At 43.8% G+C, this 144,179-nt stretch overlaps 2 protein-coding genes and 1 long non-coding RNA gene across 8 annotated transcripts; 1 reads left to right on the top strand and 2 right to left on the bottom strand.

Moving 5' to 3' along the window:
- Nucleotides 1-24,229: 24,229 nt before the first annotated feature.
- On the bottom strand, nt 24,230-61,064 carry LOC118919707 (uncharacterized). Of its 4 annotated transcripts, none has more exons than XR_005027612.2 (5): nt 60,926-61,064; nt 54,928-54,993; nt 37,806-38,452; nt 28,096-28,216; nt 24,230-27,702 (listed from the first exon to the last, which is right to left on the bottom strand). It is a non-coding gene; the product is annotated as an uncharacterized LOC118919707 (long non-coding RNA). The 4 variants fall into 4 exon arrangements; XR_005027614.2 differs by having other exon boundaries at nt 38,293-38,452; XR_005027613.2 differs by lacking the exon at nt 28,096-28,216.
- On the top strand, nt 59,861-107,312 carry FAM20A (FAM20A golgi associated secretory pathway pseudokinase). Its single transcript, XM_036899883.2, has 11 exons — nt 59,861-60,951; nt 95,967-96,151; nt 96,847-96,897; nt 98,090-98,168; nt 101,607-101,699; nt 102,450-102,565; nt 103,096-103,276; nt 104,121-104,230; nt 104,546-104,627; nt 105,125-105,184; nt 106,408-107,312. The coding sequence occupies exons 1-11, from the start codon at nt 60,569-60,571 to the stop codon at nt 106,670-106,672; spliced, it is 1,605 nt and encodes a 534-aa protein (XP_036755778.2). The 5' UTR covers nt 59,861-60,568; the 3' UTR covers nt 106,673-107,312.
- A 3,459-nt stretch (nt 107,313-110,771) lies between these two features.
- On the bottom strand, nt 110,772-130,473 carry PRKAR1A (protein kinase cAMP-dependent type I regulatory subunit alpha). Of its 3 annotated transcripts, XM_036899885.2 has the most exons (12): nt 130,067-130,465; nt 129,758-129,892; nt 126,795-126,977; nt 121,913-122,083; nt 121,054-121,145; nt 120,779-120,840; nt 119,405-119,451; nt 118,540-118,698; nt 117,247-117,307; nt 114,538-114,659; nt 113,527-113,608; nt 110,772-113,180 (listed from the first exon to the last, which is right to left on the bottom strand). In XM_036899885.2, exons 3-12 carry the CDS (start codon nt 126,969-126,971, stop codon nt 113,008-113,010), a joined length of 1,146 nt encoding a protein of 381 aa, XP_036755780.1. In that variant the 5' UTR covers nt 126,972-126,977; nt 129,758-129,892; nt 130,067-130,465; the 3' UTR covers nt 110,772-113,007. The 3 variants fall into 3 exon arrangements, with proteins under 3 accessions (XP_036755780.1, XP_036755781.1, XP_036755779.1); XM_036899886.2 differs by lacking the exon at nt 129,758-129,892 and having other exon boundaries at nt 130,067-130,473; XM_036899884.2 differs by lacking the exon at nt 130,067-130,465 and having other exon boundaries at nt 129,758-130,027.
- Between the last annotated feature and the right edge of the window lie 13,706 nt (nt 130,474-144,179).

The following is a 144,179-nucleotide window of genomic DNA, read 5'->3' as shown; positions in this document are numbered from 1 at the left end:
CCACACTGGCGTGTGTTCTCCTCCCCAAATACTCCAAGCCCTTGACTGGCATCTCAAAGCCTGTACAACTGCTCTTTCCTCTGCCCAAAACGCTCTTTCCCCAGGTTGTCTTTGAATGCCTTGTTCTTACCCTTCAGAGCTTAGCTCCCAATTCTTTGGCCCAAAAGAGCCTTTTCCTGCCACCCAATCCAAAAGGCTGTCCTCGACAGTCACTCTCTGTCTTCCTTGCTCATTTCCCTGCTGGCACCTTTCACAAACTACAATTACTTCACTTATATATTTACTTACTGACTTTATTATTCCCACTGTATGCTAACACCTATTATAGAGTCTGGGACATAATGAAACAAAAAAATGAGCGTTGGCTGAAGAGAAGCGCAGACACCCTCCTAGGGCTCTGATAAAGCAACACATCAGCGTGAAAGTGAGGAGAGAAAAGTCACAGCCTTGTGTGCGAAAGCCAACAGCCAGTTAAACTTATGAAAATATGCTTTCAAGTCTAAATTAAAAATCCCAAAAGATATTTTCTAATGGATTATGCTGATCTGGAAAGCGAGATGCAAAGAAAATAAACACATTTAATTTGAAGCAGATGGAAATCTGGTCAGTTCCCCCACTGGTTTACTTGACCTGGGGCCCTTGAAGAAGCACTTCTTCTCTTTAACATTTTATGAGTGTTGATTCTTACGTGCCAGGCTGTGCTCTCCTGGAGGACATCCCCAGCTCCCAGGCGGTCACTTGATGGCCCTATTCATCTTGACAAGGCAAGGAAGGCTTCATTGAGCCCTGCGGGCCCCCACTCATTTGCATACCTGCCTGGGTCTGGTAGATGATGATGCAGAGCTCCAAGTTTATAAAGAAGCGTCCCAAGGCAAGTCAAGCGCTTCCAGTTAGGATCCTTGAATAGGGCACTGGAGACATGTATAATAACATATTTAGTGAGTGTAGATTTCCTTAATGTGCCAAATATGCCTTAAGGTTGTCTGTTCAAATATGACAACGTGCTAGGAAAGTTGGAGGTATCTAATGATCAGACACAGAGCAGATGTTCTTTCACGCTTAAGAATTTTGTTTTCCTAAAAAACTGCCCGAGTCCTTGGAGCAGCACATGAACTGTCGAAGCTGGGCCTTCTCAGAGGAGCAAGAGAATCATTGTAAGTGAATAGAGGCTTCGGGAACCACAAATTCAGAAGCCAAGTTTAGACCCATAAAAAGTATGCACCTTTCCAAAATATGGGTGTCATGGAGAATTTTCAGGTTCCTGTCCATTCTCAGGGAAGACAGTTCAATGACTGGCGTTCGTTCACATGAAGTTTCCAACAGGAACACTGCTACTTTTAAATACTAACCATCCTCTTCTAACATCGTCTCTAGAATGCTGGTGTTCAGATTCAATGTTTTTAGTTTTCAGGGAAAAAAGTTAAGCCCACTAGAGACATTCTTACCACTGAGGGCTCCTGCTGAGGAGCTGACCACAAAATGCCAAAGCAGAATGATGCTGTTTCCTGAGCCTTACAGTAGCAGGACACTCTTGATGGATCCCAGACCCAAGCTTTGTGGGTACAGAAGCACCCTCTTGACTTGCTCTTTACTGACCGGTCATCACTGTGAATCAGGGGTTGATACTACATGTCCCACCAGACTGACTCTCCCTTCTTCATAGTTACTGTTTTGAATCTACTATCTTTTGTTGCCCCCTACCTTCATCCAATACTTGGCCACCCATCCCTCCATCTCTCCCTCCCTCATCCAATATGGATTGAGCATCTACCCCTTGCCTGATACAGCGCTATATGCAAGTGATACATTGGTGAACAAGATAGAGGTGATAGCTTCATGGAACATAAAATCTAATAGGGGAGATAGGTATGAAAATGGACTATTTATCGCACAACTGGTAATTACTAAAATGGAGAAACTTGAAAGGTCCTGGGAGCCAGAGGCAGGCCCACATCTGAGGGTGAGAGATTGGGCATGCCCCAGTGCCACAGAGGAAGTACCAAGTAGGATACCCCCAGGAGGGTGGGGAGTGCAGGGAGGGAGGGAATAAGGCAAAGTGTCACACTCCAGGCAGAGGGGAAACAGCAGCCAAGTCACAGTGCTTGCAGCTTTTCCGGGGCATTTTTACAGCACTCAGGGTCTGGGTAGGGGGAGAAGATGGAGAGGCGAGCAGGGTCGAGTCAGGAAGGACCTGTGAGTCTTGCCAAGGGGATGCCTTGGATGTTTGAGAGTCACTGAAGAGCTGTGTTTAATACTCCCCCAAAACATAAACAAATAATTGATATAATGGGGGGGAGGGGGAGAAACAGAAAATACAGTTTGATGTGTAGTGTATTAATTTTTCACCATAAAAATGAAATACTAGCTGTTAGATGTTTCCTGACCTCCTCTGTAAGATCCATTTCCTTTCCTGCACATGTGTGTGCACACACGCGTGTGTTTAATTCTTTGGGGTCAACACTGGAAGCATAATATGTGAAACACCTGTTCTCCATTTGTGGTTCTGCTTGGGAGATATTCCCACCCTTCTGTCATGACTACTGTATGAAAGTTTGCAAGAATAAGTTGACAGCACCATTTTACTTTCTTTTCAGATTAAATAATTTTTCGTGAAGTTGAGAGGTCCAGTTCAATTCCTTCTTCTTAGACCACCTACTGGTCCACTCATCTAGGAGTTGTTGAATTGCTCAGAATATCACACCTGATGGCGTTTTTTTTATGTTTAGAGTTCCCCGTGAGAGGAAGAAGGACAAAAAGCAAGAGGATCTGTCTGAAGACCAGCCTTGCCTCATGACCAGGTGCTGCAGAGAAGGTGCCCAGCCCCCTGAGCACAGAGCAAAGGAGACAGGACGTGGTAAGGCTACTGAGGAGGGCCCCTGTCTCAGCAAAACAGGACCTCCAAAAAGTGCCAAGGGTAAGTCCAGCCCGGGGCTGCAGGCCCAGTCCCCGTGCATCTGTGGGCACCCTCCTGGTTACGAGACGGGGTCCTGGAGCTGGAGCCTCCCAGAGCGAAGGCAGAGCTGAGTGATAGGATGCAACAAATAGGAAAGGCACGAAGGTTGCAAACAGCAAGTCTGCAGAGCTACTGCTATTCATGAGGGAACTTCCAGCTCAAAAGCTCCAATTTCCATAAATAGGTATTAGCTGGTGTTGAGCCAAAGAGAACTTTTTCCAATAAAACCAAAGGCCATTCATGCCAATTAGCTCCACAGCCACATTCTATGTCCTGGGTCCCAGAGAATCAGCCCCGTCTTCTCAGTGAGACAATCTGATTCTTGGAAGGAGAAGTGAACAGTGCCTTTTCTGGGAGATGATTTTGTTCTGGCCAAGGGTCCACAACCCCTGTCCCCATTCACTGCATTTCTACTGCCAAGGTGGGTTCTTCCACACCGGGCTGTCTCTAAGTCCAGCGAAGCACATACCTGAGCCTCAGGTACATCCCGTTAAGGCAGGAAACAGCCAGTAGCCAATGAGGTACCTCTTTGAGTATGAGGACAAATCACTCAGTATCGATGACAGCTGTCTTCAGAGCAGGGTGCAGTGGCCATGGAGCTGATACAGGGTGACAACTGAGCTGGCTAGAAGGATGTCTTCTTTTTTCTCCTTCAGTGAATTCCTTCTCCTTTTCCTTCTCTCTCTGCCCTTCTCCCCTGCCTAACCTATTACCCAAGGAGTGACATATCCTTGTGTGTGGCTGCCAAAGCCCTAATTTACCAACCCTGACTTAAACATATGGAGCAGCCTGCGCTGTCTGTGCCCAGAGAGCTGGGAACGTAGAGACCAGTCATCTTTGCATTTCCTTCTCTTTCTCTAGCTAAAGAAATCAAACCTTTTACAAACATTTACATGATGTTTCTACCAAGTGTGTCTCATTGGTAGAGGGGAAAAAAGCAAGGGGATGTTTTAAAGGTGAAAAGTTATCTAGAAACTTCATTTATTAAGTGGACGATGCAACCCTTTCTGATCATTAGCATAGAACTATCACTTACTCCAAGTGCTAAACAGAGTGACAAATTGCAGTTGCCAGAAGGAGATACATAAATTCCCCCAAATACTTCTAGGGACCTCTTCACACATAATCAGAAAGGGTTTTTGGTTATGCAGATGCTGCTCAGTTTTTGAAAATCACAGTTTCAATTCCCTGAAAGGCTTCTTGATTTTAGGCACATCAGGCCAATGAAAGCTGTGAAGATGCAGATAAGAGGTAGCTTGGAAAATGGGCCTTTTACAAAGCTGGGGCTTCCTCCCCAGGACTGAAACTCATAATTGAGAACTGTCAGGTAAGGAAAGAGAGGAGAGAAGAGATAGAGCAAAAGTAAGAGAGGGGAGACCCTTTATCTTAGGATGAAGGCCTTGGCCTTGACGCAAAGCAAGTGCAGAATCTCCATTGCAGACAGAGTCCAGAATGAGCTGTAAATTCCAAAGGCATGTGGGAGAAACTTTGGGACCACCCTGTCTCCGAGCTCAAATGCTTTCTGAGGGTGTGCACGTGAGCCTATAGCTTTCCAAGCACATCCACACAGCCACAGTGATTCTTCCCCTCTCTTCCCACCTTCCCAAATAATAATCGTCACCTGTTCTGTTTAGAGAGTAAAGCCCCTTTGCCTTTTTTTTTACCCATTTCATGAAGCAACCATTTATACAAAGTCAGCTAAAGGACAAGAACTTTAGGGAGCACATAGGATACAAAAACGGATTCATTCTTCGGTTCAATGAATATTTGTTGAGCACCCACTCTGTGTCGGGCACTGTTCCAGGTGCTGAAAATACCTCCATGAATAAGACTGATAAGGATGATCAAAGACACTACTGCAGCAAATGCACTGAGGGGCCCTATTCCATTCTCCAACTCATCCCCAGCCTTCCAGACTAACGTCAGAGGGAGGTGAATTTGAACACCACTCCCACCCACTTGTGGTCCAGTCTGGCCAAATAAGTCATCTCTGAATGCCGGTGCTTGCTCCCTAAGAAAGCAGTGTTTTGGAAGCTTTGGAACGTTTATCCTGGGGGCCTGCAGTTCAGCATCCACAGATTGTACCCATGTGAGCCCTTCTGTTTCTTATTTTCCTTCCACTTGAAAGCGATTAGGATTTTCTTCCATTTGGGGATTTCTACCCAGGTCTAACCCTGCAAGACTCAGGAAATTACAAACCAAGTTTTCCAACAGATGCTTTGACCAGCGTCAGACAGTCCTACACAGCTGCCAATTTGCTCTCACTGCATCTTGCAAGCCTGACTCATGAAAGAGGCCTAAAGTGGATGGCCCTGCTTGCTTGTGGAATGCCCAGCTGCAAAAGTGAGGTTAGCTTTCAGTGCCTGATGAGGCACTCCTAAACCATGGAGATTCTGCCAGGCCAGAGACCCTGGCAGGAAATATCCATAAATGGAAGATGTGAAGACTGAGAGAGGAATGTGTGTGTGTGCTTGTGTGAGGGGTGGGGAAGGGAGGAGAGAAAGATTGAGAAATGTTTTTCAAAAAATGGGTTTGCTTGGAAATGTGTGGTTTCCATGGAAATTTTTGGAACCTCAGTGCAGAAAATAGCAGGGGTGACTATATCTGAAGAATCTACAGCCAGTCCCCCGCCAGAAAGCCATGTGTTGTATGAAATCTAAACCACAACCCTTGCATATAACCCGCCTCTGCTCGGGAGTATCTGGGGAGATTTGGAAAATTGCAGATCAAAGGGAGAGCTTGCTGACTTTGCCAGAGTCAGGAAAACACAGCATTCAGACCACTCCTGGGTAACTGCTCATCCTGCCTAGACATGCTCACAAGTCTAAATGGTTTAGCACAGCATGACTTGTTTTGTTTCTGGAAGGAACAGATGATTGAAAAAGAAAGGAAAGTAAATACCGCAAAGGCTCAGAGAGAACAAAGGGTCTGCCATTTACATGCATGTGGCTTTGTGCAACTTGTCCCATATTTTGGTGCTTTGGCTTTTCCGCTGTGCAAAATGGAGCTCATCATATGGAGAGCATCAAAGAATCAGCAAGCTGGAAAAGATCTTAAAGGTTGTAGTCTGACCACTAAGGACCTGACACACACTAGAGGCTTATAACTCTAATTCGTCCATGAAGTCATTAAGTGAAGGAACCAGGATATGAAAGTATGCAGGATCCTGCATGCAGTAGTTCAATCTGTGCTTAAATACCACTGCAACAAAACCGTTCACTGAGATGGGTCACTTGGTCTCTGGCAGCTGTGGCTGTTGGCACTATATGCAAATCCAAATCCAAGCTCATATCCAAATCTGTTTCCTGGAAGCCTCCATCACTGGTTCCAAGTCCACCCACTGGGGCTGGATCAAATGAGTTTGATCCCTCTTCTACATGGCAGTCCTTCAGATATTTGAAAGTAACTACCATGTGCCCCACCGGGTCCATTCTTCTTCAGTTTAAGTATTCACACCTCCTTCAATCATGCCCCAAACAATAGAGTCTTAGGGTTCTAGTTTTCTGCACCATTCCCAGAACTCTCCTCTGAATGAGCTATAGTTAGTCAGGTGCCCTTGAGTTTAATTCAGGGATTCAGCTGTAATTGGACCAGGAGGAGAAATATGCATCTGTCCCCTTCTTGTTCCAGATCCTATGTCATTGATATAGGTGATGGCCTTGCTGGTGTATATGCTGGCTCAGGGAAGAGGTGCTCAAGGACAGAAACTCCTTGGGTTTTCCCTAGCTCAGAAAAAGTTAAACATATCAGGTACCAAAAGAAAGGAGATTGCTTAGAAATGTGCACTTTCCACAGCAATTTTTGAAATGTTAGTGCAAGAATAGTGGGGGCCATTGTACCTGAAGATTCTGCAGCTTCTCCCCAGTTAGAAAGCTACATGTTTGGTGATGATAGCTTCAGAGACCCAAGCCATTCATAGCTTTCTGCTTCTCCTTATCCTCATGTTCACAAAATGGCTGCTCACCTCTCTGCATCACATCTACATTCCAGGCAGGAAAAGGATAGGTTGGTAAAAGTAAAAAGAAAGGCACATTCTAGCTGACCACAAGAAAATAACTTTTCTAAGTACCTCTTCCCCACCAGCAGACTTACACACACACACACACACACACACACACACACACACACACACACACACACACACACAGTGGAAAATCTGGGTTAAAATGTAATTTACTATTGGAAATAAAGGTTAGGTTTTCTTTAAGGAAGGGCAACTCTAATAATCATGATGGCCTGAATTCTGGATTTATTAGAAAAGTAGGCTGGCCTCCTCTCAATGGGAGCAAAGCAGATGGACATCACTGTGTGACCACAGCCATGTCTCTTTCTTTCTTGAGGTTTCTTTGATGTTCAGTAAATTGGCCTTTGTGCTCCTGGTCTTGATCAAAAGCATATTCCTCAGCCCTCCTCCTGACACAACTTCCATATGCATCAAGTTGTGGGAACAGCTTAGACTGTGGGTCTGAAAAGACACCTTTCCATGCCTCTGATTCCAATCCCCAACTTACGTGTAGAAACCATGTGAGGGACATTCTGGACTTCATTTCACAAAACAGCAGGCTTTGGAATCAGCCTTGGTTTCATCCCAGTTTATAGCTTCCAGAAAACTAGTGAGCGAGTACAGATGAGCCTCATCTCATACACTGATGGCAGTGCTATGTTAAATAGCACAGGGTCTGAAGTGGAGGATTTGACTCACAGCCCCACCAGTTCCTAACCTGGGTCCTGAGCCAAGTCCTTTAACTCCTCTGCACCATTATCACTTCCCTGTGTGTAATTTTCTATTGCCATGTGAATTACCACAAATGTAGCACCTTAAAACACATGCTTATTATCTCATAGTTTTGTAGATTTGGAGTCCAGGCGCAGCTTAGCTGGAGCCTCAGGTCTTATCTGAGGCTCAGGGTCATTGACAGAATCCATTTCCTTGAAGCTTTAGAACTCATGCAAGCTTGCTTCTTCAAGGCCAGCAGGACTTGAGTCTAACCTCTCAGCCCTCTCTTAAATGGTTCACCTACTTAGGTCAGGCCCACCCAAGATAAGCTCCCTATTGATGAATTTATAGTCAACCAATTAGTGACCTTAATTACATCTGCAAAATTCCTTCATCTTTGCCATAATGTAATATAATCATGAGTGATACCACATTCACATGATAGTGACAGATCCTGCCCACACTCAAGGGGACCAGATTGTGCAGGGCATGCATAATAGGAGGAGACTTTGGGGGCCACCTTAGAATTCTGCCTACCAAACCCTATGAAATGAAGACACAAATAAGACTTATCTTAGATGGTTTCTTCGAAGGTTAAAAAAGATGGTGAATATAACAGTAAGTATGCATCAGGCAGCAGCTGATAGAACTATTTTAGCTTTTGGAGCCTGGGGTGCATCCCTGCATTGGACTTTTTTTTAAGCCCCAGCAGATTCCAACACACCGTCAACACGGGGGTGAGAACTGCCGTCAGAGCCAAACCTTGATAGTTTCTCAATGGTCTGAAAGCTAAATGCCCCTTAAAAAGAAACTGCTAAAGACATGGTAAGATAAAAAGATAAGAGCAGCAATAAGTATTTTTCCATTTACTTTCAGCAAAGAGATTGAAATTCAACACACTTCACACCTTTTCAAGCCGCTCTCCCAGGTTGGGGCTGCTGCTACTGTTAGCAGACAGCCTGGCTCTGGGTGGGCAACAGCTGGGATAGTATCGAGAAAAGATTAAATTGCCCACATTTCCAAGGAAGCTGCTGGTGCTCAGCATGTTTTCAGCTTGCTCATTCAATATTTACTCTGTCACCTACATGCATTAAGCGCCTACTATATGCCAAACTTCCTGTTGAGTGCTGGGGCTTCCAAGTTCAGTAGAACCCAAATTCTGCTTTTAAGAGCTCAGAACCTAATGCCAAGAGGCAAAGATGCCTTTCCTGCACCAGAGAAGAAGTGCTTTCAGGATTGAGGGCATGCAGCTAATTTTTATGATGTAGTTATCTTTTTACAAATGTTCTCAATCTTTTACGACTATGTGTATCTCTCTCTAGGGTTTAATCATTTCCAGAGAGCAGCCTCTTTCCAATTCCCCCTCCTTCTCCCCAGACCACCATCCTCTTTCCAAAAAAAAAAAAAAAAAGCTATTATCAAGGATAGAAACCTCAGCTTGCCAAAATGTCAGCATTATTTCAAAAGGAAAAAGAGCAACATGAGCCCCATCTTCTCTTGTCACAGCCCTCCGAGTCCCCCAGGTCCTTCTCCCAGACAGCGGGCCCATGGCACACCCTGGATGCATCCTAAGCCGGCAGCTCCTTCTCCCAGCGGGACCTGTTGTCAGTGCAGAAGTCACACACTTAACTGGACCGAGCTTTGGCAAAGCCCCATGGAGCTGGAGTCCTCTGTTAAGATAACACTGAGCCAGAGGCAGCCATTGGAGACAGAGCACCCGTGTAGTCTGGTGGTGTAAAATTCAGACTGGGGAACCTTTCCCCCTGACTATCACACCCGCCTACAAAGACCTAAGATGCAATCTCAGAGGCAGTTCAGCTAGAAGGAACCCGAAGTTCCTGTTCAGACAAAATCCTCTTCAAACTCCTCACCCTCTTTTGTTTATCTTATAAACATTTACAGAGATTTACTATGGGCAAAACACCGAGCTAGGCTGTGCCAGTCCACCACCACCCCACGATCACCAATGAAAACTTCTCAGAATCCCAGTATGGTCTCAAAAATGATGTGTTTTGTCAGGTCCCCAGGAAGAATCACTCAGAGTTGTTGTTTTTTTTTTTCCAAATACCTACTCTGGAATCTTGGGAGAAGTGCTATGCTAAGCTTACTTCCTTCTCTATTTTTTAATTTGGATATTGGAGCAACACTTTACCACTGGGAAGTATTGTCGGGAGCTTCCAGGACCCACATCAGCAAATAGCACCCAGGTCCCCCACCCTGGAGCTCCACAACATCAGCTCCTAAAACCTGGGAAAGAGGAATGAGCAGCCGCTCAGGCCATGGCTGGCCCAGTAGAGGAAAATGTCAGAAAATAAAACCTAGAGATGGAAACTTGCCATCATTTACCCCTTCAGTGCATATGTGTGGGAGAATTTATAACTCTGTCCAACATCATCAGGAAGTGAAATTACACAGAACTGCATCACACCCGGAAAAGCGGGCCAGCAGGAAAGTGAATGATTAAGGGACATGATGATGAGATCATTGACTCTAATAATTGGGTTGTTCCCTTTTTTTCATAGAAACGAGCCTTGTAGTCCTAGGTTGGTTTAAAGGGCAGTCACACATAAAGTCTAGAATACGGACTGAATGATTTCAAAGTCCCTCAGAACTCTAGATTTTTGTAATTGAATTAGGCCAGCCAGCCCGGGCATGGTTTGTTTAAGGCTTGGCCATGGGCCAGTTGTCTACTTGCATATAAAATCTGAAGTTGCTGAGAAATTCAGAGCGCTCATTTCCATTTTGGAAACCAACACTTGTCTCCTCGCAACAGGGGGTGTGTGGAAGCATCCACCAATGCAGGGGTCGGCAAACTGCAGCCCATTAGACCACATGAGGCCCGCCACCTGTTTTCTACGGCTTGCAAACTAAGAATGGTTTTTCTATTTTCAAACAGTTGAAAAGGAAATCAAAAGAGTAATATTTTGAGATACATGAAAATGGAAGTCACATTTTGGTGCCCATAAATAAAGTTTTATTGGAACACAGCCACGTTACATGCTGTCTATGGCCTACTTTTGTGCTGTAACAGCCACATCAAGTTGTTGCCACAGAGATCACATGGCCCACAAAGCCTAAAATATTTCCTAGCTGGGGAAATATTACAGAGGATTTTTTGCTGACCTGTGCACTAAGGCAAAAGAATAATTCTGCACCAGTGCAGAAAGATGAGAGGGTCCCATAATTTATTCTTTAATTAGCACAATTAAATGACCCTGTTGGAGCCCCTAATGATCTTCTCTGCTCAGTTAAATGCTCAGAGTGAGAATCAGCCCAACTCATGAGGCATTGGGGAAAGCAGCTTACCAGTCATGCCCCTGGCAAAGAGAATTACCTGCCGTGCTTATCACATTCCAGAAAAGCAAATCAGAATATCACCCTGGCTCAATCTGTCTCCTAACAAGAGCCTTCATTCTTGGCTCTGCGTTGAGGGTCTGCTTCCTTCTCAGCTATGCCAGACTGAGGGTGGGGTCAAACACTGGGGAAGAAGTCAGGTTGGGGCATGCATGGATCCCACCACGTGGGTTTCTCTCTTTGTCTCCTGGAACAGACTAGAAGCTGCCGATCCCCCTGACACCTGTTTATCCACCATTAATCTCGAATCTGAGCACCACCAAAGCTGTGGAACGAACCTGGGAAGCGTCTCCTGCAATAGCAGAGAGTTTCCGAATGCATGACATGAATCTTCCAAGGATCCCTTTGCCTCCTCTCCTTTGCAAACTGAGAAGTGAGGGTAGGAGCTGAGCAAATGGGGCGCTGTGGCTGACAATGACCAAGGAGTGGGAATAGTGGTTTCTATTCATCCCCATCCCCTCTCAGCCCTATCACCTCCTGCCACCATGTAAGACCAGGGCAGGGAGAGAAATGAAGCCCCAAACACCTGCCATAGTGCATTGTAAACTTCATCAGGGCTCCCTCAAGGGAAAGAGGAGAAATCCTCAAAATCAGACAGTTTTTCTGATGTTCCAAATGGTTTTTCCCACCCCAAGGCACCTCTGTTCCTCTGCCTTGCCCTGAATTTCTGCCACATTTCCACTGAGAGAGACAGTGTGTCTTCTCCCCCACCATGTCACCTTGTGGCTAACAGGCTCATTTTGCTTTGTGTGAGGGAGACATATTTGAAAAGCTTGGTGTTAATCTCACCATTTCTCCCCGCTGTCTTAAAATCTAGAAATGGCTTTCTTCAAAACATAATTGCTTGCTCATATGACGAACTCCTGTTGAGCACTTACGACATGACATGCAATCTATGTAAATGGATAATCCGTGCAGATGGATAAAAGGCCCTGTTCTCACAGATCTCGGGGTCTAGTTGGGATATGATCAAGTAGAAAGACATTCATAGTAAATCAAGTCGGGGACACAGACCATTGGAGTAAGCGGCATGGATGCCCAGGGGGAGAGGAGCTTACTCTGACTAGAGGGCCAGAGCTTATTCTGGTGTTGGGGACACTTCACTGGAAGCCAAAACCAGAGCCCTGAAAGACGCATAGCAGTAAAGAGAAGGCAGGAGAGGAATGGAGGCCGGGGGCAGTGATCCAGGCAGGAAAGGGGGCACATTAGCATCACGCCATTGCTCCTTAAGGGGGGCTGTGGAAATGCCTTCTTTGGGACAGAGTCACCGCTGACACTACATATGTGAATCCAAACTTAGTGCAAGAGAAGATGGCAAAGAGACATCAGCTTGCTGGGTGTTGCTCCACCTGGAAAGGGGGACATTGACTCTGAGATCCCTAATGGCCTCTGGATTTTGCTGGGCCCTGTGTCTCCTGCCTGCCTCCGGAACTGCTCTCCCAGTGCATGTCAGGCATCGCTGGGGGCAAGGCTGGAAAAAATAAACCACCACACATCTTTGTTTCCTGCTGTGTAGGAGGCAGGAAATGGCCTAACCTCCTAATCGGGGTGAGGTTTCTGTGGCGTGTCCAGCCGCCTACTCCTCAGCACTCCCACCCTCCCGGGGGTCTCGGCCAGAGAGGAGGACACCCTCAGCCACCAGCAGCCAGAATCCATCCACTCCCACCGTGGTGCTGACCGCATCCCTGCCCCTGTGGGCTGTGAAAGAATCAAGATGTGCCTTGAGACAGCCTTCACTGAGCCTCCTCTGCCGACAGGGCCAGCCAAGGGGGCCTGGGGTGAGCGCGATTGTCAAGAACGTAGGCTGGGCGTCACTGTCCCACTGTCCACACTCAGGCAGAGCAAGAGAAGGTACTGGCCCTTATGGAGAAATGCACAGACAGGCAGAACTGAGGACTCTTGTCAGTCCAAAGCAGCTTGGCCAGAATAAAGGAGGTGGAGCTGAAATTGTCAGACCTGGGAAAACGCTGTCGAACAGTCCTGCTCCTGCCAGAGCTGTGGGCGCGCAGCAGGAGAGGCCTGCAGTGAAGCGCTCGTGGACCCGTGCAGGTGCAGAGAGGGTGCTGTGAAGGCGAACTCCCTGGCTTGGGAAACCAACTGGGTGCTCTACATCAGTGTCTCTCCTAGTGGGACGCAAATGAGGCGGCTCTGCTGCTGAGCTCCCCGCAGAAGTGAGGTCGGAACCGCAGAGAGGACCCTCTGTCATGCATCAGATTCTAACTCAGGGAAGGGTGCCCTTCGCCCCACAGCATTCTTGACATGCCAGTCTCATGTAAGCCATGCTGCTTCGAGGCTGGAGAAAGACCTCAATAATCCACCATGGAGACAGGTTGAGTCGAAGTCCCATAGCAAGTGGTACAGTCGTGGCTGCAGCTTGGTGCCCTGAACCTTAATCTACTATGCCAGACCCCCAGCAGCAAATGGGGGATGGCCCTTTTATCTGCCTCCCAAGGCTGCCGAAAACTAAGCAGGTACATGTAAGTCCCACTAAGGAGAGAGAGGCATGAACAAGAGTGGCCTGTTTTAAAAATCACACGCCATCTGGGTCGGCCTGTGCATGTAGGGGTGCCCTCTGGGCTCCTCGCCGCAGGTGCGTGCAGCCCGTCTGCCCCAGCAAGGCCCTTTCGGGCACTTCAGGAACAGGAAGGCGGAGGAGAGGCTGGCCGGCTGCAAGGAGTGCCGCAGACACTTCGGGGACATCAGTGTGGACAAGTGCTGTCGGTTTGGGCAGATCTTCTCCCCGTTCCAGGCCCTCCCCACCACGGTGAGCAAGACTTCTTCTGTAAAGGGTTTTAAAGTCTCGTAGGGAGAACTGTGACAAACCCCAATTCTTTCTACTTTTGAGGGATGCTTTAGTAAGTTTTGGCTATAAAAATGCTGCATAACCATCTACCCCAAGCTCCGTGGCTCACAGCCACTGGTGTTGATGCTTCTCACTCGCTAGTCTGAAGGGAAATACACCTATTCCACTTTTGTTCCCTGCAGGCTCACAGGGTAGGAGGGAATAAAGAACTGAGAGCAGAAATCCATCCAGCACAAGAGACTAGAGCCAGCCTACCTAAAGGTCATGGACCTGAGGTTTAGGGGAGAATCTGAGGGCAGATGGTGGCGACCGTGGTGCTCACAGACAAGGCCATTTCAAGCGGAGGAGGAGGTCTGGGGAGAGGGGGATGTCTTTGTGGTAAAGGAAGATGGTTCTGGTTTGTATCCCTCTACCTTGGCTGCTTGCTCATCACCTGAGTCAGCTCAAGGGGCCATATTCTACAATGCATTTCCTTAAAACTATTATGGCTGTGTCTCTGGGAAACTTTCTAGACTTTGTAGGACATTCTAAAGATTCTCTGATAAAGATTCTAAAATTTGAGTGTGTCTATGAACCACTTGGGGAGGCTGATTCAAATGTAGATTCCCAGGCTTGTGGTGATTCCAATTCAGAGGGTCCTGGGTGGGGCCCTGGAGTTTCCTTTTTTAACAAATTCTGCATTCATCCCCTTTATGCAGCTTCCCAACCTTGCTCCCTTCATCAGCACCCGTAGGTCTGAAGGGAGCCAGGGTTATCAGGCCATGTAACCCATTCACAGCTCAGCAGTGTGCCCTGGAACCCAGATCAGGAACTTTTGCTCAACCACAGATCACATCCTTTCTGAACTTTAGAATCACCTGGGCAATTGGCCATGCTAATGTCTGGGCCTCACCCCAGACCAATTAAACCAGAAGCTCTGGGGGTGATCCCAGGCTTCAGGGTGTTTTAAAGCTCCATGACAGGTGACCAACTCATCCTGGCTTTCCCAGGACTTACTTTTGCATTTTTCCTAGGACTTTCCAGCTATCAGCACTAAAAGTTCTGGGTCTCAGGAAACACCTCAGTTCTGGTCAAAATTGAAAGTCCCAAGTCCATGGAACCTGTGCAAACCAGGCAGTTGGTCACCCTAGCCACTTGGGATTCCAATGTGTAGCCAAGTTAGACAACTGCTGCTCTCGGAGCTTTCCAGAAACCAGCCCTAAGTCCTCAAATCACAAGTAGCTGCTTCCCATCTCTCTCGTCACTGGCCAGCATTCCTTAGGCCTGAGCCTGTGCCCAGAGCTAAGCACTCTGAAGGACCCAGGAATAGAAATCTCAATCCCACCCTCAAGGAACTACTAATCTGCTAGGGAAACTGAGCCACAAAACCAAATCATGTTACAAGATGAACAATAATAGGAATAGACACAGAAGAAGATGAGGTTTATCCAAATTTGAGTCACTATCTGCAAAATCTAACCCCTCAAGGTCCTGCTGAAGAGTCTCGAGATAAGGACAACTTCTCAATTCACAGTGCCACTTGGAAAGAGGAGATTTCCCGTATATTAGGGGCAATAGCACCCCTGTATTGAGTTCTTACTACATGCCAGGTAGAATACTAATGACTTTACAAATCCTTAATTCTCACAACCTCCCCATATTAACATCATCCTCATGTTATAGATGATGAAATGAAAGCTGAGACATGTTCAGTAACTTTCCCACAATGACTGTTAGTCAGTGGTACAGTCGGACTGTGAACCCCCTGTGGTGGAGCAAGTGGTCCTGATCCCAACGTTCTACTTTATTGCTATTATTCTCGGCCTCATAGGAGATGTGAGGACTGGCATTTCCCCAGGACCTGCCTGTGCGTCCACACATGCCGAGAATGGACATTTTGTGCACTGCTCAAGGTAATCTCCAGGATTCATCTTTGTCTTCCACAGAGCAGGGCTTGGGAAAGGAAGACAACAATCATGAGAAAGAGAAACCAGCAAAGCACATTAAAATGCTTTTATTCCCCCCAAAAGTTAAAGCAACAAAACCTCATGACATGAAGTAACAAACATTGCAAAACTGCATTCTGGCCCCTTGCTGCAAAGTTTTGCTTTGCAAATAAAGCCCAGGGACTCAGAAATGCCATGGCATTCTCAAATTTGACTTAACATTTCGATAACTTGAGGAATGCCACAAACATGCCTCTTTGTGGTCATTTTAGAGAGGGTGAAACAATTAGTAGCCATAATAACCCAACTAGAACTGAATCCTCAATTAGTGCACTTTTCTCAGAAGTCTGGAAATGGGGAGAGGGGATGGTTATAGTACAACAAATCAAGGACCCCATTCTTTCCATCCTTCTGGTCTACCATCACCAGAGTGTTGTTGTATGGTAACCTCAGGATTAGCTCCTCATGGTCACAAAATGGTTGCTATTGCACCAAAGACCACATCCTCATATGAGCACATCAAACACTGGAAGGCTGAAGTTTCTCCTCATGCTACACACACACACATCAAGAAAGAGAACCTCTCCCAGGAGCCACACAGCAGATTTCCACACTTAGATAGTGGGGCTTGCGCATGCCATAATCACAGGGAATCTGGGAAGAGAAGTATTTGGTGTTTACTGGGAGGCAAGTTCTACCATCAGGGAAATATCTGATCGGGAAGCAACTAATGTCTGCCACAGTGGACACTCACTAGTTTGCAGGTGAGACCATTACAGTGAAAAATTTGTGCTAAGTGAAAATCTGTCTTCTTATAGCATCAGTCCTGAGGTTGCTCCTCTAAGAAGCCTCCTCAACCTCCAATAACTTTTATTTTCCTTTAATATTAAAGGTAATACATGCTTTTAATAAAAACTTCTCAAAAGTACAACCAATAAAATAACAACTCCCCCAAATCATACCATTTAGGACAACTAGTGTTTGCATCTGAGAACTTCTAGATTTCCTTTCACTCTCTTGCCATTGTTAATAATGCTAAGGTTGTCTCTGGGCCTACGTCTCTTTTCCATAGTTTTGACTGACTTGTCTTTTGCCCCACTGAGTATTTCTGAAGGGTCACCTGGTCTGCTTCCAGATCGCTTCCCACGTGGCCATGGCATCTGTTTAGCACTACAGCACTGTCCCCAGGCAGGTGGTCTATCCTTTCCTTGCTTCGATCTTTTGAATATACCAACCACCCAAAACAAAAACAAAATCTATTCCTTCCATTTAAAAAGTTCTTAACCTCTTTCGAGATTCATAGAGAGCTTAATCATTTTTCTCACACCATCGCATTTAGTCTCTGAACTATACAACATGCAGAAGGTGCCACAGTTCCCTCCTTTTTGGCACATGTCCTCTTTCCACCTGGGGTAAACAGCTCCCTTTGCAGCCGTGTTAATTCAGTTGCCTACTTGCGTTTCATTTCACTGCCATCATTTATTCACACAGGCAGAATTTTGTATTTTCAAGTTTCCCATTTTTCTTAAGGCAGGGACTCACAAACTATGACTCTGGCCAAATCTGGCCCTCCTACTACTTTTATAAATAAAGTTTTATTGGAACACAGTCATGCTCATTCGTCTACACATTGTCTACTGCCAGCAGAGTTGACTAGTTGAAGCAGAGACCCTATTGCTCACCCTATACAGGAAAAATTTACTGATTTGTCATAAGCCAAATTCCCTTTTACAACTTCTGGCTAAGAGAGACTAGTTCATTGATCTCAGGGTTTTAAAAATGTCCCTGAAGTCTTGAATCCATAACTGTGTCCATCTAAACTTTCCATCATAACATTGAACTCAAGTAACAACACTAACAGCTGATATTTATTTAATACTTACCACATACTAAGTGTACTGATTCATTTTTTTTGCGACCACACTATGAAGTAGGTACTACTGTTATCCCCATTTTACAGAGAAGGAACAGAGGCAAGGCAAGGTAAAGAGAGCACAGATGACAAGTAGTAGAGCCAGAATTTATACGCAGGAGATACTGACTTCTGCACCTATGCCCTTACCATTGTGCCCTCCTGCCTACCCTGCGGAGTCCTTCTCCCCCAATGCTACCGTCTCCCTTACATTCCCAGTCCGTTATTCCTTCCTGGTTTAAGTTCAAAACAGAAGGCCTCTTTGTGGTTTCCTCTACTCTTTTGGAGACAAAATTACCAGCAAAGGAAGTGAAGAGCTTACCCAATTCACTTCCTAGAAAGATCTAGGGTAGCCAGCCAGTTGACGAATGCTGTCCCCATCACCACGCTCCCTGCCTGCAGGCTAATTTGCCGTCTATATTAAGAAACCATCCTACAGATCTTGTGCACAACCTTATAGTTTGTGCATCAGTTTCTGCCTTTCTCTCTTGTTATTCTAACTCTGAGCCACTCTTTCCCATCTGCTTCAACCTTCAGGGGGAGGATTCCATACCCGTGGGCAAGCTCCCTGTGGGTGCCAGTGAAAATTTAGCATCACTGATACCTGCCTGGACATGTTTTCTTTTAAACAAGGTATAGCCTTCCACCCAGACCCAAGCAGAAATAAAGTTCAGCACAGTTACAACAGAAGGCAATGAAAACTTGAGCTCTACAGAGGAGACTTGCAATGCTTAGACCACATGCCTAAGCACGAAAAGGAAGGGCTGTCAGTTTAACTCACAATTGACAATACATCTGATTCGTATGCAGTTTTGCAGGAACCTATTAATACACAAAGCAGGATCTACACAGACAAAGCTTTCTTTACCGTAGGACTTGAGCAAGGCAAGGCTCCTAAGTAAGAAGTAATAATAATTGCATCAGCCAGCATATTCTGAGTAACCACTTTGTTCCAGGCATAGTGTTGAAAGCTTTTGTGGACTTACCTCATTTAATCCACACTATTATTCCATGGTAATAATCCACTGTCATTAAGGATGAGAAAACTGAAGTTCCAAGAGGTTGCAGCAGTGCTGCTACCGTCACGCAGGCATTTGACTGAGCGCCCTCTACAGCCCAGCCACCTCTGCCAGGCTTGGGTCATGCGCCACAGCCCTGATTAGCAGTAATTTATATTCCACATTTGTTCAGAACCTCCACACACATTCTTGCCCCATTCTGCCCAGCTGTTTATTGGTTATTTGCTCTCTTCTCAGCTCCCTCTTGATAAAACAACCCATGCATATATGACAAACGCTAATGGATTCATCTGTCACTGCTTGTAGATAACGTCTCTCCGTTGTGGCTGCAGCCTCCTAGAGCTAATATGAGTGAGAGCGGCAGTCCTGGCAGCTGTGTGGGGCAGGCAGGCCTCCTGGCAAGAACCCCGTCAAGGGGGTATTAGAGCTTTGGGATGTGCAGGTTTCATAAGTGGGGAAGGTAGGAGGGATGGAGTGGAGCAGGTGGAAGGCTCCTTGCGTGGCTAGAAGCTTAAAGCTGTTAAAGACAAGCTCGGGCATTTATGACTGTGGACCCTGGGCAAGATGCCTGTGTGAGGTTGAGGAGTCCAGCCCCTGGTTAAAAACCCACGTGTGATTCTTCAGGTCTGGCCAGAGGCAGCAAAGTTTTTCCTGGCAGGCTTCAGAGGGGAAGCTGGCCTCACACAGGGCACACGGACTCCTCAGGGCTCAGCCCCTCTGGTGGCCAGTGCATTTCACATTTTTGCATCCTCACTCTGGCACCTTCGTGCCTAGCTCTCCTTCTCAGAGGCTTTGGGTGGATGGAGTTCTTTAGAGCCTCTGTCAAGGCCTCCTTTTGGGGTGAAAATGAGGGAAAGATCCTTAATGACATTTTTCTCCATCATGACTCAGCACCGAGTACTTTTCCACTCCTAGCCTTTCCTCTTCCCCCATCCCCCAGCTCAAGATCCATAAAACTGCTGGAGCCTTTGGGTGGGGGCTCCCTCAACAGCAGAACCGTCCCCACATCTGCTCTGATCTGCCCAAGCCTCACCAATTCCATGGGGAAAAAACAGGACAGGGAGGGAGTCAGCATATTCTTAGTTTTAGCCTCTTGTTTATACCATCACAGTACGTGACTGAAGGCTTCACTCTTCCATTTCTGCCTTGTTACTTATGGGATTCGGTGGGGCATCTTGGCAGGGGGACTTGACTTTACCTGAGGAAGGGATGTTTAAACTGGGGCAGGGATGAGTCACCCAAAGAGGAGATGTCTTCCAGGCCTGGGAAAAATGGGAAATCCTAGTGGTGAGTGAGCACAATGCTTCCCAGAAACTGAATGGAGGCCTGTGAGGCTGAAGTGGGAGACAGGGAGGTGGAAGGGGGAAGGGGGGTGCCAGGTAGGGGTGAGGAGGCCCAGAGCCTGGTGCTGGGAGGGGCCTCAGACACCAGGACCAAGACTTCTGATCACACCTCAGGGGCAGCAGAGAGCCACTGAACGGCTTCAACCATGGGAGAGCTGAGCTGTTTTGTATTAAAAGGGTCACCCCAGTTCCACGTGGAGAGTCTCTGAGACTCAGAGACTAGATGCCCTGGGTACGGGACTAACGCCATGGCCCAGGCAAGAGGTAAGATGGCCCAGCCCATGTGGAGGCAGAAGAGACGGAGGGACAGGGATGGGTCAGAGATGCAGTGCGGGCTGCCCTGGCAGCACTTGATGTTTGATTGGATGTCACATGTGTGGAAACAGAAAGTTTCCAAAATAGCTTCTAGGTTTCTGGCTTGAGCAACTGAGCGGATGGTGGTGTTAGTGGAATAGGATTATTCCCCAGGCTGGCCTGGAGACCTATATGCCACCATCTCTATGCAAAACTGAACTCCAAGCCCCAAAATACAGACCTGGCAACAAATTACCAAAACGGTCCCTGTAAAAAATGCAAACAGCCTGTGTTTTTACCATTGTATGAATGTCAGGTACTTTCAAACAAGGCTTGCTCCCTGTAAGCAGGCCTGGGTCTCACATTATCACATCCTTGAGAAGCAAACAGAACAAAACCAGAAAGAAAAAACAAACAAACAAAAAACCTCAGTTCTGTTTTGTTTTGTTGTTATTTCTTGGTGACTAAAACTAAATGCTGCCACATGCTCAGAAAATGTCCATTTGCATGGTTTGCTTGGTATTTTTTTTTTTTAGTTTTATCTGGTAAAGTCCCAGAACTTTCAGCTAAGTAACCCTATAATCTGCACTTTGCGAATAACCATGTAATTGAGCAATTGCATTAGTCACTGAGGGCTGCTGTGTGGACGGTAGGCTTTGAGGCTTTTTCCAAATGTTTTTCTGGAATGCCAGGAAAGGGAACATGTGAGTTGACTCTCAGGGCCCAGCGTCCTTTTGCATCTGCAGCTTCCTCCAGGAATAATCAAGGTGAAGAAATAGGGCCTCACATAGTGCATACTAAGAATCCCTGCACCAGGCTTGGGAAAATTTCCCAGAATGTTCTGGTTTTTTAATTGAGAATCTTGGGAATAGCTAAATCTACACACAGCCTACTTGAGTGCTTGGAATGGTCTTTCTGGAACTCTGCACCCTGCCGATTACTGTTTAGAGTGTCTCACATGTCTCAGCACATCAGCACAACCCTATAGATTGATTTATCAGCCTACAGATTGATATTAATATCCTCCATTTTGCAGATGTGCAAGCAGGCTGGTAACTGTTGGTTGACTTGTGTAAGGCCACGCCCTTAGAGAATTACAGGGAGAGAACTTGAACCCAAGCCTGTCCAATGCTTGAGAAGATCAAGCTTCCCATTTTCCCTAAAGTGTTGATCTGCAAGTAAAGTGCAGGGAATTCCTACAGCCCTAAAACACCATTAGTATCTTTATCCCCTCCCGTTGAGTTCTAGACTTGCCAGGGTGTCTCTAAGTCCAACATGTTCCAAACACAAAATATCACATTCCTTCTAAGGGGCAGGGAGAAGAAAGGGGGTATTATGATTAGCATGCATAATGGGGGGGGAAGGGGAGGGCTGTACCACACAGAGAAGACAAGTAGTGATTCTACGACATTTTGCTATGCTGATGGACAGTGACTGTAAAGGGGTTTGTGGGGGGGACCTGGTATAGGAGGGAGCCTAGTAAACATAATATTCTTCATGTAATTGTAGATTAATGATAACAAAAAAAAAGAAAGAAAAGGGGGATTAATTACTCCCTGATAGGATAAAACTAACTGCAAATCAACGATTAATGCATGCTTTAAATATCCTTAAATTTGATCATTTAAAGGGTGTCAGATGATCAGCTATGGAAGTACATTTTTCTGATAATATTCCTTATTCTTAAAAAAAAAAAAGCAGTTCCTGTGTGGTGATCTCCAATAAGTTCTTCACAATGGTATAAAGGGCATATCAAAGGGTGGGCAAAGGGTTTGTTTGTGTTTATACAGAGGATCAAAGCCTAATTTGGCTACCCAGAAAACGAACTAAGATGCGATATGAAGAAGAACTTCCAACATCAACATCCTCTGGAAGAGTCATTCCAGAAGATGATCATCAAAAAAACTTCAACAAAGATCCTGGCGCTGTTGCAGTTGTAGCTGCATTCATCCCACTGGTTCCTGGACTTGCCATGGGAATGAAGAAGGAGATATCTAAGCTGGCCTGTGCATACAGTAAAACAACAAATTTGACTGGATCTATACTGTCGGAACTCAACCAAGAATTAGGAGAAGTGCAAGTTGCAGCGCTCCAAAATCTTGCGACTATAGACTATCTACTGTTAAAAGAACATATGGGATGTGAACAGTTCCCAGGAATGTGTTGTTTTAATTTGTCTGATTTTTCTCAAACTATTCAAATTCAGTTAGACAATATCCATCATATCATTGATAAGTTTTCACAAATGCCTAGGGTACCTAACTGGTTTTCTTGGTTTCACTGGATATGGCTGGTAATTGTAGGCCTGCTTTGGTTATGTAGCTGTATTCCTATTATGTTAATGTGTGCACGCAATTTAATTAGTAGTTTGTTAAAACCTATACATGCTTATGTTACTCTACAAGAAGTTATGTCAAAGAAATAATCAATCTTCCCATGTTTTCTTCCTTCTGCTACTTCTATAGCTTTTCTTCTTCCTTCATAATTACAACACTTTAGTAGAATTCGTGCCTCATATCGAAACTTACCGAGTATCATAATTCTTCCAAGTGGTAAAGATACCTCAAGACAAATGCTGGGCATAGAAGCCACAGGGCATAAATCTGCAAAGAAGTAAAAAGCTAACCTTTTCAAACAATATTGCTTCTCTCTCACTTAGCAACTTCACATTTCCCTGTATGGCCCCGGAAGATGGCTGGTTAGCCAGAGACGGGTAAGATTCCTCAAGGGAGGAACAACCTAAGACAGGCACAGTCACAGGGGGGCCATCAGGTGAGAAATTGGGGATCAACAGAGGTGAGGCTTAGAACCTCACCCCCCCTGTTTTGAGAGAAATCTTCTGCATCCGTGGATATTTTGTTGCCCTTGTCTAGCTTGAATTAATTCTTAGTCTATAGGCACACACCTGATCATCTACATTTGCCCTCTTCCAGCACTAAACTATGTTTCCTACCTTTATCTTGCATCTACCTACCACTTCAGCATTTTATTAAAAATAATAATAATAAGGGAGAAATGTGGGATTCACATATAAATCAAGTATAAAAATCAAACGAATAATCATATTTGACCTGATTGTTTATAGTTCATGATGCATGATCAAAACCGAAAGTTTCTGTGATATGACTGCCCTTGCACTGTTCACCATGTAAGAACTTATTCACTATGTAAGAACTTGTTCGTTATGCTCCAGAAGATTGGAGACTGTTGAGAATTAGGCTTGGGGTTGATTAATGATTGTGCATTGAGTCCCCTATACAGAATTTTATTGTTGTTAATAACCATTTGATCAATAAATATGAGAGATGCCCTCTCAAAAAAATATATATATATCACATTCCCTCCAAAGCCTTTATTTTCTGCCACATTCCCGTCTCAGTGAATACAGCGGCTGCCTACTTAGCGCTTGGAGCTGGGCATCCTGGGGCGATCTGAACACCTCCCTCCTTCCCTCTTGCTCTCTGTGAGCGCATAGCTCACCTGCTGCTCCTACCTTCTAAGCATCCTCCCTCCACTGTTTCCGGTGTAGCCTGCATCATCTCCTCACTGCACTTACAGGAGCTCCTTAACCATTCTCCTTGCCGGATGGACTTTCCTGAAACACATATGTGATGTCTCCTCACTCCCTGTATGGCTCCCCACTGCCTATACGCAAAGGAGACAAAATCCTTAGCATGCCACAGAGGACTTGTCTTCATCCATTCCAGCTTCAGCTCCCTTCTCTTCCACCCACCTCCTTCGAATGGCACCCCCTCACGTCCATGCTCCTCCACTCGCACCAAACTCCTCTGCACTGCTGAATATCCCAGATTCTTACACACCTCTGTATCTTTGCACATAATATTCCCTCTGCGCTGGCTGGCCTTCCCTGGCTTGCCTCCTGGGAATGCCCTCCGTGAACCTTCCCCCAGCTCACAGGCAGAATTAGGTCCTCTCCATTTTGTTCCTCTGTTATGCTTATCACAGTAAATTGTGGTTATCTGTTGTCTGTCTTGAGGGCTCCACTTCCCTAAAGAGTGGTGATTATGCATTATTCACCACTATATTCCCCCATGCCCAGTCCAATGCCTGGTCCCCTGCAGCTACTCATTAAATGTCTGGCAAAGAAGACGATGAAGGAAGAAAACATGGTACTCAGAGTCTGGAAGGTCAAGTGTGGTTCTTTCTGCACTAATGCGGCAGTTGCTACCAGGGACTAAAGAAGATGCTAGCAAGAGCGCAAGGCGGCTTGAAGGTGGATGTGCCCGTGACAGGGCAAACAGGAGATCTGGAAGCTCCAAGACCTGAGAATCAATGTCAGCGGACTGCCCTGCACTCGACAGGCTTTTTCTTTGGGCAGCACCATGTGTTTTGTGTAATTGAGGCAGTTCTGCCCATCTTGTAAACCACAGTCTGAAAAATGACCACAATTTCAGCAGTCTTGCAGGGGCATGGGGAGGAGGGCTTGTTTGCAGCCCTTCGCCTGCCAGGCTGAGCAAATCATTTCCCAGGTCTTACTTTAACAAGAATATATTGCCCACCTGTTGGGCACCTGGCCTTTTGCTCTACATGTTGATGAAATGTTTTTAAACTATTAGATGTTCTCTTTCTAGATACCAGGAGATGCAGTCTCACTGGAAAAGCTAATAGATATACCTGGAAGTATCAGTGGTCACAAGACCACAAAAGACCAATGTTAGACGGTATAAAGTCAGTTGAGAATTAAGAAGCACCTCGAAGATGGAAGGATGGATGAACTGATGGGTAGATAACAGAATGATCTCTGGACTTGGAATTGCTTCAAGCATTCAGATGTGTGAGAAAATCATGATGCTTTGAGGTGCCAATCTCTCAGGACTCCAAGTAGCACAATGATTTAGCCCAGTTTAAAAGACTCAATATCACTTTAAGAAATGATACTGATGAGTGAGAGGTGAGAATTTTTAGAAAGTTGCAGGTTATTGATATTTTTTGGTCCCCAAATGACACCTTCTCGGTGACACTTCTCTTCCTGGCAGGAAATACTGACTCCTCACCACTTAGGAATGAAAATAAGAGGAAACTGTGCTTATTTTTCACCACTGGTCAGCCAAACTCCCACACATTTGCCGTGCATTTCCTCTGTTGGGTGTTTTAAAGCATGGCAAGAAAATGACCCCTCCCTGCTCCCTTTCTCCCTATCTTGCCTTCGCCTGCTGGGTGCCAAGCCCGTGAAAGATTGCAGTGGGGCACAGCTAGAGGCAAGTGCAGAAAAAAATGCTCCATCCTCTACCCAGGATTCCCCAAGAAAGTCATTCTGAATCCCACCCTCATGGGGCGTCATGTAGCTATTTAGCAATGGCTATGCTAGTAAGGACAAAGTAGCAATTGATGAAAGGCCCTAACAGAATGTGATTGAATCACAGGCTAAAGCAAGCTGCTGAACCTTGTTCTGTAAAGAAATGACTTGGAAGAAAACAATAGAACCCTTAGAGCCACAGGATATGCTGCATTTTTCTAAACGCTGCTCGTTGGGGCTGGTAAAGTTCACCTTCGAAAGTTTTATTTCCCTCATTATTCTTTGGTGCATTTTCTTTATTCCATTGAGACTCTCCTGGAGAGAAGTTGAAACATGAGTTCCTGTTCTAATTTAGACTGCTCTTTTAACTTCATTTAAATTACTATTATCATGCTGGGTCTTCCATAATGATGCACCTTGGGGAGGCCAAAATGTGTCTGAGGTGCAGGCCTTTAATGAGGACCTTAGTCCAAGAGACATAATTTGACCAGTCTATCACGAGGCACTCACCGGCTCCCCTGGGCCTTGTTCCCACTTGCACTGAACTGCCCTTGCCCCTTAGGAAGCATCCTACCTGGATTCCTTTCCATTTTCTCATGACATAGGCACTGACTGTGTCTTTCTGCTTGGATCTGCCCGTCCATTCTTCATGTAACAATAGCATCATGTTAGAACAGTAACAGGCAGCCTGGAGAAATACCCTAATTCACGTTCACGTAGGTAAACATACCATCATAAGGTTGTCCAGTTGAGAACAAAGTTGCTTTAAAATGTAGTTGCTCCCCACCTCATACCCATTAGTATGGCTACTATTAACAAAACAGAACGAAACAGAAAATAACAAGTATTGGCATGGAAACTGGAACCTTTGGCAGGAATGGAAAATAGTGTAACCACTGTGGGAAACAGTATAGCAGCTCCTTGAAAAATTAGAAATAGAATTACCAAATGGTCCAGCAATTTCACTTCTGGGTATACACCCAAAAGAATTAAAAACAGAGTCTTGAAGAGGTATTTGTACACCCGTGTTCATAACAGCCTTATTCACCACAGCGAAAATGCGAAAGTGACTCAAGCATCCATCAGAGGATGAATGGATAAGCACAACTTAGCATGAATACAGTGGAATATTATTCAGCCTTAGAAAGGAAGGGAATTCTGACATATGCTATCACATGAGTGGACCTTGAGGAAATGATGCCAAGTGAAATAGGCCCATCACAAAAAAAATAAATGCCATATGATTTCACTTACATGAGATACCTAGAGTAGTATCACAGAGACAGAAAGCGAGTGGTGTTTGCCAGGGGCTGGAGGGAAGGAGGTCGGGGAATTTGTCTAATGGGCAGAGGGCTTCAATTTTCCAAGATGACGAGAGTTTTAGAGCTGGATGGTGGTGGTGGTCACACAACATGTAAATGTATTTAATATTACCAAACTGTACACTTAAAATGGCTAATATGGGAAATTTTATATGAATTTTACCACAATAAAAAATTTTTCCATGCAGTGAGTTTTTGCACATATTAAAGAATCGGGATCATTCTGACCTTTTCTTGGGTACGAAAGAGCCAAAAACTCTTGCAGAAGTTTCAGAAAAACAAACCGCCATTGTTCTCTATGTAGCAGGGATCTTGACTTGAACTTAAGCTGTGTTTCCCTGCAGATTCAGGTGCGAGTAGGCATCCCTAGAGGCCTGCTGGGCACATTTACTTAATCATCGAAGGCTGATCAGAGAAAAATGTCTCAATCATGGGGGAATGAGAGAACATTTTGGGGACTGCATGGGAATCTGTCACTCAGACCAGCGCCGGCCTGGAGCCCAGGCATGGTATACACAGTGGGAAGAGAGAGGACCCCCTGTTTGGTAGAAAACATGAGCAACTTTGGCAGCTCAGCTGTACCAACAAATTAGCAGAGCCCAAGGCTGTGGCACAGACCGTCTGCACCCCTAGAACCCGCAGCTGCCTGGGAAGCAGGAATGGGCACTAGCAACTCTGGGCCCATCAAAGACAGTGTCCTTGGTGGAAATGCCAGCATCTTCAGTCCTGGGCCCCTCCCAGAGCTCTATGGTGGCAACATGGCCCTGAATAGCTCAGCAGGCAGAAAACGACACCACAGAGGCCTAGGGCAGAAGAAAAAGTAGAAGACTCTTAATTCCAATGACCTTCCGCTTGGTAGAGTTGAGAGGGAGAGACCTTTGAGCCTATGGCCTTGGCTGTCTTACCACAGCCCCATTCCCTTTAGAACCCCACCCCCCCACCCCATGGCTGGTCAGCAGAGGGTAGCCAATAATCAGCATCTATTGAGGACCTACCATCCCTCTTCATCTTTACAAGAAAGACCCACTGGAGTAGAAAATGTGCAGTAGAACACTTAGTGAGTTCCACTCAGGAGGCAGGGGTCCCACAGCGTGTAACCCCAGACCCAGGAAATCAGGGAGGCAGTGCCCAGTTTGGGAGGAGGAAGAGGGAAACCTGAGTTCTAACCCCAGGTTTGCCACTAACAGGTGCCTCACCTGAGCCAAGCCACTTCTCCTCTCTGGAGCTTCTCTGTTTTCTCATGCAAAATGGGAGGGCTACTTGCAATGAATTTCTCTGGGGTCCCCTCTGGAATTAATTTTTATAAAGGCATTCTGGCTAAAGAAGAGACATGGGTGGCCAACAGGTGCATGAAAAAATGCTCAACATCACTAATCAAGGACATGCAAATCAAAACTATGATAAGAAATCACCTCACAGCTATTAGAATGACTATCATAAAAAAGACAAGAATTCACAAGGATTGGTGAGGATGTGGAGAAAAGGGAACCCTTGTGAACTACTGATGAGAATGTAAATTGGTGCATCCACTATGGAAAATAGAATGGGGTTTCCTTAAGATGATCTAGCAATTCCACTTCTGGGTATTTATCTAAAAGAAAATGAAAATGCTAATTCAAAAAGGTATCTGCACCAGCATTATTCACAATAGCCAAGATAAGGAAACAACCTAAGTGTCCATCAATGGGTGAATAGATAAAGAACACACACACACACACACACACACACACACACACACACATGCTGGAATACTATTGAGCCATAAAAAAAGAATGAAATTTTGCCATTTACAACAATGTGAATGGAACATGAGGGCATTTGGTAGAAAATAGGTCTACTAAATAAGTCATAAGATCCCATTTATGCGTTGCTTTAAATGAATAAAACTAAACTCATAGATCCAGAGAACAGACTAGTGGATGCCAGAGGGATGTGGGTGGTTGAGAGAAATGGCTGAAGGGGATCAAATGGTAAAACTTCCTGTTATAAAATAATTAAGTCATGGGCAACGTACAGCAGAGTGACTATAGTTAATAATACTGTACTGCATATTTGAAAGTTGCTGATATCTTAAAAGAGCTCATCATAAGGAAAAAATTTTTTGTAACTATGCATTATGATGGATGTTAACTAAACTTATCATGGTGGTCATTTCACAGTATATGAAAATTCCAGTCATTATGTTGTACACTGGAAACTAATATAGTGTTATATGTCAATTATACCAGAATTAAATGAATGGATAGATAGATAGAAAGATAGATAGATGATAGAAAAATAGATAGATAGATAGAGAGAGAGATAGATAGATAGATAGATAGATAGATAGATAGATAGATAGATAGATAGATAGATAGATAGATAGATAGATAGTGGCTGGAATGGAGAAGTGCCAACGTTTGCACTGCTGATATTCCACCACCCAGCTGGTTTGCCATCAGCCTGGATCATTCTCCCTGGGCCCCTTGTTAAGGTGGGGACTCTCACATCTGGAAAATGAACAGCCACAGGCTTCAGGAAGGTTTGCCAGCTGGTTTTTCGGATTGTCAAAATCATACCACCTTATCTTCCCTACCAGACTGGCCACTCTTTCATTCTTCCCTCACCCCCTGAAGTTGCAAATATATGTGACAGATCAGTACATTGTGACAACTGAATAAGAAACAAAGCAGTTTGCCTTGGAATGAAGGGAAGTCAATGTGGAAATTGGTTTAGTAACATTTAAAAGTGAAAATAGGGAAGCATGAGCAGAGGGAGTTACCTTTTCTTCATTTATCCATTTCCCAATCCTTCCACTATCTTGTCCAGAGATTAAACCACACAGTTAAATACCAGGTTAGTCGAGATGTGTTCAACCCCAATACAAATCAAAATGAAATCTCCCCTTGCCAGTCATTTGCTGCTTGCTTTGTGGTCCCCAAGATGCTGACCTCAGGGTCTCAAACCAGAGGATGTGTGCAGAGGAAGACACTGACTAGGCAGGACTCGAGCCTGAACTGCTGCTTCCTTAGGCCGGATGGGTCTGTCCTTAATTCCACAGTCCTGCTAATTGGTCGGTCAAGCCTGTTACAGATTTGCTGGCATTTGGCTCTGGTCTGGTCTTGATTTAAGAGAAAGAAGTCGCACATCTTTATTGGCAAAGATAATTGCAATGGGACGTGTTTTTCCTAACCAAAATCATTGCCACTGTATTCAAGAGGACTCCATCTCGCCAGGCTCTGCCACAGCTGTCCTCCCAAAGTGGGCGTCTGGGACCTTCCCCACTTGGCTTTTAATATGGTCATCAGCAAATCTTTGAATTTCTCCTCTTGTACTTTCCTCTAGATATTTTCCGAAGCTGAAAGGAAGTTTTTCTTTAGAGCAACAATTCTAAATTGCCCAGATAAAGGACTTTGTATTTGTCCATTTCAAGTCTAATGTTTCACTTCATATGTTGGTGAAAGAAGGGGCTATTATTTTTACACACTTATGTTGTGAACTGGCCCAAGGGTCATGCACAAGTCTTAAGTTCTCTTTATAGATAACAGCATCTGCGGAAGAAGTTTAGAGTGGGGAAGTTTATCTGTTCTCTCGTCACCTTCCTGCCAGGTTATAGGGAAAGAAAATCTCAGCCCAAATTCTTCCTATCACATGGACACTTTTTCAACAAACATTTTTTGGAAAGTAGACACAAAACAGCTCATGCAATCATTTCTGTACATTCAAATGAAGTCCCAGCTCTGTCTTTTGGGAGTTATTAGCATCACCTTTCTTAGGAAGATCTAGTCAAGACAGTAACGACAGTTCCAGAGGAAGGATCCAGTTCCTCTCAGTTGGACCCAGGCAACCAAAAATGTTCTAAAGGCAGAGGCTCAACACAAGGTTAGTCACTGACCCAGCCTCAGATGCCCACCCACTCTATGAGCACAGGCTACAACTCTGCAAGTTCCTCGTACCCTGGTCATGGAAGGCAAGGGGTGTCTCCACAGTGTTTTAGCCAACACACCAACCCTTATTCTTCCCATTCTCCAATAAGAGCTTATTTCTAACAATCACCATGTTAGTTTACAAGGTATTATTTTTACCAACAGAGGTAATTCTAATATCACTAGGTTATCTAACAATTTCTGTTGTGTCTGGCCACCCAGCCTGGAGAAATTTGTTAGAGAAGCCCTAAGAAACCAAAACAACATTGAAGAGGAGACATGTAGCTGTTGACTGGCCAAACAGATCTGGAACTCAAAAGCCTTGTACGTGGATTGCAAGCTAACAAGAAACGGACGGTAAAGGAGGAGGTCTCTTTGGAAAGAGTCTGTAGAATGAAAACAGAGAGTGTAGGACAGACCTGTAAGGAAGACCAACATTCCTGGTCAGAGGAAGAATGGTCTGCAAAGGACAAGGAGTCGGGAAAAGTAAAGAAATAGAAATGAATGTCCTTAAACTTGTTAGTGTAGCTCCAGGAAGGAATCTTCTTTTGGAAACTTGCAAGGTGGAAATGAGAAATTTGAGGAGGATGCATTTAGGAATCTGGTGAAATCAGGGCAGGTTTGAGGCCTGGAAACTACAGAGACCAAATTAAGGGAATAAGATGGGGGCCTGGGTGTGACATAGGCAGAACTACAGAAATAACTGAGAGCTGGGGGTGAAAGGTGTGCAGAAGCGAGTGTGGTGGGACATATGGAGAAGGAGAAGACAGGGCTGGCAACAAAACACTGCAGTACCACACTCTTAGGATGTATGGACTCCTAGCAAGCCTACACCCACAGCATATGGTCAGGAAGAGCAAATCAGAGTAAGCCTGGGCATCCATAATAGTCATTTTTTGCCAGCACACAGTTAAACTCAATGGGATCCATGATGTCCTGGAAGTGTAACTATTTCTGGGCCGGCCAGGAAAGGCCCCTAACTCCGACATCCCCTTCTTTTCAAAATGGAATTCCTTTGAATTAACTGAATTAAATTCACTGGGGCCATTTTTATTAACAAGCCGTTTTGCTTTATTCTGTGGCAGCCTATAAAATGCCAATAAGCACAGATCTTACAGTCTCCTAGCTACTTTAGGAAAAAAAGTAAAGAAGATGTTCCCCTGCAAACTGAATTTTGATGATGTTCCTAAAATCTTCCCTTTGGTAGCCCAAAGTAATTACACTCAGTTAGGGCAAAAGAAATCTTTGTTTTCTACTTATGGAACAGGTGTTTTACAGAAGCAATTATCCCTATGCCCACCAGTAAAAATAATCCAACAAATTGATCTTTGATTCAGAAAACAGCTGTGTGATTCTACTAGCAACAAATTTTAAGGAAAAAAAAAGAGTCGTCACTTCTACAGACGAAATGTACTTCAGAGCAGCTTTTCCTGATTTCCTAGAATTCTGAGATTCCAGGAATCAAGAGAAAGTGCCTGTTCCTGTGGGTTCTGTGGAAGCAGGGGCGGTTGGAAACAACAGTCTGTATCTTGGCACAAAAGGAATGTCATGAGGACACCTGTGTTGGATCTCAGGACCTGGGAGCATCTCACGTGACGTCTGCCCTGGGCAGGTACTGACAACTTTCTGCAGGATGGTTCTGATCAGTCATTCACTCAATGTTCCCCCATGGTTGAGCATCATCATTCCCAGGCCTAGTATGATTTCCCTGCTCAAAAGCTTTCAGTATCTCCCCCTGAGGACACCTGTGTTGGATCTCAGGACCTGGGAGCATCTCACGTGATGTCTGCCCTGGGCAGGTACTGACAACTTTCTGCAGGATGGTTCTGACCAGTCATTCACTCAATGTTCCCCCATGGTTGAGCATCATCATTCCCAGGCCTAGTATGACTTCCCTGCTCAAAAGCTTTCAGTATCTCCCCCACACCTGCTAAACTGAGCTGGGAACTGGAGATGGGCTGTGGGTGCTCCTGAAATCCTTTTCTGGCCCAGCGCCCTGCCCGCTGCGCTCCACCATGCCAGACCACTCATCTTTGCACTTGCTCTCTCAGCTAGAGGCAATCCCATTTTGTGTGCAAGGAATGTGTTTCTTCAATTCACAAATCCTATCAGCAATGATCCTGTAGGAACACATATAAAGTTTGGAATATATGTTCTCTGAACACATAAAACTACAAGCAAAATCGTTCTGACAGATGTGTAGCCATCAGGTGTTCCATTTTCGCCATCATTTTGTTCAATTACAGGATTTTTGTGAGCCTAAGGTATACTCACTACAGAGGGCTCTATTTTGTTTTTTCTCAACATGAGCTCTGATGTTTTGCAGAGACCATTCTTCTGAATTGCCCTTCTGGCATATCAGTACACTGCTAGGCTCCTTCAGAGCATTCCACCACATCAAACTGCATGTCAAAGTTATTGAATATTTTAGGCACATTCTTCTGTATCATGGTCAGCACCAGCCCATCATAAACGTTTAGAGAAAAGACTTCAAATGATTAATCATTGTAAATGTTAAAATAAGAGCATAATAATTGCCACCATCATTCATAGAATTGCCAGTACCCATAAACAACAGATTGGTTTTTGGAATGAAAACAGTAATGACATGCAATAGTGAATATTTTGTTTTACCAACAAAAGAGGCATTAACAGTCAGTAATAATTTGAAGACAGTTTACTAGGCACTCAGCCCACCAGCTTTAAAATCATTTTTAAAAATTGTATGTTTTTAATGTGGCAAATAATTCCAAATTTTGTGCAATGAATTTTCCATTTAAAAGTGGGTATTACTAACATTATTCCTTTCTTTTTAAACACTGGTGAAGATTTCTATATATGGGTCCAAGAGAAACCTTTCTTCATTTAATAGCATTTCTTGGAATTATTTCCTTATCCACATACAGAGAGCTGCCTTTTTGTTTTTAGCAGTTGTATAACATTTCAGTGAATGAAAATGCCAGTCCATTTAACAGGTCCCCTATCAGCAGATGTTTAGATCAGTTCCCAATTGTGCATTATTTTCAACAATGCTGTAATCAATACCCTTGAACATTACTTTGCAGCTGTCAACTGTGAAGACAACAGCCACACGCTTATGTGTGTGCATTTGCAGGCGTATCTGTACTGAGACAAGGCTGCCTGTACGCATAGCCAGGTCTTCCTCAATTTATGATAGGATTATGTCCTGATAAACCCATCGCAAACTGAAAATATTCTACATTGAAAATGCATTTAGTACACCTGATCTACCAAACGTCATTGCTTAGCATCACCTTCCTTGAACTGCTCAGAACACTGCCATTAGGCTAGCTGGGCAAAGCATCTAACACAAAGCCTATTTTAAAATAGTGTTGAATATCTCATATAATTTATTGTGAACAAGAGAATGGTTGTAAATCGATTGTTGACCCTCGTGGTCACGTGGCTGACTGGGAGCTGCGGCTAGCTGCCATTGCCCAGCATTGTGACAGCAACACATTGCTAACCCAGGAAAAGATTCATATTCAAAATTCAAAGTACGGTTTCTACCAAATCACTTCCCACCATCATAAAGCTGAAAATCTTGATTATAACCATCATAAGTCCAGGACCACCCATACACTGGCATTGAAAAATGGAATCCTTCATAAATAAACTAATTTGTTGAGGCTGGGCATGAGTTATCAGAAGTAAAATTCTAGAAATCTTTTCTCCTCCTCTCTTGATAAACAGAGCACCCATTCATCTTTCTTTAGCAAGACTCAGGCCTTGATGTCTAGATGGCAGGTTAAAATACTACAATGCCACCCACCGTGTTCATTATCCCTTTCATGCATTCACATCTCTGGGGAACCAGAACCGAATAAACAAACTCCTGGCATTTTCTCAAATTTTGGTCTCTGGTATCTATCTCCTAATAATTTCCAGAAGAGATGATGGAAAAAGAATCGATGATTCATTCTGGGTCACCTTCCATGGCAACTGACTGATGTTAGCATTGGAAACTTTCTTCTGATGATGTCTTTAGAAAAGAAAGAAGTATGGAGGTGTAATGTGTAATCCCCATTTATTCTAAAAGGATGCAAGACATTCAACAGAGATGTTTACAACCTGGTGCTTTTGGGTTTCACATATTTTATTTTCTTGGCCTTGTTGATTAGTTTTTATAGGAAAATACTCCAGCTCGTTTCACGGAAGTAAATGTCAAAGTAGCCTCTGGAATAATAGGATGCAAGCATGTATCTGTAACATCTCTTGTTATGAAACTAGGAATAGTGGCCCAAGACAACTATTTGCTCACCAGATGTTTTATTCTCACAGCTCTGGGTGCCCAACTGTCTTGTTATTTATAAATCATGAGACACTAGCCTGCAAGAAGAGCAAAGGCCTAAGGAATCATCTAAAGGCAAAGTCTGCTGATGTTGGCTAAGTTCAGAGCTCCATATAAAACCTAATACTGTTGGGGAATGTGCAAGAGAAAAAGCTATCAGACTTGCCACCATTTATTGGAGAAATCAAGTCTTCACATGGTAAAATGTTACAGGAGTAACACAGAGTAACATGCTATGGAAGAAAGAAAATCAGCCATAAGTGTTGAAGGTATGACTGGTAAAAGAGTAATCAGAGTGGTGAGGGGACTGTTTCTTGAAAGAAAATTAGTTTGTTTTTGATATTTGGAAACTGCACATTTGCATAAGTAATATCGATTTAGTGACAGTTATATTTTAGAATTCACTATTTTCAGCCCCAACACAGAAGCACAAATATGTAAGTACATACTATATAATGTAACATTTTCAAAGTGGAGGGGAAAAGAAATGGTATTTAATCATTGTGTCGAGGCTTTCCAGTTTGGAAAAGGAGTTAGGTCCCTTCCTCATGCCATATACAAAAATAAATTCTACATGCATGAAATACCTAACGATAAACCATGAAACTACAAAAACACTAGAAAAAATTGAAAACAAAATTTTTTGGTTTTAAGGCTCAGAAAGCCTTCCCAAGCAAGACATAAGACTGAAAAGGTGTAATTGAAAATATCTGACATATTTGACAACACAGAAAAAGGAAAGGCCGCACCATCAGCACAGTTAAAAACAAACCGACCAATAATAGCCTTACATAAAGAAATAATATCCCAAATGTAGAGTTCCTGCGAATCAGTGAGAAATGGGCAAACATCTCAATAGAAAACAAACAAAACCAGGTAGATAAGAAGAGACTACAGGAACAGAGACACCTATCATGACCAAACGTGAAAATACACTAAACTTCATTTAAATACTAAAAGAGATAAAAATTATCACAGCAAATATTTAACAAATATTGACAACATGCACTGTTAGCAAGCAGGCGCAACCAAAGACCCTCTCCCACACAAGCTGATATGACTGTAAACTCATAAATATTAATTAATTAATGTATGCCCATATACCTGGAATCAGAAATTCCATTTCCAAGAACCTATCCTCAGAAAATACCAATGCCAGCACCACAAAGATACATGTGTAGGAAAAAAAAAAAGTTGACTTCAGAATTGATAAAGGCAAAAAAATATTAGAAACATCTTGGAATTCTTGGTCAAAGGGTAGGAACCTTTGTAAGTTCCCTTTCTCTCTGGTTTACTTTAAAATACTCTGTACATTTTCTACATAGGATTTAGGATAAAATTAATTAAACAGCTCTACAATGATTTGTTCAATGATCATATAGCTCTGCCGCTTTCTCTGTAATCTCCCTGAGGACAGGGTCCTTGCCAGCCTATGCCTGATGGTCATTATGGAAAGAACAGACCTTTCCAAGGTTTATTTCAAGACACCAAGTTTGAAATAAATCGCTTAGGTATTTAAGAAGAGTGTGAGACTCCTAAAAGGACCTGCCTTGTCTAATGAACATGACATTAAGCTAGGAATTAGAGGGCCCAACTTATATTGCGCCCATAACTCATGTCACCTGAACAAGGCATTTAACCTCCGTGAGCTCCAACCAACACATTTGCAAAATGAGGATATTAACTTCTGCCCTTCTAAAGACCTACTGCGAAGATAAATGAAATAATCTAGGAGTCTGAGCTTGAGCTCTGTATAGTCCTGATGTATTACCAAGGCTGAGTATTTCATGCAATAAAATGAAAATTGAAAGATCCTCATGACAACTAATTGCTTCCTTCAGGAAACAGTTTCTTCAGGTTCTTAGAAACACTCTTCATTTTACCCTACCCCTGGCTCAGACACAGCAGCAGGGCTAAGAGGAACTCCTTCTGAGCTCTCAGGAAATAGGGCTGTGCTTCAGGAAAGGAAACAAATGCTTGTTTTGTTTCAGCCTCCAACACGGCACTTGCATTTTAATATAAATCTAATCTTCGCATCGCCCCCTGAGCATGTGTGGTGGATGCTTTTTAAGAGTGTACGTCCAGCTAATATGAAGCTCTCACTGTGTCCCTTACCCAGAGTCACAGCCCCCTTTCATGGAAGCCGTGTGGCATGATGTGACCTCACCCCCAGTCACAAATGACTGGCCTGGAAAAGGGCAGCCTGCCCAAGCTGATCCAATCAGTGTCTCTTCTAGGAACCTGGAAAAGGCTGGCCTTTCTACTGACTGATACTTTAACTTTGAAGTGGTAAAACAACCTTCCTCTTTACACTGTTAAAAGTGGGATTTTTCCATTCCATTGACTCCTGTCCTAACTCACAGGGCAGAATTTGTCCATAGAAGTAAGACTAAAATCACCATCTGTTAGTATTTCTGGCTTTGGTGCCTCTCCCTCTCTCCCTCCTCTCTTTGTAATCAAGCACATAAACAAAGGGGTAGATGAATTCACACAACGTTAGTACTTTTGTCATGAACCATTTGCCCCCACTACCGTGCAGGTTAAAAAGAAAACAATAACAGGCTTTCTGATCCACAATCCCCACCCCGCACACCCACCCCCCACCCAACTCTGCACCAGCTCCTGAAATTTTATAAGCCAACAAAACAAGCTTGTGGCTGGACAAAACAGCATACAGAAATAGACAAACCACTTCCTAGGCCAGCAGCAACCCGGGATGCAAGAAGAACATGGCGTGGCATTTGCTATGCTCTTAAGGCAGGCTTTTTGTAGCAGTGAACACATGCAGCAGAAGCTGTGACATGTGTGGCCCTGGGGTCAATGTGAGAAACAACTTTGAAGGAGACCCATGTCACCAATATGGAAAGTCCCAAAACAAGTATTTATAGGATTGTTATCGCAGGTTAATATTTATTCTGTGCTGGCCAAAGGCCAGGCATTCCTCCTACTAAGCTGTCAGCATGCATCACAATATTTCAATGATCTTATCACGTAACTTGGCCAGTTTGAGTAGCTTGCGAAAGGTCAACAATATAGAAAGTGCCAGAGCCAGGAGTCAAAATGTAGGTATTCTCCCTCCAAAGCCAAGATCCTTCACCACCTATAATACACAGCAAAACAAATTTGCCTCTGGCATTATCTCAATAATTGAATTAATTACCATTAGGTTATCTCACCGTGCTACAAACTTATACAGGATGGGCCATCAGTATAAGTCACTTTTCCAAAACCACTTCCTGGCAAAGTTCTCAGATGTGCTGTGATCCTCTTTCTTCACCAGCTCCGGATTTCCCAACTTTTCCATCTCTGTGCTTCTTGGGCAGGCCAGGGGTGAACCTGAATAGGGAAGGGCAAACATGAGGAATAAATAGCCTTTAGGAAAATGACAGTATCATTAAAACGCATAAAGGATGGGGGAAGAGTGGAGAAACACACACAGACCCACATAGGTTGCAGGGCAATTCATCTGGGGTATTAGATTTTCTAGCAAGGTGATACATTTCAAATTTCAACCTATGTTCTCTCTTTTTCGGATCTTCTCTTATTCGGAACAGCAGAGCGATTTTAGGCTTATGGTTCAGAGGTGCTGTAAAGAAGGAGGCAGAGCGGGGGGAAGGTGTTTTCCTGGCTCTAAGGTTTTAAAAGCCTAGGATGTTAGGGGCCCAGAAAGGACTCTCTCAGCTTCGCCAAAACTTCTTGGAAAACATCTTAAATAACAGTGAAGCCATGTAGGAGCCTTACAAACAAGAACACGGAAGTCTCCCTGGTGACATGCTTGGGCCAGTGTGGGAGGAACAAACTGGGTTTCTCATCCAAAGCACTTTTTACCAGATTACATTAAAGAGTAGATAAACCCATGGAACATCTGTTTTCCACCAAATTTAAAGACAATCCGAGAAAGGGAAGAAACCTTAAATTAACTAAAATTAAATTTTGTCCATCCTGGCGAAATGGGGTCTTAAAATAGAAATGAGACTGAATCTCAAAAATGGAAGTTGTTTTTCTTGTACACTGAGGCTAATGGGCTGAGATTCACACCTATGACAATTTATACAACTGAACGCAAACAGCAGGAGCGATACTGGCGGATTCCCAGCTCAAACGGGATCTTGAGAAAGCCTGGAAAGGGAGAGGTTTCAGGCCACACGTTTGGGAGATTTCTGGAGAGCAAAAGGGACAGGCCATGCTCTACTGCCAAGTCAGCTCCTGTGAAGGGACAATTTGTCTCTTTATAGACATCCCAGAGCAGGGACATCAAACAATTTCGAAACACTTCTTAGGGAAAGGGCCAAAATGTTACATAAAGTGAAAAACCAGTTTGCAGCCCAACGCCCAAAACTAATCCTGAACCCTCGTCAGATGTACTAGGAAGCCTGTGTCCCGGAGAAGGGAGGGCTGCACCTTTGTGATCTGTGGACTTGAGGCCCTTGTTTGCTTTTTTTCTTTGAGAGGAGCTAAATATGCTCCCTTTTTAGCCTATGAATGAAGGAAGGGAGACATCCATAGATAGATGTGCTGAATCTAGTTCCCCTCTGATTGTCAAATTTCCTATTTCACTGCCATGATTTTGTGTCCAACTTCATGCTCAGAAATCAGTCAATGCCTGGGGACAGTGCAAATAAAGAAAGGGCAAGTGAGGTGCCTCCTACAATAACAAAATTGTTCTTCTTATTAAAGTGGGGCCCACAGATCAGATCTCAGGAATAGCATCCCCTGGGAGCTTGCAAGAAATGCTGGATCTTGGGCTCCAAGGGGATTTTTAGAGCAGTGAAAACAGTCTGCATGATATTAGGGTGGGTCTGTGTCAGTATACATTTGTCCAAATACACAGAATATACAACAGCAAGGGTGATGGTATAGTAAGGTAACTATGTACTTTGGGTGGTAATGATGTGTTAATGTAGGTTCATCAATTGTAACACAAACTACTGGGGTGACTGGTGATGGGAGAGACTGATGTGTGGGAACAGGGGGAAGGTAAAAGGGAAATCCTGTATATTCTTCTCAATTTTGTTTGAAACCTAAAACTTCACTAAAAAAATACAAAGTCTCTTGAAAAATGAGATCTCCTCTGCTGCAGCAGCAAGGAGGTGGGTGACATTACGTGATTAGCGTGGAAAGAGGGCAGGCTCTCTGGAATTAGCCTGAATTCAAATCCCTCCCTCTTTGCTTGTTAGCTCTGGAGGCTTCACCAAAGTGCCCTCTGTGCCTCAGTTTCCTAATCTGAAAAATGAGGACAATGATAATAATAATGGAATTTAGTTCCCAGGGCTGTTCTAAGGATTTGATAAAACAATATATATATAAAGCATTTAGAATGGTGCCTGGCCCAGTGAACCCTTAATGTTAGCTTTTAGTATTAGTCAGAGGAAGTGTTTTGTGTTTGTGATTCCTAAGGTGCTGAAACCATCTTGGAGATTCCTTCCACATCCTTCCTTTTCAGCTGCCAAAGACAGAGTGAATGATTTTAACCGCTTCTGACAGGTCCACACTAAATGGTGGGCAGTGTAGCCAATTGTGGGAAGAAATGGCATGAATCACTATTTCTCAAATTTTATTCACTCCAGAAAAAGCTTCACTCTTTTTTTTTTTCTAACCATTTCCATACACAACCCTTATGTATTATTATTTTTGCTTACATCAATTTACAATACGTTTGTTTTTTAAAAGCCACATCCTAAGCAATAAACAGCATCTGTGAAATCAGTAGTTGGACAGGCTGGCTGTTATTTTTTCTAGTCCACATTAAAGTGAAACCATAACTATCAAAATGAAAACATTCACACATGTATAAAAATGTTACTTAGATCTCCAGAGAGTCTCTTCATTCCTACATTAGCATTTTATTAGCTCTCAGCTGCAGTTCTAAATGTTTTGACATTAAATCTCTCCACCCAAATGATATGAGCAAAACCTTTTGGCTTCCAAATCCTCCAGCTCCACTGAGGACCAGAGTCACCAAACAATCTGCCCAAAATAACACAGCTGGTGCAGGGCAGAAAGATTCGACTACAGCTCTGCCGACCTACAGAATAAGGACATGGTGGTGTCCCTATTCCTCCCCACAGCCCTGACACGGCAGCTGGGTCCCTATTCCAAGCCTCCCTGCTCAGTGACTATCATCTTGTGTCTGGGATAGCTGAGAGCTCTGTTTCCTTCACATCAATCTGATTGTGGGCTTCATACTGCAGAGCTAGAAGCAATCATTTCTAAATGTCACGGCTTTCATTTCGCAGTTTTCCAACGTCAGAGGGGCCGAATTTCTTTCAGAGTCATCAAAGTTCTTCTTCATAACCAAAGCAATGGCTTGGTTTTCCTGCCACCCTACTTGTCAAAGCATATTTCAAAAGATGAGCCTCATGGGCCAGATTCCAAATTCTTAAAACCTGTAAAGCTGCTGCAAAAGGAATGTGTGAGTAAGCTCCCATGAGTGACAGCCTCCTGCTCTATTATTTCTTTTTCATGCTTTTTTCTCAGTGAATTTTCTAGCAATATCTTAGTGTTTTGTGACAACATTAATTAATGTATGAGGAAGGGGAACAAATTAGCAGCTCCTCTCTGCTCCGCTTTATGGCAGGCATAATGTTCTTGGACATTCTGTTATCAACATTCAGTTCAGTAAATATTTTTTGAGGGTTCCAGGCAAGCCACAAGTGCTAAATGCTGCAAGGCTTGCCAGACTTTAAATGTAGCATCTTACAGCGCTGCCCAAAGAGGGATGTGTCTTTTTTTTGATAAGGTCACCCAATGAAAACAAGGTTTCAGCTTGTGTTTACCTAAATCTCGCATTTTCATTGGGAGCAATATTGCCCCCAGTAGGCAAAAAACGGTCTTGGGAGGCAAAAATATCTCCCATAGGACAATGCTCAGTACTACTCAACAAAATCACATTCTTTAGTGTTTATCTCACTGGAGAGAAATTTAATTTTAATTAATTTACTGATTTAAGTTTAATTTTTTATAAGGAGCGGGTGATAATGAAAAAAAGATCGAGAAACAGTGATCTAAATGAAAGTGTTTTTCAAATATGCTTCTCCTTTGACCTCGCCCTTCCGCTTCTATTATCTCTCCAAGAGAAAGGGTCCCCGAAAGAGGAAGGAATACAAAGTTGCTGACTGCATCATCTTTTTTAATAGTGGAAAACCTACATGTCCATTGACTGGAAATGGTTGAATCGACTCTGGTGAATTTATATTACAAGACACTTGGCAGTTCAAAGGAACGAGGTAAGTCTAGACACAGAGAAAGAAATTGGCAAGGAGAGCCTCCACATCACTTAACTGGGTAGAGAAAGCAATCTGCAGAATATGTATGCACAGTCACATTTATATTAAACTAAACACACAAGAGATCTACTATATGAGCATGTTATATATGTAAATACAAAAGAAAATGAATGGAAGATTATCCACAACAAAGTTACCTCTGAGGATGGGTTTGCTGGTAGAGAGATGGTTGAAGTACTGGGCTTTTTATTTCTATGTGCTTTGTTGTAGCACTATTCACAAAAATGACTTAAAAAATAAAAATAATAAATAAATATTTACACAAAATAAATCCTCCCTCAACCCCCTTCCTACTGCCCTGAAGGAAACCTTTGCCCCTTTATTTCTAATAAAACTGGAACCCAAGAGCTGGTGAGCTCCACTTGGATTAAAGTTTTATCCTTTTAGTCAAATTACTGAAAAATGACATAAAAGCTATGTCAAACATTTGCAAAAAAAATTTATCTACTGTGGTTTGATGAAAGAGAAGAGATACAAAAATAAAAAGAGGTTGATTTTACTACCTAGAAATGAAGCAAAGGTGGTCAGCACTTTCAGAAGGCAGGTTAGCAGTAGATGATTACAATGTCAATGAGCATACCTTTCAACCAGCTGTCATAATTCTAGGAATTGCACAGGGATGTTTACAGGAGAGAAAAATTAGAAATCACTTAAAACTCCGTTACTAGAGATAGGATAAGCAAAATACGGCAGACACATACGAAGGAACACTGCGTTCATTGCCAAAGACAGTCTGTATTTATTGGCATGGAAAGAGAGCCACAGACAATGTTGTATAAAAAGTAGGTTACAGAAGAACACAAAGAGAATGATCTTATAAATGTTTATATGCACATAAATAGTTACAGGCACTCTGGCTATTGACAAAGGGGCTTGGCTCCTTGCCACGCACACCTCCTCCTCAGGACTGCTTAGGTGTCCTCAAGACAGAGGAGCTGGCTCTCCCCCGCTGAGTGAGCCAAGAGAGACAGATGGCTTCAGCGCTGTTGGAATGACCTAGCCTCAAAGCCACACTCCATCATTTCTGCAGGGTCCTATTAGCCACACAAGTCAGCCCTGTTCCTTGTGGAAGGGGACTAAATAGTGGCATAAACACCAGCAGGCAGGAATCCTGGGGAGCCTTGTGAAGGCTGGCTACCACTGGTATATATTTTCCTAAGTTTTAGTAAATCTTACAAGGCCAAACAGGACAAAATAAGTAAATACAGCAACTGTGACACTGTACAAAGAGTTCTACATGTATTACTGTTTTTTTTCATCAAATCTAAAAATGCCATCAACCGAAGGACATACTTTTATTTTCTATACCTCTTAGAAGGAAATAAAACATTGCCAATAAAATTAGGATATAATGCTTTCTTATCACTTTGAATTTTTATTGTCATTGAAACAGCTGGTTTAGACTTATATTTAGTGATTGTTTACCATATTCATTTGGGTGTCCTAATGAGAAGGAAAATATGAGAAATAAAACCTTCTGACTCTAAATGTACTCAATTGTTTCTCGAATCAGAGTCATCAATGCCCACATTTTTCTGCCTAAAATCATGCTTCGTGCTACTGATGATTCTTTCTTTGGATTTCCTTTTAACACTGACAGCCATTCTGCAAGTTTTGATGTTGATGCTTTCTTGATCTTGCTACAGTCAATCACGACAGCTTCTCATTGCTTTGAAATTTCTTTCAAATAGTCTGTGGAATTTCACAGCTCCCTCTGCCTTCTATTGCATTGCTCAGCCTGGAAGAAGAAAGCCTCCTGCACGTATTTCAGGAAAAATAAATAAATAACATAACTTTATCTACTTGTGGATCTCTCTCTTGTTTTCCATGAAACAGTCATTGTTTTCCAAGAAAAAAACATGCAACTGTGGTCCTTTCTCCAGGGATGATACTTGCTTCACAAATATCAAACACAGGCTCCACCTATCTGGGAGGAACTGCAAGATGCATCTTTTATCTCAGAGATGTTAAAATAGGAGCAATATGCATCCTAGAATTAATGGTATATAGGATCCTGTTTGAACTTCCCAACATCCCCGTGAAATAGTTACTATTTTTACAAATGAGGATGCTGAAATTTAATTAGATAACCTAACTTGCCCAAGGTCACACCATCACTACAGAGAACAGATAGTCAACTCCTCTGCACTCTACTGCCTCTCAAGTCAGTGTAGTCATCTTTGTCACCGCTGCCATCATCATCATTGCTGTCATACCCTCACTGCTGCCATCAACATCATGCTTGTCACCCTCATAACGACCGTGGTCATTTTTACCATTGTTACCAACATCGTCACCATAATCAACATCTTCTTATCATCATCATAGCTATTATTTGTTGAACATGTACTGCAACATGCTTTGCCCCATAACTATCCTGTACATAGGTTTTGTTATTATCTCATTCCACAAACATGGAGAGTGGGACTCCATGGGATTAAGTACCATTCAAAATTATTCAAAGCTATTGTTCAAAATTATCCAACTGAGGCATGAATTCAAATCCAGGCCCTCTGACTATAGAAGCCATAGTTTTAACTACTATGGTGTTAAGAACAGACACAGCAAACTGTAGGCTCTCAGTGAATGCCTATCCGTGTGACTAGCATGCAGAAAATAAACCATTCTAATAACGACAATAGCAGCAGCTACTGTTTATCAAGCAATTAGTATGGGCCAGGCTCTATGTTAAATGCTTCATACAGTTTATTTCTCTCAGTCCTGATATTAGCCCTGTGAGGTAGGCACTATTTTTAATCCTATTTTTAATTTTACAAGTGAAGAAATTGAGAATTAGAGAAATTAAGAAAGTATCTGAGGTTATCAAACCAGTTAATGACTCGGCAATTAGCCAAGCCCAAGAGGTCTGATTCAAAAACTGGTCTTATGGACAACACAGTATTGCCTCCTACAAGGAGGACCGTGAGTGAATTTGTTTGCTGTCATTGATTTGCCCCACAAGTATTGTCTGAGCACATGCCAGAGGCTGTGTGTTATGCCCAGTGGGATGGATAAGAGGGAAGTCAAGAATAAGAGAAAGAGGGCCCCTGCCTGCATGGAAACTACAGTCTAGATGAAGCACCAATAAAAATGAGAACTATGAAGACCGGGATAGGCATTTCCTGAGAACTAGGAAGATGGTGATGGAACACTTACTTTTATATCCTATCTTTCCCAAAACTCTACTCAGGAGATAAGGAGATGACAGTGGTGATAGCTCATATATATCACTATGTCTCAGATATTGATCTGAGCACTTTACAGGGGTTATAACATCTAAATCACATGATAACCTGTTTTACAGATGAAAAATCTAAGGCATAACGAGGCTAAGTAATAACTTGTCCAAAGCCATACAGTTAGTTTGTGGGAAAGCCAGTGTAAGAATCCAGAGCTTTTCATTTTATGTACCTGTTTACATAGCAACAAAATAAAACAGGACAGAGAGTTCACAGGAAGGGATATCCATGAATGAGGAAGTTCAACAAAGTTTTAAAAAAATGGGAAGCAGAGTCAGAGGAGTAATTTACTTAGCAGGGCACAGAAGGCCATGAAGAAAAGCAGAGGAAGGAGGAGAGAGCTGCTCCAGGGACGTGTGACACCAGGGCGTGGGAAGCGACACAAGGATCGATCCAGCAGGATAAGATGGCAGTCGATATCCGCAGTCAACACCTTCACCTACTCCTGTGCACGGAAGACCGGAAGCCAGGTGCCCACCTCCACCCCAAGCAGATGTTGGCAGGGAAACACACCGACCTGTGATGTCCCCTTCCACGTGGACATACAAGCACTCACTGGCTCTCCCAGCCTCCCACTTGCTCCCCCTGCAGAGCAGGAAAGGTAATCTGGGAAGAGGAGCCGGCCAGGCTTCGTTCAGCTCCCCTCTTCCCTCCTGGGAGGGTCTGTCCATGCAGAGAGTGGCTTCCTCTGCTCTTCCCTGCGAGGAGTCTCACCGTGAGAGGAGGCCTGCCTCCGTCCGGTGCTGCCCATGGCTGAGTGCATGAGTCTGCCGTCTGGGCTTCCCTTCTCAGGCCCGCTCGGCTCTCACTCCCGACCGTGTCCCTACCTGAGCTTTCAACAGTTTAATAGGAGTGGTGTTTTGATCTCCCACCTCCTTACTCTTTTGGCTTTATTTCTCACTGTGCCCAGAACTTGGGTTAATTATGGGGGGGAAAAGAGGGGGAAGAAAGACAGAGACAAAGAGAGAGTGATTGAAAGATGAAGAGAAAGGAAATGGAAGGGAGGAGAGGAGGGGAAGAGAGGAGGAAAGAGATAGAAAGGGAAAGAAACTACAGGACTTTTAAAAATGTTAAATCACATCCTTAAGAGATAATGAGAAGATAATGCAGCCATAAAACAAGGATTTCGTTATCAGCGAGTTGAAGAGAGTTCTCAAAAAAATACAATATTCAAAATAAAAATGTCCCTGGATGAACTTCAAAATAAAGTTCATCCTCGTTTCTTCCCAGAAAGAAAACAAATAGAGCTAAGAAGAGGAAAGATAATAGGGTGGAAGAGAGGAAGCCGGGAGAGAGAGGATCGACCCAGAAGGTCTCACAGATAAATAAGGGGAACAAGAGTTCTAGTTCCGAACAGAAAACAGCAGGTAGGAAACGTAGCTACACAAGAATGAAAGCCTCTCGTTTGAAAGAGCACAGTAGGAGCCGAGCCTCAGAGGCAAAGGAAGATCCACACCGAGGCACATTATCACAGACTTGGACAAGTCAGGGACAAAGAGCCACCAAAGGCCTCCTGCCAACAGTCCCCCCCTCAACACACTGTGTAAATCACGTCATGAGGTTAAGACAGTGAACTTTCTAGATCTTCAGACCTCCAAACCCCTTGATTTTCTGCCACATCTATTTTGCCAATTCCCGACCCTAAATAGAGCCAACCATCCATTTTCTCTGTTCCTGCTCCCAGACTGCCAAATAGTGCTGGAGGAAATTCTAAAGCCATGCCAACTGGTTCTGCTGCCAATCCAGGATTTGAAGCCCTCAGCCCAGCACCCCCCATTCATGCCCAGTGAACATCCTTTCTGGTCTCCACACAGCAGCTAAGAAACAACTAGAAATGAGTACCTTTTCATATATATAGTTAAATATATATTATATACGTACTTGTAATATATTACATAACAGAAATTATATAATTATATGTATTACAAATATATATTTATATATAATCAGATGGTGCTAGGTTCTCTAAAATGCAGGTAAGTTGCTCAAACTCACCCCATTCCTTCGTGAACAAGACTTTTCACTGCATGTTACCCGATTTGCAAGGTCGTTACAGCCACCCTGCCTGGACTATTTCCTTCTCAGTATTGCTCTCTGGGTGCAAACGTCCTTTCAGCCCAGAGGCCTTCCTTGAAACTCCACACCATTGCATTTCTTCTCTTCATGCTAGACTGTAAGTCGCCTGAAATCCTGGGACATGTCTGATGGATCTTTATCTCCCCTTGTGCCTCTGTGCCTGAAACAGCGTCCTCCTTGGGGAGAGATACTTAGCATGCACTGCAGGAAGAAGACATGAATTAGAGTCACCCTCAGGAACCTCTCTTCTCTGCTCAGTGTCTGTGCCGCCCCAGGGGAGAAGAAGACGGCTTATCTCCTTCACGAGCTTGGCAAAAGGATCTGACAGCACCCGCCTCCCCTTTTTCTCTTTGAGGAGCCAGCCACCTATAGCTAACCTGTATTCTCATTGAATTCTCTTTCTTTTTAGCCATCCAGAAAGTTCACTGGGGCAAGGTCAAACAAGGCCCCAAATTAATTTGGGGGAAGGATTCAAGTTTAATCCAGGGGAATGTAAACAAGTCCATTGGCCAAATTAACTTCTGCCCACCAATAAGGTGATTTATGAGTAAGAAAGGTGATATTATCTCCACTTGTCTGACTCTTAAGTCTATTTTCGGCTCTTTTCAATTAAGGCAGGTTAGAAGGGTATTAATTTGAGGTCATCTCAAAATCTTAGTGTCTCATACACACTATGTGTACTTTATATGTGTCTTTTATGTAACTGATTTGAATTCTGTCCCAGAGACTTATTTTCACTCTCTCATCCTAAGATTGAGCAAAAAGTCCTACTTTATAAATAATACAACAGAAGCAACACGGCCTCTTTCAACTGAGGAAATTGGAGCATCTGAGGTCTGAGCAACATCGTTTGTTATTTCACAAATAGCAGAAGGTTGGGAAAAGCCAAAAATGGATTTTCCATGTCAGATGTCTCCTCATCTGCAAATCCTTCCTTTCTCAGGGAAATTTAGAACTTTCTGGCTCCTTCCTTCTGGTCACCAAATTTAATTTCCAAGGAAGTTTTTTATTCCCCCTTTTTGTAGTTTCCATTCTAATGTGTAAAATTTTCCCAAATCTTGATGTTCCAGATTTTCTCCTCTTTTCCTCAATCCGTCCCTTCTAATCTATTCCTTCCCTCCACCTCTGCTCTCCACTTCCATCCCTCCATAAATTCTAGAGATGACCAGCCCTCCTGCTTCTCTAAGATCCATTTTGAGCTTTTCTATTTCTCTTGTTAGAACCTCAGAACATCTGCCAACTTTTTTCATCCTTCCCTCCAAGCTCTGATCACATGTCTCTCTTCCTCTAAAAAGTGAGGCTTCACTTCAACCCTTCTTAGAACCCAGGAGACGCGCTTTCCTCTATTCCTTTTATGTCCTTGCACTTGGGGTTGCTTTCTATAAAAAAAGGCATTTAAGGATAAAGCCATTTCTTTCTGCCCATCCGTTCTTTATTGGGATGTTGTCACATAATAACATGAAGCCTTGAGCAATGTCATCTCGCCACCATGACAGAAGGTCAAGAGAAGAGCATAGAAGTCAAGACTGTCCCCTGCCATCAAGGAATTGCCAAGCCAGTGCTACAACTACCTACACACTTGAAGAACAACAGGTCTAGACTTAAGTAAGCAACGATTGACTCTATTTCTAATATTTGCAAATACATTGAAGCATTCCTCCAAAACTCTCTACCTCATCCATACTCAAAAGATAGTGATGTCTATGCTGGCCTCATCAAGATCCTTCTCTTCATTTGTCCCTCCATGTCCAGACTCCCCAAGAATGAATGTGCACTCTACTTGGAGTTCATGCCAACTTAATGCAATATGTTGAAATCCAAAGTCACAGTTTTCCCCCTAAAATCTGTCATACTTGTGTTGTCTTCATAGATTAGAAGTGGTAACTCTTTGAGCTTCATTAGAAGAACATGAGTTTCAACCTAGCTATAGCTCCCAGGTAGGGGCATTGTGCAGACAGGTAAGAGGGGATTTAAGATTTATGTCTTAAGGAGGCTCACCTCTGTCTGGGTGTGCTAAGTGTTTCCCAATAGCACATAAGGCATAAAACAACATGGACAAGACACAGGCTGTACAACAGGAAGTGGCCAAAAATAAAGCCAGAGTGAGAGCAGTCATCAGGCTATGAGACATGCCTTCCTACAGAATTTGCCCTTTATCACATAGACCGTATGAGATTTTAAGCTTTGGAAACAATGTGATGAGTTTTACATTTTGCAAAAATAGCTTCAGCAAAAACATGAAGAATGGATCACAAGATGCAAGACTGAGGTGAATAAAGCCATATAAAAATACTCTAGCTAAAAAAAAAGTGGGGGGGGGCACCCTGAACCGAGATTCTGGCAGTGGCAAAGGAGAAGAAAGAACATATTTGAAAAATAATTAGAAAAGTGCTCACAAGACTGAGACAGATTGACTACAGTAAGGGAGGGAAAGAGAAGAGTACGCAGTGGGATATTTTGGTTGATCAGGTAGTTGAGGGCATAATTGTAGAGGACAAAACATAACAAGCAGTCAAAACAATGAAGTTCGGTTTAGCACATGTTCATATTGAGTTGCCCTTGGGACATCCAGGCAGCAATGTCTAGTAGACAGAAGAACTCATGTTTCCAAAACTCAGAAGAAAGGTATGATCTGGAAACACAGATTTGGGAGTGTGAAATATAACTGATTATAGGCACTCACCATCCATTCTAATCTTCTTCTTGCATGCTTTTCTCCCCTGCAAGGTTACAATGCTTTTTTGAAAATCCACATTTCTCAGCTTCCCTTGTAGCTAGGTGTGGCCATGTGACTGTGCTGTGCTCAAAGATGGAAACAGGAATGCTTTAGAAGACTTCTAGGAAACTGCTTAAACCTAGATGACTCAAAAGGGGGGTAAGTTCTGTCTGCCCTTCCGCTCTCCCACTAGTCATCTGCTAAGATCAAGGGTGTGATAGCTCCAACAGCCATTTTGGCTGTGATGTGACTTTGAATATGGAAGCCATACACTAGGATTTTAGAGAAAAATAATAAAAGGATCCTGGGTTTCTGGACTCAGAGCCACCATACATACCACCTCTGAACTGAGAACATCCATATTTTTTTTAAATAATCCGTTGTTACCTAGATTTTATGTTTCATGCCCACCCCAAATATAATCCTAACTTTTACATTAAAATCCTAACTAATGCATCAAGTCATTATTAACTCCTAGGCAATCTCTGGCATAGAAGAAAATAGAAGTCCACATTAGAGCCATGGAAGTGGAAGAAATCATCCAGGAAGAGCCTATACAATGGGGAGAGAGAAATAAGCAGAGGTTTCTGGGAACCTCAATGCAAAGAGCAGAGGAAGACAAGTCCGCTAATGAGACTTGAAAGGAAGACTCAGAAAATGGACAGAAAGCATCAGACCTAGAGATATGCCACTCAGATTCCCCATCAAGAAAGGACGCACTGCAAGGAGTATGGTTGGTTGACAGCCTCCAGCTGTTAGCTCTGTTCGTGGTCTACCTCAGGTTTTAAGGCCATTAACTGAGTTAGGTAGTGGTAGCCACTTCGCTTCTTCTTAGGGCAACCCTGCCAAAGATTGAGCAAAGCATAGAACATAATTCCCCCAACACCGGACTCCACCAAAAGGCATCCTGCTCCAGAACCCCCCACTGGGTTGGTAGAGACGACAAGATCTGCATGGTGCTCAGAGGGCTCCCCCTGCCCCATAACCCTAACTCTCCATTTTAGCATCTGCTTCCCAGAGAACCCAGCTGGCACAGAGGATGTTACGAGGCTATAAGTTAATGTGTATTATTTAATTTGATTAAATGAGCATTAACTCATCCAATTTCAAGGTGAAGAGGTAGAAGGTTAGTGGTTCCCTCAACTAACAAAAACTACCAAATACAAGCATTCCTACTCCAAGCAATTCATTTTCCAGTCAATGTGCTCAGTCCTCCCTGGCTTTTTATCTTTTAACCCAGAATATATCCATATTCCAACAACAGTCCCTCCAAAATATCATCAATTTCTATGGTGTCATGGTCCTCTTAAATTTATCTTGCAAACAAATATACAGGAAAAGTGAATGAGGATGAATTAACAAATCATGGGTAAAAGAATTCATTCAGGCCCCTTTGTGTGTGTCATTACTGATTATTTTCCAGATTCAGCTATATTATGCCATAAACCCCAATCATTCAACCCACAACTCCATATAGCAAAAGCTCCATATAATAAGATGAACTTGTAAGGCAAGTATTAAACCTGTTTCCAGAACATAATGGCCTGACATACTGCCCATAGAATTAATTGAAAATAATCTAATCATTTATTTCACAATGACAGAGGTTCATTTCTCCTTCCTTTTATGCCAATCATCATGTAGCCCAAATAAATCTTCCAAGAAAAGCACACAGACCAGCAAATATGTTGGTATTTCCTTAAACCAGATAAAAATCTGCTTTCCCTGATTCCAGGGAACCACTATTATTGGTATAGCAACTCTCAGAGAGTCTCTTTCAGGGGTCAGCAAACTACCACACATAGACGAAATCTGACCTACCACCTATTTCCGTGAATAAAGTTTTATTGGTTTTACTGGAATACAGCCATGCTTAGTAGTTGATGTATTGTCTGTGGCTGCTTTCCTACGACGGTGGCATTATTGAGCTATTGTGACAGAGTCCGTCTGGCCTGCAAAGCCTAAAATATTTACCATCTGACCCTTAACAGAAAAATTTTGCCAACCCTCGTCCTAGTTTAAAAAGCATAGTACATTCTTACAATTTCAGATATTCATTCATTATTACTCATTCATAATATGTTACCTGACATTGTCCGTGTTTCCTCAGCCTAGATACAGTAGCTTCTTTTCTGCACATGCTACTTCTGGATCTTTCGAAAGTTATCTTGCCACCTTTACTAATTAACAACAATTTTTTTGCTTAAATCTTTCCTGCTCAAATAATTCATGCACTTTCAGTCACCTAATATCAGTCTCCCAACTGACGCTGACTGATACAAATGCATGTGTTACCAAATTAGCTTCCAGAACAGTTGCCCCAATTTATAATTCCTTTCCCAAGCCCTAACCAATTCTGGAATTTTCATTCATTTTTAGCAGTGAAAATATGATAAGAAAGAAACTCTGCCTTGTCAACTGTTTTCATTTGCATATCACTGATGAATAGCAAGGTAGAGGTAACAGAGGGAAAACTACGTGAGTACATGTTATATTGGAAGGAGTCACCTCAAACCAACAATTGAAATCAACAATGGTTATTACCTCCAGGGAAGGGAATAAGGCAGAGGAGAGGAAGGAAGGGGGCCTTTTACTTGCTAAAGTCTTCTATATTGTACCAATATTTTACAGAGAAAATATTTATGTCTTATTTATATAATTAAATATATACACATCATGAAAGTAAGGTGCTGACTCTGACAAGTCAGAGTTGTGCCCTTCTTTAACAGAGCTGAGCGATCAGCTTTGGAAAGGGCTTATCTATCTGTTACCACTGATTCATCTCTCTAAGGCGGCATCTCGAACCCCAGAAGGAAATGAGGACTCGGCTACGCATGCCTGGTCATGGCAGCGATAATTCCTGTATTTTCAGGGAGAGAGGAGAATCGTGGTTTTTTTATACCTGTCTCCATTGTAAAAGCATGTGTGAAAGCATGAGTTAGACCCTGAGTTCTAAGTTTTAGTTCATAAAATATGATCACCATACATTTGGGAGAAACTGAGGGAAAGTATAGAAACCACAGGGTCCCTTTGTCTTTTCCCAACTATCAGGGGAACGAAGTTGAAGCTTGTGAAGTGCGGGACTTTGTCTAACCCAGACAGAAGAGGACATAACTAGTTGGGCATGTTTCTGAACAGTCATCTATATGTGTCTGAAATGACCAATCATCTTTTACAACTTTTATCTTTGCTCCTGAATTTAAAATATAAAATGGCATGAAAAGAGTTAAGATCATGTAACGGTCCTTATCACGATTGGTCATTTTATAATTATTTGTGTGACAAGGCTAAAATAGTATATTATTGTATTACAAGTATTTAAAATCCTCTTTTGGGGAAGGAAGGATTCTTTAATTACCCAGCCAGCTAACAGGCCTCTGTTGGGCTGCACTGGGTAGGCAGTGGAGAGAGGACTGGCAGCCGGAAGGAGCAGATCAGATGGCCCTGCATGTGAAAGAACTGGGTGGGATGGGACACAGAGAAGAGAGCCAGCACCGTGGTGCGGGGCTCGTGGAGGTGGGAGGTGGAGGGAAAGAAAGGGACGTGAGTCAGAGACACTTGGACTTTGTGAAGAGAGAGCTGTGCACTGAAGGACATATATAACGGTGCACTAGTCCTCCTACATATCAGTGATAAGATTCTTACTTCTCCACCCCCTCAAGAGTTGTTTAAGACCTATGTTAATTTTCAAGGCTTTTTGGACTCATCTCTATTTATTTTAGCTGTATTGATGTACTGAGACTGAACTTTGAGCCAGAACAGGATATTTATTTGTGTTACATTTGTTTGATGTTTGTCTCAACCACTGGCTGTGATTTCATATAATGGATTAGGAGTCGCTAGACAACAGTTAACATATTTTAAGACATGACTTTCTAATGACCCCGAAATCCCAACTTTCCACCTTCTGAAAATAGTTGTGCTATAAAAATTGAAACAGAGACAGACAACACATCCTTTGTTGTTCAGTCTGGTCTGTAAAGCTCACATAACATGCCCAAGAATGGTGCCTAGAAAAACTACATGATCTATAAGCAGCTATATGTAAGCCTATGTATTTCTTCCAATTCAAAATATAAATACAGCTCATGTGTCAAGGTTATTCTTTTGTATATCATTTACCCTCTTGCAGGTATCTCTTTTAAAAAGAAATGGGGCAAATTTCTTGACTGCTGACCTTCACTAACCTGCTGAACCTTAATATCAAAGCCCAACCCTTTAGTTCAACTATCTCTTTAGAAGATGGAATAATCCAGGATACGAAGCCACAGGGTAAATCATGTATCATTTTTAACCATGTATCATTAAGTATGTAAAAAAGTATAGAGAATGATGTGACCAACATCCATGTATTCACCACCCAATTGTGTCAGATATCAACATTTTGTAACATATGCTTCAGAACGTTTCCAAGAAAAAATCATTAAAGATACTACCATTTAAGGAACATATTTTAAGGAACTTAAGAGGAGAAAAATAATCTATTATATTTACCATTTCTGTTGCTCTTCCTTCACTTCTGATGTCCTACGTTTCCCTCTGGTAGCATTTTCCTTCCATCTGAAAAATTACCTTAGCATTTCTGTTAAGGCACATCTGCTGGCAGGGAATTCTTTTAGTTTTCATTCATATTTTATCATCATTACTGATGGAAATTGATTCTGGAATGGAATTTTGAAGTTCTCTAACTTAAAGTACTCATTTTACATGTGAGGAAAATGAGGCCCAGAGACTAAATAATCTTCCCCCTTGCCACTGAGCTAGTTCATGGCTGAGCCAGGACCAGAGTCCAAGCTTCCTGACTCTGAGTTCAGTGCTCTTCTTCCTCCACAAATGCTCTGATTTGCTATCTCATTACTTGGTGTATACTGGGAGCAAAGTTGTGCAAAAGAAGTTTGATTATTATGCTTAGTACAGCAAAAAAAATGTAAAATGATCACTTTTTAGAACTGAAAGTGTCCTTAAGGATCATTCGTTTCTGCGCTTCATGTTTCAGGTGAGAAAACCAGGGCCCAAAGAAGGTAACCCAGTTTCCCAGGAGAAATTTACTATTCAACAAAGACATAACTTTTTAAAGCAAGATCACACTACGTACCCACCATTTGCAAAGAATGGGCACTGAGGTTGCTTGTCTGTGTGTTTTCCCGGCATCAGTGGATTGAGCTGGGCCAAACACACTCTGCCTCTACAGCTCTCTCCGGACCTCATGGCACAGGCCGGACGGCCAACCCTAGACAATGAACGGATCCTAGCTAGACCATTTGGAATCAAATCTATGAGCCACTTCTCACCAGCACTGTCCTCTGAACCAACGATTCCCAAACTACAGTGTATATCAGTTAGCCCTCAGTGTGTAGAGTCTCATAAGCTGATAAAAATCAGCTTATCAAAGTGGCAAATTCCTGGCCCCACTTCTAAAGATTCTGATTCACTAGATCTAGGGTGTGACCCTGGAATTTACATTTTTATATGCACCCCAGGTCATTGTGATGCACGGGTTGCACATTGAAAAATCTCTGGCCTATGTTGAAGCATTATGCTTTGGTCATGAAGAAATAATTTGTACTTTCTAAGCTGATAAAAAAGAAGAGACTGGACACAATACCAAATTAGCACCAGGTTTCTTAATCTTCCTGAATTCTGGAGTTATCACTCACAGCACTCTAGTTAACTCCCTCCTTCCTCACTGATGGCTGACACAGCTAGAAGGTAAAGATGGCCCACCCTTACACACATGTACAGTCACAAAAAATCCCTAGGGACACAGATATTTGCACTTGGCTTAGTTATTTCAGTATATCTCTTACCTACTGCTCTGTCAACAAATCCATTAAGATTCCTAAGATTTAGATAGTCTAACTAAATATAATAGTTCTATTTATCTGGGGCCAGATTTGATAAGTCTATATTTTTATTTTAAGGACTCTTTTTCAAACCACTCCCCCCATACATGAGCAATGAGCACTCATAGACCCACATACACAAACACCATTTACCCTACAGGAGTTTGTTAGTTTTCAGCCTGAAGCCTTTCTGTGCACAAGTTCCTATGAAAGGAAGGAGAAGGCATGTTAGCCTTGCACGCCTGGAGTTACAGTCTAGTGTAGAAAACCAACCACGCAAAAAAGAAACGGTTAGTTGTGTTTTAAGCAACATGTGAACATGTGCAAGATAAAAATAAAAGTGCAACCTTCACAGATTGAGGAACTCTTGTGTCTAAATATTGACTCTTGTTTTCATAATTTAATTCCTGGAGGTTGAGAGCTTGATATTTAGCTACACTGAAAGGGAACACAAATACCTTGTGCATGTGCTCCTCCTAAGGCCTGCAGTGACACAAGTTCCTGAATCTGCTCGGTATCCTGCCTCAAACTTTTTCTTAATTGTCCCATAGGTAAAGAAAAATCTTTTTCCCTAATCACCATAAAACATGCTTGAAGGGAGGAACTGTGTCTTATACAGCTTCTGTGTTCTCCTGCAGGGTCCAAAACTGCTATTTTATTGTAACCAGTAGTTAGGTCCCTACTGTATACCAGGCCCTATATGATGTGCCACAGTTGGGGAAACAGCCTGAGATCCCTGCCCACAATGATTTGCATTCATTCTCTCAGCAAAAACTTCTTCCCCAAGCAATAGGCCCTGTTCTCAGAGCTCTAGATCAATATAAGTAACACTCTCCCTCCATACTTCAGAGGCCATGTCCCGGTAAGGAAGGCGGACATGTGTACTGTACTAGATTGAAAGAGCTGCTGTAACAAAGTACCACAAACTGGGAGGCTTAAACAACAGACATGTACTGTCTCGCAGTTCTGAAGGCCAAAAGTCTGAGATCAACGTGGCGATGGGGTTGTTCCTTGATGAGGGCCATGCAAAAGAATCTGGAGCATGCCTTGTACCCAGATTCTGGTGGTTTGCTGGCGATCTTTGGTGTTCCTTGGCTTGTAGTAGCCCCCCCACCCACCCGATCTCCACCTTCGTCTTCACTTCTGGAGTTCTCCCTGAGGGCATATCCCCTTTTTATAAGAACATTAGTCATATTGGATGAAGGGTCAACTCTATTCCAGTATGATCTCATCTCAACTAATTAAATCTGCAACCACCCTATTTCCAAAGATCCCATTCTGAGGTATTAAAGGCTAGGATATCAACGTACAAATTTAGATGGGGATCTAATTCAACCTGTAACACAACACTAAACACAACCTGGTAAAAGCTTTAATAGGAGTGCAAATAGCTACGAGGGTTACCTGACAGCCCATGACGCAGAACTTAATGAGCATGAGCACAAGCAACAGAGAAAACAGGACAAGTGGCCAAAGCTTAGGCAGACAGTGGACATTCTCCAGGTGGAAAAAAGCTTTTAATTAAAGGCATGCAAAAGAGCTTTTAATTAAAGGTATGTCTGTGAGAGCATGAAGCGCCTGGAGAACTGCAGAAAGTATTACAGGTGAAAACTGGAGGGCTTCTAGAAGAGGCATGGGAGGTGAAGCAGGAAAGGGAGACAGAAGCAAACCAAGAAGCGCCACATTAGAGTGAGTGAGAAGCCACACAGCCTCCCCACGGGAGCGCACCAAGGGTGTACGGGCATGCTAGAAAGAAGGTTCCCGCGGACCAGAGTTTTGATTCTATCAAAACACAGGCAGGCAGCTTGAACTGGGGCCATATCAGAAGCAAAGAGACAAGGTATGAGCCTATTTGCAAGAGTCTAAGCTAAACATGATGAAGTCCTGGATATATTTGAGAGTAGCAGAAATGGAAAGGTGGGAATGGATTTTCTGGGAGGCTGGAAGCCAAGTGATGGGTCCTAGCAAACAGCAACTGGGGATAACTTCAGTGAGAATCAAGGGGATAGAGATGAGGCTGGCATGGAAGGAAGGGGCCAAGATATGGAGAAGCAGAGAAACCTTGAGGATAGTGGCATCTGACAGCCCAATCCTGCCTCTAGGACTCCCACCCCCACCCCAACATCACTCACACTTAATATCTGACTTCCACAAACAGTTCTGCTCTTGACCTTTTACCAGAGCAGGGGAAACATGCTTAGATAATCTCTAATCGAGTTAGGAATACTGTGCCCTGAACTGAGGGCAGATGAAAGAGTCCACTAAGAGAGCATGATGCCTTGGTTGGGGAAGAATCAGTCATAAGACTTGTGATGGCTTCATGCCCAGGTCCCTTGCCAACCCAGAAAATGCAAACCAGTTTGCCACATAGTTATTGCAGATGTGGTACCATTTGGTGCCTGACTTCTTTATCCACTGGCCATGATGCCTAATTAGACATGTCAGAGGTTGCAAAGTTTCTCAGAAACTGGAGACCCATTAAAATTTAGTTGAAGATAAAAAGGCAATGGTTTGAGAAAATCTAAAAATGCTCACCACCATACCCAGCTGGGGAAAGTAGCGGGCAATAGCATCCTCTTGGGGTTCCCCACTTGGGCATTCAGGCCATGATGTGCTCCTGAAAATGGTCCCTGTCTGGTATCTTTCTTTTCCATCCTTTATTATTTTCATCCCACTCGTGAACGGTATCTAACCTAACCGAGTGTGCTACAGGAACCAAGAACTAGAAAGAAGGTTCCCTCTAGCAAACACATGTTTCACACTCCCGAATCACATACTGAGCTAAGCAAGTTACATCCTTGAACTCATTTAAGCTGTCATGGGTAGGTTCTATTATCATCATTTACAGATGGGGGTAAGATGCCACAAGAATCTCCCGCTGAACCCTGGGGGAAAGAACTCTGGTCTGAAACTCACAAGTCAAAGTGTGTCTAAGGGCTCTGGACTCCAGCAAGGGAAGTAGGTGATTAAAGAGTAGGATTAACATACAAGGGAAGCTTTTGCTATCTGGACAGACAACTCAGGGCAAAGATGCATTTTCCTGAGCATTCAAGACATGGGGCCACATCCCTGGTCAGACTTGCTCTTCACTATCCTACCACGTCATTAAATAGAGGAGCCACGAGTCAGAGCTGGGCTACCACCTCTCCCTCCCCACTTCCCCAAAAGGAAAATGGAGTGAGGAAGTATAAATTACTTCACAGGATGTCAAGAGAATGCCTGACATGTGCCCCCAGTGATTCATTTGGGTGGACTACTTTCACACCAAGCTAAATGCAAAAGTTCCGAGTGGGGTTATCAGGAGGCCCCTCCCTCCTCCAGGGCAAGAAAAATTTCCTCTTTGTAAAGCGCAGGCACAGTTAGAATCAAGCTCCATCTCAACAGGAAACCACCATATTCTAGGTAAAACCGGTGCCTTATTCTTAAAGGTCACACATTTTCATCCACTAAGCGGGTGTTTCCTGAGCGCCTACTACATGCTAGGCACAAGACATGTAGTTATTATGGATCTAGTATGTGGCCCTGTGGGGAGACACCAAGAGAGAAAACACGCAAGCACACAGACATTTGGCAGATCTTCCAGGAGGACGGCTTTCAGGGGGACTGTCTTTGTTATAAAAAATAAAAAGGGATATAAGAGGTTTCACACAAACCCCGTGTGTCCCGCCAAGTGCCGGGCAGGGAAAGTGGGAGGCCTGGGGCGAGGGGGGAAGGGCGCGAGAAGTGGGTTGGGTGACAAGGTGGAAGGGCAGGGCCGGCCGAGGGATCGGGAGTTGGCCGGCGGGCTGCGCCAGGGGCAGGTGCCAGCCGAGAGCGGGCGGAGGTGCGGGCGCCAGGCCCGGCGGGGGAGGCCGGCGCTGCCTCCGCCTCTGGGAGTCGGGCGCGCAGGCCGGCTCGTCCCGGGCAGCCGGGGACACCGGCGTCCCCGCCACCGCAGCCGCGGAGCGCCAGCATCCTCCGGAGAGGCGCCCCGGGCTCCGCCGCCGCCTTCCTCCCGCCGGGAGCGAGCGCCGCCGCCCGCTCCGACCCTCCACCTGCCGCGGGCTCCTGGGCGGGCGGCGCGGGGAACAGGAACAGCCCCTGGTCTCCACTCCGCGCGGAGAAGGGGCGCCCGCCAGCGCCGCGAGCACCCGCGCTCCCCGAGTCCAGAGGCGACACCCCTTCAAGGGGCCGCTCCGCGCGGTGCGCACTGCGGCCCCAGCGACCCCGGCCGGCCCGCGAGACTCCGGGCGGCCTTCCCCGCCCCGCGCCCGCCCGGCTCCCCGGAGACCGACCGCGCGCCCCGGCCGGCCATGCCCGGGCTGCGCCGGGGCCGCCTGCTGACCCTGCTGCTGCTGGGCGCGCTGCTCTCCGCCGACCTCTACTTCCACCTCTGGCCCCAGGTGCGCCGCCGGCTGCGGCCACGGCAGCGGCCGCGGGGCTGCCCGTGCGCCGGCCGCGCCTCCGCGCCGGCCCCGGACCCCCGCGCGGCCGCGCACAACTTTTCCCGAGCCGGGCCCGGGACGGCGCGGGACAGCGGCGGCCGCCGCGGCCCCGGCTCCGGGCTGCAGGCCCTCTTCGCCCACCCGCTGTACGACGGCCCGGAGGAGCCGCCTCGCCGCGGGCCCGAGGACGCGCTGCTGGCCGGCCCGGAGGCGCTGCGGTACTACCGGAGGAAGGTGGCCCGCTGGAACAGGTGAGGACGCCGCCCGGCCCTGCCCGCGGCGGCTTCGCAGCCGCTCGGCGAGGGCTCCCCGCCCGGCCCCCGCCAGCGGCGGCGGACCTCCGAGCTCAGCCCCGAGCGGACCGCGGTGCGCGCGAGGAAGTTTCCCTGCGGCCGCCTCGCGAAGGAAAGCTCCGGGCCCCTCCCCCTGGGCTCCGTGTTCGCTCCCTAGCTCCGCTCGGTTCCCGGGGCCGCTTCCCCCACCTGGTCCCGATGTGCAAAAGCCGCCGCCGGCCTCCGGTTTTCCGGAATGCGATTCCCAAACGAGCAACTTCAGAGCTGGCTCGGTTTCAGCGCGCACCGCTAGACCAGGGTGCCTTCCAGGCAGCAGCAATGCTATTCCCTGAAAACCCCGCTCTTTCCCTTTCCTTAAGCCTCTGTCCGGGGTCAGAGGTCAGCCTGGGCAGAAACTAAAAGGGTAGTTCCCTGACAAGGTGCTCGCTCTGTTCTACTTAAAACGTGAGTTGGCCATCTTTGGTGAGTGTTATAACTTGACGGCAGTTTATTTTCGTGATTGGAGCTGACTTACATCTGAAGCGGATGCTTTCCCCAGAGATAAAAACCTTACGTGAGAATTCTTAAAATCCAAAGCAAAATGTAGAGAGAGAAAAAAAAACCTACGCATATTAAGGATTAAAATTAAGCATGTTTTTGTAAGAGGGTGGGAGCGGGGGCAGGGAATAAGTGTTGGAGAAGGTGGAATGATCAATACTGAGATCCCCAGCTCATGACAGAAGACCTTAATGTGAGTTAGGACTCTGTTTTGAAGTACAGACTGGCCTAAATATCACTCACATCCAGAGTTCACTTTTGCATCACACCCATCACTTTTCTTAATAAAAGAGATTTCAAGTGAGATGCCATGACGCTGTTTTATGGGCCCTTGGGAGGTTGCATGGACTGTAAATCCTCTGGAAAGTCAGTGCTAGCCCTATTTAATTGGTCATTATTCCATAGTGCTGACACTAACGGGGGGAAAATCCTTCAGAAAGTAGAAATAGAAGAAATTGAGAGTTATGGCTGAAATCACTGTGGTGAATTTCAATTGCAACTCCATGGCTGATGATTTCATATTAGAAAGAAAGTGGTTCTCGAGTCCACTGATTGTGTACAAGTAACAAGGCAGTTTAAAAAGGCAGTTTGAGATTGCTTCCTAGACGGTGTCATTTTCAGTATTACCCTTATTTCATCAATAATTGGGAGTCTGGATCAGAGAACTAGGACATCTTGCTCTTAGAAAATTATCCGCACGTCTGTTGAGGATTTGACAGTGAGGGACTGTGGGCAAAGTCACTTGCTCTTGTAAGTGTGGGTCAGCATTCATTTATTCACGTTTCTGTGGCCTTAAACTTCCCTGTGTTGCTTCACTCCAGAAAGAAAGTCCAGTGGTGCATTTTGGCAGAAAAGCAAAAATCTTTTCATCAATTTGTTCTACAATTCATTTTGAGCTTGATTTCTACACTGTTACGTGTCACAAACACACATTTGCTGGCCAAAAGTGATCTTAGTCATTTAACAGAGGATCAATCAAAAAGGACTGGTGACCTTACTGTATTTGGAGGTGACAGAGTAGTTTTGTGTGGTTGGTTGAATGTGAAGGTTGTGATATTTAATTCTCACTTCCTTTGAATACCTGAGATCTCAAGTGAGGTTTGTGGGCTATGACAGAAGGATGAGCTATGCTCATGAGTATTGAAACTGGACCTCAGAGGCAGAAAACACCTGCCTTCACCCACTGTATAGTAAACGTCAATGCCATGGTGTTAATAAGCATGTGCGCTGTTACTTACATCAGGGTTAAAAATGGAACATGGAAGACTCATTAGCCAGCAAGAATTTGAATCATGCTCAGAGTTCTGTTGTGAGAGGTAGTCTCTCGTCACCCTAAGTGAGAGGGTGCCCTGATGAATACGAGCACATGTAACATTGCTGATGAGGCCCGTGTGTCTGCTACAGCATGCAGGGGGCCAGTGAAGCCTCCAGATTTCAGTGCAGAAAAATAATTAAAACCAACAACAAAGAAAGAAATAGTAAATGACTTGCTAATTGCTTGTCTCTCACACAGACAAGCCCTCTTTGTTTATAGCCACTACCTAGTCAATATTTAGAAACTAGGGTTTTATAGACATGTGGATGCCACCATGCCTATAATTACTTACCATTTACTGCTACCCAAAATAATTGTATCAGCAAACGGTCTGCCACACTGGGAAAGGTGCAAGTAATGAAACAAGACAAATCAGCAATCTTCACCACTTGCCAGCAAGAGACCATTAGTCTAAGTGAGTGATTTTTTTTTTTTTTACCACCACGCTAGTAAATAATGGTATGAAGTCTTTCTTCAACTTGAGCTCAGTGCCAACATGAGATGGGCCACGGCGCGTCTTCCCCAAGCACATTCCCTTTAAATCTCAGAGGAAGACGGAGCTTGCACATTGTTTTGAATGTTTCAGGTTTTCAATCAGTATCAGTCAATCGGATGTCAAGATCTAAGTTGAAATGTAAAGGCCTCACGGTGGGTAGAGTGGGCTTTCCACGTGCTCTCTGACACTCTGTCCTTCTGCAAGTTCTTCCCTTCCTTCCTCTCTTTTCCCCCTCAAGATGTAACTAAGCACAACACAATCCAAGCTAAAAATGCAATCAGGGAAAGTGTTCCTGTCAGGTTGTCAGCTGATGATCACAGTGAGCGGGCCAACGCCAAGACCCATCATGCAGGAAGACACGTTTGGCACCTGTCTGGAATACTGAAGAGGAAAGAGACCAGGGGGCAAGTGAAATAGAGTCTTCACTATTTCAGGCCTTAAACCAACAAGCCAGATGAAGCCTTTCCTTTTCTAAGTAGTGATGGAAGGCAGGGCTTACCTGGAGCACAGGTGACTGTTTCTGTTGCCGCTGTGCTTGCATCTTAGAGACTGAGCTTCTGGTTTCCTCCCTGCCCTTAGGGATGAAAGGTCTGGCTGCCAAGTCAGACCACGTGTTTCCTTTGACATGTCAACACTGATCAGTGTGGCTTGGCCTTTTACCCATGTATCTTCAGTCAGAGCTCCTTGTAACCCTCTGGTCTTGACAGGCAAGGTCAAACAGGGTCATGCCTCCCTTGTGTAGGAAACCTAGCAGCTAAAACACAAGCTTGAGACGACTCTGCTTTTCTTTCTTGACATCTTCCTCAGGTATCGAGAAGGTCATATTTTCCTGTGATTGCAGGTTGAGCATTTCTCAGAAGTGTGTGTGCACATGTACCTGTGTCTTTCCCACCATCAGAGGCTCTCCTCCTACCTACTTGCTCTCACTGAGAGAAAGCCTAGTCCTGAGTCTGTCGTTGAAAATCACAGCAGAGAGACCGGGCAGCTTTTCAAAAATGACAGTTGTTCAAGGGGAGTAAATTGGCTTAAGCTTTTTCCGGGGGAAGCTCTGAGAAGATCCAGAAGCTGAGGAAGATATAAGAGAGGGGGAAGAAAGTGCCAGGAGAGAAGAAAAAAATTCAGCTGGAAATGAGAAGTGGCTTGTCTAGGAGTTTTTGAAGGAAAAACTTCCCACCGTGGCATCTGTGGAATGAAAAAGGCAACCCCTTTATTCTCAGCTTCTCTCTCTCTACTGACCCCCACCTCTTTTTCCTGCTCATCTCGTGCTACCATTTGGAGCACAGATTTATTGGGAGCAGGCAGTTCACCATGTAGAAGGGACAACAGCCCGGGTTCTTCCTCGTGGGTGATGGCCATCCACCCCTCTCCAGGCTTTCCACAGGGCTTTGGCCCCTTGTCCGATGCCCCTGCCAGTGAGGTGAGGCTAGGCAAGGAATTGGCCTCACGCAATTTGAAAGTGAACCTCAACCACAGCCTGTGTTAGGTTAGAAGAGGAAGTGGGAATCCTGACTTCTGTTTCTTTCCTCCCAATGAGAGCCTTGCTTGGCCGGTTTGGGGAAAGCTATTATTTTAGTGGATTCTGAATTCTTGCACTTATAGTTGGAGGAAACCGCTCTACTCTTCCCAGAGTCAAAAACTCCCAACAGATAGTTTCTGAGTGGGCTGGTCCAGAGGCCATTTTCAGGTCTCTTCTCTCTCATTCCAAACCCCAGTCCTCACTGCCAGCAGCACAGCAGAGACCTAAGCCAGGGAAGATATCAGTGTTCATCCAAGCAGGAAGGCACTTCCTGTTCCCAGTTTCAAGATGTAGCCCCCGTGGCCAAGGACTGGAGGATGTGTGTACTCTGTTTCTTTGGTCCCAGTCCTACCACTATCTCTCACCCAACCAAGTTCTCATCAATCCTGGGAAGCCAACTGGCTAATTCTTTGCATGAGGACCCTCCTCCCCGAAACACAGCTGATATGTGCCCGGCGCTTTACATATCTTGCTCACTTAGGCCCCACAACTTCCTCAGAAGAAGGTTCAGGCAGTAGAATTCCCGGATGCCCCTGTACATTCCAGCCCTGACGTACACACACCTTCTCCTCATTATTCAATCCAATGATTTTACAGATTTAAGTCAAGTCCCAGATCAGTCGACCTTGGGACAGGGAGATTTTCTAAGTGTGCCTAACCTAACCACATGAGCTTTTAAGAAGGGTTTTCACTAGCTGACTGAAGAGGAGGAAGTCAGAGATTCAAAGCATGGTAAGGACTTGATGTGTCATTGCTGACTTGAAGGTTGGTGGGGTGGGGGTGGGGGTCACATGGCAAGGGAGATGAATGAGCTTTAGGAGCTAAGATTGGCCCCCAGCAGACAGCCATCCAGGAAGCAGGGACATCAGTCCTGCAACCGCAAGGAAGTGGGTTCTGCCAACAAGAATGAGCTGGGAAGCAGATTTTTCCCCAGAGTCTCCAGGCAAGTCCTCAACCCAGCCAACAATTGAACTTCAGCCTTGTAAAGCCTGTGCAGAGAACACCGCCACAGTAAGCTGGACCGCTGACCTTCAACTCTGTGAGCTAGTTATCGGGTGTTATTTTAAGTCACTAGGTTTGTGGTAATTTGTTACACAGCAATAGAAAACAAATGCAGTATGGCTGTTTCCTCTATTTCACAGAGGAAAATGGAAACAAGAAGATTGTATAACTTGCCTTCCGAAGTCCAGCAGCTAGCAAACCACAAGGCTTTGTCCCCGGAATCCACACTCCCACCATTTGCTCCACCACTCTCCATCCTTGGACGTCCACAGGTCCTCACTTCTCCTCTTCTGGAAAGGCTTTCCAACTCCCTTCACCCATCCGGGTCCCTCCCTGACTAGACACACACTTTCCATACAATACCATCGTACTTTGCATGACTGCATTGCCCAGCTTCATGAAAGCTATCTAGAGCTCCACATGAGAGGGAATAGCCACTTGATCCTGACATGAAAAGCCCCCAGCTTGCATGTGGTCACACAAATACATCTGTTCTGTGATTTCCCTTAAGGGAGAGCCAGAGTAAAGATCTGTGAAACAAATAAGTGGGAACAGACCACATCAGGATTTGGGGGCTGTTAGTCAATGACTTATTATCCCCTATGAAAAAAACTGTTGAACAGAGACAGTCCCAACTGTAAGATCACCCCACCTCTAACTTGTCTGCTCCTCCCTATAAAAGTCTTACCTAAAACCACCCTACAGAGACATCCTGAAATTTGGATCTGGGGTGTTCTCTCTTCTATTGCAATATGTAAATAAAAGGAAACTCCCCTACCAAAAAAAAAAAAAAAACCCCAAAGGAAAATTGAGAACATGTCATTTGCCAAGAAGAGGGAATGTCCTCAGTGTCCTGAGCTTTCTGAAGAAATACAGCGAAGAAGTCTTGCATTAAAGCAAAGTGGGAAACACAGAGATCCTGACTTGGCAAAGTCACCCCTGCTCTAGCCCGTGGTGGGTGCTGACCTGTGCTTTTCTTGTGATTATTCATTAAGCTGGGGGCTGGCGAGGGCCCCGGGTTCTGCTGAAGTAGGCTCGCATATGGCTAAAAGCCGAGCGGGGATGCCGTTCTGAACAGCTGCAGCTTTAGTGGAGCAGAAGTTACTAGGCATGAGAGCATCTGTTTACCTGTTATTATTGGCAGGCACACACATATATATGCCTAATGAAACCTGTAGTGTGGGGGGAAAAATGCTTAGCTCTTTTTGTTCCCTGTCACTTGGCAGAATATCCTGTGGTTGACATGTGAAATCAGAACAGACTAAATCTGAGTGCCTTGGAGACTTGGGCATCCAGGACTTCGGAGGCCAAGAACTGGGGGCAGCCAGTAGAATTTGGCATGGGCAAGAGGCAAAGTTAAGAACGATAAAAGGGCCTCTTTTGTCAGATGCACTAGTAACAAACCAGATAAATTTGGGAAGCCACAGGGAATAGACAATAGTGGAGGACTATGGTCCCTCAGAAGCCAAGAAATCTGTAATAAAATTCAGCAAAATACAGAGAGTAAAAGAGACACTTAACAGAGTGTTGGCATGGGGGCACATTGGGCTGAGAAACTGGACTGTAAAAAAACAGTGTGGTCTGGGAAGAGATGGGATGTTTAGAAAATTTCAGAGAGGTTGATGGCTTAGAAAATATCTCCACTGGCAGAAGAAAATCAGAGATGTTCAGACCTGAGAAGTTAATCACAGCTTTCAGATAACAAACAAACTTACTTTCAACTGTCAATATTTGGGTCAGCTCCGTAGGTCCTAGGCAAATTATTTTGATAATGCTAACCAAGCTGGAGTCTATATGGAGGGACAAATTGTCTCAGCCAATTCCAGTGTCCTCGGGGCCTCAGTTTCATCTATTTAAATAGGTTTTTTATATTTCTGACTCATTTTCTCCCATAACTAAATAGTTACAAATCCCATAAGAATAGTGTATTTATCTGCACTCAGAGCTCAGCTCATGTTTTTGCACTCTAAGTTAAGAATTATGCACAACCAGTAGCTGCTTATTTATGCATTCTGTCCTCCTCTGAGCACTCTGAGATACTAGTGAAAGTCAGACCACCCATAATTACATCAAGCCCCTTATTAAGCACCATTTCACTGCAGGCAGTTTTTAACTGAGATCATTGGACCCCACTGAGTTCAAGTGATGAGCTCTATATTTCCCTTAAATTTTATGTAAAATTTGCATTCTGCTCATATGTTTATTTTCCTAAGAAATAGTGCATTGTTTTTGCAAAGTATTGCCCACATTCATCAGGACTAGTTTCAAGTGACAGAAACGCAACTCAAACTAACTAGCACAAGCAGGAAAAAGGAAATGCAGAGACTCAAGTAACCAAACTCAGTAAAGGCAGCTGTCCTGACTCTCTCTCTCCCCTTAGTTCATCTGCCTGTCCTATTCCCCTCACATGGCCTCACATCCCAACAGAACCAGAGAGAAAAGGGGTTTTCCAGTTTCTGAAAAGAAAGGTCCTAAGCAAAGACACTGATTGGCCAGGTCTGAGAATACAGCCAGGCAGTAGAGGGCAATGATTGGCCCAGCCTTGAGGTGTTTGTCTACCCCTCAACCAATCACTGACATCAGGGAGGCCTGCGTCATTGGTCACTCTCCGTTCAGCTCTCCTTTCCAGCCTCTTGGCTCAGGGGTGAGTGGTCAGAAAACCACAAGTGTTCTGGAGGAACTGCACACTTTATATCAACCATTAAAAGCCATCCAAGGAGAGAAGAATCTTTATTTATTTGTACTTTCTCTTAAGTCAGTGTTACTCTCTTCATGGGAGCCCAAAGAAGAAATTGAAATGGACCCAGTTATTCATGGGCTCATGTCTCTTTCTCCTGAAAAGAGATCCACTTGGAGCCAGCAACCTGTGTGTTCATCCCAAGGAAAGCACTTAACCATCCCAGGCCTGACTCCTCCGTGGGCCCTGCAGCCTCGTTGCTGCTCTGCTGTCCAGACTTGGCACATCTTCAACCAGGGTTTCTTCTTCAAAGTCTGTCAGAGAGCATCTTCTAGGTCCCGGGGTTCTGTTTGCTTTTACTGCTGTAACAGATCACTCCAAAATGTAGTGACTTAAAACAAGAACCACGTATTTAGCTCGTGGTCCTGCGAGTCAGCAATTTGGGCTGAGCTCAGCCGAGTGAGTCTTCTGGTCTCTGCCAGGCTCCCTCAGGCATCTGTGCTCAGCTGCCCCATAAGCTCTGCAGGTCTTAGAGGTACTCCCTCCCGTGGGATCCCGTTTCTAAGACCTTGGCTGAGATGATGATCTTGGCTCCAGGGCCTCCTCCCTGAGTCAGCTAATCCCCGCTTGGCCACGTGGTGATGGCGGTTTGCCAGCAGAGAGTGGAAGTGTGTTCAGCCCCTTGAGGTCCCAGCCAGAACCTGCTAAATGTCACTTCTGCCACATTCTGGTTGCCAGCTTAGAGCAAAGGCCATCTGGGGCGATTCAGGTGTCCTAGACCTTGAAAAGGAGGTGGTCTGTATACCTTAGTACTGTTCTACTGAACAGAGGCGCCAAGGACATCTCGTCCACTGGTGAGGTTTCGGGCAGCGGGCAGACAGCCATAAGCAGTAAGAGCCATTGCCGTATTTCAAGGAGAAAAAAATGGAATAGAACCCTTCAGAAATCGGATGAAGCTGTTACAGACTGAATTATGCTCCCACAAAACTCATATATTGAAGTTCTAATCCACAGTACACCCCAGAATGTGACTGTATTTGGAGGCAGCGCCTTTAAAGATGTAGTTAAGGTTCAATGAGGTCGCAAGGGCCCTAGTCCCAAATGCTGGTGGGTTTATAAGAAGAGGGAGAGACACCAGGGATGCGAGCACAAAAAAGAAAGGCCAACGAAGGACATGGAGAGATGGTGGCATCTATAAGCCAAGGAGAGAAGACTCAGAGAAACCACCCCTGCTGATACCTTGATCTTGGAATTCCAGCCTCCAGAACTGTGAGAAATACATTTCTGTCATTCAAGCCACCCAGTCTGGGACAGTGGGTTGTGACAGCCTGAGCAGACTCACCTAGATGCTCATTTACCTGGAGAAAATATGACGGTCTGCTGGCACTGGCCTGGCCCCACCTCAGCTCCCTGGGGCAGAGGCAAGACCAGCTCTGAAATGTCTCTCCTCCCAGGGTGGTCCTTCCGGCTCCCAAGGCCTCCTGGCCTCCCTTTTCAAGCCTCCTCGGGCTCCCTAACTCCCAGAGAAGACAGCCTCAACCGCTCTGTAGAGGCAAGTGTTTGATTCTTCATTTAGTCCCTTTTTAATCTATCTGTTTATGGGTAGACATTAAGCTCTCTCTTCTTCTGGAGACCATTTTTGAGGCCAAAAGCTGATAATGGGCTCAGTGTCTCTCTCTGTGACCCTCCTGTAATCATCCTGATCCTCCCCAAGGCCACAGATGCTCTGATTGAGTAGGTTGAGTCTAAAACATCACCTCGTAAGTTCGTAAAGCCTGCTTTGTAAATGTTTAAACATTTCCTTTCATGTCAACCAGCATAACATTTAGAATGATAATGAAGGTTTGTTTTTGCTCATCAGGTGTATTAAGAGCCTATGTGTCATGAACAAATTTCTAGAGACCATTATCTGTCCATTTATCGATAGGTCATTTGTGATAATAATTGCTAATATTAACACCATGAATATGTAAAGTCCTTTGTACTACATGAGGCTCTTCTAAACCATCTGTAATTAGTTCACCATGAAAGAGAATTAGTGTTTACGGCCAGCAGGAGGTTGACCTGAGTATCCCACGGAAGGTGTCCAGTCAATTTATATTTTATTATAAAGCTGCAAGGCCCCAGGCTGGTGAGGCTTCAGGGGTTTGAAGGGGATTCTATGCAGAACCCCTGGTGAAAACAGAGCAGGAATACTAAGTGCTGCCTTGGACAGAGATTCTCAGAGACCACACCTCTCAGAGAGCTTGCCCCTAAAATGCACAAAAACATCCTCCATGCAACTCAATGGCTTCAAAACAACCCAGGGAAAAATCTGTGCTCTGTGTGGATTATCAGCACAATCGTGCTGTTATTATAATGGTGAGAAACTGAGTTCTTCTAGTATAATTTGCTATCAGAAAAATAGTATGCTGTCAAGGATGGATTTTATACCACAAGCCTCTGCTCAGTAGCCTGGATGCCTTGACAGAGAGCCCATTAGGAGCTGCACAGCAACTGCTGGCCGCCTGAGATGCCCCACTTCTAGGGAGCTGGAAGTCAGGTCTTGAAGCCATCCGATCTCAGCATTTCCTGAGCAAGTTCTAAAAAGGGAATGCAGTTACTCTGTTGCCTAGGGCTACTGTAACCAGTTGCCACCATGTAAGCCACTGTTGGTGGCTTACAACAGCATAAATGTATTCTTTCACAGTTCTAGAGGCTGGAGTCTGAAGTGGAGATATAGGCAGGGCAGCAGTCTCTTCAGAGGTTCGAGGGGAGAATCGGTTCTTGGCCTCTCCCAACACATAGTGGCCACCAGCATGCCTGGACTTGGGGGCACATCCTTCCATTCTCAGCCCCCATGGTCATGTCACCTCCTCGCCTGTCTCTGTGTGTCTGTGTCTCCTCTTACGTCTGTGTCTCTCTGCTTTAAGAACACATGCCGTTGGGTCAGACACCTGGATCACCCAAGATGATCGCATCTCAAGCTCATTCACTTAGTTACATCTGCACAGACACCTTTTCCAAGTAAGATCATGTTCGTGGATCCCGGGGTTAGGTCATGGACATATTTCTAGGGAGACCACCATGTAGCCCACTACAGTCATGTTCCTTTATGACTACAGGAGCTATGCAGGTACCCTTTTTTTTTTATTTAAAAAAGATGTTTTAAAATCTTTTACATAAAAGATAACAGATCATCTGCTAGGTCATCTTGTAGGTATATCATAAAGATAATTATGACATATCTCATTATGAAATAAATGTAAAAAATTTTGAGAAAAAGGGATCAAAGGGAAAATAAAGATACACAAGACCAATGAGACCAAGAGTGAAGAATTTCTCAGAACACTTGCTATGAAAACCTACCCACCCCAGAGTTAGCTGTGCTCTGGGGAACCACCAGTCATGCCTATAAGGTAAAACCAGCCAGTGGCCCCGGAAGAGCATAGGAATTCCTGGCAATTCCCTGCCCTGCTCGTCACTTCCCCTCCTACACCTCATGGGACACCACGCATGGCAGGGGGCAGCATTCCCCACCGGAGAGGGGCTCAGCGTAAGCAGCACTGTGTCCATGGGGTCCCATTCACACAGGCCCCATGCTTCCCGGTCCTGGCACTCAGGCCTGCTGGCTTGTCTACCCTGAGGAGAGAATTCGAAGCACTCAGGTGCCACGGGAGCGGGCAGTGGACACATCCTACAGGCAGGCCTCCACCGATCTTGCTTTTCCAGCAGAGCTCCTGGCCATGCATACAGATTGAAACTCCTGGCCACCTGTCAGGCTATCATTCAGCACAGAGAAATAGACTTGGCAATTAGCTGAACTCAGACGTAGGAACAAGAGGCTCTTTAAGACGATCACAGTCAAAGGGGAGAGGTGAGCAAACTGAAAGCCACCGACCTCTGTCCAGAGGAGCCGGAAGCGCAAAGGCAGCCTGGGTTCTCCTCTGACAGATGAGCCAATGAATCATCAATACCTCCAAGCCGTATGCCATGGAATATGGCTGCACAATTTTGGGCTGGGAAAATATTAAAATAGGTTATAATTCAGTGCCCACCATAGATATTAAGAAGCCATCAATAAAGCAACCACTGAATACCAAATCTGAGTAGTATAACTCACCAGTGGCCCCTCCAGGGTAAACTAACTGCAAAAGGTAGCCGGATGAGGTGGCATTCTGTCCTGTCATTACCTATAAATCCATTTACAAGGTCTGGGGTGGTCGGCCAAAAGTGATGAACTTAGATTTATAACAGCTGAGCTGCAGCTCCTCTTTCCAGCACTAACAGAACTAGAGGTCTGTTGAGGCTGCTTGCAATTTGTGATATTTGTGATACTGAAACCAGTTTATCTGCATATGTGAAAATGCTCCTTTCTCACTCTCTTGGCAGGGCTGCTGGGCTCAATCCACAAAGTATTTACTCGGTTAAGGTATAAATGAGCAAGTGGAGGGCCAGACAGGACCCCCGGGAGACGATCACTGGCTCCCTCTTACCCCACAGGTCTCCTTCAAAACTGCTCACTCAGAGGGGTCTCTGCTGTCCCGCCAACCCAAAGGGGTCCCAGAGCTCTTTTATGTTCACCAGGGCTCTTGACAGGTTTACTGATCTGCTTAGCATGTAGCCTCACTACAGTGTAAGCTTTTCAAGGATTGTGCTGAATTGAGTGGATATATCCTCTTCCTAATCCCCGGAATCTGTCACTGTTACCTTATTTGGGAACATGTCTTTGCAGACGTAATTAAGTTAAGAATCTTGAGATGAGAAGATGGTCCCAGACTCTCTGGGTGGACTCTAAATCCTATGACAAGTGTCCTTATAAGAGAAAAGCAGAGCAAGATTAGACACAGACAGAAGAGGAGTGGGGACAATGGGGCCCAGGCGGCAGAGATTGAAGTGATGTGGCCTCCAGCCAAGGAATGCCCACAGCCCCCAGGAACTGGAGGAAGCGAGAAATGCATCCTCCCTCGGAGCTTCCAGGAGCAGCACAGCGCTACTGACGCCTCAATTTCAAACTCCTGGGCTCCAGAACTTTAAGACAATCAATTTCTATAAAGCCACCAAGTGTGAAGTCATCGGTTCCAGCAGCCTCAGGACACCAGTAGAAGGATGGAAGGCTATCTCTGGCATTGTAACCCATATCTAAAATGTTCCTTGTACCTAGTAGGTGCTTAATAAGTGTTTGGTGAGTGAGCAACTGGAAGAGTACTTCAGAGGCTTTGTAGTTAGGCCAGGGTTAAGTCCTGGCTCTGCCACATAAGCGCTGGGCAACCTGAGGCTCATTTCCTCCTTGGAATTTCCACCTCGGTTTCTGGTCTGTACAGTGGGCTCCCATCCCCACCCCAAGGAAGGGCAGAGTGACGTCGTGCATGTAACACACTGAGCAGGGTGCCTGGTTCACAATGAGACGGCTGAAGGACCATTACCTGGTTGTCCTTTTATGTTCTGTATGGGTTATTCAGTGCCCCTCAATCCATTTATGTTTGATGCTTGAGTTGATGATGATGAAGAAACAGCTTTTGTCGTCTCCTGTTGCCAAGGAAGAGCACCCGTGCTCCCAGCCCAGTGTCCTGGCTTGCCTTCGCCACATCTGGTGCTTCCAGAGAGAGAAAACACAGATATTGATCTCTCCACGGTCACTTAGGTGTCAAATACCTAGTGCCTGCACTCAGGAAGAAAATACAGCATGGGTCAGTCTGCACCTGCTCTCCCTGTTTCAGAAATTAACCCTCCCCTCTCCACACACACAGCACTTCTGAGTGAAAACTGGTCAGCTAACATTCCTCAATCATTTGACTCGAAATGACAGGCATCCTGCAGATTCCAGGAATGACTCCTTTTCTTTCTGTTTCTTTTTCCTTTCCCTTCCCTTCCCATCCCTTCTTTTCCTTTCCTTTGCTTCTACAAAGCATTTATTAAGCCAGCTAAGCAGGCTGATCCCTGGAGACCGTCCCCTTCCAGCCAAGCTTCTGGTGAGTTGGTGACGTTGACCATTGCTGATGGTTGACCAGCACTTATTCTGTGTGAGGCACAGTGCTTACGACTTCACAGACCATCTCATTTAATCCTCACAACAACCCTGTATGAGAAATACTGTTATTACACCCGCCTTCACTTAAGGGGAAAGGTTCACACAGGCTAGGTGACACAGCAACTGGACTTCAAAGACGGTAACTTTGCCTCTTCTTGGGTTAGGTTCTGGAAGCAAATCTGTGATGAGATTCGAGTGCAGGAGGCTTAGTGGACAGCGCTCTCAGAGTGGCCCCCTTGGCATCCAGACCCCGAGGGGGATGAGGTAGAATTGCCTCTGATACTCTGCTGTGGAAGTACAGACTGCTGGTCTTTCTGGGGGGCATGTTGGCAAGAAGCATCAGAAGCTTTAAAAATAGCTCGACTTGTCAACCCGTGTACACCATAAACCTGTTTTTTATTTTTATACTTAAAAAAATACTTCTACAATCAGGAAGACAAAAATTATTGGTAGGATCCGTCACTGCTGTTCTGATTTCAGGCTTGAGGTTTCCTGTAACGCTGCCACTGCCTAGCTGAGCGACCTTGGACGAGTCATTTAGGCTGCCTGTAACTGGTTCCCGTAGTCTGAAGGAAGGAGTAAAAATAATGCTGACCATGTACAGCATTTCTGTGAGGATTCAATGAGTTAGAATGGCTAAGTGCTTAAAACAGTGGCTGGCAGGGTGTAAGAGCTCTGTCCAGATTAGCTGTTTTCCTTATTATTATTCATATATTTAGGCCCATTTTGGGTCACTCGTTTCTCTTGAATCTGGGTTTTACTTATGAGGACAGAGGTGCACGTGGTGTCCCCACCTGGGACAGTCCCCAATATGCTGCTTCTGATTTGGCCTGCCTCTCACTGGGGGCCGCAGCAGCTCTGAAGCCCCATGTCACTTCCTGCAGAGTGACCAACCGCTGAGCCCCAGCAGTGACTGAGGTCAGGATGCGGTTGGAGACCCAGTTAGCCCGGAATGAACACAAGCCGTCTATTGCAACATTGCATAAAACCAGCTCTGAGAGGAGGGAGTGATTGTATTTCAACCAGCGGGAATGAGTTTGTGTCGGGAAATCAGCCCATTTGGCAAAATCTCACTAAAATCTCAATGTAGTGGTTGCTTACATTCTCAACAGCAAAGAGATAAGCAGGCGCAGTGTTCCCAGCCCCACCTCCACCCTGATTGTTAAGGAGGTTCCTTAAATCAATATTCTAAATAAATCCTTGACAAAGCTCCACTTTCTGTGCAGCCTCTGTGGAAGAGCAGAACAGGTGCAGGTCAGAAACCATGGCTGTTAGTTCCTCCTTTCCATTTGCTAGTTGTTTTTCCACTTTGTGGACCTTAATTTTTTCTCCTGTGTAGAACAGCGGAATGATCTAGTCCCAGGGCTTGAGGGGACTAGAATAAGACAATACACGGAAAGAACCCTAAAAATACATTTGCAATAGGCTCTACACAAATGCAAATTATTAATAGCATTAAATAAAAAGACACATCCTGTGTTAGATAAGTCCCATGAGGCTATGGCAGAGTCACCAAAACCCACGTGTCCTAGTCCCCTTGCAGCTAGACGGAGCCACGTCACTAGTTCTAGCCAATGGTATGTAAGTTGATGTGACCTACATCACATCTTGGCCAAAGCATTGAAGAGTCCCTACTTACCCCTGCAGTCCCTCTCTTTTCCAACCTGATGCCTGTGAAGGCCACGTGCTGGGATCCTGGTGTGTCGATCAAGCCAGGTCCCTGAGTCTCTCTGGGGAGCCAAAACCCTACTGACCTTGGCTGGACAGTAGCATGGGTGAGAAAGAAGCCTTTGTTGTGTGAGGCCACTGAGACTTCAGGATTCAGTTGTAACTCTAGCAGAACTTGATTTTACTCCACAGACTAGAGTGAAAGAACTGTCACACTGATTTCTTTTTCTAAAGTCAAATCAAGTGAGACTCTAAGCCCCCTTTCCACTTAGGTTGCTTGGAAATTCAATCTCAGTCACCACTGGAGCTCCTTTCCCCAAACACCCCCTCGTGTTGGGGGAGTGTCCAGAGGGTCTTAGGTAGCAGAACATTTGAGGAGGACCCTCTAGTCCATGCTCCATCGCCTGCCCTCATGAAGGTGGGTGGCATTATTGCTTCTGCTCAAGCCAAGCACAGGATTATTTGCTAAGATGGGTTTCTGGTACCTGAAATGCACCTTCCTGGGCACATCTGTCATTTTCCACCACACTGGGTCACCCCCAGGAAATGGGCCAGACACAGGACCCCAAGCCAACTTTCCTTTGCTCATCCTTGGAGAATCTGCATGCTTCCCTGAAAGTTCGTGCTTCTGTATGCACTTCCTACTCTCTGTCAAACCTCCCATCTTGCATCCTCCTTCACAGAGTTTAGGCCTCCCCAAAATAAAAAGTAAGATCCATAGAAGCAGTGGGGTAGCCCATCCAAATGCCTGCTTCGTCCTGCATCATAAACACCCTCTGAAACAAGGAAGCACCAAAGCCCATTCCTCCTTCTCGGAACGGGGGGCAGATACAATTCCACAAAACAAGAAGCACTTTACTGTTTCAGCAAGTTATCCTACCACATGGGTGACTACTCATGCTGAGGAGGAACACAGGCCAAGATCTGCAATCATTCTCTCAGTCTGTAGATCACATGGAAAAATAGCACCATGCAAATTAGCACGAGCTCACAGGCCAAGGTCTTGAAAGAATTTAATCTGTGGGTGAGTCACAAGGAAATTTGCCTACGAACCATGAAAATATGCGGCCCCAGCCTAACTCCCTGTTGCCACCCCTACGCTTAGATCCTTCTCCCCAGCAAACACCCATGTCTGTGTGATAGGCAGTAAGGCAAAGTTCAGACATCTCTAAAAATAAATATATTCTAGTCAACCTTTGATTATTTTTTAGAGGGCCCAGAGTGTGGATTTTTAAAGGCTCCTCCTCTTTGCTGTCCACTCTGCCGACTGCCAGGAGACCACATTTGCATTTGGGAAAAAGAGAAGAGAGAGGGGAACACATCCATCCAATGTGTCCTTTGCTAAGAGTGTCATTTGCTGATAGGATGTCTGAGGGGGTGCGGGGGGTGATGTGTATGGTGGTATTGTGTGTGTGTGTGAAACATATTTATTTTAGGATGCTCATTTGAAGGATGAAAAGAACCAAAATTATGACATTAAAATGGGTCAGTAGTGTATCTTTTGCAAGGAGCACATGTGTTGGTATTTTATCAATATGCTCGTTAGGTTGTGTAAGTCTGACAAGCTAAATGCTGACTCACATTTGTTTTGTTTCTTTTAACCATTAAGTAACATTTTTAATTTTTGCTCTGCAGAAGATAGAGTGCAGGATGCCCGGAGGTAGGTAGGCTTTTATGCTGCCTGTGGAAAATATTAAATGGCACAGAGTCCAGATTCCACCAGAGCCGTCTTCAGGTCCTCACGGGAGGATTCAGTGCTCTATCTGCTCCTGATTCCGCGGCCCCAGCCTGGTGTTTCTCATCCTCAGCACCACTGACGTTTTGGGCCAGCTAATTTTCTGTTGTGCTAGGCTCTCCTATGTCTGAGAGGAGTTCGGCAGCATCCCTAAGCACTCCCCGGCCCCCTCCAACCAACTATGGGGCAAAAATGTCTCTAAATACTGCCACCCCTGAGGGCAAAATTGCTTCTAGTTGAGAACCTCTCTAGTCTTCACCAGGGAGGCAATAGTGCTATGGAAAAAAACAGCCTGCCGCTGGGGGACCCCTGCTCTCTGAGTCATCACATCGTGATTTAGGTTGACAGACTCCTTGGTCCAGCCTCAATGTCTCCCACAATGTGTTGTGAGCAGCACAGAACCCAATGGATGTCGACTTGTGCTGGGTAAAGGCAGGGTTTGAGAAATGCTTTCTGAGCCTGACTGCAGGACATGTCAGAGCCTTTCCCGTCTTCCTGCGATTGTGACTTTCCCAGAGAGGTCAGTTTGCAGCTCTTTTGAAAATGTACTGTCCTGCGACCAGTGATGTCTGTTAGTCATTTTGGTGCTTAGCTCTATGCCCAGAAGCAGAATCCGGGAAACTTAGCCGAGCTAGAAGGTATCTGAGAGCTCCTTGATTTGACTCCGGGGATCCCTTAGACCAGGGATCTTTCTTGCGTTCTTTCCACCATGGGCTTGTGCCTAAATGGGAGCTTACATCCCTGACTGGCTAGATTTTATTTTCAGGCTCAGGATGGGTCCATTTAAAAAATTCAGTGTGCAGCCACACTTCAGAATTTGGGATGGGATGGAGAAGCAGTCGCCTCCCCAACCTATTACTTCCACCGCCCCCGGTGACAGCTCCTGGGTGTGGGAAACGTGGTTTCCTTAGGGGTACCCCTGGGACTTGTTCTCAGGACCAGCAGTGCCCGAGAACCACCCCACATCTGGTGGTTTCCATCAACTGTACCCATTCATTTCCTAGAGCCGCCGTAATGTATTACCACAAACCCTGCTGCTCTCTGTCTTCACCTGTGTGTCCAAATCATCAGGTTACTAGCGATTACATTCAGCTAATCTGGGGTCATCGCCCCACCTCTGGATGCCTGACATAATCACTTCTGCAAGTCCCTTGGGTCGTGTAAGGAAATAGTTGCAGGTTCCAGGATTAGGATGTGGATCTTTTGGGGGAAGCCACTACTCAGCCTGCCCCAGCAGGCATCCTAGGGAATGCAGAATCAAGTTCTTGCTTTCATCCTAATAAGCAGAACTCTGATAACTGGGAAATTAAGCAGCAACGGCAGCTAATTCTTCACAACCTCCCTTCCCCACCCACATGAGGCTTAGAGACTCCTATACAAATGGACTCCTACAAGCTATAGTAGTAGTAACTCACATTAAAAAATAATTAATTTAATCCTCACTAAAATCCCATAAGGGTGACACATTTATTATCACTACTTTCAGATGGGGGGTGAGGCACAGAGAGGTCAGGTAACTTGCATGAGGTCACACAGCTGTGAGTGGCAGAGCCAGCACTCAGGCTGAGGGACCTGCTCTCTCCCCTTCCCCTCTCTCTGGATTCACAAACATCATTCTTAGGGACTCTGATGTACAGATCCAGTAGTTCTGCCGTCTGCCACCAACCCCTAAAAACCAAGCTCTGACCTGTGAGCTAACCGAAGCAGACGTCACTACCAAGCGGAAGAGCAGACTCCAGAGGGCAATGCCCTCCTGCCCGGGTGGTGAGATGAGGAAATGAGGAGCAACTGGGGGACTCGCTTTGGGGTCTGACAGATCTCTGCAGCTCCGGCTCACTGATATTGCCTCACAGCTTCCAGGGCTTTGGACCTCAAGGGCACAGAGATGACTGGAGGAGGAGGCAGATGAGCAGAAAGGGGTGAAATGGGAAATAGGCTCTTTGAACCTATGGGAGGGGCAGTGGGGAGACAGCAGTCAGCATTCTGGGACCTGTTTATGATGAGCCACAGGAATGTGATGGTGAGCCAAGCAGTCTGCTGCAGACTAGTCATTCTACATAACTCTGTAGTGAGCACATGCAGCCAGCAGGAACTCAATGCCTGGGTCTCAGAAATAAAGTCCATTCAAATAGTGAACAGAAAAACCATTTCCAAAAGCCATGCCCTTCTTGGCCTCAGTCACTTCTGCTCAGTGCCGCTGTTCTGATGCTCTCATACTCAGGTATCGGCTCAGAGAATCTAGAGGGTCCATCAGATAAAGCCCTGACTTCCCAAAATATAGACTAGGCACTAAGTAAATATTTCTGGGTTGTGAATTGCACAATTGCCTGTCACAGGCAGATTCACCATGAAGCTGATAAAGCGTCAGCCCAGGGTCCCTGACTACCCCTGGGTCCTGGGAGCTGTAGAGTCAGGGGGAAAACCAGCTAGGGAGGGAGCCAGGTCACAATGAAGACATATTTCTGCATAAGCATGAAATCTCAGAGAAAGGGATCTAAATCTTCAAGGCAGTCATTTAATAATTTGTTGATACTTTTCTCATTCTAAATAAATAATCACTCTCATGCCTAATTTTGTAGGCATAATCGTTTTCTTAAAAATGATCCTCCTAAATGGAGCTAGAGGGTATTATGCTCAGTGAAATAAGCTGGGCAGAGAAAGACAAGCACCAAATGATTTCCCTCATCTGTGGAGTATAAGAACAAAGAAAAACTGAAGGAACAAAGCAGCAGCAGAATCACAGAACCCGAGAAGGGACTAGTGGTTACCAAAGGGGAGGGGGTATGAAGGGTGGATGGGGGAGAAGGGGACTAAGGGGCACTATAATTAGCACATATAATGTAGGTAGGTCACAGGGAAGGCAGTAGAGCACAGAGAAGACAAGTAATGACTCTATAGCATCTTACTACACTGATGGACAGTGACTACAGTGGGGTGGCTGGGGGGGACTTGATAATATGGGTGAATGTTGAAACCACAGTGTTGCTCATGTGAAACCTACATAAGATTATATATATCAGTGATACCTTAATTAAAAGAATGGTCCTCCAAATTATGTGTCAGGTCCCACTAAACTTGGATCCTTCTTGATCACAGGAAAAAAAGAATAATACAAAGAAGGATTTTTCCAAACTCATCACTGCCATGATAAAAGAGACTCTGAGAAAATGTTCTTTCTAAGACCAATGCCAAGGGTAAGGATATGGAAACAGGCATATGGATCAAACAGATGCCCAGATTTGAATCAAAAGCCAAGTCCCATAGAGGCTCACTCTAAAGCTTTTTAAATTTTCTTTAGAACACAGTGCTTCTGGAAAACAGTAAAATGAATAAAGCCAACATTATGAGTTCCATTCTAATGGAGATGGAATTCTAGTGCAATTCCTGTGCTCAAGAGATTTTCCCCCAAGTTTTGATACTAGCGTTTTGGAGCCTGATGGAGTTTTTGCAGCAGGAAACTTGTTCAGACACCTTAGCATTACTTACAGAATTATTTAAAGAGCATTTACTATCTGCAGGGCACTTTGTCAAATACTGAGGGAGTAGAAGAAATCTAAGGCAGGTCTCTGCCCTCAAGAAATGTAGAGCTTATTTGGGAAGAAAATACATGACTCTGAAATCTTTCACTGTTGCTCCATCTTTCTTCTGATGCTATGACACAACGACCACTAAATTGGGTCTCCAACAGACAGAATTTTGCCTGAGTGCCTGCCAGTCCCATGCCCACCTTCCTCCCACTGCTCCGAATCCTGGGTGCAGGTGGCGAGGGCTCTGTGAACCTCCACAAATCATCCATCCCACCCCAGGTGATGGAGCAGGAGAGACCACCCTCATACCTCTCCACCTGACGTAGTACCTCCCAGAATTGCTCAGGAATGGACAGGCCCAGGAAGCGAGCAGGAGTTCTAGCAGCTAGAAAATAATTAATGGATTATCACCAGATTCCTCTACAGGGGAACTCAGTGTGAGCTTTTAAAGCAGACAGTGTCAGTTCTCGTAGCAGCTTCGTAACCAGGGAATTTAGCAAAGAATGCAAATTCTGTGGAATGCAATTTAAATATGCTTGAGACGACTGGGCATCATGGCTTCTGGAAGAGAATTTGTGTCCAGATCCCAAAGGAGACTAGTTATTTCCATGGAAAGGACAGAAGTTATTTCCCAAGATCAGTCCATCCTGACTCGGGTAAACAGGGAAATTTAAGAGATGGGGCAGTTAGAAAAAGAAAGGGCTGTAGATGGGATTTCTGGAGATTTTAATATTAGAGCAAATATAGGCTATCCAAAAAGCATGCAAATCAGGTTCTCTGGAGGAAGCCTGTGATTGCCATTAACTTTCTTTCCAGAAAAATACAGAAGGTAGCTCTTACAGAGCTGTGCATCCACTGTGCATGAGATAAGGAGCACATTCATTCATTCAACAGCAAGTGTTTGTTGAGCACTTGTTATGTGTCAAATGCTGAGGACCCCATGCCTCAGGTCAAGCAAAACAGAAAAAGGCTCTACCCTTGCAGTTCTTGAGGTGGCCGAGCATTAGCAAGTGTGAAATGGTAAGTGAAGCATGTATACAGCATGTGGTTACTACAGTGCAGTGGAACACAGAACAGGGACGTGGGACCCGTCCAGGGGCCAATGCAGACCTCCAAGGAAGGGAGGCTTGAGCTGGTGGACAGATGAGAAGGATTTAAGAGTGCCCCAGACAGAGCAAAGAGCTGCTCCAAGCCCCCTGTGGTGGATCATTACCCGTGGCTGGAGTGGAGAAGCATGGGGTTTAGACCAGTGCTGTCCAACCGAACTTGCTGTGATGATGAAAATGTTGTATAATAATCTTCACTGTTGAAAAGGGTAGCCACCAGTCACATGTGGCTACTAAGCACTTGAAATGTGCCCGAGGAACCAAATACTTAATTTTGTTTCATTTTAATTAGGTTTAATTTAAATAGCCCCATGTGGCTAGTAGCTACCACATTGGCCAGCACAAGCCTTGTAGTGATGGTAGAGAAGCTTGCTGAACAGCAGTAGAGAGACACAGAGTGCTTCTGGGCAGGAGGCTTGACAAGATTAGATTTGCATTTTGGCTGCAGTTAGGAAAACTAAAGGGAGTCGGAATCAAAGTATCCAGTTAGGCGGCTAAATCCTTGTGACTTAGACTAGGGTGAGAAGGGCAGAGTTGAGAGGGTAGATAGATTCAAGAGCTACTTAGTTTTTTTATTAGAAAGAACTAGGGCTTCTTTATTTGCTACAATAATGAAAAGTAAGCCATGATAGTCACGAATGACAGCGATTCCCCATTCTTGGGAATGGGTTTTACCGTAGGAAGTACTTAGCCCCCAAATGTAAGAGGCACACACATCAGCATTTTGTCCCAAATATACATGATTTGCTGATGGAGTGGTCATTGTGGGGAGGGAGAGAGAAATTCTGAGAATCTCTCCTAGGATTCTGACTCACCCAGCAATGGACAGCGGTACATGTCAGCTCTGTCGGTCCCCTTCCTGGCTCTGCACCATTCTCCAGCTTCTTGATTCTCTGTTGCTGACCAGTAAGATGTGGACCTCACCCTCAGGAGGAGCCTGGGGGTTTTACTCTTTGCACTGGGTAGGAAAATAGCCCCCTAAAAGATACTCACCTCAAACCCCTGGGACCTTTGAATGCTCCCTTATTTGGAAATAAGGGTCTTTGAAGATGTGTTCAAGTTAAGGATCTTGAGATGAGGAGATGATCCCAGAATATCCAGGTGGGCCCTAAGGACTGTCACAAGTGTCCTTAGCAGAGAGAAGAAGAGAAGGCATGTGACCCCAGGCAGAGACTAGAGTGATGCAGCCACAGGGCCAGGGACGCCTGGCGCCACCAGCACCTGGGAGAAACAGGCCTCTCCCTGCAGCCTCCAAAGGGGATGGGGTCCTGCCAGCACCTTGATTTGGGAGTTCTGCTGTTTTAAGCTACCAAGTTTGTGGGAATTTGTTATGGCAACTTCAGCAAACCCATACTCCACCCCCCACAATCTCTTTCCCCAGGAAAGTCATAGCCAATGACTGGCTGGAGTAAATGCACAAAAGCCCACTCCTTAGCCTCAATGTAGGACAAACTTTTAGGTATAACAAGCTCCAGACGTCCCCAGAGGACCAGACTGATCAGGAACTTCAGCTGACATGCACCGCTTCACTGCTTCTCTGCCTCCACCCCATCTGCTGCCCCCACACTCTCCCACCTTCTCCACGGAACACCTGCCTTACAAATTGCCTGCTTTTAAGCCCAAAGGCCAGGGTTGGCTCTGGGGGGACAGGTGGACTTCAGGGGGCAGAAACCACAGCTGAGGCCCAGGTTTAGAGGGAAAAGGGTTACTTTTGTTTGAGACATGCTGAATGGAAGTGCTTTTGAAACAGAGCTTGGCAGACTAGGGCCTGCAGACCAAATCTGGCCAGCAACCACCTGTTTTAATAAATAAAATTGTATTGGAACATAGGAAGTGACTCAGTCATTGATGGGAATGTCTAAGGCCCCTTGCACACCACAGTGGCAGAGTTGAGTAGTTAGAAAAGAGACGGCATGGCCTACAAAGGTTACAGTTATTTGCTCTTGGTCCTTATAGACCTAAGCAGCCAGATATATGGGTCTACAGCTCAAGGCTTGGGGGTATGAATTTAGGAGTCCTCTACATACAAGCGGCAATTGACGCTGTGGGTGTGGAGGCCCTCATGTCAGAAGTGATGCAAGAGGGAGAAAGGGAAAGAGCCAAGACAGAGCCTTTAGGAATTGTAGCATTCATTGCAGATCAAGGCCAAACAGGAGACAGAGACCATGCAGCAAGAGATGTAGGGGTGAAACCAAGAGAGTTCCTTAAAACTTGAAAAGCCAGAAAAACATCTTTCATGCCTGCCATTGGTTTTTATGTCTTGGGAAAATTTTTCTTCTAGAGAATCAGCATTCTAAACTTTCCACCAAAAAAAAAAAATGTGTTTTCTCCAGGATTTTCCAAATGATTTTACATACAATTCTTGAGAAGTTAGTTTGGCTCAATGCAGCTGAAAGCGTAGAGAGATGTCACTTAAACACCCATGCCCAGCCTCAGTTCTGAGTGACCCGGGGATGTTCAAAATCACAGAAAGGTCCAGTCCTCACTGACCCTTGCTGTTTACCTTCTCTGACCCTCATGTGGCAATGCCCCTCTCCCATGAAGGTCCCTTTTTAGAAAGTCTTCTTGGTGGAGTGAAATGATCTGAGAAAGGCCTGATTAGTCTTGAATTGTAAACCATCAAATCCCTAAATATTTGGTAGTGCACTAATAATAAAAATACTCTCAAGCTCTAGCATGTGTTGGGGCTAGTTGAGAGCTTCCGACATCTTTCAGTAATAAATAGAAGTACCGTCTGTGTACAAGGAGCTGAGTTGTTAGGTTTGGAAGAGGTACAAAGATGAATGAGACATTGCCCCTGTCTGCAGTCTGTTAGGCGTAAGTCATGTGCCCAAACCACTGCTACTCAGAATATGGCAAGACCAATAAAAGAAATGGGAATTGTATGAAAATTTACAGGAGTGGGGAAGATTATATCTGGTGGTAGGACTGGAAAAGTTTCAAAGAGGACATTCCGTGAGACTTTGGCCCTGAGGGCAGGAAGGGTTTTTGGAGATGAAGATGCAGAAGGAGGCATTCCAGGTGGCGTGAGCAGGAAGGGAAGTCTGGGCGCATCAAACAGAGCCAAGGTAGGAGGGCGGTGGGGACAGAGTAAAGGCTGTCCTGAGGAGTGTGCCCCTAGGGGGCTGGGATGAGGTTTCTTGGGCAGTGAGGACCTAGTGGAGGACCACAGAGGAGGGAGACGCATGCTCAGAGCTGGGCCATACAGTCAGCCTGACAGGCTGGGGGCCTGCTGGGAGGAGAGGAAAGACTTGAGCTATGAATATGCCATCAGAGGGTATCGCGGTGTCCAGGCAAGAGGTGTGAGGGGTGAGCTGGCACCAGCAGCAAGAGGCAAAGCTGCCTGCACTCTTCACTGGGTGACCCTCGGAATGAACAGTTTGCTCCCCGGTTTGGAGGAGAGCAAATGGCCTCCACTCTCGTGGCACTGCCCCACTTCCCTGAGCTAGGGGCCGGCAGAGGGTGGTGGTGTGTGTATATCTGCAGGCTCCAGTGCCAAAATTACTTCTAAAGGGCCTGATCCCAGCCCACAAGGGTCCTGTAAATATAGCAGAGGCATCTATGCCTTGAGACCAAGTGGGGAGAGAGGGCCAATCCTACTCTGTTTCCTCCAGGCAAGGAAATTTAGGCATTGAGGATGTTTTCCAAACCTGAAACCCTGTGGTCTGTGACCAGGACCTTGGGCAGCCTGCCCACGCCTTTGAGACCTTCCCAAATCCTCCCTAACCCTCTGAGTCACAGCAGTCTCCCGTTGGCACACTTGCAGGACCTGGCTAATTGATGCTGCACCCCAGTGTCTCTGCCCCAGGATCCAAGGAGGGGCCGAGGCACAGGTTGTCACCCTCCACATGCTCTCAGGTCGCCATATCCCAGGAAGCAAACGAGGATCCACGCTCCCATTAGCCCTGTGTCCCGAGGCCAGGCCTGCCTGAACATTCCAAGTATGGACAACAGCATTTCTCTCTAACGCCTTGAGGATAATTGTTACAGCTTAGTTTGCACACTGACAGACCTCAGAGGAGCTGCAACTGGGTTCTGAGGTCCCTTGGGTGACCATCCACCTTGCAGACATGCCAAGCCATGCAAATGGAGGCGTCTAATGCAGCAGTGGGACACGGATGTCGTTGTCTTGCCTATGGGATGTTCTGAGGGATTTTGCTCTGGCTTGCAAAGCTGGCTATTGCAAGTTACCCACTACAACCATGTTTTTGAAAATGTATCATCCACCTGGTCTCTCTAGTCTTTATAAACAGTAATAATAATTAAAGATTGCAACCATTCTTGGATGCCTACTCTGTGGTTGGGTTTTACCACACTTAACTCTTGTGGCACAATGAAGTAGGCGTCCGCATTGTCCACAATAGGTAAACTGAGACTCCCAAGGGCTAAAATACCTTTTTTTAAGGCTATGTCCTATTCTCATTTTCAAATTGGATATAAGAATATGCATCTCACGGGGTAGTCGAGGCTCACATGAGATATTGTGTGTATGGCAGCGGCATCTGGCTGTGTCCTCAGGGTCATTGTGCTGGAGAGAGGCAGAAGCAGGTCTTTGTGACTCAAAACTCTGTGTGTCCTTTTCTGCTCCTGCATTCCCGATTAGCTCTTGCACAACTTCACTGGGCTCATTAATATCTCCATTCTGTGACATGCTCACCTCACTCCATCAGGGGTAGGGCTTGGTCACCGTCACTCAAAACAAGCCTCATGCTTTGCTTTTGTGCCATTTAGTGTTTATTTGGGAGGGTCAAGGAAATGTTCATGCAGGACATGGGAACATTTGAGGGGGTCCTTGTAGGAGGCCTGTAGGCGAAGACTGCTATCGCCATGGACTGGAGTCTTGGAAGCAAACTGAAAAAGAAAAAGATTTAGAGTTACCTAGAAAACAAAACAAGCAACGCAGTAACTCTGATCTATTCTGGAAATGGAACAAGGGTTTAATTAGGCACCAAGTGATAATGAAGATACTGGAGAAAGGCACCTAACTTGTTGACTCACACATAAGATGGGTTTAGGGAAGCGGTTTTGTTTACAAATAAAGTCCCTAATAATTGTGGACCTGGAGAATGAATTCCAGAGCCCTGATTGGAACCGAGGGCAGATGAGATGGCCAGGCTCTGTCCCACCATGGTGTGTGTGGGCTGTGCGGCGTGGGAGCTCACACCATCTCCCAAAACCATTGCAAGTGTGAGGCATGCCAGGAGCGAGATTCGCATCTTTCAAAGGGCAAGTGATGGAGACCCAACTGCAGCCAGCCAGGGGAAGGGGACTTGCTCCATTCAGGTGACGGAGAAATCCATGGCTGCATGCAGGTACTCAAATGACACCGTTAGACAGCCTGCTGGCTACTTGCCCTCAGTTCCTCATGTTTCACCTCTACCCTTGGCAGTGGCTACATCAGGCAAGCTTCTGGTCACCAGCAGCAACTCCTTATAGCTAAAAATCCCAGAAGAGGAGAATAGCTCTTCTCTGGGAGCGCCTGAGCCATCTTTAGGAATCCTCAGATTGGCACAGCGTGGGTCATTTGCCTGTGCCTGAATTAACCCCTGGGGCCAGGGAGGTGGGGCATGCTGATCTCAAGTGGTGGGTCACAGCCCACCCCAGTACAAGGAGAGTTGTTTGCCAGGCCAGAGAGGGACAATTCACATGATGAGAAAATGCAGGGCTGAGAACAAGCAGTGGGGAGGGGTTTCAGATGGAAGACAAATGGAGTGAGGGAGGGAGAAAGATACAAAAGTTACTTCGTGTGTTGGTTGTTTAATTGCAAAATTACGAAAACAAATAATGTAGAAAGTGAAAATCATTGTTGATCATCATACATCACTGACAGTTTGGTGTATGTTCTTTTCACAACAAATATAAATGTGTCCATGTCTATATATGTACATGCTATTTCTAACAACAAAAAATGATATCCACTCTACATGCTATTCTGAAATTAGACACCCTTCTATGTTACTCATTGTGGGGCCATCTCTGAAATACCCCTGTCATAAATATTTGTGTTTTCCTCCATTTTTATAGTTATAAACAACACTCTGGTGAACATCTTTGAATGTATTTTCTTACACAGTCATGCAAATAATTCTATAGGACAAATTGCAGAGATGAAATTGCTGAGTCAGAGAGTAGATTCATTAGAGATTTTGAAATGGAAACTTGCCCTCTAGAAAGACGTGCCATTTACATACTCATCAATAATGCAAGAAAGCATAATAATGCTATTTGATATGCCTATTTAAAACTTTTCAAGGTTTCCATTTTGAAAGGGTTTTTATAACTGTAGAATTCATGCAGGTAACTATATAAGTTGGACTATGTAGGAAAACTTGTAAAAAGAGCAATGAAGGGGGTATTAGCACTACCAGCTATTCAAGTGATTTATAAAGCTAAAAAGTTTAAATAGTATCATACCAGAGTATGGTTAGACAGAACATGAAACAGAATGGAGAACCCAGAGATAGACCCAAATATAAATGGAAATTTATTGTATGATAAAGATGACATTTCAAATCAGTGAGATTTTTTAAATGGGTTATTTAATAAATGATTTTGAGAGAACTGGCTAGCCATCTCAGGGGGAAAAGTACATCCATACCTGACACTTTTTACTAAAGAAGTTCTAGATGTGTCAGATATTTAAATGAAAAAGAATGAAACACAAAATACTAGAGGAAACCATGATTTTGTTTGGTTTCCAGGTTCTGTAGTCTTGCAATTTCAAAGTTCTTGGACTTTCTGAGTATAACATGTAAGCCAGAACTGTAAATAAATGAATTGTTCACTTCAACCTTATAAAAACCAACATTTTCACATGAAAAAGATCACCATAGGTAAAGTCAAAAGATGAACAGAACATTGAGAAAATATTTGCAAATCATATGAGAGAAAAAGAACTAATTTTCTACACATATGAAGTCAATTAAGAAAAAGATTAACAACCTATACAAACTGGGGCAAAGGAAATACAAATGACTCTTGAATGTATGACAGGATGCTCAGCTTCACTCATAACATGACAGAGATGCAAATTTTAAAATACCATTTTTCACCTACTAGATGGACAAAGATAAAAAGTGTAATTACTCTGTTGGCAGAGCTTTGTGAGAATGGTCACATACAGTGCTTGGGGGAAGGGGTTGGCCTTGTGAGGGGAAGCAGCCTGGCAATATCTTTAACAATTATGTGTGTAACTACCCTTTGACTCATCAATAAAAACTAGGAATTAGTTACACAGATATACCATGCACAGAGGAAAAACATAGGTACAAGCTAAACTTCACAACATTACCTGTCGTAACAAAGGACTTCAAACAACCTAGATGTTTACCAATAGGGAATTAGATTAATCCTGGGATTTCTATGCACTGGAATACTATGCAGCCTTAAAAAAAGACTGAGGCACATTCTGTGTGCTGAACTGGAACAATTGCCAAAACCTGTTGACAAGAGAATAATCAAGTTTCGGGACAGTGTAGATTTTCTATTACCAGACCTATAAAAATAAAGGTGGAAAGAGACAATGAACATATATATCTTTTTAAAAATAGAGTGACATTTATGGTGGCCATCCTGAACTGCTCTTTTAGAAATCTTTCTTTTTTTCCCTTAAGTATCACAAACAGGAAAAATAGCAGGTAAATTCTCTCAGTGCCCACCATTTTTCAATGTGTAAACACACAGTCCTAATCAAAGCAGGCCCATGGTGTGCTACAAAACCAGCTCTCCTTTGGGGGGTAAAAGCCCTAGTTTGTAACATTTGCCAATTTCCATGGCGTAAATTCTCTCACTGTGGCCAATTTCAAGCTACCTGTCCAAGTCAGCTAGTGTGTCCCCAAGGTGCACCCCAGCAAAGGAGCTGACAAAACATAAATTACTGTTGACAGCTCTACCTTAACCTTAAAAAAAAAAAATCCCACCCGGGGAAAGAGACCTGATACCCTTTCTTCCACACCCTTTCCATCTCCCCAGGTAGTGACACTGGCTCTGGCAAGGGGAGTATAGCAAACCAGAGGGCTGAGGGTCCCACCCAACAGGAAATGGGAACGTTTTAAAGCGCAATTCGTCCTGGTCCAGAAGACACACTCAGTTTGCCACATGTGTTTTTGTATTTGAATGCTGTACCCGCCTGTTGTTGTAGCTGGAACCCATCAGCTATCAGCTCCACTTAAGAAAACACCATCTCCTCCTCACCCCTTTTCTCAAAACCAGGCTCAGCCAGGATGATTGCTTCTCTTCCTCCTAACTTAGTCTTGGCGCTGCTCAAGTTCAGGGCGACTAACTTAGCTCAGGACTGTGCATTCTTTCCCCCAGGCTCCCGGGAGAGTTTGCAAACACATAGCCTTAGCCTCGCGATGTAGCCTTGGGAACTAGAGCCTGGCCCCACTCGTTTTTAGAATAGAAAATAGATGATGATAAAGTAAGGGAAAATCTGGTGGGAGGCTAGCAACTTGGTCAACAGTTTGCCCTTCCCCTTGATTTTCATAAAATGCTAGGTCTGAAGCAGTTTAACATGTGCTACTTTAAATAATTGTACCTGTAGTTCAGCTCTTCCCCAACCCGGAGCTGGAAGGCTACGGCAGGCTTGCTCTCTTGGCAGAGAAGTCCCAGCCATCTTTTTCTCTCTAGCACTGTAGGAAACCAACATCTTAAAATAATAGCATGTTGTTTGCCCTGCCTCATCTGTGCGTGTACTTCCCCAGAACTATGCGTGGGGGGAGGGCATCTTAATACTACTGGACATTGACCCAGACCACAGCTGCATTTACTTTAATAACACAGGACACAGAACACAAACTGGCTGCCATGTTGTTGTTTTTCCAGTTTTATTGGTGTATAATTGACAAAAAGAAATTGTATATATTTAAGGTATACAACTTAGTATTTTGACAACAGTATACATTCCAGAATAATCACCAGAATCAAGCTAATTAACATATCCATTATCTCATACATAGTTACCATCTGTGTGTGTGTGTGTGTGTGTGTGTATCTGTGATGAGAACACTTTAAGATCTTCCCTCTTAGCACATCTCAAATATACAATACAGGATTGTTAACTCCAGTGACATGACTGTCTATTAGATCTCCAGAACATGCTCATCTTGTATAACTGAAACTTTCCACCCTTAGACCAACAGCTTCCCATTCTGCCCTCCTCCCAGCCCCTGGCCACCACCATTCTACTCTCTGCTCCTATGAGATCGACTGTTTTAGGTTCCACATGTAAATGAGGTCAGGCAGTATGTGTCCTTCTATGTCTGGATTGTTTCACTGAGCATAATGTCCTCCAGACCCATCCAGGTTGTTGCAGATAACAGGATTCCCTACTTTTTAAAGCTGAATAATATTTCACTATGCATATATACCACATTTTCTTTATCCATTCATCCACAAGTTGTTTCCATATCTTGGTTGTTGTGAATAATCCTGCAGCGAACATGGGAGGGCAGATCTCTCTTCAAGAGACTAGTTTCGTTTCCTTTGAATATATACCCAGCCCACACAGAACATTTTTTAAAATGTAGTCAACATGTTTTAAAAAGGAGATTACATATTCTTTTCAAAATCTCTATCTCTAGCTTCTCTTGAAAACCCAGCTTAAGTGATTTCCCTGCAAAATGAAAGTTTCATGAGAACAAAGACTTTGTTTTGTACAAAAAAAATCATTCTAGCTCCAAAATGTAGCTCAATGTCTAGCAGTCAACAAATATTTGATAAGTGAATGACATGAATTAAATAAAAGGACATGACTGCTGTTTGCTGAAACTTAGTAGTAGCTTTCCCCTTTGGAGAGGGAGTGTATACTCTCTTGCATGTTAAGTAAGTTTTCTCTACAGATGAGTTAGGGGTGGAGAAAAAAAGTCCTATTTTTTTTTATGGACTTAATGTTTGTATCCCACTCCCCTCCAAATTCATATGTTGAAGCCCTGACCTCTAATATGATAGTATTTTGAGGTGAGGGGGTTCTTTGGAAAGTAATTAGGTTTAGATGTGGTCATAAGGGTGAGGCCCTACGGTGGAATTAGTGTCCTTATAAGAAGAGGATGAAACCCGAGCATCTCCTCTCTGCATATGCAGGTACAGTGAGAAGCTTCCATAAGCCAGGAAGTGAGCCCTCATCAAGAACTTAAAGTGTCAGCATCTTGATCTTGGGCTTTACAGCCTCCACAACCATGAAAAATAAAAGTCTGTTGTTTAAGCCACTTCATCTGTAGTATTTTGTTATGGCCCAAGCTAATATGCATATGCTGCTGGCAGATACTTTATCTTAGCCCCCAGAAAACCTGATCAAAGAAAAAAATGTAAGTATGTAGCCCTACCTGACAGAGAGGAGTCAAATCAAACTCTGTAGATGGGTAGAAATGTGCCCAAATAGGAAGGTCCAGGTACATACAGCTGCCTTGTGACCCCCTGGCCTGTCTAGAGGAGAGTCTTCTGGAGTGAGCTTACTGATGATTAGCAGCAAAGATTGTGGGTGGTCAAGTGTTGTTCACTTATTTATGTCCCCCCAAGATCCATATGTTGCAGTCCTAACCCCCAATGTAACGGTATCTGGAAATACAGACTTAAAGAAGTAATTAAGGTTAAATGAGGTCATGGGGGCCCTAATACAATAGGGCTGATGTCCTTATTAGTAGAGAAAAGACCTGGGATGCATGCACACAGAAAAGACTATGTGAAGACACAGAGAGAAAGAGGGTGGCTGTCTGGGAGCCAAAGAGAGAGGCCACAGAAGAAGCCAAACCTGCTGACACTTTGATCTTGGACTTCCAGCTTCCAGGACTGTGAGAAGACTAATTTCTGTTGTTTACGCCACCTAGACTGTGGCATTTTGTTCGGGCAGCCTAAGCGGATGGAGACAGTAGGTCAGGGATCTTTATCCATTAGCGATGTGGACACAGCGCATCTGATATACAAAAGCTTTTAAAAAGTTCCAACACCTGAACAAAGAAAATGTATTGGCTCAAAACTGACAACTCCAAAATAAAAAAGAACTAATATATAATTAAATATTTACAGAACAATGAGTCAATGTTGACTCAGTTATATTACTAGACACTCTATTCTTAATAGAATTCAAAATGACAAAAGAAACTTTCAAAAAGTATAGCAAAAAGTACTGAATGTGAGGTAGATTTTAACATATTTGATATGATATGAGGTAAAGGTCTCCAAAATTAGGGGTGCCTAGAGGCTACCAGGGCCCTGAAGCAGGTAGGTATGAAGAAGACCTGGGCCAAAAGCTAACAGACATCCATTCCTTCACATCAGTTTGTAAACCTGAGCCTTTCTGCAAGACAACTGACTTTCATCCAGGACAAGAGACCCCAAAGAAGGAAGGCATTATTATTTTACTTTACTCACACAAGGGTGAGGTGAGGGGCAGTCCAATTCCACCCTGGGTCAGAATCCAGGGGACCAGATTTAGTACTCAGCACTTCCAAACTCCCCCACTAGGGGCAGCGCAGGACAGAGCCGCCGTCTGCTGAAGGGCTGGGCAAACAGCGCCATCTGGACTCCTGGAGGAGGTATAGTCTGAGATGTCCAAGTGAAACTGTCCTTGAAAACTAGGGTTTTATTGTGAAAATGATCATGTGTTTCATTTTCTTCCCCATAATATGTCTACATTTACTTTTATGTACAAGTAATTTTAAGAACTACCAATGAGAATATCTGACACTCTGAAAAGATCAGCTATGTTGTTCCATCATTCACCCCATCACAGACCCCAGAGGTATGGTATCACAGTTGGAGAAATATGGGTTTATAGGAACACCCAAGCCCTGCCCCATAATCCCACCAGCCCTGACAGCCAGCTTTACGCAGCCAGATGACATCATGCTATCTTGGCTTGTCTTCCACTCAGAAGACCTTCATCTTTTTATTCAACCATCTATCTCTTCAACCTTGTGCTCTATTCCTCTGCTATCCTCATCCCTTGCCTGCCTCACATAGTGCACATATTGACCCCAATCCAGGAGCACCCTCTGTGTCTCCCCTTCAGTCCAAACATCACCACTTGTTAGAATCCAGCCGAAGGCCCCCTCCTTCCACTGGGGTCTTCCTCTGACTGCCTCACCATATAATCAATCAGCTTCCCTTCTCCAAAATGTTAGGAGTTTAAGCCTGAACCACATGTCTGGCAGTTAATTTACAACTGCTTCATATTTTGCTCTAATGATTCATAGACATACGACATGTCTTCAAATAGCATCGACATTGTTTCTTACTTTTTTCTTTTTACCCTGGCAGAAAAGGCTTCTGAGCAGGACAAACAGTCAGAAGCTAATTCATACTTCTTTTCCTTTACAATTTACTGATTAAGCTCACACAGCTTCCAGCTCTACGTAAGGGATCCCCACTCCATTCTTTTTATTCTCAGCCAGTTACCATCTCTCCCCTATCTCAAATATGGGGAAATATGAGATACGGAGGTTTTCATGGGAAAGCTTGTGAAGAGGCCCAGGACCACTCCCTGAGATCCCAGATTACAAGAGGTCCCTACTTTTACTCTTAGCCATCTGCCTTTTCCATTGCAGTGTGTATCATGGTTTGCAGTAGGGGATTTGGGTATGCTGTTGTATACCTGCCTGTTTTGCTCATTCGATTGTAAACTCTCTGAGGCAAGGGAAGGCACACGGCGGCTTTGTCCCCAAGGAGTCCTAAACAAAGCATAAACCAGGTACATGCTAGATGCTTAATACTGTCCTTCAATAAAGGAAAGAATGGAGAGAGAATCCAGACAAGGTGCTTGGCAGGTCTGTGATTGAAAATTTATGATGAAGGAGAACCTTTAAAAACTGCTCTGCAATTTTTGGTGCCCACATAACTATAGTTGTTTGCTGCTTTCCCTGACAGATGAGATTCTTACCATTGTAACTCACATGCTCCTTTGTCCCCTTCTTAAGGCCATCCCTCCCCAGGGGTGGCTTTTGGATCAGAAGATACAGCTTTGGCTTGGGTGTAGTATATCTGTACATAAGTGTTTCAAGCAACCTTTCTTTAATGCATTTTATTGGTTTGTGTCCCATTAGCTCAGTAGCTAATAAAATTTTAAATTCTGAAAAAAATTGAAAAAGATTTTTCAATTGAAAATTTGATAATTGTTTGCAAAATAATGAGTCAAAGTGGACTTTATTCATAATAGAACTCAACATATTTAATGAAAACTTTCAAACATTATAATTGAATTTTGAAATGTAAAATAAATTGAGTTATTTTTCTAATATTTTTTTCAGTTAACTTTGTGTTATGGCATACAAGAGCTAAAATGGCTTTTGTGACCTACTGTTGGAAACTTCCATATTATAATGAATTTGAATAAAATTGAGTTGAAAAATATTGGAAAAAAATTGAAAAACAACTCTTCCTGCTCTTTCAGACGACGCAAGATGTACAAAGAACAAATGAACCTCACTTCCCTGGATCCCCCACTGCAGCTCCAGCTTGAGGCCAGCTGGGTCCAGTTCCACCTGGGGATCAACCGCCATGGGCTGTACCCCCGGTCCAGCCCTGTCGTCAGCAAACTGCTCCACGACATGAGGCACCTCCCCACCATCAGTGCTGGTGAGGCTCACGGGACCGTGCAGGATGCACGGACATTCTCCCAGCGAGGCTGGGGAACCATCCCAGGCCAGGGGCCCAGGGTGAAATATTAAAAGGTTGACTCTGACACCTGATTAGAATAATAAGAAGGAAAACATAGACATGATTTCTTTGAAAGAGATATCACAGCCATAATCTCATCTTGACCCCATAAGGGAGGTGTTCTGTACACTTAGGTGACAGTTACCCTTTATGGGGTGCTTCTTTTGAGTTTGACGACTCTTATATAGGGGGATCTTCTGACAAAGACATTACCATTTTACCAGATCGGAAAACTGAGACTCAGAGAGGTTAAGTAGTTGGCCAAGGACCCAGTGGTAGAGCTGAGATTCAAACACAGGCCTGCTGTGTCCGGGTCTTGAGCTCTCAAGCACTGCAGCGTTCTAAGTGATATGCAGGTTATCAGGTTGGCCTCCCACCAGCTGCTGCTGAGGTGCCGGCTGAACAGCTGGAGGCAGGGGTCCTGGGATGGACAGGATGGGAGACTATCCTGTACAGCCAGCTGGGCTCTCGGACATCCCATACTGCTGAATAGTTGAAAGCCCCTGCTGCCTTAGTCTCCCATTTGGTGTCTGAATCAGATGGGGGGACCCCCCCTGTGGCTAGCTCTCCTGGGAACAAGGCTGGAGGTTCTCCAATGTCCTTCTTCTTCACAGATTACAGTCAGGACGAGAAAGCCTTGCTTGGGGCGTGTGACTGCTCCCAGAGTAAGTGACTGGACCCCCTCCCTCCGCCCCCCGCCATCACCCTGGCACAGCCCTGTGAGCCCCAGGACCTGGCAGCAGTGAGAAGGGCCCACCACCCGCTCCATGGGGCCCTGGTTGGCAGCCGAAGCAGCGTGACACTCTCTGCCTCATTTCTGAGAACCCACATTCCCCCCCGCCCGCCTGGCCTCCCAGAAGAAAAAGCATGTGGGAGGAGCTCTTCCAAAGGACCCTGTGGTCTGTGTGTGTGTGGTCCTGGGACCGCATCACCAGCACCATCAGAAAGCATGTTAGAAATGCCGGATCTCAGTCCCACTCTGATTTCCTGAATCAGAATCTGGATTTTAACAAGATCCTCAAGGGATCGGGGTTCAGACTTAAGAAGCAATTGTACAGGACAGTGGTTCTCAGCCTAGCAACATATTTGAGTCCCTGGAGGAGCTTTTAAATGTGCAGGGGCCTGGCCTCTGCCCCAGGAGATTTTGATCCAATTGCATCGGGTGAGGCCCAACATCAGCAATTTTTAAACCTTCCAGGTGATTCTAATGTAGCCAAGGTTGAGAAACACTGTGGTAAATGACTAAAAGAATCAAAATGATAGGAATCAGATAAAGCACTGTCCCCTCGCAGGATGCTATGCGCTGGGAAAGGTTGTGCCTGGACCCTGAACTCTCTTCACAGGGCTGACAGCAAGGCTGGGGTACGGTGGTGAAGTGCCCAGGAGGCAGCCTGTCAGGAGCGCGCACTCATGGTCAGGGATGTGTGTGTGCACCAAGCCCTGTCCCCACCCAGGTGTGCAGTCTCCAGGGGAAGAGAGAGAGGGATGAACTAGTCTAATCCACGATAGCAGGTGGCACAGTCCAAACCAGTAGGGCTGCTGTTGAAGCACTAAAAGGAAGAGATCGGGTCTTCGTAGGAAAACATTCGGGGTTTTCTGTGAGTGTCCATGTGGGAAAGCTGCATTGTTTGCCCTGTCCCCATAACAGCAGAAAGAATCTTGTCTTGAGCCCCTGGACACCCTCTCCGTGGACTGACACAATAGAACTGACCCTTCAGGCTCTGAAAGAAATCCTAATCTCGAGGGTCTTACTAATAAGTAAGAGCCAAGAGAAGAAATCAGCTAGGTTTTTTGAACGAACAAAGGGCCACAGCCCTGAGATTAGGCATTGTTAACTCGCCCTTTTCTCCCTCGCAGTTGTGAAACCCAGTGGGGTCCACCTCAAGCTGGTTCTCAGGTTCTCAGACTTCGGGAAGGCCATGTTCAAACCCATGAGGTAAGTGACTGCCTTCCTGACCTCCACACCAGCTATGGCAGCCTTGGGCAGGGGAGAAGTGAGCGGTTGATGGAAAGTTAATTAATGTGGTCTAAAGTCTTCAGGCTGGTCACTATAGAATCTCTTTTGGCACTCTGCCTAAGCGTATACCTATTTGTGGGGATAATAACTAAAAGTGGTAAAGGTTCATCTATTGGGTCTTTACTCGTATCTATGCTACAGTATTTTACATTTACATCTTTGCATTGCCAACGATCTTACAAGCCAGGTACAGTTACAATGTCCACTTCCAGATAAAGACAGAGACTCGGACAAGCCAGCTCACCCTGATCTCCCAGTGCAGTCAGGATTTGAACCCACATAGTGGGATGGCTAAATTCTCACTTCCTCTATAATTGACCCCCCTCAAAAAGTTAACAGCTCTCTACATAATATTGCTTGTTTTGATTGGACAACCAGACAATGAAGAAAGGCTACCATGGGATCAATTACACTTTCAAATGAATTTATTTTTGATTCATAATAACAGCAAATGCATGTCTTTAAAATTATGTAATACATATATGTGTGCAAAATAATATATATTTAGCCTACAGAGGTTGGTGTGCATATGGACTCGTGGCCCCCAAAGGGTCCAAGAGGGGTTCCCATTAGCCTAGTCAGGCTTTCCACGGGAATGCACTTGCAGTAGAATCCAGTTAGTATGACTTAGATTCCAAACTTTCAGTTAGTTGAGAGACCTATTGAAGGCCCAGTAGAATGAACACTAGTTAGTTCCAGTCCCTACATTTTTAGCAAAAGCACCCCGTTAGACAGAGCCTTGACTAGATCAGCTACATATTGGAATCACTTGGGGAATCTTAAAAATCCTGAGGCTTGAGTACCACCCACAGAAAGCCCAATAGGATGGCCCCAGGGGTTCCCCCGTGACCCCAAAGCCCAGACAACCTTGGGAATCACTCTGTATAAGAAGACCCCCGCCCCTGCCATGCTTCCCATGTGAAAACTTTTTTTTTAATAGTTATTTGGCCAATTATAATATATAACTTTGCAGAGATGAAACAAGTATATGTCTACCTATATGTAATTTATTGATGGAAACATCCCATCATATAAAAACCATACATAGACTTGGAAATACTTTTTTCTTCCATATTTCACTTGTCCAAACTGTTTGACATCAATCATCACTGTCACCAAAGCCAAGTTTGGGGTCACCACCACCAGTCTGTTTTAACCAGTTCTGCCAGGTCATGAAACCAGCAGAGAATGAAGGCATCTCAGGTTAATGAATCTGTCCCAAACGACATTAAAAAGTTGAGAGGAGGCCCTGTCCTTTGAGACCACGCAAGGACTTGAATACAGTCCCCTTTTCTGAGGGACAGTTTTGGGGGGCGGAATCTCATCTTACATGCAGATATATGGAATACTAATAAGATGACATTCCTCTTCAAAGAGCATTGTAGCAGGGAGCACACACTGCATTTAGCCAAGGTTCTCCAAGTGGGCATGTGATTCCTTGGTATGCCACTCGGCTGACCACAAGAGCCACCATCAAGTTCAGGCCATTATAAGAGTTTTAAATTATTGTTGTGGTTACTCATACACGTTTAATGTACGCTCATAAGCAAGCACCGATTAAAGCAAAGAACAGAATAAGGGACATTAAAGAGAAGCGTAAAATTGATGATAAATCCGCATATTCGCCATGTGTCATCAGGTCCATGAACTGCGTTCTCTGAGCAAAACTCTGTACGCCTGTGATTTTCAAAAACGGGAAGCTAATGTAGGGTAAATGAGTTCCAGCTTCACTTTCTCACGTGGGGAGGAAAACTACTCACACTTGCAGTGTTTGATTTGCTGGAAATCCAGGAAGTGCCAGCCTAAAACCTCTTCTCTGCCTTGTCAGTTACCAACAAAATGCAGAGACTGTTCAGAGTAACCAGTTTTCTCCCTGAATATAACCCCAAGGTTTCCAACATTAGCTCCTAAGAGCCATTTTATCTGTCGTATGCCATAACACAAAATTTAATCTGCCTTTTTATAAAATGTAGTCCAAGGCCAAACATAGTATCATTTTTAAATGTATTTCTCAAAAAAGCATGCTTTTTTTCCTAAAGTGATTTAAAGTCGACATTTTCCCTTGGTAGAAAGGGAAAGTAGAAATTTATCTTTGGGTAATATAAATTATGACCACAATTAAAGATTATTTTTAAGGTTAAGATATATACAGTGAGATATAATACATCAGTGTTTCCCAAAGCTTTGAGAAACACCCATGTAAAGGAAAAACGATTTTCAAATTTAAAATCTTCCAAATAGGCCACAGAAAAATGAGGAAATGATGTTTCAGAAAATTCTAAAAGGCATCAGAGAAACTGTATTCTCACAGTCGGAATTCAGGATTGAAAACGAGATTAGGACACAGGGACTGTTCTTGCTAGACCTTCAGCAATCCTGGGGGGGAGAACGCGTGTGGGGCCCGGCTGGGGATGGAGGCCTGTGCCTTAAATGTGGCTACACCTTTCAAAATAGAAGCCCTGCTTCTGGCAGCTCTTCACTGTGGTTTGCAGGACTCGGTATGTATTTTTTGGCAAAGTGCATGGCACCGTTTCAATCACTGGTGCTGCTTAGTTACAGCTTCCTGCAACATTACATTTATTTACATTTAAATTGCTTTTGCAGCCATCATGCAGTCCCACACAGTGGGCTATAAGATTATTCGGAGATCATCATTCCTCCATGATTATTAGCATTGAGGCCAGTTAACCTAGGGGCCAGAAGCTTCATGACTGGTTGGCACCTTTCTGAACAGGCTCACCCACCTAGCCCATTGCACTCAGACAGGCTGTCGCTTTTCAGGAATCCATCAGAGACTTTAAAACATATATAAATCAATATTCTCTAACCAGCTCTCTCAGCCCTCTGGCTAGGCCCCGTCTCATGGCCCAGCGGAGGTTTCTCTGGGGGATGGTCCCATTTATTCACCTAGAATTAAAACCCAGAACTTTTCTGCTCCAAGCCGCAGTCATAGTGAATTGCAACTCCAGGGCTTTTTCCTTTTACAAAATCCTGCCTCGCACCCCAATAGCCAGTCCCCTCTTCTGTTTATATCTGCAGAAGAATGTCTGTGTTTCTTCCCTCTTGCCCACTAGGTTCTTAGAAAAAAACCAGCTGCTGCCACCAAAGCTTCTTCAGTAGGAAACTTGGCACTGGGGTCCCGGCAGGACAATGTCTTCACGAAGCCTGCCTCTTGCCACGGTTCAGTCTCCTCCCAGGCCCGGGAGCCACAGGCGTCCTGCTCATTTTGTTCGTCTCTGCGTACCATTAGGGGCATGAAGGCGTGTTGTCCTTTCCCGCTGGTCATGCTCATCAGCTCTCTTCTCAGGCTCCCAGCTGAAGTCTGAGTCCAGGGGGTGATTCCTTCCTTCCTTCCAGACAGCAGCGAGATGAAGAGACGCCCGCGGACTTCTTCTATTTCATTGACTTTCAGAGACACAACGCTGAGATTGCAGCTTTCCATCTGGACAGGTAGGCTCTGGCCCCGGGGGGGTGGCCAATCCCGAGGTGGGTGCTGGTTAGGCCCGCTAATGGGGCCCCTTGGCAGTTCTTCCTCTGGGCACATCGCCCTCTCCGTGAGCCTTGCTGATGCCTTTGAACACACGTCCCGTCCGACCCCATGTATTGAAACACACCAGGTCTTTTAAGGGAATGAAAAGAGTAACTGAGACAGAAAACTAACCCTGCCGGCTGCTCATGCTGCCACCTTGGGCCTGACATTGCCCTTTGCTCTTGTGTCCTGATATGAAAATGGGGAGGATGCACCCACCCCCGTTTATCCAAGGAGTCTAAAGGTCACGATATTAAAAGGTAAAAAAGCACATCCCTAAACTTCCTTGCTCCTACTATTTGCCCGCCATTGCAACTCAGGGTATGGTCTGTGGACTGGCAGCCTGGGCACCACCCAGGAGCTTTTCAAAAACGCAGAATCTCAGCCTCACCCTGGACCCACTTGATCAGATTTGAACGAGGTCCCAGGTGACTCATACATACCTTGAAGTATGAGAAGCTCTGGCCTAGAACACACCTTGGATGGGGGGAAGATTTGCCCAGGAGGCTTCATGAGGTAAGGATCCGTTCTCCACCCCTTTAGATGTAGGTTTGCCCCCGTGCTATCAGCTCAGCCCTGCAGAGCCCCCTCGGCTGGGTGTGCTCGGGAATGTCCCTCTATTACTGATGGTGACCATTCCTCAGCTCTAACCAGGCCTCCCTCTCTTTCAGGATTCTGGACTTTCGACGAGTGCCGCCAACAGTGGGGAGGCTAGTCAATGTCACCAAGGAGATCCTAGAGGTCACCAAGAACGAAATCCTGCAGAGTGTTTTCTTTATCTCTCCAGGTAGAGTGCTGGCCAGGTAGAGTGCTGGCCAGAGCAATATTCCAGGTCTGAAAACGTGGTAGGCAAGGCAGCCACTGTCACAGCCAGCAGTGGTGACCACCCGTGGCAGCACCATCCGTTACTGGGATGGGTCTGTGCAGCCATCAGACACTCCCACCCTGGCCCACCCGAGCATCACACAGGATGAGCCAGGGCTGGGAAGAGGTCACACTTGACTTGCTAATGAGCCTGTGTGGGTGCTGACCACAGTGCCAGCCTCCCTGGAATCATGTGGGATCCATTCAAGCAAAGAACATCCTACTCATGGATGGGAAGCAATGAGATTGGGTCCCACACTGTCTCTGAGACAGTTGAAAATTGGTACCCAGGATGCTCACAAGCCCCTACATCTGGAAAAGGCAATGTTTTCTTCTGCTGCCTTTTCCCAAGCTGTGAGTGCAAGGTTTCCCTTCCCTCCTAGTGGATTTCCTGGCACCAGACGATGGCATGCTTCCTCCCCTTACTGCTCCTCTCTGCTCCGTATCCTCCAGCCAGCAACGTGTGCTTCTTTGCCAAGTGCCCCTACATGTGCAAGACTGAATACGCTGTCTGTGGCAACCCGCACCTGCTCGAGGGCTCCCTCTCTGCCTTCCTGCCGTCCCTCAACCTGGCCCCCAGGCTGTCTGTGCCCAACCCCTGGATCCGCTCCTATTCGCTGGCAGGAAAAGAGGAGTGAGTTGAGCCCTGGCTGCGGCACCGTGCCCACAGTCCTGCAGTCTTGACCTCAGGAAGCCCCGCGGTCTAGCAGGGCGGTCAGACAAGTGGTTAGATTACGAACTAGAGTGCAACACTTGCCTAATACAGACAACTCAGGGGACACCTGGTTCACCCAAGGAAGCCCCAGGAAGCCAAGGGCCTCATAGTTGTCCCCCAGAGCCCAGCACACTCTGCGGCATACAGCAGGTCCTCAGTTGACATCAGCTGACTGAATGAATAGGTCCATGCAGCCACCCAGCCCAGTTTTGATGGGAAGGAAAGTAACCGGGAAGAATTTCTGGGAACCTCACAGTTCCCAGGGACTAGTGAAGGTGGATAAAAGCCACCAGATAAGCGGACATGGGGGCATCCAAGGCAGAGAGGGAAATGACAGAATGACCTATAGGGGACAATGAATGGCTTAGATCTGGGGCCCACGTCCGAGAGGCTTGGTAGAGCTGCAGAGGAAGCAGGTGAGGGAAGCGCGGCCAGCCTGGCCCATGCTGCCCTCATCTCCGTCATTGCCCCTCTGGCACATGGTGTCTGGCCACAAGCAGAGCACCCAGCAGAGCAGGGGCTCAGGAGACGGTGCTCAGAGACCCAGAAGCACCCTCCCCCACGGAATCTGCAGCCCCCACCGTGTCTTTGCCCAGGGTCCTCCTGAAGGCACCCAGCTCCCTCCCACCTGAGGCCAAGGAGCTGCCACCTGCCTGGGCAGGATCAGGGAGGCAGGGTTTTGGGTCAGTGAGAGGTGCAAGGAGGGCCCCCAACACCTTGCCATCTTGGCTTTTCCAGCCCTAGGACTTCTTCTCCCCCTCAGGTGGGAGGTCAATCCACTCTACTGCAACACAGTGAGACAGATCTACCCATACAACGGCAGCGGGCGGCTCCTCAACGTCATCGACATGGCCATCTTTGACTTCTTGATAGGTGGGTCCTCTGCTCAGGGCACCGGGCAGACCTGGGCTCTGCCGCTGCACTGGGATCCTCCGTGGCCTTGGGCAACAAGTCACAGCTGAGATCAGGACTGAGTAACCTGGCATCAGCCACAGCCCCAGAAATGGCAGAGGTCCCAGGGGACAGAAATGCTACCCTCTTGGGTGGGGACATCACTCAGAAGCCAGGCATTGGAGGTGGGGTTGCGCTGGAGTTGTTTTTTCCCTTCACAAGGTGAGGGGCAGCAAGGGAAGACAGTGTGTCTGTGCCCTGGCCTTTTGGCCCCAGCTTGTGTCTCCCCTTTTACAGGAAATATGGATCGTCATCATTATGAGATGTTCACCAAATTTGGGGATGATGGGTTCTTTATTCATCTTGACAATGCCAGAGGGTAAGTGTGCCAGCACCCCTCGCCTGGCCATACCACTGAGCAGAGGCTCAGGGGAAACCAGAGGATGCAAGAATGAGGGGCCTCTACTGCCATGTTCCCTGTCCCCTTGCCCCACCTGTTCCATTTCCTTTTTCCCTTAGTCTTTCTTAAGTATCACTTAGTGCTCCTCCAGCCTAACAGCACTGGTGACATAGACCAAAGTTCCCTGTGATTTTTACATGTTCACTCCTGGAGGGAGAACACAGGGCTCATCCTCAGTGTCTGGCCTTCTGTGACTGGTGGATAAACGGGTGAATGAATGAATGATTGCTTGGTTTTAATGTCTTTGGACAGAAGCTTTTGTAAGCCAATTGAGGACAGGGGCTGGAGAAGCAGCTGCCATGACCCCCGGCATTTTACCCCTGCTGAGTCCTAAAAGGCTGAGGTAGAGAAAGGAGGGGAAACACGCGGTGGGGACACGCAGCTCGCCGCCCCTGAGGGTCTGTTTCCTCTCCTAGGTTTGGGCAACACTCCCACGACGAGCTCTCCATCCTCTCGCCACTGTCCCAGTGCTGCAGGTAAGCTCAGTTCACGGGCAGGTCACAACAGGGACACTACATCCCACCTGCAACCAGGCTCACAAGGTCTTAAATGTTTTCCTTGGTTTAGGACATGGGTGGGCAGGATGGGAGGGATTACCTCACTTACACAACCACAGAATTTTCCCCAGCATCTCAGACTCTTTCATCTTTCAGCCTAGGGCGAATTAGGAAATAATCCTATAACCCTTCCTATCGCCCATTTTCATCTTTACCCTACTCAGATACTCACCTTTGCAGACCCTGAGTCTTTGTTATTACTCACACCTCTGCTTAGCCCAGCACTCATATAAGCTCACAGGTATCACCACTTGCATCACCACCTAAGCAAAACCCTGATTAAATTCCCATAAACTTGCTGCACCAGGTTGAAAGAAAATAGGCCTTTGTCTGGACACCATTTCTCTAGACAGTCTCTCAACTTCCATACCTCTCCAGCGCTGCAGCCAAGCTTGTAAGATTGTCCAGCTGCTCAGCTGCGGTATCCAGAGCTCATTAGAAATAAGTGACTCACTTCTCGCAAACTCACCTCATTCTTTTCCAGCTGGGAAACTCGGAGCAGAACATGAATTTTCGTCATCCACTTCTTAGGTTAAACGTGCCTCCCTCCTTACCATCCCTCCTCTCCTCCTGAGGCAGGCAGTAGGTGTGACAAGTCAAGACAATTAAGCTACTTACACATCTGAATCCAAGTCAGATTCTCATATAAAAGGAAATCAAATCCTAAATATTGGCCCCACCCCATTTCCATCCTCTGATTTTTAGAACCTGACAGAAATATTATCAAGTTAGGAAGAAACAGCTTGGAGGCTGACAGCACCTACTGCTTTAGAAATGGCTAACATCTTCATTTCACCTACTAGAGATTCGTTAGCTTTAAACCTCCTTGAAAAGTCATTAAGAATCACTATTCCAATTCCCGTAGAAATGCTAGATGAGTCCGGTCCAGCTTCCTGTTGTGATCACCACTATTAGAATACAAAGGGCTCAGCAAGCTCTTGACCCAACAGCAGCTGGGCAAAGGACTGCACAATCCTGGACATCATCTTCGTTCCCTTTTCACCTGGTCCTTGTTAAACTGTGCTTCAGAAGGCACTGGGGGAGAAGGTTCGCTCTACAACAGCTGTTGGTGGGGAAATTAATTCAGTCAAGTTTTTTTCTTTACATTTACTTACTTGGTTCCTATGACTTTGTCCTCCCAGGATAAAAAAGAAAACACTTTTGCACCTGCAGCTGCTGGCCCAAGCGGAGTACAGACTCAGCGACATGATGCGGGAGTCACTGCTAGGAGACCAGCTCAGCCCTGTCCTCACAGAGTCCCACCTCCTTGCCCTGGATCGGAGACTCCAAATCGTGCTGAGGACAGTGGAGGGATGCATAGAGGCCCATGGAGAGCAGAGTGTCATAGCCAATGGCCCAGCAGAACAGTCAGCCCTACACTCCAGCCCAACTAACTTGACAAACTAGGACTGGACAAGTCAAACTGCTGGAGCCAGCAGTGGACTCCCAAGTGTGAACACTGCTCCTCACGTCCCCCATCAATACTGGGGTCTTGCGTCACGAGCTCAGGAAGCAGGTAGGAGGGCACTGGGATGACTTTGAGCAAAAGAAGTGGGATCCACTGAACTTTCTTCCTGGGTACACTGCTTCTCTAGTGGACCACCTCGGCTTCCTCTTGCCCAGAAAGCACTGCCTCCTCAAGGCCACAAACCACCTCCTGAGCCTGCTAGGGAATCTGGATACAGGTCAGGCTTGGAAGGTTTGGAAGCCTTGTCCCAGGACAGAGTATTAACTGTAACAAAATTAAAGGACATCAAATGGACACCAAACGGACCTCCAGACCCTTACTGTATCTAAATTCTGGATCCAGATAAAACACCTGGCATCTCACAAGCAGACAAAAAAAATCTAAAAAACAGTAACTCTCCAACTGGTTAAAAGTAGACTTCACACTTCCTATTTATACTCCAGTCACAGTGGCCCCAATCTGAACAATTCCCTCCTGGCCAGTCCTAAAGCAATTCTCAGAAACTTAACAGAGATTAAATGTAACACAGGGATTTGCTTGGAATGTCACGAGAGATTTCAACCTGTATTTAAGTATCAATTGAAATAACATCAAGTGTGTCAAAATTATCCATAACAGTAGAACAAATCTGTATTTAGAGGGAAGTCTGGATGAATTTGAAGGGAAAGCAAGGGGGTCTTGAAGGTGGGACCACCCAAGAATGGGCCCAGTGGGTACATGAGCCTGCACAGGACAGGAGAAAAGCAAGGCCACCACAGCCCCACCCGCAACCCTCTTTCTCCCCAAGATCCAGGATCTGGAGAGGTCTGACTCTCTCCGTGCCCTTCCCCTCAGCTGCTTGTGCAGAAAGGACTAACTCAAGTTGATTTTCAAAGCCTCCCTTAAAAGTGGGCACATAAGGGCTTCCATCTCCTCCACCCTCTCCTTACTACTCTGCTGACATCCAAAACTCCTTCAGTAGGCAGCTTTGCTACTTGATCAAATTATTCATGTCTGAAAACACAAATGACAGGAATGTACTCATACTATGGAGTGATTAGTCAGTCAACAAATCAAAATGGTTGATTTCATCAGACTAACTTTTCTAATAAAGGCCAGAGGCTCAAATATTACATGTGTGAGGGAAGTGAACAGTGGTGGGGGTTTGGGGGTAAGGTTGACAGAAGTTGTCACTAAGACTTGTGTGTCCAAAGACAGCCCCCTATAGGATAAATAAAAGGGCATTTCAGGCCCACACTGGTACCTGTTACTGGCCCACTGCCCCTTGAAGCTTGTATCTCCATGACAGAAACATCACCTTTCACAGAGCTCTTAACATGTGGGAGAATCCATACACATACATGTTCCCAATCCTCCTGAACAGACAGAAGCCCCTACCTCCCATGTCCAAAGAAGAACTAAGGCTCAGAGACTAACTAAAATCATACAACCAAATGACTTAAGCCTAGTCCAAAATATTCTTTCCACTGTAATACAAAAACCCAACAGTATCTCACCCAATTTATGAAGTTTGCTTAAAGGAAAAAATAAAATTCTTTAATCAACTCAATCCCAGAGACATCAGTTACTAAGGTGAGTTTACCACTGCTCAGGGCTTTCCACTTGTTGAACTGTTTCTTCTCCTTCAAGCCAGTATTTCTGTTTGGAGGAAGGACCAGGTAATTACACATAGAGGAATGAGAGAAAAATATTCAGGCAAAGAGGTTCAAAAAAAAGCACAAGATGGTCAGGGACTTCCCTATCACAGAGCCTCAGGAAGTTAGAAAGCCAGGATCCACCTCACACCAGCCACTTCCATGACATGGACTGGTTTTCAAATGTCCTATAGTAAAAACTGGTGAAATTTTATGAACTGAATAACAAAATTTTGACCACAAAATGTAGAAATCCTAGATACCTGATTATTCACTTATTTTAAACACTCCATTATTTTTTCACTAATACCAAAATTAAGACTCTGTCATATGTCAAAAATACAAGAAAAAAAGACCCCATTCTTAGAACTATCAAATTCTTCCAACATGTTCATTTTGGACCATTGATAAACTTCCCATGACATAACAACTCTCCTGTCTGCATGTAAACACTTTTCATGTTTACTGACAGCAAACTAAAAAATGAGAATGCACCAAACAGTATATAAACTGGTGGAGCAAGGGGTTTGGAGGTACGCATTTAAGCCCTCTCAAAAGTAAGGAGGACAATTTGAGTTTGAAGAATGTTTGAAAAAGCAGTTTATTCTCTTATTAGTTTTCAAGTCTACAAAGTCATCACATACACTGGACTAGCAGAGAATGAACCATTTGCTCCTAGAGGAAATAAAGAGTTTAGGTTTCTGTGAGTCTCTGGTTACATTTTTGTCAAATGATCAATAAATGGTCTTGTTTTATGTGTTCAGTCAGGTGTATTAAAGAAACCTTATTTAATGTGTATTGCTGATTAACACTGAACTTGTGGCAACAGCACTCTCACTCATGCCTGGAAGAAGCTATGTATTTAGTACTTAATGCATATAACAGCAGCCTTCTTGCCTTTAGAACAGTAGCCAGCACTTCAGCACTAGGAGGCCATTTTAAACAACAAAATCACCAACAGAAAGCACAAAAATGCAAGAAAGTGGCACTAACGAGCCCATAAGAAGGACACTGATTACAGCATGAGGGCAGAAACTAGAAAGCAGAGCATTGACTTGTTTGACCTCAGCTGGGTACATGTGTGTCTGGAGACTCAAATTCTTCACCACTCCACTGATCTTCAGGAATGACTGCAGAAAGGCTGCAAGTACTGATTTGGGGGTTGCACATAAATTTTAGCAAGTAGGCAAATTTTCAGAATTTGCAAATACAGCATCCATGAAAAATAAGCATCAACTGTTAACTTATTTTGAGATTAGCACTAGGAGTTTTATAAATAGCTCTCCATCTAGTGGTGACTTTGACAATAACAAAGCTGCTTAAGCTAAACTGGCAGAACTTTCACAAAATGAAAAAATTATCCATATTAATGGTTCTGCTTTTAGGCAGAGTCAGGATAAAGTCACAGGTCTGATATGTCAATAAACAAATTTTAACTTTATACGTATACAACAATACTGATTTCTATGTAAAAATTCCGTAGAGTCAGAAGGGGGAGATGTAATAAGATTCCCCTTTTAAGTTCTCCTATCTACAGCCTTTGCTGATAAGCCATTACAATAGCTACTTTGGGCGAGACATATTAAATGGTGATCTTGCCACTGCTTCTCAATGCTGTTTTAGCCCATCTACAAATACACTGCCAGGGCCTAACAAAATAGAAAAAGGGTCCAGCTATTACTTTGTGGTTGGCTATCAAGCAGTATTAAGAAAGCTAACATCAAGCTACTTCAATTTTAAAAGGTCAATATTTAAGTCATTAAAATATATGAGCTGGTGTATCAGAGGGAGAATTAAACTATAACCAGTACAGTGCTCACTCCAGTGGACATGAAGGATTAGTGAATTTAAACAAAGCACACGTTACAAAGCAGCACTAAAGAATGTTCTAGAGTAAGTCTCCAATTTCATTAACTGTAAAGAAAAACCTACATATGAATAACAATCATCTCACTCCTCAGAAGTCTGAAGAGTATCAGAAATAAAGACTGTATATACAGAGTACATAAGCATACCTAAATATCTAAATGCATATATTAAATTTAAACCAGAGTATACTGATCCAGAAATGTTTCCCAATTAAGTACAGGTAAGTTCCAAGGCCAGAGAATCAGTCTGCCTTCCAAAAGAAGGAAATCTTTGGCTTTTGATTTCATCTTTCCCTTCCAGTACTCAGTAAACAGATCTGCTGCACCTCAATTACCCTTTAAGGTCTATTCTACATTCATTCCTTGACAAACTTAAATGTAAAACACTGAAAATAAACATATTACTCTTTCAAAACACCAATCCCATAATTCACTTTCAACTATCATTCTTGCCCACTAGATTAGGAGTTTCTGGAGGAGAGGAGGAGGGAGACATAAGGCGAGGAGAAAGGGAAGAAAACTGATTCACTTAGAAGTTAAATTATTTCATCTTTTTTTATTACTTGACCTACTGTTAAGACAATCTGTAACAAAAAGAATATATTAGCACACACAGTATAATCAGACTTTAACCAGGAAAACAATACAAAATGGTCCTTCGGGCCATCTATACTTTCTAGAGTGTTATCTCATCAATTTCACTTACGAAGCCTAGAAATAATGACTCCTACAGCCCCACATACCAACTAAGACAAATTATGGCAATCATGATTTCTCACATATACTCAGACTGCACAAAGATAAAGCTTTTTAAATGTGGTTAATTTTTAAATTTAGACTTAAGATTTCTTAGATTAAAAATAAAAGGGAATAAACAGCAAACCAAATGATTTAAGAGCAAAACTCACTTCAAAAGCATTATAGGTTCTAAATACACATGAACATGACTATATACATATACAAAATTGCAAATTTATGGCATTCTAAAGAATTCATTGAAGTACAGTTTGGCATTGAACAAAATCAAATCAGCTTTAAGCTAACAGAAACATAACTTATTTTTTATTTTTTAAATATAAAAAGGTAGCTAAACACTAAGTACCGATCAGAAAACCCTCCTTTAATAGATTTTGAGAAATAAAAAACTTGTTATATGGCAGCTTTCTATTCCACACTAAAATGTAAATAAAACTTCTTTCCCATATTTATACTCCAAACTTAGTAACAACCTAAAGTGTTCAAATCTATGAAAGAAAATCAAGACCAATTTAAATTACCTGGGAAAAGGCAGGAGAGGTGATTAATAGTCAGCCAGTTGCACACAGATGGAAAATTGCTTGCAGTCACTCCCCAATATAACCCTACATTATATATAAATCACAATGAAAATAAAAGTGCCCACATTACAGAACTGTGAAATTGTGTTTTAAAAAATAAACTGTTGGGTATCACTGGTGCACATGGAATAATGTAACACATAAAGATGATACAGCTGGAAAATACTGAAATACAGTTAAGACTCAACAAAAGTTTACTTAGAAAAAAAAAAGTTTGCCAAAGAAATAAATGCTAGATAGGAAAGCAGAACTTTTCAGCAGGATGGCCTTTTAGACCAACTTGAAACAGCAGACACATTCTACCCACCCCCCAACCCACCATAAATTCTAGTTAATGTAAAAAGGAGGGAAAAGGTTAAACCAAAGTAAACCTTCTTCCCAGATCTCATGCCCTAATGAATGCAGTGGGATAAAGATCCCAACACTGAACTCTGCCCACCTGGCATTTCTCCTGTTAACAATGTCACCTCAATTTTTCTATTATGACATTTGTTACATCTATTCTATTCCCAGCAAATCCAATGCCCTGGACTCACTGTTTTTTGAGCACAGATTATCCTGGAGTCAACTGAAGGCTGTACATTAACCAAAAGCTCTAAATTAACAACCAAGAGTATAGACCTCAAATTCTTTTTCTCAATTCAGCATCTGATGATCAGTATTTGGCACTAGCTGGTTAAAGGTCTAATCAAAATTTGTGAGCTGAGGCAGATGTAGTTAAACTACAACCCAATATTTGCAGCCAACGATTTGGTTTTAAACTGAAAAGGCAGGTATAGATAGCCACACCCAAACACATTTCAGAACTTCAGGAAACATTAAGATATAAACAAAACCAGGCAAATTAGCTTGACAAAAATTCTGGTTAAAAACTGAACAGATCACATCCATCTGATAATTAGCAAAAATGGACACTTTTCCACCCTCACACTAGTTTAAATATAGGCAGATGTCTTTCTAATGCTAAGGTTTTTTCTGTATGCTTTTCCTAGTTCTCAGAGCTTAAGGAAATCATTTATTCTATAAACACAGCATATATGGCCACAGTCTGAAATAGGCACATAACTGGAAAATGATGTCACTTAAAAAAAACTTATCCTATAATATCATTAGTCTATGGTGATTTATTTGGTGCAGGGATCTGCCCTCACCAAAAAGCATGGCACGCACTGCCCAGGCTGAATACTAACACTGCACAAACAGAAGCAGTAACAGCAAAGTCTCCAAAGAACTCTTTCTGTTTATTTAACTGTGTGTGAGCATTCAGTTAATGCTCCAAATTAAAAACGGTGCAATAGAAGCATTTTTAATATAAACAGACAATAAGCTATGATGCCAGTGGCCACGTGGCACTGCAAATAGGGAGAGTGAAGCAGTCTGCATGAATGAAGCATGGACTGGGGAGAAGAAAAAAGGGAGGCACAGGAGGCAGATTTCAGACAGACAGTGACACAAAACTGTTGTACTGCTGGATGTTCCGTTTTAGGATATCCGAGCATGGGCCCAGAACACGTTCAAATCTAGGTCGGTCCAGCTTCACACACTTCAAAGGACCACGAGCAACCACGGTGGCAGCGCGAGGCCGATTCATGAGGAGTGCGATTTCACCTGCAGAAGGCGAAGAGAGAAGGGTAAGGGGAGGCTCACTTCTACAGAACACAATTCCTTACAGGTATGCTTCTGAGAAAAAAGAGAAAATAAATATTTCTCTTAATAACTTACTGTAGGCCACACTTTATCTGCACTTAAAAAAAACCAGATAGATGAGATAATCGGTAACTTAATTATTAACTGAGTAAAGGTCAAAATCCCACGCCATGTCTCTGTGACCCAAAAAAGACTGGAATTCAAAACTAAAATTCAGGAGAAGGAAAGACAAAATTATGAAAGACTGTAGTATCTCACTGAGAGGTGACAAAGAAACTATGCATTTATTGTTACGGAATCCACATACCAAAATAATCAGAAGGCCCCAACCTGCCGACTTCAACAAACTCTTCCTCTTCTGACCGACGTTGCAGCACCGCAGCTGAACCCTGTAGTAAAATCACCAAAAAGCAAAACAAATATTTTCAAGTCCAGTGTAGCTTTTAAATATCCTATGCAATTTTAGCTACTTTGCAAATTAAGAAAAAATATTATTCAGCAGCTATTTTGAATCCTGTGTGCTCACACGATGAAAGATGCCTAAGAAGCACTACATGAGTTTCAATTCCTATTTACCCAGCAGCCCCTGCCAGAGGTTCTTCTTATCAAGCCAACATATGTATTTAAAAAGCTCAGACTTGGGTTAGCAAACTACAGCCAGAGCACTGAATACAAGCTCACTGCCTGTTTTTACAAATAAAATTTTACAGGAACACACCATTTACATATATTGTCTATGACTGCTTTTGCATCTTTGCTACAGAAAACCTTATGGCTCACAAGGCCTAAATTACCTACCAACTGGCCCTTTTATGTAAGTCCCACAACCCCTGGTTTAAATAAAATCTATCAGTATCTACTGAGTTACATTCATAGAAAATATGCTCTTTGGATCTGCAAGGGTATATGCTATACATTTAAACAAGACAGTGAAGATATGAAACAGTAGCTTTAGAACTTACATACCTGCCTTTGATCCTTGTGTGAAAATAGCCCAAACACATAATTTTAACAAGGATGGTGCAGAATCATCACAGTTTGTTATGTTAAACGGTAGAGTTTTATTTGGCTTGTCTGATGAGGATTAATTTGAGAAGGTCAGAATTTGGTTATTATGTTATGAACAGCCCTTCCAGAATTCTGACTCAAACATTTAAAATGTGGTGGCGTGGCAGAAAATCAAACATTTCGAAGTGAAGATAATTTTTAAATAAAACTATCAGGAATTTTTCAAAACTGAAGCTATAAATCAAAATTAGGCCTTTTTCTCTCTCCTATAGTGAACAACTTTTTAAGTATCAAATGTAGGGCTCCACACCTCTAGAATAATGAAGAACTCATCCCCTGGCTCTCCCTGCACCACAATCTTCTGTCCATCTTCAAACTGCACAGGTTCCAAAGCATCAGCCACTGTGAGACGTTCCCACTTGTCCAGAGATTCTGGAAAGCAAGAATAAAAAGATTCTCTATGTTACTAGTGTTGCTAAAAAACTTCAAAACAAGAAGTATAAAAGAGTCAACCAAACAGCCAATGCCCATTTAACACTCTAGCAGTATCACAGATTAGACAGGGCACCTGTCTTCAATTACTTCTAGTCTCAGCAAGATCTTCCTACTACTTTAAAACCCTTAGATCCTCACCTCTGTAGTCCAACTGCCAGGTAAATTTATACCAACTGCACCCCAATAGAAAGGGAATAAAAATGATTAAGTATTCCTAAAGACTGTCATTAATGTAAATCTACAGTTACAGGACCCGAAAGTAAGTGTCACCATCCGTATTATTCCAGAGGTTCACAGAAATAACTTATCTTTCTGATCATCAAAAAACTTCAACAAAGATCCTGGCGCTGTTGCAGTTGTAGCTGCATTCATCCCACCGGTTCCTGGACTTGCCATGGGAATGAAGGAGGAGATATCTAAGCTGGCATGTGCATACAGTAAAACAACAAATTTGACTGGATCTATACTGTCGGAACTCAACCAAGAATTAGGAGAAGTGCAAGTTGCAGCGCTCCAAAATCTTGCGACTATAGACTATCTACTGTTAAAAGAACATATGGGATGTGAACAGTTCCCAGGAATGTGTTGTTTTAATTTGTCTGATTTTTCTCAAACTATTCAAATTCAGTTAGACAATATCCATCATATCATTGATAAGTTTTCACAAATGCCTAGGGTGCCTAACTGGTTTTCTTTGTTTCACTGGATATGGCTGGTAATTGTAGGTCTGCTTTTGTTATGTAGCTGTATTCCTATTATGTTAATGTGTGCACGCAATTTAATTAGTAATTTAAAACCTATACATGCTTATGTTACACTACAATAAGATATGTCAAAGAAATAATCAATCTTCCCATGTTTTCTTCCTTCTGCTACTTCTATAGCTTCTCTTCTTCCTTCATAATTACAACCCCTAAGTAGAATTCGTGCCTCATATCGAAATTACCGAGTATCATGATTCTTCCAAGTGGTAAAGATACCTCAAGACAAATGCTGGGCATAGAAGCCACAGGGCATAAATATGCAAAGAAGTAAAAAGCTAACCTTTTCAAACAATAAGGCTTCCCTCTCACTTACCAACTTCACATTTCCCTGTATGGCCCCGGAAGATGACTGGTTAGCCAGAGACGGGTAAGATTCCTCAAGGGAGGAACAACCTAAGACAGGCACAGTCGCAGGGGGGCCATCAGGTGAGAAATTGGGGATCAACAGAGGTGAGGCTTAGAACCTCACCCCCCCTGTTTTGAGAGAAATCTTCTGCATCCGTGGAGATTTTGTTGCCCTTGTCTAGCTTGGATTAATACTTAGTCTATAGGCACAGACCTGATCATCTACATTTGCCCTCTTACAGCACTAAACTATGTTTTCTACCTTTATCTTGCATCTACCTACCACTTCAGCATTTTATTAAAAATAATAATAATAAGGGAGAAATGTGGGATTCACATATAAATCAAGTATAAAAATCAAACGAATAATCAGAATTGACCCGATTGCTTGTAAGTTCATGATGCATGATCAAAACCGAAAGTTTCTGTGTTGACTGCCCTTGCACTGTTCACCATGTAAGAACTTATGCACTATGCAAGAACTTGTTCACCATGTAAAAACTTGTTCGTTAAGCTTCAGAAGATTGGAGACTGTAGAGAATTAGGCTTGGGGTTGATTAATCATTGTGCATTGAGTCCCCTATACAGAATTTTATTGTTGTTAACAACCATATGATCAATAAATATGAGATGCCCTCCAAAAGAATAAATAAATAAATAAATAAATAAAAAGAAATAACTTATCTTTCTAAATCCTCAGTTGACTTTATGAAATCAACAAGAACTAGAAATAACTTCTGTTCCCAAAGCCCAAACTAACACCCAAGACACCAGGCAAATGTAATCATTTCACATAAATAAGGGGGAAAAACTCACTTCACTGTAACAAAACAGTGGAAGAAAAACTACTTACTGTCTTATAAAAATCACCATTTCTCCTCCCAAGAACAGGTTATAATGATGTCTCTAAGGTCCACACATAATAAAATTCACAGAAATATCTTCAATTAACCTGTTTTACTCTAAATTTCAATAAACTTGTTTTTAAAAAGAAAGCCAGGAACAGCACCTAATCCTTCTACAGAGGAAATGCATTCTTGGAAATACTCAACTTTCCTGAACTAATAAATTCATTGATGAAGTAAAAAAACAGAAGTCACAAGAGGAGTAACTGTGAATGACCACAGTCAGAAGGAAAAACACATTTAGCCTGTTTCTCCAGGAGGAATAAGCAGCACTTAACTCCAGAAAGCTTTTCCCAGGTCCAATCATTTCTCCTTAAGAGGTTTATCATATACTAGTAAATTAAATACACCTTAAAATTATCTGTTAGTCAAACTTCAACTCTGTATTTCGTGTCTTTTTCATTATTAGCAAAAAAAAAAAAGTTGATAGTTTTTATGAAATACAATGGATTCTCAAGTTTCACTCACACTTTAATTGAACAATTCTCCATGCAATCCTCCAAAACTCACCTAAAATAGATACTTTACTAAGAAACTCCTCATACATCTTCCGCTTTCTCAGTGTGCTTCCCTATAAATGAAAAAAGTGAAAGTCATACCTCAAAATGTGTAATTACCACATAATGCTGTAGAATAATATTAAATTTCAAGTAAATTTTTTTAAAAAATAGAGAAGTCAAAGCTTGCTGCTGCTCTTGATATGTGATTTTTCTTCATGTTGAAGATGGTTAAGTCCCTCTGTTCAGCTCAACAAAAACTCTTAGTAACTTGTTCCTACAAGTAGCACCAGGTATATGGTCAAAGAAGGGTCGGTCCTAGCACCACCAATTAGTAAAATGCCAAATGAACAAATAATCCGTTCTCCCAAAAAATAACCAAGTAATATATATTACTACAGATGAATGTATTTCCAGCCCAGGGTTACTTTCCCACAACCCCAATCCTCGACAGAACAAGGAAATGAAACTACTACCACTTACAGATACCCTCCCCAAAAAGTGTCAGAGCCCCCAACTTAACCAAGCTATCTTATCTGCAGGGTTTGGTTTGTTCAATATATGTGGGGGAAAAAGACGGGGAAACACATAGTCCTCTATGATAAACATTCCTTACACAGTACATTGCCTTGGCAACTTACGTATTTATAAACTTAAAAATATTTATATACATACACATATATATGGATGACTTATATTTATATATACACACACACATCCCCCCAAATATAGGAAAGTTTCAAAGCACATCTTGACAGCATATTATGTCAAACAGCCAGAAAGCACCATACACATTTAAGAAAGCCATTCAAGATGACTGATTATCATTAACTGGAACTTCCTCCAAAGCTACTCTACAAGTCTGTCACAAAGTTTTCAATAAGTCTGACTGTATCAGCAGAATGTTCCAACTGTTTTATTATCTTGTTTATTCCTTTAGTGAGAGGGGACATGACATTTGCATTACTGGTAACACACTTGCCTTTAATAACTTTATGTAGTTGGAAGCAGCACCAATCAGGCTATCTTTTGTGTAAAGATGAGGTAAGTGAAGATCCGCTTATTAGCAAATGGAGAGATCTCCAAACATGGCTGACTCCATTAAATATACATATTTGTTTCCCATGTTATTTCTGGCCCAGTGTTTTAAAATACCAGTATCTCAAATGGAATAATGAATAATGCTAAAATGTGCTCAATGCAAAGCAATCATTCAAAGGAATAGTCTCACTTTAATGTGGCAGTGTTACTCAAATATTAGTTAGTAGACTGTAATTCTAAACCACACTCCAAAAACCAGTCTTACCATAAGGATTCTTCTATAGCTGTCTCGGTCAATACCCCACAGTTTCACATTTGTCTTTGCTTTGACAGTGGCTGCCCTAGGTGTTCCATAAATCAAAGCAAGTTCTCCAAAACTCCCTCCTTCCCCAACACTGGTTGCCCATTCATTGTTGACATAGACCTAAGATGCAAATGACAAAGAAGTGGTGTTCTGTACATACACAAATGCATAAGTATTAAAAACCTGCAAAACTTTTTGAGGTCAGAATCCTGAACTCTGTTCACAAAAATATGTTTTTAAGTACACAGCAGAGCAAAACAGTTGACTTCTGACAATGAATTAAGTTTAGAGTGTTTATAACTTCCTTGGTTTAATTATCTGATAAGAAAAAGGTACTCTGTAAGGATAATAAGGGGCAAAAAGGGGAACTAAGCATTAATAACCATATACACTTGAGAGTACTGTGCTGAGCACTGTGCTAAGCATTTTACTTGCATATAGCACTGAATTTTCCAATAATACTAGGAGAAAAATGCCAGTATCATCCCCATTTCACTTATAAACAAGACTTAAAGAATCAAGAGAGCTGTACCTAATCATAGCAAATGCCTGGGATCTAGACTCTCCCTACACCCGTCTTACTTCACAGCACGCACATACGCCTTAACCACGACTCCAGCAAAAGTTCTGAACTACTTGTCTAGCTAAAGAAATCCCTTCAATAGTTTAAAATGTTTCTGTGTGATTAAAATATTTGGCAAAAGGGGTTGATGAAAACTGACACACAAGGATTATAATAGCCCTTCAGAAACCCCTTAGAAGCAATAAATATCAACACACTGACTTTTAAGATTATCAACATATTCTTGCTATTATTAAATCTTACATCCATCTCTCCTTGATCAATGACATAGAAGTTATCCCCTTCATCACCTAAAAGAGAGGAGAGCAGTAAAGTTAGAAGCATATTAGCAATTAAAGAAACACAAATTGAAACTATCAAATTAATGTAAAATAATAAATTTATTTTATAGAAGTACAGTGAGAGAAGAGTATTATAAATAAATTAACAGAATCTTCCAGGAAAAGAAGCCCCGCAATATATTTTAAAAGTCACAAAGTTGACCAATTTTTTTAGTCATCTCATGGTAAAGAATACCTCCAAAAAATTAAGAAAAAATAAAGCCACACACATACAAAGTTATTAACTGCTACAGCATCTATAATAACAAAACAAGAAACAACTCAAGAGCAGGGAACAAAATACCAGATTTTCTCTAAATGGAAATATATAGACTACAAAAGATAAAAATATATAGAGTACATAAGAAAGGAAAAAAGGAGAGATACCTAAAAGATTATATCCATGTTAGTGTATGTGGGCAAAAGGTAAGAATCAGTAGATGGTGTAGAACCTTTTAAAAAGATGAGCCATATGATGATAAATGCTAAGTGTTTTGCTTAGTTCCTAATTTATGAGTGGTTAATAATCAATATAAAGGCTATATGAAATACATATGGTTCTGAAATGCCATGCAACATTCTAAATAAAAATGCAGGAATTTCCTTTAACAGTTACTATAAACAAAATTTTATCAGATACTAGGGAAATATTAGTACAATAGCCAAGATATGCAAAGAATCTAAATGTCCACTGATAGACCAAAAGATAAAAAAAGACGTGATACATCATACAACTATTACTCAGCCATAAAAAAGAATGAAATCTTGCCATTTGGGACAACATGGATGGACCTAGATGGTACGCTAAGTGAAGTAAGTCAGAGAAAGACAAGACTACATAATTTCACTTACATGTGGAATATCTAAAAAATGAGCAAAACTAAAACAGGCTCATAAACACAGAAAGAAAACATACTTGTGGTTACCATAGCTGTGGGTAGGGGAGAGGGGACCGAAATAGGTAAAGGGTGTTTAGTGAGAATGTTAGGTATTTTGATCAAGGCAGTGATTACATGAGCATACACATGTCAAAATTCATCAAGCTGTACACTAAGATATGTGCATTTTATTATATGCATCTCAATTTTTAAAAAATTTTATCAGATGCCAGGAAAATATTAGTCCCTTAGGAAAAGTATACCTTTTAACTCAGAGATTTTAATTGAGAAAAGAAATAGAAAAACCCAATAGTATAAACAGAAGGAAAATGGTTGGCTGAAAGAAAAACAAACTTCAGTTTAAAAAAGATCCTTTCCCATAGTAATGCTGCACACCATGAAAGCAGCATATCCCTTACCTTGCTGAATAACAGTTTCTCCAGCAATAAAGGAAACCGGAAACATGGCATCAAAAATATCACTGCAAGGGAGAAAAGGCCTCAGGTTATATATAGTTCATGTGCCTCTTCTACGGATTTCAAACATTAACCTTAGAATAAAAGCTCCCATGTTTTCAGCCCAGAATGTCCAAGTGAACAATTATAAAGAGCCCCTAAAACTTGAAACAATGATAAGAATAGTTTGGGACTACAGATTTACTGGAAAGACTGTTTAACCAAGAATCTATACCCACCTCCTCTCATTATCATCAAGATGTGAAAAGAGCACATTCTTTTCAATGGCTTTGGCTAAAGCAGCCATTGTCTTATAATCTTTTGGTATAACCTAGAAAATAGAAAGTCAAATGGCAATTCCATAAACCAAAAACACTTCATGTTTGAACATGCAATTTAATTAAATATCAAGCTGCATTATAGTATTTTTTAAAGACTTGCGTATTTTTAACACGACACATTTGTACTGCCTTTGATTCACAAAGTACTCAACAAATACTAGTTATTCCCCTTGCCTACAACCTGGCCTGTATTTAAAGGTTGGTATTTAGTTCCCAGTCAACAACTAAACAAAAAATACCTCAACCAAGGTCATTATTCTGAAGCAAGAACAATAACTTCATGACAATAAGTCATTTTTTAAACTGTGATCGTGTACTATTAGTTTCACAAGCCTCTTGCCAGGACAATATTCTCTTTGCTCTGCAGGTTAATAGCATGACTCAAAATGGCAGGCAGAGCCAATTAGGATAAATAAAACTTATAGGATAAAAGGTCAAATAAAATCCACAACATGAACTATATATAGGATGCCAAAAGTTGATGCAATTCAAGAGAAAAAGAAGTACTGCCTGCCTCTTCTACAAAACAACAAAAAGGGAAATACAATTACTGTTTTATAATCACTGTTATTTCCTTTAATGACTCGTTATTACAGAAACCTGCTCCCCAGTACCCAACCAAGCACTGTACAGAATGGAGTATGAAACATCCTGCTTTTCTTTCTATGCAAAACACTGTGTGCATTCAGCAAAGGAGACTAGATGACTACCACACGGTCCCGAGAACATTTCCCCAATGTTCACATAGCAAAACGACCTTTCTGACATAGGATGCAGCATCTTCCTCCGTGTAGACCTCAGCACTGATAGCACCCCGTCGCCTCCGGCCCTTAACCACAGGATTAGGTGGAGGAGGAGAGATTTCATCCTCCCTCGAGTCAGCACGGGTGCTTGCTTTCTGCAGATTCTGAATCTGTTTTGCCTCCTCCTGAAAAAAGTTTTAAGTTTATAAAATGAGATCCTCCAGCATGTAAAGTTGCTATTCTATTTCAATGACAGTCCACCTCAGTCACTTCAAATCTCTTTCTCTGTTACCAGTATTAAAGTTAAGGGGAAAAGATTAATTCCAAATGAAAAACAATGGAAAGTCAAGTCTGACAAGAAATACTCTGAAAGAGCCATACTGTTTCTCACATGATAATAGATACCATACTTATTAATAAACAAAAGCCATTAGTATAAGTACACATAATCTGAAGTAAAAAGTTGGTCTTTATAGTAATATATTGACAACAATGATTTATAATGCACAAAACAGTAATGAACTGCAGAACAAAATCCTGGGAAATTAGGTTTCTGTATGCTGCTAACAGATAGCATGAGGGAACCCACCCCTCTTGCCCTGAAGAATGTTACTTAGGGATAACCACTGAAGCACAGCAAAGTAATACAAGAATGTCTAGATTACTGGGTCATTTCATTAATTCAGTAAGTATTCTCTGGATATGACATGCCAAGTCTATACTATACTAGGCAAAGAGAATACAAAAAAAACAATAGGAGAGGGTCCTAAGCCTGTGAAATTCATATTCTAACAGGAGTCTCAAATATAAACAAATAATTAAATGATGTGACAATACCAAGAATTTAAGTAAGATCAGATCAGATCAGATCTAAAAATACTTCTGCCAAGAGAGCTATTACAAAGCATTCTTTATTATCAGGATTTACATGTGAAATTTAAAAAAATTTTTCACCTTTTAAAAATTTATTCAACAAATTCATGTCAAAACAGAGATGAACTATTTAACACTCCTATTTTTCAGATTGAGAGCCTTAAAAAGAAATTCCCTCAGGTCTGCAGCAAAAAATGAGTTACTAAGCCTGACAAAATGAAAGAAAAAAAAAACGTGTTATCTACTGCTTTCCCATTCAACTCATGCTCCACTATTTTTCTAAACCATCTTACAAATTCTAAATGAACTTACTAGCACTTAGTATTTCAGAAAATTGTTTTGAGAAAAGAAATTGTGGAGATGCCTACTTTTTCTCCTACATGGTACTCAGCCCTGCTTTTAGAATCAAGACAAAAAAACTATATGCAGCAAGAAAAGTCTAGTATGATAATCATCAAGGAATTAATAGTGTTAATTTCTATTAGAATCATGTCTTGATTTTCTTTGGGGGGAAGGTTGGTTTTATTTTTCTCATTTCTCTGGATTTTCTTTTTCAATTAAGAAAAAATATAAAAAACATGTAACAAAAATAAACTAAATATATTTGTGTATTTAATTACAGATGTACTTTCTTCTTGACCAAATAATCCAGTAATTCTACTTAAAGGAATTTCTTCTAAAATAGGCAGATATGTGAAATGATATATACACAGTTATTGATTGTACAATTGTCTGTAATAGTAAAACACTATAAACAACCAAAATGGTTATCAATGGGGTGATTAAATAAATTATAGTATATAGATACAATGGAAAAGAACAGGAAGCTCTTTTATATATGAATTGGTCTGTAAATGCCCACCTATTATCTATGGAACACTGGCTGCATTCATGACCAGTGGGGAGGAGGAGGTTTTGCTGTTATACCCTTTTGTACCTGCAGAATTTCCAATCATGTGCAAATATGTAACCAATTTTTAAAAATACATTTTTTAAAAAGCTCACTTCATTTCATTCTGGTAATCCCAATAATCAGTAAGGTATTTCCATTCCGTATTAACACAGAACTATAAATCTCAAGTCTCCCCAAAGTTCAAAGTTTAATGAAACAATAAATGAAAACACAAATTCTACTCCCAAATTTGTCACTGCCATTTCACAAAAACTTCATGAAAGATTTCACAAATAGTATCTCATTTGTAACTGTAATCTAAATAAATTTTTAAGATAACTTTGAAGTACCAAAAGCATTTTGATTTTAATACTATTTCATGGACTCTCATCTAACATCATGCAAACAACGTAATCGTGAAGACTCAGAACCATTAATTAGATCATAAAATTCTAATATGTATTATTTTACATTTTTATATCCTTTTTCTTGCTGTCATTCTGCTGTCAGTCTTGTACCTCTTCAGTTCCCTCACTAATTAAAATAAAAGCAAAAAAAAACCCACAAACAGACAAACCCTCCCATGTCTACTTACTGGCTAATATAGCATTATGTTCTAGAGTTTCAAGTTCCAATTCTGTCCCTACCACTTATTTGGTATGTTTTCAATAATTATTCGTTCCCTCCCTGCCCTTGCCATTCCATTCTCCTCTGTAAGTGAAGGAAGCTCCCCACTCCACTGACTTGGGGCATGGCCTTATGACTTGCTTTGCCCATAGAATGTAAGAGAACATGCCACACCATGTCTGCTGTATTATAGTATGGTTCTGCCCCCGAGCTTCTGATCCCTCTCTGCCTTGAGAAAAGCATGCTCTATATAGTGGCTGCTCCTTCCACTGAGCCCTAGAATAAATAGGACATGTGGAATCAAGATGACAGAAGAAGCTGAACCCAGAAAAGCTGCACATGACCAAGAAATTAGGTCTTTTGTATTAAACCTCTTAAATGTGGGGGTTGTATATGGCTACAGCAAAAGCTAACTACTACATGGTATGATCACACCCAAAGTGCTTAGTTTCTTAGTTTTACCTGCTACCTCTGTAAAATGGTCATAAGCACCTACCTCACAAGTTTTAAATAATGAGCCTGTATGTACGTAAAGTGCTTCCCATAGAACCTGGCACATAAGAGACAATCAATGCTCATAGCTATTAGAATGCCTCTGATCCTTAATGCAGGCAAGGTTCTAATAAATATATGCATAAAAGGGGACTCAAATTCCAGATGATAATCTGAAGTAAAACACAGAAACTTTCAATGGGCTAATTGTGAAAATTCGGGGTGCATTTCTTACTGACTAGCTGACGGTACCAGAAACACAACCCTTGATTAACACAGGGAAGGAAGTGACCAAAACGTGACTATGTATTTCAGGCCTGTAAACCAACCAATGTATAGAGCAATGATCTGTTGAAAAGTTCAAAATCTAGTAACTTTAAAGTGAGATATCTATATTCAACCCGAGCTAAAGAAATACATGCAAGTGAACAAAGACCCTTGAATTGTAGTAAAAAGTGTGTTAAGCTGTGACATTTATTTAAAGATAAAGAAATCCACACTAAATCTAAAAATCCCATCTGCAACAAAATGGCTTTAATTCTTGCTTTCACCTCAGTTAGTGCTTAAACAGTGCTAAGGTAACTACAGGCTTGAAAACTAGGACCACACACTCAGCACTCCCTATAAAAAGACCCACACTTAATGTCTCACCAACTTCATCCCTTCATTTGATGGCTTCTATTGATGTCCAGAGAAGACGGATCACCTTAAGTGACCCATTTCAAGAAGCCGATCTCCAGGAACGCACTTATTTCAAAACAGGGAATGTCCATAGCAGCCTGGCTCTACAGTACTTTAATGTTTGGAAAGTGCTTATAAATAAGAGAAAACAGAACTTTCTACCACAATTCCAAACAGCAAAGCTATATTCAGAAGGACTGGTTACTTGTTTGTTATGGTGCTCAAATTATTCTAATCATGGTACTAAACACCAATTTTTGCAAACAGCTTCTCAGGAAAATAGTAGAAAAAATTCCCCATTAGTAAGCAATTTTAGTATAAATCTTAGTACAAACAGATTTACTAATAAATTATGCTGAGAAATTGCCCAAACCAGTGGGATACATTACCAATATTTCCATTATACAATTAGATAATTAATGATCATATATACCTAAGAAAAGCATCCTAATTGTTCATAATCATTCTGAACCATATCAAAACTAGAATATGTGTAAGAAAACCTGAAAACTTCACTCATTTACAGAAGCAAATCAAACTCCTCAAACATTTAATGGCCCAGGCTTTCTCATTCATCGTTTCTTGAGGGAGTTGAAGCATTGTCCTTGATGCAAAAATATCATTTTGCTTAGATAAGCACATACCATATACCTAGGTCACACCACACACACAAAGATGGGCAACAACGAATAAAAGTTGGATTAAATTTTCTCAAAAGGAAAACAAGTCTTAACCAAAACTGTAAATAAAATAAAATTTTGACAACCATCAATCTTGCTATCTCTGCTCTACAGTCAATTCATCTGAGATATATTCTACAATAAAAAAGGACTTCACTAATTCAGAATTTCTGATATATCAGTCACAAGCTACATTCTAATATCTCATTACACTGGTTTACAAAGGTTGGGTAAGATTTAAGTTTATTTGCTTGGTGAAAAAGAGAAAAGCATTAACTGCTTTCAAGTACGGTCAAATTTCTCATTTCATACAACTCAACACAACTGCTGTACTATTTCTGAAATTTTATATAATTCATTATTTTATTTAGTCAGTTTTATGTATTAAATAAAACGGTTACAAAGAACAATGTTTGGAAATGCTTTGTTAGCGAAATAAATTTAGCATAGGATGTTTTCTGATGAATTCTAGTGATCACCAAGTTAAAAATTACTACAAATGCCTTAACCCATTTCTTTCTTGAAATTATATTTTAGACTTATTTGGTCAGAATTCCTTTTCTTCCAAAACATACAAATTAGCGACAGTTTACAGCATTACAGCTAATACCTGACAGGAGCATCTCATCACCTCCCCACATTTATTTTTACCTTCTCCAACCTCTCAAAGTATTCCCTGAGGAATGCCATAGGTCTCTCGGGTCGAGCAGTGCACAGCTGCACAATAGAGTCCTTGAGCAGAGCCTGGATGTTGTGCTTCTGGACATAGAGCTCACATTCCCGGAGGCTGCGCTCCTCCTCACTAGCGGCAGTGCTGCTAGACGCCATGGTTCTCTGTAAGGAAAAATACACACAAGCTTGTGTAAAGTATTTACAAGGAACCGATGCCAATTTGGCCTTTGACTTAATAAATTCATTAGGCAACAGACTGACAAGAAACTTTTTAAGTGGATTTTTTTTTTAACAGGAAGGTAGGGGAATAAAGTATGTAAAAAAATAGCCTTCTTCCAAATTAGTATTTCATTTTTGTTCCTGCTGCAGGATCTAGGCTCTTCAGGCAGCAACAGAAAAGGCAATAACCTCAGCTCCTGGGAGGAAGCATGAGCCACTATCCCCTGCCACCGAGGCGGGCTACTGAGGAGTCAGGCCCTTGAGGGACTTTCATTCAGTTCTCCCCCTGTAAAAGAAATCATAATGACGTGTGCAGTGTGTAAACGGTAAACAGGACACAGAATTACAAGGGCACACAAGTGGCTCAAAGGAAAGCAAGCAAGCACAATGAAGAACAACTGACATTCCCTATCGATAACTCCTATCCCAGGGGAGTGTCCTAACATCACCAATCAAACAACTGGAGCAAAGGATCTGATTAGCCAACTAGGAGTGTAACCAAAATTTTTAAAAACACAAAGGAAATGCCAGATGAGTTTTGAGAAATCCCAGATGAGTTTTAAAAGCAACCTTTTATTCCCGAGTCTTTTACCAGATTCCAGCCCTAAATGATAACACACTTGCCCGCTGGTAAAAGGGAACAACCTTAATAGAAAAAAAACAAACAAAACCAAAATACCTTATCAACCAAATGACAAAAAATGTGAACAGGAAAATGTCAGAACATTTTCTTCATTTGGACAAAAAAATGTTAAAACATGTTGTTTTAAACCTATGTGAAGATCAAGCAGATAAACTGCATTTAATGAATTATAGAGGGCTCAAACTACCTTGAATGTGAAGTAAAATACATAGAAATACAGTGAGCACCTAACCTTACCCTGGTATTGTTTACTAACAACAGAGTCATAAACTGTTTTCCAACTCCTATTTACTAAGCAATTAAGATTAGAAAATAAAAGCGAGATCTCCTTCAGTATGCAACCGAATTCAATACTACTAGATCTTTTCCAAATGCACAAAAACTACTGAGACCAAACTCGTAAGTTTAAAAAGGGAAACACCAGAGTAAAAAGCTACAAGTGCTCTTTGGCTCTCGTTTTGTTGACAACTTTCACAATAAAGGTCAATAACTGAGTAGACAAATTCAGACCATGAGCATGTTCGTAGCTTCCTGACAAGTACATAAATCAGAAGCCACAGAAAAATAATCATGCTGCTACTTCAGAAACAGTATTAAAAAAAAAAATCATCTACTTTAGGATCGATTTATACCAGCCACTGTAGAATTTTCTGCACTTCAATACCGAAGTCCACAAGAACAATGATAAGTCAGACCTTACAGGCTTCACAACGTTCAGAAGTATTTCAGGAATATCAGTATATGCATTCAATTGATCAGAGAAGTTTCTGAAAGATCAGGTCTTTGGCTGGTAGGAATGAGAGTACTGGGGGTCTAAGAGGTAAAACTGGTTTTTGGTTGAAAGAAAGTAATGTTATTAGAAAAGACCAAAAAGATGCCACATCCACAAAAACGCCCTAAGGTTAATGCAGTCACCATGTGAGCCCCTGCATATCCAAATTTCATGGTCTTAGTATTTATCGCGTATATCTAGATTAACTCTGTACTTAGTATTAAAAGCCCCGCAATTTATCTTCTCCCCACCAAAAATTAACTACTTTAAGACTTTCACTACACTGTGTCTACTCATAAGACAACATTCAAAATCCTTCTTCTGGAAACTGTGTTAAAATTCAGTTTCAGAAGGATTAATTTGAGAAAATATTTAAAACGCTTTGAGAAACTTGCTGATTCAGACCGCAGCCCCTCCGACCAGCCGGGAACACTACATTGGTGTCATCTTGAGGAAGTAATTATCTTTCTTTTCTCTGCTGAAAAGACCAAATCGCTTGGGAATCTCCCAATTAGGTAAGTCATCTGGCATCACACCTGCACTGGACTGGAGGGGTTAAAAGGTGCCGCGTACGTATTTTCAACAGGAAGGACAGGAAAGTGCCCTTCACTTCACTTAGTCCAGAGTCATGGCGACAGAATTCAGAAGAGAAGACAACCCTTCATCCTGCTCTAGTCGGAAGGCGTTAACGGTGACGAGGAGACCTCGCGGGTGGCGGGTGGGGAGGAGGTGAAGACCGGGAAAGGAAAGGTGGTGACGGGAACAGAAGGACATTTAGGAGCCAGCCTAAGACCATCGTTGCGGGAGGAGAGAGCAATCCGGGAAGAAAAGGAACTCGGGCTGCTGGAGACGACCAGGAGAGCGGCAAGCGAAACGAAAACCACGGATCTTAACATCCGCCAGAAACACTGGTGAAAACGACGGCAGATGCTGGGAAAACCGAGCTCCTGCCCTTCAGGAAACGGGGGCGGGCGGGCGAGGAGGCCGCGGTGCGCGGGGGCGGAGGCCGCGGAGGCGGCGGGGCCGCGGCCGGGACAAGGGGGCGCGCGCCGCCGCGGCTACCAGCCCCGGCCCAGAGACGTCGGCGATGGCCGGGGGCCTCGGAGGTGCACGCTCAGGCACGGGGGCGCGGCCCGGGGGGCAGGGTCTGTGCGGAGGCGCCCGCCGGGGCCAGAGAGGGGCAGGGGGTGCGGCCGTCCCCCTGCAGGTCGCTCCCCGCGACGCCATCTTGGATCGGTCCGGCGCCCCCAAACGGGCAGCGGGAGGGCGAAACTCGCGCCGCCGGGACCCCACGCCAACCCCACTCACCTAGGGATGGGCGACGGAGGGCAGGGGCCTGTGGGTGCGAGGCTGCGGCTTGCTGAGCTCTCTGAACGCGTCCCTCCCAGCTCGTCTCCACTCCGCGATAACGGCTGCGCGGCGACTCCACCGGAAACGACACGGCTGTAACCAATCAGCGCTCGGCTGCTGACGTCAATGCGCCTCGTTCTGGCCAGAGCTGTCGCCTTGGCAACCTTAAAGGCGCTGCGGCAGCCGTCCCTTCCCCGCCCCTCCTTGAAAGCCCCTCACTCCTGCTCACCCGAGAATCGTTCCTTCTCTGCCTTTTGAATATCGTACCTCGTTCGCTGTCCGCAGCGCCTTCCTCACGCCTGCCTCTCGGCCTCTCCGCACTGTCTCTAGCCGGCGCTTCTCTCCTCTTATTCACCTGTCCGCCTCACCTGTTCCGCACTGAATGCCTCAGGTCCCCTATATTCTTGCTTCTGCTCTGCGCTCTGTCTCCGCGCGGCCTTCGGGAACTTTCTGTCCTCTGCTCCGCTCCTCTGCCCTCCCCGCTCACCCTCCTGCCTCCGTCGCCGCCTCTGCCTTTTCTCCGTCCGTCCCGCGCCCACGTGGGGCGTCTCGGATGACCGGGGGGCGACTCCGCCCTGTGGCCCCTGCTGGCGGCGGAGGCGGGCCGGGGCGGGGAGACTCCCGCCGTTGCCAGGCCCGGGAGGAGGCGGTCGCCTGGCGGATCTGCGGCAGCTGCGCCGCGCGCGCGGGCGGATGCAGGGATGCACAGGCCCGGCCGCGCATCCTGTGCCGGCCTCGCCGTGCGGACCTCCGGGCACCGGCCGGCCATCCGGTCCAGGAAATCTGAGGCCTGCCAAGTGTCTGCTTGGCACGTCGGGCTGCTCTCCCGTCCGGGGGTGCTGTCATCAGTGGAGGCCGTGCCGTCCCTATGGGCACAAGTCACTGGCAAGGGCTTTGTCAGGGTCTGGGAGAGGCCTGAGTCCTGCTAGAACCTGATATTCTGTCCCCCATCATCGCGCCTGACCCCGCTGAGAAGTACAAAGCGTGCAGATTGGCACAAACCCTCTGCAACCACACAAGAAATCTCAACTGCCCGCAAAAGCTGCGTGATGGTGGGAGAGGGAGGGACTTCTTCACTGCTTCAACCATTTTTTTCCATCAGAGAATCTTCGAGGAGGAAGAAAAGGGGAGCAGGGGAGAGCTTTAGACATGTAAAGTCGGTAAATGAACGAAGAAGGCCCTTGGCGGACCGTATCCATGTGTCCCCCTGGTACCTACCTGTTGTACCGGTGGTATATAGCTCTAAGGCTGTAGGTATAAAACACGCAATGGATTTAACACTTAACACAAAAAATACATGTAAATATCTCAACAATTTTTATGTTGATTCTAGGTTGAAATGGTCATATTTTGGATATATTAGGTTAAATATTAAAATGAATTTTGCCTTTGTTTTTTCAATGCACCTCTTAGAAAAATTTCCATTACAGATATGGCTCGTGTTATATTCCATTGGACAGCACTGCCCTATGCCAACGGCACCCCTAAATCCACCAGTCTGATATGGGGCCTGCTCATGGGAGCATTTCTTTTATTTAGTTGTGGTCAGCCCGGCTAGGGGAAGTCAAAGGAAGCAAACATCAGAAGGGCCCTTTAGGACTACAGGATGTGAATGTGGGAGAGAAGCCTCTCCCACCCACTCCCCTGCTCTCTGACCACTAGCCTTTTACCAGGTATGGGTGGAATAGGGGACAGCGCCTAAGCCATATAGAATTTCACCCTTGTCAGTACAAAGAAAGGCTAATAAACTGAACCCGAAGCTGGCAAGCAGGAGAGGAAATTGGATAGCATTAAGCAGGCCCAGTCATGTTCTAAGAAGAAAACACTGCAGTCAGATAAATCTGAGTTGGGTTGCAGGCTCTGCCATACCCAGTGATTGACTTCATCTCCATTAGCCTGTTTCCTCAACTCTAAAAGGATAAGCAAGACTACATGCTAAAAGGTTAATTTGATAATGATAATAACAGCACACATGTCCACAACACGTACTTTGTTCTTGGCACTGTTCTAAGTGCCTCATACACAATAATTTAATCCTCATAGTAATTTTGTGTGTATTACTATTGTTATTGTTACAGAAGGAAAATGAGAGCATAGAGAAATTAAGTGACATACCCAGGGCCACACAGCTAGTGTGGCTCACACCCAGGCAGTATGAATCACTTAGAAGTGATTCTCCACTGCAGTGTATGAAGTGGCCGGCATAGTGTAGGATGCAGTAAATAAGTGCTAGTTTACTTCCCACTTCTCCCTCTTTCTAAAGAGCCACCCGAACTACAAGGTTAAGACTGAGTTGTACTGTGTCCCACCGTTAGTGTTACCTTCTAAGACAGTCAAGACACTCTGAATAGGGAAACAAGCTGGCGACATTGAGCAGAGCACTTTGAATGACAGCTGCTTCCTTGCTAAGGCCGGGGTGCGTGTCCCCGTTCAGCTGCATTCAGGCACCAGTCCAGCCACAGGCCATTTCCTGTGTCCCTCGTGCTCAGTCTTGTTCTGGTTGCCAAATCCTCCTATGCTGGGGCTTTAAAAGACAGAAAGAGAAATGGGCAGTAGCTAGTTGCGCCTGGGGGAGAATTCAGTGAGACAGCTGTTCTGAAAGACCAAACAGCCTCAGTGGTTTCCAAATGGTGGGAATACGCTTTTTCAGTGCTCCTGTCCGCTGTAAGAGTAAAAGCATGTAAATTATATCTCCCCAAGGACAATTGTTCCCCTGTAGATTCTGTGTGGTTTTCCCCTTCTCCAGAAACCTTCTGCCCTTAATTCCAAAGACTGTTGGCCTTTCCTTGGGCCTATATTCTTGAAAAACCCAACAAAATAAGTTTCTAGGGTAGTGAGGTTCTAAGTAAATTTTTCTCTTTAAAACAAAATTCCTACATTGCTGTTATACTGTTTGTGAAACAGTAACAAACCATTTTAAAAGCAAAATAAACCTTAGTAAGCAGAACTAAGCAAGCCAGTACATAAAAGGAAACAGTGCTTTGATGACCCATTTCTTAGTGTTTCTTATGCTTAAAGTTTCCATTGGCTAAAGACTGGTCCTCGTAATTTAGATTTCCAAGGAGAACTTTTCAGACTATTACCACCTATTTGTAGTGAGCAGTGGTGCCAAGTGTTCATGCTTCTTGTGGAACCCAAGGGGGTGATTTCAAACATACCCAATTCCAGCAAGCATTGGAATGCCAAAAGTCTTCCTACTCTTCTCACTGGCAAAATGCTTATCTAAACTGAGGAGGAATGTTTCTCTTCAGCACAAATTGAAAATTGTAACCACAAAACCAGAAGAATGGCAATCATGGGTCGCTTAGTAAAGAGTTTTCCAAGTAAAAACATCTTCATCCAAAATAGGGTTTAAATCTGCAATCTTCACCAAGAGATAGAGAGCTGTATTTGAGTCTCCAGAGAAACAAACCTGATAGGATGTGTATAAACATAGAGAGAGAGAGATTTATTTTAAGGAATTGGCTTATGCGATTGTGGGCGCTGGCAAACCCAACATTTTGGGGGCATGCCGGCCTGCTGGAAACCCAGGGGAAAATTGGTATTGCAGACTCAAGCCTGAAGGCAGTCTGGACACTGAACTCCTTCCTTAAGGAACCTGTATCTTTTCTCGTAAGGCCTTCACCTGATTGCATGAAGCACCCCCAAATTAGAGAGGGTAAAGCTGCCATAAACATTCATGTGCAGATTTTTATGTGGATGTGTTTTCAACTCACTTGGATAAATTATAAGATGTACAATTACTGGATCAAATGGTAAGAATATGTTCCATTTTGTAAGAAACTACCAACTTGTCTTCCAAAGTATCTATACCATCTTGCATTCCCACCAGCGATGAATGACAGTTCCTGTTACTCTGCATCCCCATTAACATTTGGTGTTGTCAGTTTTGAATTTTAGGCATTCTGTTAGGCAGGTAGTAGTATCTTATTGTTGTCTTAGCAATTCCCTAATAGCATATGATGTTAAGCATCTTTTTATATGTTTATTTGCCATCTACATATCTTTGGTGGGATTAAGATCTTTTGCCCACTTTTAAACTTTGTTATTTGTTTTCTTGTTGAGTTTTAAGAGGTTTTTTTGTATATTTTGGATAAATTTATGTGATTTCCACATGTCACATTCTTTGATTTTTTCAAAATTTAAACATGTAAATACTACTCTTAGCCTTTGAGGTGTACAAAAACATGTGGTGGGCCAGATGCAACACTTAGGCAACCCCTGCCTTAAAAATCTGGATGTTCTTCTTTGAGCCACTGGGGATTCATTGAATGGTTCCATGGAGGGAAGAGATGTGACCAAGAACTCACTTCAGCACTTTGTCTATAAAGAAGCAAAGGCAAGAGAAGGGACAGTGAGGAGCAAGGACACTTGTTAGGAATTTGCTGCAATTATCCAGACGAGGGGGTGATGTCATAAACTAAAGACATGGTGATGCAGGTGAATAAAGCTGGGCAAAGTCCAGAGTTAGTAAGGAAATGGGTGATAGAGCCTAGAGACTGATGTGGAGGATGCAGAAGAAAGGGGACTCAAGGATGACGCTAGGTTTCTGACTAGGACAATGAATTAATGCTGCTGCCATTGATTGATTCAGAGAACCCAAGAGGAGCAGCGAGGTTAGATGGGATGGTGCTGGGCTCAGCATGGGGTATTCTGAGTTTGAGGGGCTGTCCAGTTGCTTGTTGGTTGAAAGTCCAGGAGAGAGCTAAGGGCTTTGAAGTCATCAACTTATTAATTACAAAGCCATGGGAGTGAATGAAATCCCTCTGGTAGAGGGTTTTGAGAGAGAAAAATAGGGAAGAAGGTAGCATGAGGAGGGGGCCTGGGATGAGAGGATAAAGAGATGTTGGGCACTCAGAAGGAACACTGAGAAAGCAGGCAGCAAACCAGGAGAGGGTGAGGGTACAAAAGCCAAAGGAGGTGAGCTTTTCAAGAAGGAAGCTCCTTCTGGGATTCCCAGACCCAACTCCAATATGTGTGTCGGGGGTGAGGGGGGGGTTCCTCCCACACAGCACCAAGCAATTCTCAAACATCAGCAGGGTGTCCGAGAATTCAACTCAATTCTGATGCTATCTGGCCAGATACAGCACCCGATCTCCAGGTGAAGGGCTCCATCCTGCAAGGCTGCCCTCCACCCGCCAACTCCAGATGCCAGTGGTAAGCCCCAGGCTGTTTCCTATGCATCTGACCAACAGTTAGAGATTGGCGGTTCCAACAGCTGCCTCTTAGGTTCGATTAATTTGTTAGAGTGGTTCACAGAACTCAGGAAACCACTTAGGCTTAGCAGTTTAATAGAGGATATTATAAAGGATACAAGTTAACAGCCAGATGAAGAGATACATAGGGCAAGAGCCCAAATAAAGGAGCTTCTCTGTCCTGGTGGCCTGGCTCAGCAGCATGTGGAAGTGTTCAGATTCCCCAAGTGTGGAATCTGTCATCAGGGGTTGGGGGCTGAGATTTCCCACCCTCTCATCACATGGTTTGTGTTCCTGGCAACCAGCCCCGACCCCTGGGTGGACCCAAAAGACTTCATTAACGTTAACAGTCCACCCATTTGACCTTTACGGTTCTGAAGCATTTTTCAGAACTGGATGAAGACCAAATACATCTGAGCAATACATTTTTGTCATCTGAATGACCAAATATATTTCTTGTAACCCCTTGATCAGAGACAGATGCTTCAAAGAGATGGGGTGAGAAATGAAGAATCAGGGTGATTCACTGCACAGGTGCGATACTAGAAACCAAGGTGATACTTCTGATCCACCATCAAGGGGGAAATATGCTTGGAGCTCTTTCTCCCTGTGAATGCATTTGCATTAACCAGCCAGCAAGAGATTGGAGAATAAATAATCATGAAGCGTCATGTTGCTTGTTGTTCCTGTCAGACTTCTACGAGAAGGCACACGGAAAATATCCAGAATGCCAAGGGTGCACTGTTTTCATTACTGTTTTGCCATTCGCATCCCATGGAGTGAATCCTGAATAGTGTCCTTACCCAGCCACTTCCACAGCCTGATTGATTATTGCCCCCAATTGGCACATTCCCTAAGCCTGGTTCTCAGGCCTTCCCAGAAGCTCTGTTAGTTACCCAATGTACGTTCAATAAATTCCTTTTCTACTTAGGTCATCTGGGGTTTGTTTCTTTGCCTACATATAGGAACTGTGACTGACATAATTTCCTTTGCCTGTCCTGGAAAATAACAGTACAAAAATGCACTATTAGTTAACGTGCAGTCTTCATGACATCCAAGAAGGGAAGCCCATGAGAGAGTGACCGTGGTCACTCAGTCAAAAGTCACAACTATGTAGAGAGCCCAGGCTCACTGGCCTCCCTCTGACCACCCCTGATCAACCCATGCCTGAAGGTGGAGCCCAGAGCAGGGGGCTCAGTTCAGTGGCATCACTTATAACTCCTCAGTCTACAGTGCAGGGGCTGTCTCAACTGTACCAACACAGGCACACACACAATCTTCTATAAACTGAAGAAAAGCATAGAAAAGCTTCCAATCCCATGTCCCTTTCCACTGTGAAATAAATTCACAGTCTGTATGCAACAGTCTTAATGATGGTTATTGGGGAGCCTTAATAAGCAGCTCTATGACTGGCCCTTCTGGACTGAATCCTGGCTTGCTGCCCCAGCCCTGCCTGCTCCTAGGTTTGGATTACAGCATAGAATTCGGTGCCCCATTTCTGAATGTCTTCTCAGCTCTCCTTGCTGAATTGGTCTTATCTACTATCTCCCTCTACTTTCTCTCTCTCTCCTGCCTCCAAGACGTCCCTGCCCTCCGCACTGAGTTTGGCCTTCTGGATTTGCAGCTCACCTCCTGGCCCTGACCGCAGGTTCCCACAGACCCTCTCTTATCCTCCAATTCCCTTGATGCAGTCTAACATCCTGTCCCCATGTTTTTGATTACCCATCAATAGCATCTGCTTGTTTTTCAGCCCTATTCGGGAGTATAAGGTGGTAGCACTTCATGCAAAGCACAGATTCCTGAAGTATTCTAATTAAAGGCTGATGCTGAGGAAGGCTGGTGGGTATTGTTGGTTACCAGCTAGAGCGGCGCCACCACGTGGCAAGAGCATAAACAGTTTAGGACTCCCCCCAGCTTTGGAATTACGTGGCTGCAACTCTATGTCATCTGATTTCCAATTTGCATCATTCTGACGCACTTTTTCTCTGTACTGTGCCTTGACTTGACCAAGGCAATCACCCATTCATTCAATAACAACTCTTCCGGGAACTGTGATAGTCCCTACAAGGATGAAGAACACACAGTCCCTGATCTGTAGGGTTAGACAGAAAAATACACATGGTGAGGGAGAGTGGAATGTAGGCAGGGAGAGTATCCCTCAGGAGGTGGCATCTAGGCTGGGATAAGAAGAATGAGGAAGAGTTGGTGGAGAGGAGGGAAGGAACACTTTCAGACAGAGGAAACATATATGAAACACCCAGAGGCAAGAAGGAACAGCTTGGAGAGCGTTAAGAACCTGCAAGTGACTCCGGACACATGGAACCAGAGACTATGAGGGGAACTGGCAAAAGATGAATCTGAAGTGTTCATAGCAATAAGGCTCACCCACACGCGGAATGCTCACTGTGTGCCTAGGACCAGTCTCATGTTTTACGGGTGCTAACCTACTTCAGCCGACCCTCAGCACAACCTTCTGAGCTAGGAACTATTGTTAGTCCCATTTTACAGATGAGTCTGAGGCAGGGAAAAGTAACTTGCCCAAGTCATACAGCTAGTTAGAGGCAGAGCTGGGCTGTGAACTAGGACGTGAGCCAGGCCAGTGCACTTGGGCTTCCAGAGAGCAACTGAAGAACTTCAAGGTGCGGAGGGGCCTCCAAGGCGTACTTTAGAAAGAGTATGGGATGCCGTCCCAAGGATGTTTGTTCAAGGTGCTGACACACGGCAGAGCCAGTCCAGGAAGCAAGGGGACAATAGCATGGGATGGAATTAAGGTTGGCTGCCAGGTTTCCAAGAACTGATTGGGGCACTGCCAGGATGCCAGCCGAGGCTGCAGAAAAAAAGGGCACAGGAACTATACCTGGCTGGCCCAGAGTTATTTCTTTAGGCAAAAATATCCACCGGCTTGCTTGAGCCTGGCTGCTCAATGCCTGGCACCAACTTATCTTCGCAGACTGACCTCTTATCTCCTCAAAATTATCCTCCTATATTTCCCAGATCTTCACCCAACGGAAACCTATTTTGTTATTTATACCCAGACATACTCACAAAAAACTGAAGGAGCATTATAATAGGCATATAACCCAATTATGTTAAAACATGAGTAAGAATAAATATTAAGAGCAGAAACCAAGCTTGGGTAGGAGAAGTGGGGGGATGAAACACAAATATTCAAGCTGTCAAGCCTTCCTACTGTTATAATTAAGCTCAGGTTTTAAGCTCCCAGTCAAAGTGAAAAGGGAGACAAGGTGACATGACTGTCATTGATAGAAAAGAGGCAGTGCTCCCATCCATCCAGAAAACTTTTGTGGCCCTTGGCTAGCCAAATATTGACATGGGTTTTCAAACTAAACTGTTCTCCATTGCACTGACATGCCCTCCACTTCCCCAATGCCACACCTTTATTTAGGTACATCTTCCTTGCTGATAAGCACATAGCTATCAGTCAAAATCCTGCCCAAATGTCAAGGACCAGCTTAAGTAGTTTGGCACCTTGAAGATGTCTCTTTCCTCCCTGATCAGATGCTCTTCTCTCGTTTCTCTTATTTATTTCCCAGTTTTCATTTATTTCCTGGCACTCATCACATTCTAATACACATTAGAATTCAGTGTATATGTCATGTCTTATTAAGACAGTACTGCCTAGTGGTTAGAGCGGCGGCTCTCTAGTAAACCTACCTGGACTCCACTTTTGCAACTCATTAGCTGTATGACCTTTGGCGAATCACTTCATCTCTCTAGCCTTCAGTTTTTCTCATCTGCAAAATGGGAATTAGAAGAACATCGTCCTTGTTCTCTTAGCATGGTTCCCGGCACATGGTGAAGCTATCAACATCTTCATCACCACCATCTCTTCTCCTAGTGCTGAGATGTCCAATACATTAGCCCTGAGCCACAGGTGGCTCTTTTAATTGAAGTCAATTATAATTAAATAAGTTATAATAGTCAGTTCCTCAGAGATACTGCCTCATGTCAAGTGCCATGTGGCTAGTGGTCACCATATTAGAGAGCACAGATATAGAACATACCCATTATCAGAAAGTCCTATTGAACAGTACAAATGTAGAGCAAAGATCAACATTCTTGTCTTTCTGTAAAGGGCCAGATAGTAATTATTTAGAGTTTGCAGCTGTATGGTCCTGTGGCAACTACTCAACTTCACCAGTGCAGCCTGAAAGCAGCTACAGACAGTGCATAAATGAATGGGTATAGCTGTGTTCCATAAACCTTTACTTACAGACACTTGAAATTTAATCTATGATTTTCACATCTCAGAAAATATTATTGGAGCTTTTTCAACCACTTAGAAATGTAAAAATCATTCTTAAGTTGCAAGCTGTACAAAAACAATTGGTGAACCACAGTTTGCTGACCTCCACTATAGAGTAAACCTCCTTCTGGACAAATTTCCCATCTTATTCATAGTTGTGTATCCTAGAATACCTATTACTGAGTGCCTACTAGGTAGCAGGCTCCTATTATACACTGGGGGAAAATCATGCATAAGTTAGTCTCTGTATTTTAAGAGTTCAGAGACTATAGTGAGCTGAATAATGGCCCCCAGTGTCCACATGCTACTACTCCCCAGGACCTGAGATATGTTATATTACATGGTAAAGGAGAATTCAGGTTGCACATGGAATTAAGTTTGCCCATCAGATGACCTTAAGATAGGGAAATTCTCTTAGATTATCTGGGTGGTGCCAATGTAATCACAAGGGTCCTTAAATACGGAAGGAGGCATAAGAGCCAGTGTCAGAGTGAATGCAATGTGAGAAAGACTCAACCAACATTGTTTGCTTCGAAGATGGAGGAAGGCCGTTCAGTCATGGAATGAGGGTGGCCTCTAAACAACGTAAAATACAAGAAAGCAAATTCTTTTCTGGAGCCTCCAGAAAAAATGTAGCCCTGTTAACACCTTGATTTTAGCTGAGTGAGACCCATTTAGGACTTCTGACCTCTGGAACACCACATCATAAATTTGTGTCGTTTTAAGATACCATGTTTGTGGCCATTTGTTACAGTAACAATAGGAAACTAATACAAAGGCTAACAGAAGAGATAGACATGGGAGCAGATGTGATGAGAAGATGAGCACAATAGAAGTGAGTACAATGTACAACATTAGCACAAGTAGTCCAGGCAAATGGAAAACTCCATGTGCCTGGCACGTATGTGTGTGCATGAGTGTCTTGTGAAATCCACGCAGCATCATCTCTGGGAGGTAACCACCATTACCGTTAGGATGCCCCGATAATGCTTGGTGTATTAGATGAGTGAGTCTGCAAGGTGACGCTGCTAGTCAGCCATGAGACCAGGCTTCAAATTCAAGTTTGATTCCAGAACGGGATCACAGACACACACGGCTGTTACTCTCTACAGTGAGAATAATTTGTCCTTCTAATATGAAGAGGGAGGGGAAATGCTTACTTCAAAGAAGAAAGAAAAGGAGAAGGAGAATGGAAGAAGAAGAAGAAGAGAGAAAGGAAAAGGTTAAAAGAAAGGTATCTCCTGTAATTAAGAGCTTGTGCCTCCTGACACTACAGCAGACTTCAGCCCAGTGATTTTCACAGAGCAGTCCCTGGAAAGCTATTTAAGCTTTCAAGACTCCATAATCATCCACACATTAAAAAGCCTCATGGGGTCCTCTCTGCCTAGTCCAGACATCAGTCTGACTAATGTGAAATTGATTGTAAAGTTGGCTGGTTCCTGAGAGAATCTTTGCTTTCATTTGGATCAATCAACATTTCACTGAATCACTAAACATGTTACGCACCATAGGACTTGATCATGGAGCTTAAAGTATGTTTCTTAAGGATCAATGCAATGAACATAATTTTTTAAAATGAAGAAAACATAGGTGTTTCAGCTTCGCAAGACGAATTGGAATGTTTCCTCCTTTATTCACACAACTTCCTCATTTCCAAAAGCTATGGATGCAAAATGAAGTCTCTCTCTCTCTGGTTCAGGCATTATCACCATCTTTGAAACATGGGGAGGAATATAGGAGAGTTTAAAAGGTCCTATTTCCAGAGTAAAGGGTCAAAAGGTCAAAATAACAAGCGGTCACTAAAAGGGAAATATTTTTAGAAGCTCAACTCAGTAGAAGTAACAGATGTCTTCTACTTTTTACTTTGCCCTCTCTCTTTTACAGATGAAACCTCCTGCTGTATTAATACAACATAATCCAAGGACATGCAGTAACTCCGAGGTCTAGGGTAATATCCTTGTACAGCAATAGCTGGTTTTAGAGGGTACTCTGAATTCAACTCTTCCGGGAAGTGAAGTCAGTCATGGTCTCTGATTCTCCAACTGTGTTGCAAGTACCTTTAACTCTAGACAAATAGCACTGTGTGCACAAGCCACTGCTATTTTTGACATTTCTTCAAGATGATTTGGTGGGTAAAATAATCTAACTAGTAGAAAGACAGCCCCCAGTCTGCCCCTTCAATCCAACAAATCAAAGAAGTTTAGGTTGTTCTTTGAGTCCTTGGCAAAACAGATGCAGCTGTAATGTTTTTTTATATATTGCAACTATCTCTTACAAATTAGACTGCTGATTTGTTAGTACTTTGCTGTGATGGTAGCAAACATATTTATTTTTAGACGAGTGGAGCAGATACAACTTTGCCTTGCACAATTAAATTTAACATTGTCCGGTCAATCACTACATTTATTTCCATGACAAATTCAGGGATATTTTCTTAGTTTGGATTGTCCCCCAAATCTGAGGCTTGAACCTATGCTCTGCTTGCTTTCTGCCCCACGATAGAGGCATTATTCTGTTGCCCAGCCCTTTCTTGCTAAGTTTGATGAGCTTCCAGAACTGATCCAAACAGAGCTTCCTCGATCTGAGAGAAACCTATAAAAATCTGATAAAAATGTATGAAAAATCTATAGCTAACACATAGTAAATGCTTAATAAATATCAACCATTCTTATATTTATAAGGAAGTTTTAAAATGTATGCAGTCAAAACTGTCCATCTCTTCCCTTATGGCTTCATCCTGGTAATTGCCACTCACCTTTCAAAGTTCGACACAACCACCTTCTCCCCGAAGACATCTTCTCTGCTCCCCTAGCAAACTGTGCCTCCCTCGTTGGAGCACCCAGCACTTGCCACAGTGCCATGACCCATGTCCTAATCTGTCTCTGGCTCTCCCTGCCCCATTACAAACTCCTTGAAGGTGGAGGTGTACCTCAGCACCTAGCACATACTGAGCGCTCAGTACACCTCAGTTTCCTTTCCTTAATCTTCATGGCTCAGTTTAAGTTCTATCCCATCCAGGAAGTTTTCCCAGTCAACTCAAGCTTCTGTTGGCTTTTTTTCCCCAGCGTTATGGAGGCGTGATTGACAAATTTTTTAATTGTATATATTTAAGGTGTACCACGTAATGTTCTGATCTAAGTATTCTTTATGTAATGATTACCACAACCAAGCTAATTAACATATCCATCACCTCCCTTCATTACCATCTGTGTGTATGTGTGCATGTGTTTTGGTTTTTATGTGTTCTTGTCATCTTTATATCACCAATGCTTAGTCCATATTAAGTACTTAAGTCATATCACATGAACAAATGAATGAATAGCTGCTGGCATGAGTAATTATCAAGGTGGAGGACAATGATAAAGAGGAAAATTTCTGGCTATCGTCACCTGGAAATTTTGGATTGAATATAAATAGCTAAGTTCTCAAGGAGAAAAGGGAAACAAACAAATCAAAGAGGTTGAGGTTGGCACAGGCAAACATGGCAGATAAAAGCACAAACAACAAGGGCACAAAACCCAACCCACGGAGGGGTGAACGGATGCTGTAACTGGGTCGGGAGGAGATGTGGCTGTTAGATCAGGTAAGTGGCAGGTTTTGATTTTATTGCCTACCTAGACATAGGAGACAAAGACTTGGACTTACATGAGGAAGGGAACTGAAACTAAGGCGCCTGCAGGAAGCTGAGGTCTTTGAAGCTGCACCACCACAGTAAAAGGTTCGGAAACTATCCGGTAGCTCAGGGACACAAAGAAGCTTGTTTCATCTGAGTTCTGGATAAAATAGAAAAAAAACTGAACCTCTGGCCTATATTGCACATGGGTTTGGGCCTCAGATGTAGAGTGGCTGGGTTGTCTGGGAACCCCTGAACTGGTAAATTAACATTTTTTGAAGTCCCAGGATAATGATCTCTGGGGTATCTAGCAGAAGAAATAAAAAGCTCTCAGGAGGGACACCCCCGAAAGTCAGGCCACAGGGGATTCCCACAGATAGCTTCACCCAGTAGATGAGCTCACAGCAGAAAATTAGCACACAAGAACTCCAGATTATATAACAGTCTGAAAAAGACTTTCAACTAAGTAAGTTTAATTAAAAACATTTTAGGAAGAGTTGTAACTAAGGGAAACCCTAGGATTTAAAATAACTGGTATATTTCTTAAAGAATCAAGTAACTTCCAGGAATGAAAAACAGAATCATTGAAATTACAAGCTCAATAGACTGGCTAAACAGCATGTTAAATGCAAAAAAAGAGAAAGTTTGTTGATTTGAAGAAAAGATTGATAAAAACGTGTGGAACACAGCACAGAAAGATTTACAAAATGGAAAAATAGGAAGTTAAGAGCCACAGAGGATAGAGTAAATTTCTCAAAATAGCATGTACCTAATAATATTCTAAAAGTATAGATAAAGGGGAAGAAGAAACACTTAAAAAGGTGGTGGCTGATAGTATTTCAGAATTAATAAAAATAAAAATAAATGTGAACATCAAAAAGTACACCGAGTTCCATGCAAGATAATAAATCCAGATCTAAAACATACCAAAGTGAAATTGCCAAATAACAAACATAAAGAGAAAATGTGAAAAGGAACAAGAGAGGAAAAACAGCTCATGTCATCTATACCTGGCAAAGGAACAATCATTTGATCCACAGCTGACATCACAGAACTGAAATGAAAGAATAGAATGCAAGAAAGAAAAGCAAAAGAAAATGCCAAGAATGTGAATAAATCTAAACAAGTTTTTACTTCTAAAAATAAGAGCTGTAATCACTAATTTGAAAAAGCATAAAAGCAAGGTAGAAACTAAAATACTGGACAAAAGTAGAATGTGGATAATTAGAGCTAATGAATCCGGAGTGGTAGAGGGAAGGGTGGTGGAGGGAAGTGTTCCAATACTCTCTGATTTCATGTGTGGTG

This window comes from Manis pentadactyla, chromosome 4 (genome assembly GCF_030020395.1).
Source record: "Manis pentadactyla isolate mManPen7 chromosome 4, mManPen7.hap1, whole genome shotgun sequence".
Classification (NCBI taxonomy): Eukaryota; Metazoa; Chordata; class Mammalia; order Pholidota; family Manidae; genus Manis; species Manis pentadactyla.
The sequence above is the reverse complement of the archived record's forward strand: the minus strand, read 5'-3'. Positions and strand labels throughout refer to the sequence as shown.

Coding starts and splice junctions, on each gene's coding strand:
- FAM20A (XM_036899883.2), top strand. CDS start 60,569: ATGCCCGGGCTGCGCCGGGGCCGCCTGCTGACCCTGCTGCTGCTGGGC. Junction 101,700..102,449: donor GCAGCTTTCCATCTGGACAG/GTAGGCTCTGGC, acceptor CCTCTCTTTCAG/GATTCTGGACTTTCGACGAG. Junction 104,628..105,124: donor CATCTTGACAATGCCAGAGG/GTAAGTGTGCCA, acceptor TTCCTCTCCTAG/GTTTGGGCAACACTCCCACG.
- PRKAR1A (XM_036899886.2), bottom strand. CDS start 126,971: ATGGCGTCTAGCAGCACTGCCGCTAGTGAGGAGGAGCGCAGCCTCCGG. Junction 122,084..126,794: donor ACTTTGAGAGGTTGGAGAAG/GTAAAAATAAAT, acceptor AACTTTTTTCAG/GAGGAGGCAAAACAGATTCA. Junction 121,146..121,912: donor CTGCATCCTATGTCAGAAAG/GTCGTTTTGCTA, acceptor TCTATTTTCTAG/GTTATACCAAAAGATTATAA.